Consider the following 144179-nt stretch of genomic DNA (forward strand, 5'->3'; position numbering starts at 1 on the left):
GCCTGCAATGTTTTACATATATTTTGATAAGATGTATTTCATTTTAGACATATTTTAATTGTTGTAATTTATTTAAATGTTTAATGTGATTTGTTAAATTTTATCATCCATTTATAGTGTCTGAATCACACAACTGATACAAGCATGCAGCTAATCTTGTCAGACTTCCGCCAGAGCATCTGATCTGCATGCTTGTTCAGGGTCTGTGGCTAAAACTAATGGTGAAAATAAAATAATGAAATTAACTATAGTCCTACTCCTGAGCAGGACTTACCTAGAATCCAACAGTTTTATTTTGTGTTTAAAAGCTAAAAAAGTAAGTTTAATGTTTTATTGCTGAATGATACACACCTTAACTTACGGAGTTGTCAATGAGAACCAAATAATCACAAGTTGATATGAATTTTTTGGGTAATTTTTTGAGAAAATATTTGTATCTTGAAAATAGCGCCACATTTAATCAGTAGCATACATTTGCATAAAAGAAAACATAAAACACTGATATTGTGGCGAAACCCCTCCCACAGTGTGATGTCAGGACCTAGGTCCTGACAGTTTCCTGTCTGTGAGCCTTGTGGCATTGTGGGAAATATCAGCTGTTTCTAACTGCCTAGCAACCAGTATTTCTCCCTGTGCATACAGTATGTATATCTATTAAAAAACAACCTTTTAGCCTATTGCATTGTTAGGGGGTGTGGTTATAGATACTGGCAGTTGGATCTGTCTGTTTTTTTCCGTGTCTGCCAGTAGTAAAGATGATGACGTGCAGGCTGAATGTGGATCAAACAACATGAACGATTTACATGGCGAATATCAATCCTTTCTTGATCTCTCTCCTAATTTTTTACTTCTCATTTTGCAATGTATTGATTTATTTTTTCACTTTTTCGCTAACGTTCCTCTTTAATTTCTGCACACAAAACAACAACACTGCACAAAGTTTTGTTTCTTTTCACGAACTGCAGACTATTCTGCACAGCTGTTTCACAGCTTCATTGGAATCGGGTAAATGTGTTGATAAATACACTTACCCTTTAAGCACATTATTGTCTTTCCAATCACAATGGCCCAAAGAACTAGGAAGTAAGAAAGCAAATGAGAACACCAATTGGCCGGTACTTCAGAAGAATTCCCAGTCGCTGCAGTTTTGCGTCCAACCTTCATATTCCATGTGTGTTGGAAATGTAGACAGCCGTCTGTGTCCTGCGGCTTCCCCTGTCCTGGAAGAGGAGGACATCCATGGTGTATCTCAGGCTGATGGGAAGTGAAGGCTTGTGGGCGTTTGCTGTGTCAGGGAGCGGGAAGACTGCTCCCAGTATTGCAGGATGATTGCTGGGTACGGCTCTGTCTATCGTGTCAGCACATCGAGCACCGCAACGCTTGCCATACACATTACGCTGGGCTTGGATGGCTGCACAGAATCCCACCTGCTACATAACTTTATTTTTCCCTTTTCTTATTAGATAAATGCTCATATCCTGTAATGGTCCACATTTTAGATGGTAAGCGTACCCCAGGGGGTACTTATGTTGGGTTCAGAGGAGGTTTGGCTTTTTTTTTTACTTTTTAAAGAGGAACTCCAATGAAAATAATGTAATTAAAAGTGCTTCATTTTCACAATAGTTGTGTATAATTATTTAGTCAGTGTTTGCTCATTGTAAAATCTTTCCACTCCCTGATTTACATTCTGACATTTATAACATGGTGACATTTTTACTGCTGGCAGGTGATGTCAGAGGTAGGAGATGCTGCTTACCTTTTTGGCAGTTGGAACCAGCTGTAAACAACTATTTCTCACAATGCAATGAGGTTCACAGACAGGAAACTGTCAGGACCATGGTCCTGACATCACACTGTGGGAGGGGTTTTTCCACAATATCAGCCATACAGAGCCCCCTGATGATCCGTTTGAGAAAAAGTAAAGCTTTCTCATGGGAAAGGGGGTATCAGCTACTGACTGGGATGAAGTTCAATTCTTGGTTATGGTTTCTGTTAAAGTTTATCTATGTGCAAGCTATACATTACCCAGGGGCGTAACTAAAAATCACTGGGCTCCCTGCGAAAGTTTGGACGGTGCCCCCTCCACCTTGCTTTCTGCACAGGTAAACTGGGAGCCACTGTTAATCAAGTGGCTAGTGCACACTTGTATGTGTTTTCCCCATGCAGATAAAAACAGCAGTGAAGCACTGCACACATTTTTCTCTATCAATTACATTAACTTCTGTGATAAAACATGCATGTTTTCATACATACAGACACACATGGTGTGCAGAAAACGCACACAGAAAATTTACAGATGATTGTGCTCCCAGCCTCAGCTTATTACACTCACTCTGTCCATCTCTGATGGAGCAGAACTGGCTCTGCAGACTTCTCCAGCATCACTACAGTACACAGCAATTGGGGAGGGGTAGAGAGATTGGGGGCAGAGCACTGTACACAAGACCCTGATGAACACTGAATAGGAACTGTCTACAAATCTTTATCTGCAAAACTTTGTATGATTCCTTATCAGTGGCTGAGCAGATGCAGTCATTAGAACAATTGTGCAGAGAGCAGAAAGTTTTTTTCTCTCTGTGCCCTTATTTGTCAGTCTCTCAGGACAGGGAAAATAAACTTCTCCCCCCATGGATCCCTCTGTGGCTTCTGGGGCCCCCTGCAGCTGCATGCCTTGCAGGGTCTATTGTTACACCCCTGACATTACCTGTCCGCAGCGATGGACATTTGGGCCATAGGTTGTAATGGTGCTCAGATGGTAATTTGGGTGCTGGCAAAAGACAGAGCCTAAATGACAAGAAAAACAGTGCAATTCAGCTACCCAAAATAGCTGGCAGCCGAATTGCATCTTTTCTCTGAGTCCATGGCGGCATGGAGGGGTGATATTATTTAACACCGCCAAGATTTTGCAGGAGCTGGATGAGCTGTTTTTCGGCTTTCCCGGAGCCATTTCCATGTCTCTGGAAATGCCACATAGGCCCGGGCCATGGGTGGCTCCTGTCCAAGATAAGGGGGCGGGGATATATGGCCTATGTTTGCTAAAACACAGAGTACAGATTCCAGACCAGAAAAGTAATGCTAACTTGTCAAAGTGGCAGTTTTGGAAATGTATAGCCAGGACCAGGAGCAAATTAAAGATAAAAGGTAATTTTTAACGACATTAAGTTACAAAAACATTTGTGTAGCCTTGATACATGTTTACAGCAATAATAAGAGTTGAATTCCACGCTAATGAAACCTGGAAGGTTGTTTTTCAAAACTCTTTCTATAACTGCAAAAATGTCTCACAAAACCATATTTGGCACTTTTTGACCATCTCTGGTAGACAAAGCGGGCCAAGTATTGAAGAAGGAGAATGGTGTTGACATTATTCAACAACAGACATGAGCATCGCGAGGCAAAACTGCACACAACTGCCGTCCAAATATATTAGTATACGGACTTGCTGGAAACAAGAAAATGTATTGTTCAATAAGAACGTTTACCTCATTCTGACACATGGAGGAGAAAAGAAGTTGACCAAAATTATTCCTGTATGGTTTTCATCCATCAGTGAGAAGGCGTAAGTGGTAACTCTTCAGACGGCTTAGCTGAACATAGTGGTAAAACCAAAACATGTGTTGGAGTTGGCAGTGGTACATCTCGGGGGGTTTAAGGTTAAAACTATATAGTTTTTTTTTTTTTACTTTTTCAAGTTGTTTCATTCACTTTAAAGAGTAGCTTTAGTCAGTCTATTACAAAAGACCCAAGAATTCTACCTCTGAGCAGTACGACCGATAATTTCACATTTGAGGACCATGTACTCGCACACCTCATCACCGTCATCATCACCGTCATCACCGTCATCATCACTGTCATCACCGTCATCATTGTCATCACCATCGTGGCTGGATAGTGTAATGGTTAAAGGACATCCAAAGTGAAAATAAACTGATAAGATAAACAATAGTATCCATCCTCCTTCTCCTAAAAATAACTTTTTTAGATATCCCACCGTTTCATTTTACATTTAAATTTAGGTCTTAGGTTTTTATTGTTTCATTGTCTCTGCTCAATGATACCTTCATTTAACCCATTCGCGTTCTGTCGTTTTCACGTGAGAAATGTTCACCTCCCATTCATTAGCCTATAACTTTATCACTACTTATCACAATGAACTGATCTATATCTTGTTTTTTCCGCCACCAATTACGCTTTCTTTGGGGGGTACATTTTGCTAAGAGCCACCTTACTGTAAATGCATTTTAACAGGAAGAATAATAAAAAAATGGAAAAATTCATTTATTTCTCAGTTTTCAGCCACTATAGTTTTAAAATAATACATGCCTCCATAATTAAAACTCACGTATTGTATTTGCCCATATGTCCCGGTTATTACACCGTTAAAATTATGTCCCTATCACAATGTATGGTGACAATATTTTATTTGGAAATAAAGGTGCATTTTTTCCATTTTGCATCTATCACTATTTACAAGTTTAAAATAAAAAAATATAGAAATATTTCATCTTTACATTGATATTTAAAAAGTGTAGACCCTTAGGTAAATATTTACATTTTTTTTTTTTATTGTAATGGTTTTTTTTTATAGTAAACATTTTATTTGGGTAGTTTTGGGAGGGTGGGAGGTAAACAATAGATTTATAATGTAAATGTGTGTTAAATTTTTTTTTTTTTTACTTTCAGTTGTAGTATTACTTTTTGGCCACAAGATGGCGGCCATGAGTTTGTTTACATGACATCACTCTAAGCGTAACACACGCTTAGAGTGACGTATCGGGGAGGGAACAGCCAGAAAAAGCGCACCTTCCGAGAGAAGCTGTCGCTTTTTCAGCGGGGGAGAGCAATCAGTGATCGGGCACCATAGCCCGATTCACTGATTGCCTGGCTAACGAACCGCGGCTAACGGCCGGGAGCGTGCGGTGGCGCGCATGGTTCCTGGACGTAGTTTCTACCAGGGATGCTCAAATTCGGCTTCGGGAGATATCCGGATTTTTGCTATCCGGATATCTCCCAGTAATGCTGTGCGGGCTGGGCGGGGGGGTCAAGCTTACCTCTCTGACGTCTTCTTCGGTCGTCCCTCAGCGCCTCCCACGATGCGCTCCAAGCGGCGGTCACCTGATTACAAACACTTCCTCCTTCCGTGTTGAAGGAGGAAGTGTTTGTAATCACGTGACGCGCATGGAGCGCATCGTGGGAGGCGCTGAGGGACGACCGAAGAAGACGTCAGAGAGGTAAGCTTGACCCCGCCGCCCAGCCCGCACAGCATTACTGGGAGATATCCGGATAGCAAAAATCCGGATATCTCCCGAAGCCGAATTTGAGCATCCCTGGTTTCTACGTCCAGGAACCAAAATATGTTAAGTATGCCAGAGCTCAAATCAATGAATTATTGACCCTTTTTATCTTTTTCCTGCTCACAGAAGCCATTTACTGACAGGAAAGTGTTTAATGGCTGTAATTACTTATCAGTGAGGGTTGCGCTATAGTCCGACCCGGTCCCAAACCGGACAGAAACTGTTACTTTGATACCTGAATTTTAACTTTTTCAGGCAGAGAAAGAAAAAAAGTAACACAGCCTAGTTATTTGTGTGCTAGGCACTGTACATACCTATGTCTATCTCATCATGTCACATGTCAACTCAGTTGTCCTTTAACTACTTGACAAATGCTCCATGCCAATTGGCGTGAGCAGTGCGGCAGCCCCAGGACCGCTCCACGCCGATTGGCGTGAACGGCCGTCTATGGGGCTAGCAGGAGATCGCGCGCACGCTGCGCGTGCATCTCCTGCTCAGGGGGGCGAAGCTCTGCCCCGCCTTCAGTCTCCGAGCAGTGAACGCCGCTCGGGAGACTTAGACGGTGAAACCGCTGTCAAATAGGGTAGTACTGCGCTGCGATCAGCAGCAGCGCTGTACTGGGGACGGCCGTGTGATACGTAGTGTTGGGCGAACAGTGTTCGCCACTGTTCGGGTTCTGCAGAACATCACCCTGTTCGGGTGATGTTCGAGTTCGGCCGAACACCTGACGGTGCTCGGCCAAACCGTTCGGCCATATGGCCGAACTAAGAGCGCATGGCCGAACGTTCCCCGAACGTTCGGCTAGCGCTGTGATTGGCCGAACGGGTCACGTGGTTCGGACCCGAACGCGCTCTGATTGGCCGAACGGTCACGTGGTTCGGGTAAATAAATACCCGAACCACGTCATATCTCCGCCATTTGTCTGTGGGTTTAGCTTTGGGTAGGCAGGCAGGGTAGTTCGCGCTCCAGCCACGCTAGCCAGGGTCCCCCCTGTCATTGTGTCACTGCTGGGAACAGTAGTACACCGCTTGCTCAGCCACACTATATAGCATTCTGTTTACTGCCACTCTGTGTACCTCGCTCAGCCACACTATATAGCATTCTGTTTACTGCCACTCTGTGTCTGCTGGGAATAGTAGTACACCGCTTGCTCAGCCACACTATATAGCATTCTGTTTACTGCCACTCTGTGTACCTCGCTCAGCCACACTATATAGCATTCTGTTTACTGCCACTCTGTGTCTGCTGGGAATAGTGGTACACCGCTCGCTCAGCCACACTATATAGCATTCTGTTCACTGTTCTGTGTCTGCTTGGAATAGTGGTACACCGCTCGCTCAGCCACACTATATAGCATTCTGTTTACTGTTCTGTGTCTGCTGGGAATAGTGGTACACCGCTCGCTCAGCCACACTATATAGCATTCTGTTTACTGTTCTGTGTCTGCTGGGAATAGTGGTACACCGCTCGCTCAGCCACACTATATAGCATTCTGTGCACTGTTCTGTGTCTGCTGGGAATAGTGGTACACCGCTCGCTCAGCCACACTATATAGCATTCTGTTCACTGTTCTGTGTCTGCTGGGAATAGTGGTACACCGCTCGCTCAGCCACACTATATAGCATTCTGTTTACTGTTCTGTGTCTGCTGGGAATAGTGGTACACCGCTCGCTCATCCACACTATATAGCATTCTGTTCACTGTTCTGTGTCTGCTGGGAATAGTGGTACACCGCCCGCTCAGCCACACTATATAGCATTCTGTTCACTGTTCTGTGTCTGCTGGGAATAGTGGTACACCGCTCGCTCAGCCACACTATATAGCATTCTGTTCACTGTTCTGTGTCTGCTGGGAACAGTAGTACACCGCTCGCTCAGCCAGAGTATATAGCATTGTGTTTACTGCCACTCTGTGTACACCGCTCAGCCAGACTATATACCATTGTTTACTGACACTCTGTGTACACCGCTCAGCCAGACTATATACCATTGTTTACTGACACTCTGTGTACACCGCTCAGCCAGACTATATACCATTGTTTACTGCCACTCTGATTCTGCTGGGAACAGTAGTACACCGCTCGCTCAGCCAGACTATATAGCATTGTGTTTACTGCCACTCTGTGTACACCGCTCAGCCAGACTATATACCATTGTTTACTGACACTCTGTGTACACCGCTCAGCCAGACTATATACCATTGTTTACTGACACTCTGTGTACACCGCTCAGCCAGACTATATACCATTGTTTACTGCCACTCTGATTCTGCTGGGAACAGTAGTACACCGCTCGCTCAGCCAGACTATATAGCATTGTGTTTACTGCCACTCTGTGTACACCGCTCAGCCAGACTATATACCATTGTTTACTGACACTCTGTGTACACCGCTCAGCCAGACTATATACCATTGTTTACTGCCACTCTGATTCTGCTGGGAACAGTAGTACACCGCTCGCTCAGCCAGACTATATACCATTGTTTACTGACACTATATAGCAGACTATATAGCATTGTGTGTACACCGCTCAGCCAGACTATATACCATTGTTTACTGACACTCTGTGTACACCGCTCAGCCAGACTATATACCATTGTTTACTGCCACTCTGATTCTGCTGGGAACAGTAGTACACCGCTCGCTCAGCCAGACTATATACCATTGTTTACTGACACTCTGTGTACACCGCTCAGCCAGACTATATACCATTGTTTACTGCCACTCTGATTCTGCTGGGAACAGTAGTACACCGCTCGCTCAGCCAGACTATATAGCATTGTGTTTACTGCCACTCTGTGTACACCGCTCAGCCACACTATATAGCATTGCGTACTCTGCCAGTCAGTGTGTATATTGCTGGGATCAGTAATACTCCACTCACCGTCAACCACTATATGAGCTCAACATGAGTTCCCCAGAGACCTCCGCTGTGAGCAGCACTCCCAACAACAGCAACAGCCAACGCCCCACGCAAGCTATAACATCCACCCCAGCAGCCAGTGGTCAGCAGCAGCCCTCCCCGGAGGAGAACGTTGTGTCCATCAGTCCGTCGCCAGAGCGATTAATGAGGGCTGCCATTGAGGAGATGATGGGGCCTGATGTGGAGGAGGAGGTCTGGCTCAGGCCAGCATCCCAAGTTAATGTTGAGGACGATGAGGGGTCTGTGTCTGGGGATGTTGGGGTGGCAGAGGTGGTGGGTGGGTCAGACTCAGGAGAAGAGTTGTATGATGAGGATGATGATCGGGACCATCTGTATGTGCCTCAGAGTCCGACCCCGGAAAACATGTTGTATCGTGTGTTTAGGTACTAAAATCTGCGTTCCCTCCCAGTAGTGTTGGGCGAACAGTGTTTGCCACTGTTCGGGTTCTGCAGAACATCACCCTGTTCGGGGTGACTATATAGCAGACTATATAGCATTGTGTTTAATGCCACTCTGTGTACACGGCTCAGCCACACTATATAGCACTGTGTTTACTTCCACTCTGTGTCTGCTGGGAACAGTAGTACACCGCTCACCCGCCACTGTATAGCATTGTGCTCTGTGTCACTGCTGACAATAGTGGTACACCGCTCACCCACCACTGTATAGCATTTCTGTACTGCCACTGTACTGCTGCCAGTCAGCGTGTACTTTAAGGATAAGTGAAATGAGGAAGAAATCCGGTGAAAGAGGGAGGGGCAAGGGAAGAGGTGTTTCCCCTGACGGTTCACGTACAGGCCACAGGGGAGCACCCAAGAAAACCCACTCAATACTGCCCATGTTGTCCAGGACAACAACCCTCACAGATCCAAAAGAACAGGACCAGATAATTACTTGGATGACCTCTCAAGCGTCCAGCAGTGGGTTAAGCAGCACCAGCACATCACGCACGAGGTCCGAGTCCTCAGCCAGTTAAAGTCTGGGCTTTCTTTGAAGACTGCACTGAGGATGTTACCATGGCGATTTGCAAGGTGTGCAAGACCCGCCTGAGCAGGGGGAAAAGTATTAACAACCTCTCCACCACCAGCATGAGCCGCCACATTCTATCCAAACATCCCACTCTGTGGGCAAACGCGGCAGGACAGGGTACCACCAGCAACACTGCCTCCCTTGGGTTCACCAGACTCACCACCAGACCCGCCTCAGCAGCAGCAGTAGCCCAGCCATTGCGTGGTTCACAACATTCACAAACATCAGACGATGCTGACACTGTCACTTTCCGGACTAGTGCTCTTGAGGTCTCCCAGTGTTCATCAAACACAACAACCAACAGCCCTTCGGTGTGCAGCGCTACGGTTGAGTTGTCTGTCTCTGAGATGTTTGAGCACAAGAGGAAATTGCCAGCAAATGACCCCCGGGCCGTGGCAGTAACAGCCAGCCAGCATAGCCAAGCTTCTGGCCTGCGAAATGCTGCCATATCGAGTGGTGGAGACAAACAGCTTCAAGGGCATGATGTCAGTGGCCATCCCACGTTACGTTGTTCCCAGCCGCTACCACTTTGCGCGCTCTGCAGTGCCTGAGTTGCATGAGCACGTGGTCAGCTAAATAACCCGAAGCTTGAAGAATGCCGTTGCCTGCAAGGTTCACCTCACCACTGACACCTGGACGAGTGCGTTCGGCCAGGGTCGATACATCTCCCTTACCGCGCACTGGGTGAACCTTGTGGAGCCTGGCAGCGATTCCTCACCTGCTACGGCGCGGGTGTTGCCCACGCCGCAAACAGCTGGATAACAACAGCAGCACCTACCTCTCTGACTCCTTCTCCTCCAACGCATCTCAAAGCTGTACCTCATCCGGAAATGCTAACCCAGCACCAGCAGCAGTAGGATCGTGGAAGCAGTGCAGCACAGCTGTTGGCATGCGTCAGCAAGCGTTGCTGAAGCTGATCTGCCTTGGGGATAAGCAGCACACAGGGGAGGAAATTTGGAGGGGAATAAAGGAACAGACGGATTTGTGGCTGGCACCGCTGGACCTGAAACCGGGCATGAAGCTAGACACCTGGCACGAACTGGCAATGTACGCAATAGAGGTGCTGGCTTGCCCGGCAGCCAGCGTTATGTCGGAACGCTGTTTCAGTGCTGCCGGAGGCATCATCACAGATCGGCGTATCCGCCTCTCCACAGAAAATGCAGACCGTCTGACTCAAATTAAAATGAATCAATCCTGGATTGGAAACGACTACGCAACACTCCTGGACCCCAACCAAGTAACATGACCGATGAACATCTGGGATGGTTTAGCGTTTCCGGTCCCTGTTTATTGAACCTCTCATCTGTATTACATTTATGACTGCATGGCGGCAAAAAGCATTGCTGCTATATCCGCACGCTTTTTGTCCTCATGCAAGGCCTGGGTTGTTGTGTCTCACAAAGCGTGGCCTTCTCCTCCTGCGCCTCCTCCTGTTCCATCACGTGTGCTGCTGCTGCTGCTGCTGCTGCTGCTGCTGGGTTACCGTTGCCGGTCCCTGTTTATGGAACCTCTTATCTTTATTACATTTATGACTACATGGCGGTACAAAGCATGCTATCCGCACGCTTTTTGTCCTCATGCAAGGCCTGGGTTGTTGTGTCTCACAAAGCGTGGCCTTCTCCTCCTGCGCCTCCTCCTGTTCCATCACGTGTGCTGCTGCTGCTGCTGCTGCTGCTGGGTTACCGTTGCCGGTCCCTGTTTATGGAACCTCTTATCTTTATTACATTTATGACTACATGGCGGTACAAAGCATGCTATCCGCACGCTTTTTGTCCTCATGCAAGGCCTGGGTTGTTGTGTCTCACAAAGCGTGGCCTTCTCCTCCTGCGCCTCCTCCTGTTCCATCACGTGTGCTGCTGCTGCTGCTGCTGCTGGGTTAGCGTTGCCGCGTGGTCCCTGTTTATTGAACCTCTTATCTTTATTACATTTATGACTACATGGCGGTACAAAGCATGCTATCCGCACGCTTTTTGTCCTCATGCAAGGCCTGGGTTGTTGTGTCTCACAAAGCGTGGCCTTCTCCTCCTGCGCCTCCTCCTGTTCCATCACGTGTGCTGCTGCTGGGTTAGCGTTGCCGCGTGGTCCCTGTTTATTGAACCACTTATCTTTATTACATTTATGACTGCATGGTGGTACAAAGCATGCTATCCGCACGCTTCTTGTCCTCATGCAAGGCCTGGGTTGTTGTGTCTCAAAGCGTGGCCTTCTCCTCCTGCGCCACCCTCCTCCTGTTCCATCACGTGTGCTGCTGCTGGGTTAGCATTACCGGTCCCTTTTCCTGGAACCTCTTATATGTATTACATTTATGACTGCATGCCGACAAAAAGCATGTTACCTGTGCAAAGAAAACAGACATTTCCCGCATTTAAAAGACAGTTTTCCCTTTGAAACTTTAAAATCGATTTTCTCAAAAACTATAAGCTCTTTTTGCTAAAAAATTTTTTCCTCTTGTACCCACTCCCAAGGTGCACATACCCTGTAAATTTGGGGTATGTAGCATGTAAGGAGGCTTTACAAACCACAAAAGTTCGGGTCCCCATTGACTTCCATTATGTTCGGAGTTCGGGTCGAACACCCGAACATCGCGGCCATGTTCGGCCTGTTCGGCCCGAACCCGAACATCTAGATGTTCGCCCAACACTAGTGATACGGCTGTCCCCCTGGGACATTAGAGTTCGATCGACTCTCATAGGCAGAAGCCTATGACAGCCGATCGCCATGATTGGCCGGCTACGGGGAGAGAGGGAGGGAGGGGAGATAGTAAAAAAACTATATTTATTATAAAAAAATAAAGCAATAAATATTTATTTTAAAAAAAACAAACATCTGGGGGGGCGATCAGACCCCACCAACAGAGAGCTCTGTTGGTGGGGAGAAAAGGGGAGGGGGGATCACTTGTGTGCTGTGTTGTACGGCCCTGCAGCTTTGCCTTAAAGCTGCAGTGGCCTATTTTACTAAAACTGGCCTGGTCACTGGGGGGCTGGTGTCTAGTGGCCCTCCTCCCGCATCTATACAGTTCCCTGTGGTTTATTGGTTCTCCATCTCTCCCCTATATAATTCCCTGATGTTTAATGGTCCTCCCTCCCTCCCTATACTGTCCCCTGGCGTCTAGTGCCCTCCTCCCCTGTACAGATCCCTGGTGTCCATTGGACCCCTCCCTTATACAATTCCCTGGTATCTAGTGCTTTCCCCCTCCCCATATGGCTTCCCTTGTGATCTAGGGCTTACCTTCCAATATAGCTTCTCTGTTGGTCCTAAGTAGGCCAAACATAATGCAAAGTGGGGAGACCACCTGAGGGCCAAATCTGATGTTTCCGGGGGCCAAATTTGGCGCACGGGCTGGAGTTTGACATGTATGCTCTAGTGGCTGCAGTTCAAGCACTTTGAGTTTGCCAGGAGATCAGTGCAATATAAATGTTATTTAATGATAAAATAATAACCCTGGTAGCCCAGATAGGTGTTGCATCAAAACAGAAAAGCACAATGTTATAAATACAAAGCAAAAAGTCAGCACGGAATGTACAAACAACAAGTGCGTTAGATGCATAACTTTAAAGCGGCAGGCCCAGGCTGTAACAGCATACGTAATGGGAAATGTGGGCGCCGGAGGCCCATTTATGTGGGGGCACCCAATAAAATAGCGGGCACTGGGGCTGCCAGCTATACAAACTGCACTTATTACTGTCACGGATCAGCCATGAAAAAACGCAATCGCAATCGGTTTTCTGCACCAATTGTGGTTAACGATACGATCCAAAGTGTATGTGTAGGTCCCAGCAAAGGCCTGGAGTCCGGTGGAATCTGACCATCTCAGCTGCAAGCAGAGATTCTTTTCATGGGATTAATTTATCCCCCAGGGAAGCCAATGTTTGTTTAACCTCTTGAGGACCATGGTGTTAAACCCGTAGTGACCAGAACATTTTTTGACAAATTGGCCACTGCAGCTTTAAGGCCAAGCTGCAGGGCCACACAACACAGCACACTAGTGATGCCCCCCCCCTCTTTTCTCCCCACCAACAGAGCTCTCTGCTGGTGGGGTTTGATCACCCCCCAGATGTTTGTTTATTTGTTTATGTTTGTTTATTTGTCATTTTTATTAATAAAAAATGTGTTTTTTTAAACTTTCATATACTCCCCCCTCCCTCCCCCCGCCAGCCAATCCACGTGATCAGCTGTCATAGGCTTCAGCCTATGACAGCCGATCACCCCTGTGCCTAAGGAGGGGACAGCCATGTCACACGGCAGTCCCCAGTACAGCGCTGCTGCAGATCGCAGCGCTGTACCAGGAATTAGACAGCGGTTTCGCCGTCTAACAGTCTCCCGAGCGGCAATAGCCGCTCGGAGGCTGGAGGCGGAGCTCCGCTCCGCCCACCAAGTAGGAGATGCGCACGCAGCCTGCGCGCAATCTCCTGCAAACCAGAGCCCCAGGACTTTGCGCCGATCGGCGTTAGGCGGCCCTGGGGCTGCCGCCGCGGCCACGCCCATCGCCGTGACGCTTTCGGGTACTGGTTATTAACTGGTTCAAAAGAAGTCCTTCAGGGACCAATGACACCAAGATGCATCTACACGATACGATTCTTTATACAAATCTTTTACGATTCTATTTACGATACGATTAAATCCGACATGTCCGATCGGGATTCAATTCGATTCAATTTGATTTACCATTGCAAAACAATGGAAAATCTAATTGAATCGAATCGAATCCCGATTGGACATGCAGGATTTAATCGGTTCGTAAGCAGAATCGTAATCGAATCGTATAAAGAATCGTATCGTGTAGATGGGGCTTGAAATCTTTGCCACCAGCAACCCCAAATGGCAAAGCTGTTGCTGGCTTCCTTTATGGAAGGGCTAAACACAGCAGGGGGCCTATTCAGGATCTGATATCTCACAGACATGCCGGAGTCCTTCAACCAGCATTGGGAATACATGGAGTATATGATTTTTGCTTGTTTAAGGAATACTGTACATATGATAGGTATGGAAATGATATCATTCTGCCGGTCCGGATCCGCTGAACATTTTAATATTAAAGTTATGCCGCTGACATACCCAGCCACCGAGGTATTCAGCTGCTTCGTGCCAAAACATGTGACACTAACCAAGTTTGATATCATAAGAATTGTCGTGAAACATAATTAAATGAATTCTTAATAAATGATGTTGCGTGATATCGCAAAAAAAAAAAAAACATTTGTCGGGAAAAATTGTTCCGAAAAATCATGGCATGGGTATGGGCCTCATTGCTTCAGCTATATTTCAGCTATATTTCTGTCTGTGTCCCTGATGGAAAGATTCCCACCACTTCCTGCGAAAGTTACCAGTAAGGGGAATTGTGGGAGTCTCTCTCAGACCATTCACAAAAAGCAATACGTTACTTTCTTAAATTTGACCTGAGCTCTTACACAGGACAACAGGAAAACATAGAGAAATCCCCCCTGTATTTAGAGAGTTTAGCCTAATTTCCCCTCATCTTTGACTAATCACAACTGTAACTTGATCTCTTAGCTGTGTCAGCTGGCTGCCTCAGCAGAGCAGCTAATCTGTAAACACAGGTTGTTAACCATACATACCTCCCAACATTGTTAAATTAGAAATCAGGACACTTAGACCACACCCCTAACCACACCCTCAACACACCCCCTAGTCACGCCTACCATAAAGATTTTTTAAAATTAATATCCCATGTTTTTTTTAATTAATATTCTCTCATACACCCTATTCCCTATATACCCTAAGAAATTCCAACTATAAAACACTTTTTTAGCAGAATATGGCTTCTGAGAACAGGACAGAGATAAAAAGGGGAATTTCTTATCAGTGAGGGTCACACTGTAGTCACTTCCTGTCTTAGTCAGGTCTGAGTCAGCCACTTACATACCTGATATTTAACCCTTTCAGACAGAGAAAGAAAAAAAGGAACACAGCATAGTTATGTGTGTGCTAAGCACTGTACATACACATGTCTATCTCATCATGTCACATGTCAGTTCGGGTATCCTTTGAAGAGACTCTGTCACAAAATTTTCAGCCTTATTTCTTCTATCCTATAAGTTCCTATGCCTGTTCTAATGTGGTCTGGATTACTGCAACCTTTCCTAGTTGCACAGTGGCTGTATTATCTCTGTTATCTAATCTAATCTTCTTTCCTTTGTCATCTTTGTCAGCTCAGGCAGGAATGTGCTTCTCTGCTGTGATAGGATAGAAGCTATACACACCCTCTCCGCGCCCCCTCCAGGCTCTGTGTGAGTCACAGACTGAGCTCCTCTCAGCCTATCACATGCTATGTCTTGTTTGTAAACATTGCCTAAAACTGGCAATTACGAGCCAGGATTGCAGCAGGGTGTGGCAGAAACAGCACAGAGGGGCCCAGGAGAACATAATGAATAGAATGGTATGCTTTTTATTGTAAGAATTTTAGAGTACCGATTCTCTTTAAATTACTTAAACTATGATTTTCAATAAACCCTTGATTCATTAAGCTGATGCGACTGCAATACTTCACTAGCAGTCGCAACTACAGTATGTAAATTAACGTATAGTAACTTAATTGTTAATTGTCATAGTAGCGGCTGCTAGTGAAGTATGGCGGTAGGAAATTTTTTTGTATTATTTTTTTCATGCAAATCCATCATTCATCTTCACGTTGTGCGTCTCGTGTCTATTTTTCTAAGTGGTGCGTTTTATTGCTTTTAGCTATGTACACCCAGCAGATAACATTCACCACGTCCCTGCCTATCGCATTGTTGCAAATGCTACATTTCCCCTAAACACCTGCTAGAGCCATCAGAGCGGCGTGCGCGCCGTTAGCGAAATGTTTTATTGTGCAGGTATTTCCTCCCGCGGTTGTAATCTTAATCCATTCAGTCGTCACCGCCGCGGCATCTGTTGTTTTACAGGTTTTTGGAGTTTGCTGAAGTGGGACTGCTGTGTTTTCAGACTCAAACATCACCAGAGCGCGCTAACCACGGTTTATGCATCATGGAAAGGTTTCATCACCGGCCTCACAGACGTCTGGTAGGCCAGGCTCCATGGTGCTATGCCGAATGGCTTAACCCTTCTGTACACACCAGAACAGAGAGCCGAGTACAGGCCAGGAAATCATAACAGGGATAGGAAGACCTGGTCCTGCTCACTGAGATGATCTATCGGTCCCTGGAGAACTGGCTTGTATTGGAATAAGAGGTGATACAGTTTAAATTACAATGGCATGGCAGTAACATTTCAAAGTAACAGTGGATTATGGGAAAGACAGAGGGATAGTCAGAAAACGCCCTTTTATGTTTCCGTGGAAATTTCAATTTCCACCAATGCCAATTTCTGTTTTTCGATTTTCCAGATTTTTAAAGTCCAATTTCCCATATTCTGTTTTTTTCCGATTTTTGAGGAGTATTTTATAAGTCATTAGGGGCAGCATGGTACAGCAGTGGTTAGCGTTCTCACCTTGCAGCGCTGGTATCCTGGTTCTAATACCAGCCAGGGCACTATCCTCACAGTTTGCACATTCTCCCCGTGTCTATGTGGGTTTCCCCTGGGTGCTCCAGTTTCCTCCCACATCCCTGAAACATACAGATAAGTTAATTGGCTTCCTCCTAAATTGGCCCCAGACTACAATACATTCACTACATAATACATACATAGACATAGGACTATGGTAGGGATTAGATTGTGAGGGACGGTACTGACAAGACAATATACTGTGTACAGCGATGCGGAAGATGTCGGCGCTATATAAATACTAAATAATAATAGCCATTTTTTACATCAAAGAACGCATTAAAATAAAAAAAAAAAGCAGAAAAATGAGAATCGGAAAAATGGAAAATGTGTCTTGTGATTAGTCTAAAATTAACGCGGTGATCTGATTTTTGCTGAAAAATTTTGCATTCTCTGATTGGTCCGATGCTTTCAAGTTCTGTGATGGGGCTAAAATTACAGAATAGCGATAAATCGGATTTCCTCGGAATTCCAATTTCCGATTTATGAATTCCGATCGGAAATGCCGATGTCCCATCGGAAATGCAGAAATCTCAATTCCGCGGAATACGAATAAACATCCGTAGGAAAGACTACCAGGTGCCCAGTTCTATAACAACTAAGAAAACTTGTTGGAGGTGCCCAGAATATAATTGTCTTAAAGGGGCACTATGGCGAATAATTGTCAAATTTAAAATTTGTGCAAACATAGACAAACAAGAAGTAAGTTTTTTCCAGAGTAAAATGAGCCATAAATTACTTTTCTTCTATGTTGCTGTCACTTACAGTAGGTAGTAGAAATCTGACAGAAGCAGCAGGTACTCCATCTCTTCATAGAGGATTCCCAGCAAGGCTTTTATTCTTTATAAAGATATTCCCTAAAAAGGATTTAAACAATGATGCTGGCCAGCTTCCCTGCTTCCTACACCGTTTCTTGGCAGTTGGACGGAGCAACTGCCATTCACTAAGCGCTTTTGAAAATAAATAAATCTCTGAGAATCCCCCCATGAGACAGACTAGTCCAAAACCTGTCGCTTCTGTCAGATTTCTACTACCTCCTGTAAGTGACAGCAACATAGGAGAAAAGTAATTTATGGCTCATTTTACTCTGGAAAAAACATACTTCTTATTTGTTTATGTTTGCACGTTTTAAATGTTAAAATTTTCCTCCACAGTGCCCCTTTAAATCATAAAGTATAGGAATAATTCTGTCTTACCTCTGGAAACGGACAAACCATATAAGTAAAAGTTTTTAATGATGCACAAAAAAGACAACGCGTTTCACGGGTTCTGGCCCGCTTCCTCGGGTCAATAACAAAGTGCCTAGTCTGTAGCAGTCACAGCTGTGGGCTCCTCTTTTGTTAAGCAACTGTGAAGTGACATAGAGGGAAAGGAAACCAGCTGATTCATGGGCTTATCTGCATGATCCATGTGCTGAAACTCACTTAGCATGCATTACTATGTGCTGCACTGCGTTTTAATCACTTGAAACGAGTTGAACTCCACTGTTCTGCTATGTGCTGCTGTACGGTAAATGCAAAAATGAAAATCTATGGACTTTCATGTTACCATGTCACACACTATGTGACATGCAACGCACATAGGCCCATATGCAATTAACTTTTTCCCCTGAGTTTTCTCTTAGGTGATATTTTGTACACTGGTCAATAAAATGCTATTTATACCACCAACAAGCAAGAAAATACTGAAAATCATTTTGACAGCACCTTTTCACCTTCTTTTTGTAATTTTTCATTTGCAAAATGCTTGAAATGTATTTTAACCACTTAAAGAGACACTGAAGCGAAAAAAAAAATATATGATATAATGAATTGGTTGTGTACTATGAATAATTACTAGAAGATTAGCAGCAAAGAAAATATTCTCATATTTTTATTTTCAGGTATATAGTATTTTTTCTAACATTGCATCATTCTATAATATGTGCAGATTACACAACACTCAGCATTCAAAATGAGTCTTTCAGAGCAGTCTGTGAACTAATGACCTCTCCTCTGGCAGAGAAAAAGTAAAAAATTAACGAACAGTTGAGATAATAAAAGTCAGAAAACAGCCCTCTCCACGACTTTAAAAGTCGTAGAGCTTAATGGCTTTTTTGTATAGAGATCACAACTGGAGTTTCTTAAATCTTCCTGTACTGGAAACAATTAGACTGATGTATCTGATCTTAATGTTTTATTTCTTAGCTGTACTACACATACAAATCATAATATCATTTTTTTTTTTTCGCTTCAGTGTCTCTTTAAGCCCTCAGTCGTTTTCACTTTATGCATCTGAGCAATGTTCACCTCCCATTCATTCGCCTATAACTTTATCACTACTTATCACAATGAATTGATCTATATCTTGTTTTTTCCGCCACCAATTAGGCTTTCTTTGGGGGGTACATTTTGCTAAGAGCCACTTTACTGTAAATGCATTTTGACAGTAAGAATAAGAAAAAAACGGAAACAATTCATTATTTCTCAGTTCTCGGCCATTATAGTTGTAAAATAATACATGCCTCCATAATTAAAACCCACGTATTGTAATTGCCCATTTGTCATGGTTATTTCACCGTTTAAATTATGTCCCTATCACAATGTATGGCGACAATATTTTATTTGGAAATAAAAGAGCATTTTTCCCGTTTTGCATCCATCACTATTTACAAGCTTATAAAAAAAATAGAGAAATATTTCATCTTTACATAGATATTTACGGTAAATAGTTTAGCCCCTCAGGTAAATATTTATGTGTGTGGTTTTTTTTAAATTGTAATGTTTTTTTTTTTTTTTTTATTAAACATTTTATGTGGGTTTTTTTGGGAGGGGGAGAAGTAAATAGTGTTTTATTTAGGGAAAGATTTGTGTAGTGTAATTTTTTTTTTAACTTTTAGTTGTAGTTTTACTCTTTTGTTTGTTTACATGACGTCACTCTAAGCGTACAATGTACGCTTAGAGGGACATAGTCTCAGAAAAAGCGTAGCTTCCAAGAGAAGCTGTCGCCTTTTCAGCGGGGGAGAGGAATCAGTGATCGGGCACCATAACCCGATACATTGATTCCTGGGATACCGCGGGAGCATGCGGGAGCGCGCCTGTTCTCCTTGAGGTTTTTATACGTCAAGGAGGACAAAGTGGTTAAACGGAAGATGAAAATTTTTCTCCGAGGAGAAAAGGTGAATTGCATATGGGCCATAGTGTGAATAAGCCCTAATAGGCTGCCACTGAGCAGAGACAATAAAACATTAAATCTACTTTGTAAATGCTTAAATATAAAATAAACCATGGCGTATCTAAAAAAAAGGCATTTTTAGGCATAGGAGGATAAACACCATTGTTTATCTCAGCAGTTTATTTTTTACCTGGGGCTCACTTTAAAATGCATTATATTGATAAGGTGTGAAAATATAATCTAGGAGAAAATGTAAGAGAATAAGTGAATTGCTTATACCTGTAGCTCCAATCTTCATCCAATAGGTGTTTTTGATAGTTTGCACTATTGGCTCCTGGGCCCATATGCAATTCACTTTTTCACCTGAGTTTTCTCCCAGGTGATATTTTCACAACTTGTAAATAAAATGCTTTTTACACAACCAGCAAGAAAACACATACTCCAAATCATTTGGATACTACTTTTTCACCTACTCTGTGGTACTTATTTCCAGGGATGCTCGGGTAGTACTTTTTACTACCCGCCCGAATCCGGATCCGGGTACCCAGTTATCCGGATCCAATTTGGATATCCGAATTTGACATTTTTTCTACCAGAACAGAATTCGGATACCCGACGCTATTATCTGTAGTATCCGGCCGGATTCGGATACCCGAACTGAAAATCATAAACAATCGTTTTAAAGGCGATAGAGAGAGAGAGAGATTTTTTTTAAATCTGTGATTCAGGTAGTCTGGGTAAGTCGGATATCTGCGGGTATCCGGATCGGTGGTGAAACTATCTGCAGATAGCTATCCGGATATCTGCAGAACTATCTGGAATCCGGATCCGACCCGGATAATAGAAAAAGGTCGGATACCCGGGTTAATTCGGGTACCCGAGATCCGAATGAGTATCCCTGCTTATTTCCATTGCAAAGTGCTAAAAAGTTAATTTAAATTGAAGATGAAAAATTATGTCCTAGGAGAAAACTCAGGAGAAAAAGTGAATTGCATATGGCCCATGAGCCCATATGTAATTCACTTTTTCTCCTGAGTTTTCTCCTAGGACAGCGATGGCACACCTATGGCACGCGTAGCCTCATCTGCAGGCACGCCATCGCTGCTGCGCTATGTCCCGGATTTAACTGCCCGCGGCGTCTAATAGACGGCGCTCCAGTTCATAGCCCGCAGCCCCGCTCCAGCCTGCAGGGCTACGGGAAGATGGCGTCCAAAGCCCTGTACTGGAGACTATTTGTGGCTCCAGTACAGGGCTTCGGACGACATCTTCCCTTAGCCCTGCACTCTGCCTGACAGCGCAGGATATTGCAGGAGGATCGTCCGGGGAGCTGCACACCAGAGGCCGCCGGGAGAGGAGACTTCTGTCAGGTGAGTAAATTGTTTATTTATTTATTTTTTTGCAGGTGAAATGCTGCCATCATTGCGTTTATTTTCTGGTGAAAAGCTGCGCTCACTGTGTTTATTTTCTGGTGAAAAGCTGCCCTCATTGCGTTTATTTTCGGATGAAATGCTGCACTCATTGCGTTTATTTTCTGATGAAATTATGCACTCATTGCGTTTATTTTCTGGTGAAAAGCTGCACTCATTGCGTTTATTTTCTGGTGAAAAACTGCACTCATTGCGTTTATTTTCTGGTGAAAAGCTGCACTCATTGCGTTTATTTTCTGGTGAAAAGCTGCACTCATTGGGTTTTTTTTTCTGGTGAAAAGCTGCACTCATTGCGTTTATTTTCTGGTGAAAAGCTGCACTCATTGCGTTTATTTTCTGGTGAAAAGCTGCACTCATTGCGTTTATTTTCTGGTGAAATGTTGCCCACTGCATTAATTTTCTGCTGAAATGTGGCCCACTGCGTTTATTTTCTGCTGAAATGTGGCCCACTGCGTTTATTTTCTGCTAAAATGTTGCCCACATTGCGTGATTTTCTGCTGAAATGTTACCAACATTGCGTTATTTTCTGCTGAAATGTTGCCCACATTGCGTTTATTTTCTGGTGTCTGGGGTAACTGTTGCTGCATTTATTATTTAATGGTCATAGTTGGCTATATTTGCTAATTTGGGGTTACGGCGGGTACACTAATAAATAGCATCACACAGTTTCTGCACAACCATGATGCGAATCCTCGTTTCCCCACATCATGGCGGATACATTGCTTTCTTATGCCTCGCTGTTACATCATTACGTTAGCTCCGCCCATACAATGTCATGGCCATGCCCATTTTTTGGCACCCCCCCCCCCCCCCGCATTGGCACCCAGTGATAAATAAGTCGATGTTGGGTCGAAATTTGGGCACTCGGCCTCTGAAAGGTTCGCCATCACTGTCCTAAAAGATAGTTTTTCATCTTTCATTTAAAATAACTTTTTAGCACTTTGCAGTCAAAAGAGTACCAAAAAGTAGGTGAAAAAATACTGTCAAAATTATTTTGAGTATTTGCTTTGTAGCTGGTGGTTTAACCTCCCTGGCGGTACGCAATTTCAGAGGCTGCGTCCGCGGGAGGATTTTTTTAATAAAATGTTTTTATTTATGCTTTAGCTAGCACTTTGCTAGCTAACTATGTCCCCCAAGCCCCGCCGCACCTAACTAAAGCCCGCCATTCGTTACCATTCTGTGTGTTTACCTTGACAAAGGCAACCCCTCGGGGCCCCGAAACGAATCGTTGGTTATGGAATGGAATTGTGTCACGTTTTTTGAATAAAACAGCAGACTTGGTCTGCATATGAGTGTGCGGACCTTCTGGATTTATCATTGACTGTTACTCAGGTCCAGCACCTCCACAGTGGTGTGCGTTTCCTCCTCGGATTCCTGGTGGTGGTAGGGTCTCCATTACTTTACTAGGTACTCTAAACTGCTACTTACACAAACCTTATCCCACGCATATACAGTATAGTCATTTGTAGTGCTTTTGATAGAGGGTTTTAAGGCTGCTAGTAGCTCATTACATACAATCTTGGTAGACGTACATCTCCATGAATTAACTGGGTTCTTTGTATAAACATGTGTAGTGGAACCCAAAGAAACTGGAAGTTTAAAACAAGCTTTGTTTCCTATCACAAATCCACAAAGTAAATTGAATTATTGTTTTTTGTTTCTTTGGTTGATCTAAGACTGAGATGCAGACAGGTAAAAAAAATGTTGGCTCGTAAGAGGTTACTCCAATTTTTGAGCACTCCTTTCACAACCCTTGTATCTATTCCAAGATATTATTTCCATTTATTGGTTCTTTAAAGGCAACATCCAGCTCTCAGGAAATTGAAGAGTTGTGCATGTAGCCAAGAAGATTCTGGAAGGAGAAGCAATGGTCGTATAAGGTGAGACTCAAAATACATCACGTTGGCCATTAATATATAAGCTAATAGTAAGTGTTATCAAACGGTAATGGCGTTTTTATGTCTTTGGAACCACGGCCGATCCTCGGGTTTCACGTTGGAGCAGAGAAATCTCAGGATAGTGGGAAGGCCATAGTTTGATATATTGCACACGGCATCAGAATGCGCTATGGATAATGCAGTCTACTCCTTGTTTATTATGGGAACCTATCTGATAGCGGCTGGTGGGGTCCTTGGAGAGGAGAACAAATATGTCAACACCTCTGTAATTCCAGAAAACCTGTATGGTGGAGATAAGGGCGCTTAGACCACAGTCTATTACATACGCTGCTCAAGACGGGAAACTCTTTGACTTCTTAAGTGTTAGAATGTTGAACGTAACTATGGATCTGTAAACAAAATAGCTGAAGTCTCCCGAGTGGTGTTTCAGAGACTGTTTTTATATCAGAAGTGACAACTATATCTTTTTAATAATGTGTCTTATATCCAGCATCGTAACCTGTACAATGTATTCTTGTATTTGCCGAATAAAACAGGCCAAGAAAAATATCACATTAATGGTAAAGCTGAGTGAAGCGGTTCACATGCTGGTTAAACCGATCAGATTGTTCAGTACGTTTCAAAGTCTACTGTTGTAAAATGTTAGGAGACTTTTTTTTCACTTTTTGTTTTTTTCCTAGAAGATGGCAGTAGACTTTGGAAGAGACCCCTCGTTTTATGCTCAATTATAACAAATATCAAAACAAATGGAAATGTTTTACATCCTGAAGGACATGATACTTTTCACGGGTCAAAAGGGTTTTATAAGTAGCACTTGAACAAAGTATTTGGTAGGAGAACCAGCTACCTCAGATCCAACCCACAGTCGTTGTTTCATAAACAGATTTGGGAGGCTCTCCCCCACACGTCCCTGTGCAACGGTGATCTCCCTACTGCACATTAGACAGAAACATAGCACTAAAAGGACAATCAGCCAATACTACGGGTCTTCTCTAATGATGTTCAATCTTTTTTTATTGATAAGTCTTGAAGTAACATTAGAAAACACAGCATCCACACTCGGCAACAGAGCGTTATTTTGGACAATGCAGGTCCCTTTATCTCAGATCATGAATGTGAGTAGGGATGGTTGGTCGGAAATGATGATTTCCGATTCTGCGGAAATTCCCATTTCTGCCAGTGTTGATTACTGATTCTGCAGATTTTGGATTTCCATTTTCGGATTGCGGATTCAGATTTCTGATGAGTCTTTTTTGGGTCATTTTTTGCATTCTCTGATTGGCCAAATACTTCCAAGATGACTCTGTATTCTCTGATTGGTCCAATGCTTCCAAGCTCTGTGATTGGGCTAAAATTACCAATTAGAGGTAATGCAGTATTTCTGCAGAAATCCGATTTCCGAAGAGTCTTTTTTGGTAATTTTTTTCACTCTCTTGTTGGCCAAATACTTCTGAGTTGACTCTGCATTCTCTGATTGGCCAAATACTTCTGAGTTGACTCTGCATTCTCTGATTGGCTAAATACTTCTGAGTTGACTCTGCATTCTCTGATTGTTGGCCAAATACTTCTGAGTTGACTCTGCATTCTCTGATTGGCCAAATACTTCTGAGTTGACTCTGCATTCTCTGATTGGCCAAATACTTCTGAGTTGACTCTGCATTCTCTGATTGGCCAAATACTTCTGAGTTGACTCTGCATTCTCTGATTTGTCAAATGCTTACAAGTTCTGTGACCGGGCTAAAATTACAGAGTTACAGCAATGTGGTATTTCCCCAGAAATATGGTTTCCTTTTTCTGAGTTCTGATCGGGAATGCCGATTTCTGTTTGGAAATGCCTGGAATCCAAATCAGCATCCCTAACGTTGAATACTATCAAGGGGTCAAAAGTCTTGAAGCAACATCAAGAAACACGGCATCCAAACTAAGTGATGTTTTGGTCAATACACGACCCTTTATCCCAGATCATGTATGGGAATACAATCAAGTGGTCAAACAGAACTTTATTAAAGCCACTTGAACAACACATTTGGAAGAAGAATTGCCTTCCTCAGATCTAACTCACTACCATGTTACAATCCTTCACAACCTCGACTGAAGAATACAGTCAGGTACCCTGATCTTTTTGGAGATCGAGCGACCACCAAAATATGCTTAAAGACTTTCACAGGGGATGGTCCTGTCATTACCAAACTTCAAAAAGAGGCAGCACACCACTGGCTGCAAAGATGCTTGTATTTCAGAACAGAGGCACTACACGTTGCAGACATGCAGGTCCTTCATCAAGTGTATGCACCTGCTTTTATGGAAATCTGCATGTGGATGGTCCTGTCATTCCCTCAAGCGTATACAGTGATTGCCTATATTCTGATAACCTTCAATATATGTGTTTCTTAAATCCCAGACACTAGTAATTTTGCATTGTAATTTGCAATTACTTTGCGAAATCATAATAAAAAATCTCGAGATTTTTTTTTTTTCGTTTGTAAATGTAAACAGAATTATCACAAATACTTTCTATTTTAAGAAAGCAAACTTTTGTTTTCCATAGCATTTTAGTAAGGGGGCTTTTTGAACCATTGTAGCCCCTTACACACTCCAATGAGTTCTGGGTCACCATAAGCTTGCTGGTTAGTCTGTACCTCTGGGTGTTTCAAGCCCTACTGCATAGAGCCAAATTAATCCATGCCATGCATTGATGAGGATCAACCAATCCAAAACAGTCTGTATGCATGTTGGATTATTATGGCTCTGTACAAATTACAGCCTGACACATCATTGCATTCCAGCGGATCTGGAGGTGTGTTTAGCTTACAAGGACAACAATGGTTGATTTGCATATTTCAGCAGTGATGCATTGTGGGAAACATCAACCTGAATTATTGCAAATACTTTCTGTTTTAAGAAAACAAAAACAATGCTGCGCCACCAAGTAGATAAATTATAGTCTATAAAAATAGTGCGCTGTGTCCAATCCTCTTGAAATATTCTGTATTAAATGCAATCAACTGCGCGCTTCCAGCCTGCAAAAATTGCCTCTAATAGTGTAATACTGTTTCACAGATATACATCTAGATATCACACATCAGCCGTGCTTGTGCAAAAAAGAGTGTCCACTTGTGATCCCACCACCTCTAGTATCAGAGCGGCTCATCAAATTGAAGCCACCTATGCACAGGTGGGAGCCTCGCTTAATATGTGGTACCCTGGGGACATCAGTAATCCACATCCATATATCATATAAAAAGGCCTCTTTTTATTCTTCAATAAAACAGATAAAAAAGAAATTTCATTGCGCAACATCCACGTTCCAGTTAAAACAATCTTGCGCTTCTCGCGCCCACCACACACTTACAAGCTCCAAGAAGTAAAATTCAGCATGTCACAGCGGCAAGGCTTAGGAATCTGTGCGCTTCCTTCGACCGGACCGTTCGCGGCGTCCCGCTAGATCCTCTATCCGCACTCCTCCAGTACTTCCGTGTTGTGCGTCATGCGTACTGGCTCCGCCCAGGCTGGAAGCGCGCAGTGGACTACTTTCTGTTTTAAGAAATCAAACTTTTGTTTTAGATGTAATCAGGAACTGTAATTTCACAATTTTGCATAATTTTTGCGTAATTTCATGCCGACTAGCGGTTAATAGCTCCCACTGTTCTCCTTAAAGAGAATCTGTATTGTTAAAATCGCACAAAAGTAAACATACCAGTGTGTTAGGGGACATCTCCTATTCCCCTCTGTCACAATTTCGCCACTCCCCGCCGCATTAAAAGTAGTCAAAAACAGTTTTAAAAAGTTTGTTTATAAACAAAAAAAATGGCCACCAAAACAGGAAGTAGGTTGATGTACAGTATGTCCACACATAGAAAATACATCCATACACAAGCAGGCTGTATACAGCCTTACTTCTGAATCTCAAGAGATCACTTGTGTGTGTTTACCTTCTGTCCCCCTGCCGCTCTCATCCACTGAATAGTGACAGGCTTCCTGCAGACAGCTCTGCCTGTGCCTGTGTCTGTAATTCCTCAGTATGTGTCAGCCAGCTCCTTTCACAGCCTAACAGAGGAGGATTTTTATCCAGCTCTCTTCTCTCACTGATAAGAGAGCAGAGATGCTGCTGGCTTATGTAAATAACACACACACTGGAGTGTGCATAGAGGGGCCTGGAGAGGGTTGTGCATAACAGATCAGCACGGAAGAGTTGGCAGCCTTCCAGACACAGGGCGACAAGTCCGACAGGGGAAAGATACATTGATGTATTACAGAGACGGTGATAGTAGAAAGTGCTGCAGTAAGCCAGAGCACATTATAATAGGTTTAGGAACTTGTAGGATGGTAGAAAACAGGATGAAATTTTTGTTACAGAGTCTCTTTAACATACCTAGCAAATATGTTGAGGATAGCATGTAAGCAGGCTTTGCTATTCACTGCTAAATTCAGCATGAAATTATGTAAAACTTACACAAAATTACGAATGGATTACACAAAATCCATCAAATGTCCAAATCGTAATTCTGCATTGCGATAATTATTAAACTTTGCGTAATAGTAATTAGCAAATGACGATCATCACACACCCAACAATTGATATACAACTTCCATTGTTCCTTTTCTTACATAGTTTCAGTTAGTTTGGTTTACAAAATACATTTGTCCATCAAGTCCAACCAGAAAAAACAAAACAAAAAAAACCCAAATATGTAAACATTAGGTGGTACCTTTCTCTCCTGCACCCCCATATATTGCAGTTAGGGGGTGTTTAGGACAAAAAAACTCTCACAAGGGTTTTTAAGGGGAAAAATTCCTTCCCAAATCCCAACTTCAGGTTGCAATCACTTAAAGTCCCTGGATCAGCGTTGCTGGGAATTAACCAGCAATTATTGCCTTGGATGCCCTTCAATGCATGGAATGCATCCAAACCTCTTTTAAATGCAGATATACAATTTGTCATAACTACTTCCTGCGGTAAAAATTCCCAATTTTGACAACTTTTACCTTAAAGAACCTGTTCCTGAATAGATGGCAAAAACTTGTTTCCTCCGTACGCAGATCACATCATGTCCCCTTGTCCGTTGTACAAGCCTAGGGACAAAAACTGATCTGCCAAGCTTTTGCATCACCCTCTGATGTAATTATATGTACTTATACATGTTAAAAACGTCACCACTTAGCTGTCTTTTTTCCAAGCCAAATAAACCCAGTTAGTCCAACCTTTCTTGGTGAGACCTTCCATTCCTCTGATGAATTTAGTTGCATGTCTTTGTACCTGTTCTAATATGTTAATGTCCTTCTTTTTCTATAGGGTCTGTTCAGATCCACACATGGTTATCGTTGGTCAATTCAAGAATTACATACACCTTTTTGCCAGCACTTTCTACATAATTTTTTTATCAACTCTTATTTAATCAAGCCTTATTTAATCTTTTTTGCAAACAATGATGCAAATTATAGCCCATCGAAGGAGAGAATCGATGAAGATCTAATCATAGTTGGGCCTCATGTTGATGCATGTCGAGTTTTTAGGAAAAAATAAAATAAAATGGAAGGGGCTTTAAAACTGTCCCTGGGGGGGCAAGACCAGCTGATGATGACTGATAAATGATGACTGATAGCTGGCTGGCTGATAACTGGCTGCACCAGGTGTCCTGACCCCTGGGGGATTTTGGATTGAATGGAATGATGGCCACCGATTTGTCAGCCAGGCCCTGTTCCTGTCCCCTATAAGCACTGACTTCATTACCTTCTCTGGGCTTGCAGGATCCTATAAGGTCTATAAGCACCATGAGCAATCGTTCTCTCACCACGCATGTCAAACTCTGTTATGTATGTTGCTGTACGCTGACAGGGGTAAGTTTTCGTTTTCTCACATTGAAGGGGGGAGAAAAAGAAAGAAATAAAAAATTGTCCCAGACTGTTGACTTAGAAAGGCATCTCTGTGAGAACGCGGGCGTCAGAACCTCTTTGCACATCTATCGCTCAACCCATCTCGGAGAAAGATAAATAAATACGCTATTATTCTTACACAATCAAGATGGAGAGCCGCATGCTTCTGTGGTGACTTCTCCGAGAGAGCCAGATAAGCTCGGTCACTTCATTTTTTACGAGAGTTTACCGCAATGAAGAGTAATAGCAACCAAATGTGGGCAATTTGTTATAACTTCATGCTGGTTGCTGGTTCTGTCCTCGGGGTCAGCAAACTCCTTCTATCAAGAAAGATAAAATTTGACAAAAGGCAAAGCAGACGTCATCCCTGAAAGCTTTGCTTTAATCCGGGAGATGATTCAGGGAGAGGTCGCCGAGAAGACAAATATGGGCCAACTGTGTGCAGTTATCAGGATCACTATTACTCAATATCAGACCCCGGGGAAGGGGGAAGGATAAAGAGGAGCTCCGAGTTCCCACAGTACCCACCGTACACATTTCTCTATTCTAAATTAAAATCACTTGAAGGGTCATATTTATTATTCATTATCTACAGAGTCCCCAATATCCTGAATCGGCGGGGATCACCTGATGCTGGATACATGTGCTTGCCGGTTGCTTGAGCAACCGGCCTAAAAAGCACAGCCCCCCCCCCCCCAAAAAAAATACTCACGAGCCTCCAGCAACATGTTTCACCCTTCCTCTTGCTCCTTGCGGCTTTCTGCCTTCTCTGTCTATGGAAGCTGGCGTGTCACCTGACCTGCATCGGGTCACGTGACATGCCGACTTGCATGCAGGGATGCCGGAAACCGCTAGGAGCAAGAGGCAGGCTGAAACATGTCGCTGGAGGCTCGGTAAGTATTTTACAGGCTGCAAACACCAAAACCCCGCCCCAAAAAGACAGTCCCTCAGGCATGCCAGTTAGTTGAGACTTCCAGTTGCATGAGTTCCGGATTTTTGGTTTTGAGATCGGTGTCTGCAGATTTTCTAAAAAAAACAAAAAAACAAAACAGATCAGGTTGGCTGGATAAATAATGTTCTCCAGTATCCCCCTAACTCAGTAAATCAACCTCATACTGCCAAAGTAGCATCGTTGGCTTCTACAATGTTTCTAATAGCTAAAACGTGGAACGTTCACTTTAAAGGCAGTTTTTCAAGTTTTTTTGCTGTGATGTTTTTTCTTAATTGAGTGAGTTTCAGTTTCAGTAAAGTGCTTTTATTTGACTCGGCATTCAGAAAAAGCAGTGCATAAATATGTAATAGCACAGCTAGGAAAAAAACAAAACAAAAAAAAAACACGGCTGTTCTATCAGAATTTGGCGGCCATCGGCGCAGATCCCAGAATTCCGCGTGAAGTCAGGGGGGACCGCAGAAGAATTTAAAGGCTACAAGTGGAATTGTGAAAGACAGGATGACCCTCTGGAGATAATCAGGTTTCGCCAGCCCTCTGGCTATGATGTTAATATACAAAAAAAAATGAAATTCAATGAATAAAAAAGGAACAATAACCAATATGTGAAGCTGTTTTATGACTGACAAGTGAATATCTATAAAACATGTATGAAATTCATTTTTCGTACAGCGTTTTATCCCCCCTCCGTTACGTCCCCATCTGTTGATTTTTTTTTTTTAGTTTGTTTTTGTGATGTGTATTTTAGGAGGGGCGCTCTGAAAGCCACGCACGCCTTCTGTTTCCGACCCTTGCGAGAAAAGTGAGATCATCGTGAACCGGCGCAGCCCCCTCGATAGGGGCTCAAGCGATTATGGTAATGAAAATTTAGTCATTCAATCTGTTAACTTACAAGATATTAATCTCCTAAGTATTTGCCGTGTTTCAGATCAGCGCTTGACCTCGCCATGTAAGGCAAGGCTTCTGGATGCAAAGTCGTATATTTTTCTTTAATGGCTGCAAGGAATTTTCTTCTAGGAAGCTCATGCAAATAAAAGAAAAAAATGCATAGTTAAATTGTCAAAGTGGAAAAAAAGCCTTCCAACGCAAATCAGAGCCTAGCTGTAATTTTACCAGCATACAATTTTGATTTATAGAGTGCACTGTGTGCTGTGCAAAACTGTTATAGATTCAGGCCTCTTGCACACTACATGCAATTCCGATTTTTTTATTCAATCCAATTTTTGATTACGATTAAAAAATGTAGCAGCATGCAGTACTTTTTTAATCGGAATCCAAAAATTGGATCGGAATCGTATGTAGTGTGCAAGAGGCCTTACATAGGTTAGAACTGCGTGTGCTTTGTTACAAGTTACTGCAAGGTACCTGTAGTTCTCCAGATAGTTTGCTAGCTGTACACTGCACATAGTACTGTTAGAACTGTCAGGTGTCGCATTCCTTGAGTGCTGCTGCAAATGATTGACCTTCCGATCAATTCGATTGGATAGTGTTTTGGTTTGCCTTGTGGATAATCTGGCTCATTGGACCATGCCTTGTAAGGTTTTTCGCCTTCCTCTGGATCAACTAAGATATGTGAAAGTGCAGGCTGGTGTTGTACTTTATTTTCTGGTTGAACTTGATGGACATATGTCTTTTTTTTCAACCCAAATAGCTTTGTAACTATGTAAAAATGCTTCTGTCTTACAATGAAATTCAGTTCTGGGCACCACATTACAGGAAAGATATTGCAGTTTTAGAGCAGGTGCAGAGACGAGCAACAAAATTGATACGTGGGCTGGAAGGTCTCACTTACCAAGAAAGGTTAGATAAACTGGGTTTATTTAGTTTAGAGAAAAGACGCCTTAGAGGGGATCTAATTAACATGTATAAATACATCAAAGGGCAATATAATAGCTTGGCGGATGAGCTTTTTGTCCTTAGGCCTTCTCTAAGGACTAGAGGACATGATCTGCGCATGGAGGAAAAACGTTTTAGCCATTTATTTAGGAAAAGGTTCTTTACAGTAAGAGTGATTAAGATGTGTAATGCATTGCCACAGGAAGTAGTTATGGCAAACTCTATACCTGCATTTAAGGGAGGCTTAGATGCTTTCCTTGCGTTGAAAGACATCCATGGCTACAATTACTAGGTAATGCCTAATGAGGTTGATCCAGGGATTTTATCTGATTGCCATCTGGAGTCGGGAAGGAATTTTTTTCCCTTTTGGGGCTAATTGGACCATGCCTTGTAAGGGTTTTTTGCCTTCCTCTGGATCAACAGGGATATTTCAGGGAGCAGGCTGGAGTTGTACTTTGTTCTCTGGTTGAACTCGATGGACATATGTCTTTTTTCAACCAAAATAACTATGTAACTATGTAATGCTCATGTGATGTTGTTCCTGGAATTTGTGGCTCTAACCAGCAAGGGTGATAGTGGATAGCTGGATCGTGTACTGGTTAGTACAAGTACAGCCTGATCGCTCCCTTGCCACCTTCTTCCGCCTTCTGGATCCTCTGAGGGGCTAAAGTAAGTTTGGACAGTCTGGACCAGTCAGCACATGCACAGTTCGGCTGCGTGCGCTCCCGTTTCACGCTCCCATTGCTGGGAGCATTCTGCACAGGCGTGGCCTGTGGCGCATGCAAAGTAAGCCCCAACTGGCCGAACTTACGGAAGTCCTTACAGAGGATCCAGAAGGTGGAAGAAGGCAGCAAGGGAGGAATCAGGCTTAAGGGGGCTGGAGGAAGCCCCATGTATGTATACATTTTTTCCATGGTGCCATCTCAGGGTACCTTTAAGGGCTCTGACATGGGAGACCTGGGTTAGAATCTTGGCTCTTCCTGTTTGGTTAGCAGCACCTTTTTCAGTAAGGAGTCCTTGGGCAAGACTCCCTATCATGGCTACTGCCTATAGTGGGAATCTTAGTGGCTGCAGCTCTGTCGCTTTGAGTCCGCTAGGAGAAAAGCGCAATATAAGTGCTCTGTGTCTTGTCTTGATATTATTTAGCTGCATATTGTGCACTGTTTGTTAATTCTCCACTCCACCTTGCTCTGGCCTCCACGAAAGGCAGATTTCCCCAGGAATAGCGATGTCTGTATACGTTATCCAGTAACTGCGATGTGTAAAACGCCGCTCCGCTGGAACAAGCCTTTATCTCACTTCCTAGACTGACAAGGGAACATCTTTAAAGAATTATGTTTTTCCGTTTCATACTCTGCTTCATGTTTATCGTTAATCTGGGATTTTCCTATAGGAGACCACATCAAAGGCTGCCAGGCCTCTATGTCAGATGCCTACAGGGGTCTCGCCAGCCCCCGGAGAAGGGACCTTGGAACGCAAAACAAGGCTGCTATGAAGGGGGAACTTATTTTTTAACTTAAAGACTACCTCCAGCCAAAAAAGGTCTGAATGGCAATACATATATGTAGTGTAGGCACTGTGTACAGTTAGATGAACCTATAAAATTTACATTTGGTGCATCATATTGGATAAAACAGACTCACATTTATATCTGTATGTAGCACTTCCTTATTCCTCCTGAAGCTGAAAGCACTGTGCCCTCCTCTTCTGCCTGGTAAACTTCCCTGCTCCTCCCTCTCCTGCTCTCTGCCCCTCTCTCCCCTGCTCTCTGCCTCTCCCTTCCCTGCTCTCTGCCCCTCCCTCCCCTGCTCTCTGCCCCTCCCTTCCCTGCTCTCTGCCCCTCCCTCCCCTCTCTCTGCACCTCCCTCCCCTGCTGTCTGCCTGCCTGGATCAAATTACTTCTTTTTTCACAAACTGTAGCACAGTGAAAAGACAGGGAAACTGCAGCAGCCTATCTTATCACGTCTGTTTGCTATCAGGGGCGTAACTAGATCCCACCGGGCCCCCCTGCAAAAATTCTGAGCGGTCAATGGGGCAATGTTTATACAGGAAGTCGCGTCAGAGACTAGAGAGGAGCGTCCACACCGGAAGGCACGGAAGGTATGTATCTGCCGCCGCTGCCCGCCCCTCCCCGCCGAACTGCAGCATAGCTTTCCCCTCGTGCTGCGACCCCTCCAGCCCCCAAAACAGCCCCGAGCGGGCCGGGGGGGGGGGGGTCCGGCCCCCCGTTGCGGGGTCAGGGGCTGCAGGGCCTATTGTTACGCCAGTGTTTGTTATAATTCTTATTTCAGATGTCTGTCTGTCTGCCTAGAGTAGGTCACATGGACATGAGGGGTGGAGTTATGACATCAATCCACTGCCGCCGCCCCCCCTGCATACATTACCTAAACCGACCGGCGCGAGTCCCCCGGTCTCCACTGTCTTATTCTCCGCACTTCACTTCCTGTCCGGGGGAGTTTAAACAGTAGAGGGCGCTCTACTGTTTAAACTTCCTGTCGGGACAGGAAGAAGTGAAGCATGCCGGAACCCAGCGGAGAAGGAGCAGCGGTGACAGCGAGGACACGCGCCGGCGGAGCAGGTAATGTATTGCCGCTAGCGTTGGTCGTCGGACATTCGAATGCCGCTATCGACGCACTCCCAACCCGCCGGCGATCGAGCGAAATCTTCCGCATGGACGGATTGACGGGAATGATCGTTTTCGGATGGAAATCGATCGTTCGGTCAGCGTTTGCGCAACGATTTCACAGCAGATTCGATCACAGTGATCGAATCTGCTGTATATCAGCGGAAAAATCGTTAGGTGTATGGGCCCCTTTACAATGCACAAGTGACAGGTTGAGCAATGTTCCCCTGATTGTGTAATATGTAAATCACAAGGTTCACAACAATTTGTCTTGTTGATGCAGATCTTTTAGGTATTTCAAACACAATCAGTTTTGGAGAAGAAAGTGCCCATCTGCTCTTCCTTCACATCTGTGAAAATAAACCATAGCTGAGTAACATTCTCCAGCCATCTTTATAAATACAAGAGAAGATTGGCGTGATTGCAGCAAGAGGCACAGCTCCAAAATGTCGCTCTCTTGGACCACCAGACTCTATTTTAGGTACCCATTTTGCAATCAAATCAGCCCGTCCTTCTTTCCTCCTCCATTGTCCATCTGTTACGTCGGATCTTCACAAATAAATCTATCTACCAAAACAGTGCCCATGTTCCTTTTGGCTTTATGTCACCGCTGATCTGAGGTCTCAGTGCTACATGCCGTGCGGTGCATGCAGTGAGGGCAACCCAGGGGACAATGTGGTGGAGGAGGGTGGCCACCGACTTGATCAAGGAAATGAGCGACGACTGGTGAAGGTGGAGGGCATGTTTGGCCACCTATAGTAGCCACCTATGCCTGGCTACCTATACTGGGGGAAACTATGCCTGGCCACCTTTACTGGAAGCACCTATCATTGCCATAACTAAGGAGCTCTGGGCCCCAGTGTGACTTTTACATTGGGCCCTCCAAGCACTCTATACGTAACAATTGATACGGCGCACCAAAACCTGCCAAGGAGAACCATAGTGTCAGAGATGCAAGAAGGGGATGGGGAACAGTTTGTTAATGATTACTACTATTCAAAGCATCTATAGAAGTGATTATTACCAGCAAGGGATTAATAAACAGCTAATACTGTCATTGAGGGTGGGCCCCTCGGGGCTCCTCTGGACCAAGAGCCCCGGTGCCACTCCCGCAGTCCCGCGGTCTGCCATTCAGCTGCGATCAGCTCTGGTAACAGGCTCAGTTGGGTCCTGTCTAGGTCTTTTGCGCATGCACGGACCTCCCACGCATGCGTAGTAGATATGGACTGTTGCGACTGTGACAGTTACCAGGGCTGACTGTGGCTGAGCGGCAGACTGCGGGAGGATGGCGAGGGGCTCACTCGTACTTATGGGGATGGAGAAAGCCCTGGGTAAGTATCGATTCTTCTTATTTCTTCAGCTCTGGTTTACTTTTTTTTTGTAACACTGTTTTTTATTGCTTCATTCAACAAAAGAGTTACATGGCAATATAAACATATAAAAGTGAACAAGGAAACAGGTACTAATATATGCATATCAAATTTGTTTTTGATTTTCCTTTCCCTTAGGAATCGTCAGAAATGAACTTTTATAAGTTTATCTTCTGGCCGACGTGGGTCACCCCCCAAATTGGTAAAAGTATCTTGGGGAAAGTGTAGTCAGCGTCCCCAAGCTGTAGGGATAAGATTCGTGGTCAGGGTGAGACCTTCATAGGGAGAAGGAGTTGAAGTTCCAATCATAGGGCGTGGCCACATATATCGGATGATTATTTCAGTGAGTAAAAAACATACAGAATAGAAAGCATATATTCATAATAAGGGGGGGTTGGTGGTGAGTCACGATGTTCAGGTAGTTTGTTTATACTTATTTCAGTTAAGGTGTAGTGGAAGTAAGAGGGTCTCATACCATCTTATATCCTACTTATTGGGGTCATCAGGCCGTTGAAGCCATTGTGCCTCCTTACAAATATAGGTTGGTTCAGTTCCTCCGGGTACACTCCATTATTAAGTAGTTTTTGCAAGTCAGGGGGGCAAGTTGTCTGGGGAAGAGTGTTCCCAAGGGTCCCATATTCTGTGGAAGTTAATTTCTGTGTTCCTTAGGGAGGCAGTTAGCTGCTCCATGGATTTAGTCCAATTTATTTTTAGTTTAATATCTGGGATGGTGGGTGGAGCTATTTTTTTCCAAGCAGATGTAATTGAGAGCCTAGTAGCGGTTAGAATGTGAGTGATTAAACGCATAGTGGATTTGGGAGTATTTGGTATAGTTTTTCCCAGAAGCATATGGAGTGGATCCAAAGGAACCGAGACCCCTGTAACCTGTGATATCAAGTTCTGTACCCCTATCCACAGGGATGTAATCGAGGGGCAGGACCAAAGGATGTGTTCCAAAGAACCTTTATAACCACACCCCCTCCAACAGCAATCTGGAGTGTTGGGGTATATTCGAGATAAAACCTCTGGGGTTAGATACCAGTGGAATAAGATCTTATAAATATTTTCTTTTATTTGGGTACACATGGAGGTGTGCCGGGCATTTTCCCATATATCAGTCCAGTCTTCAGTATCTATATTCCCAGAGAGAGCTGTCTCCCATTTTTCCATGTATAAGTGAGATGGAGAGAGTGTTCCTGATTTGGTCTGGAGGAGGTTATATATTTGTGAGATGAGGCCTCTCTGGTATCCTATGTGAAGGCAGATACGTTCAAATGGGGTGGAGGAGGAAAGTGAAGGGGCTCTTTTAGTGTACTGTTGTAGGAAATGAGCTATTTGATTATAATCCATAATAGTCTGAGGGGTGAGGGGTTTTTTTTCTTCTATTTTGGACCTAGAGATCAATTTCCCGCTCACATAATCAGTCCAATTGTTCAGGTTGAAGTATCCGTAGTTAAACCATCTGGCCATAAAGGGTTTTGAGAGTCCCGGGGGGAAGGAAGGGTTGCCTAATATAGGGAACAGTGGGGATGGCGAGGATCTCAGGTTGGCTAGAGACATGACCGATTTCCATAATCGGATGGTGAATGATATAGTTGGCAGAAGATTGGCCTGGGGAACTTTCGGGGGGGGGTATCTGACCATATGAAGGAGGCTAGGGATAGTGGTAGAACACTAGTAGCTTCTATAAGGCCCCATTTAGAAAATACCCTAAAAGAGGACCACTCTGTCAACTGTCTGAGGTGAGAAGCCTGATAGTATGCTTTTAAATTTGGGAGACCTAGGCCTCCTTGTTCTCTCAGAGAGATGAGGACAGTTTTAGAGACTCTGGGCTTTTTGTGATTCCATACAAATTTTGAAAATTCAGACTGTAGCCTAGATAATTGAGATGAGGGAACCTGAACTGGGAGGGTCTCGAAAAGGTACAGCAAGCGGGGTAGTACATTCATTTTTAATGCGTATATCCTTCCAATCCAAGATATCTTATATGCGGTCCATTTGTGAAGATCTTGAAGGATTTTTTGAATGAGTGATGGGAAATTATGTTTGTAAATTGTGGAGTAGGATGGGGTAAGGTTGATTCCTAAGTATTTTAGAGTATGGGTCTTCCATTTGTAGGGAAAGGCTGATTTTAAGGATTCAAGGAGGTGGAGCGGGAAATTAATTGGGAGTGCTTCTGTTTTGTCTTTGTTAAGTTTAAAACTGGAGAGAAGTTCATATTCGTTTAATGTGTCATGGAGAGCAGGGAGTGAGAGAAGAGGATTCGTAATGGAGAGCAATATGTCATCTGCAAAGAGTGATATTTTGTATTCAGACTTACCTAGGGATATTCCTTTGATGTCTGCATTACATCTTATAGCTGATGCTAGGGGTTCTATGCTAATGGCAAACAAGAGGGGAGATAAGGGGCACCCTTGCCTGGTACCATTTTGTATCTTGAATGGTTGAGGAGAGTTTGAGGGGAGTTTTACCGTCGATGAAGGGGAGGAGTATAAAAATTGGAGCATTGTGATGAATGGGCCTTCAAAGCCTTGGTGTTTGAGGATCTGAAATAAGAATGGCCAGGATAATCTATCAAAGGCCTTCTCTGCATCCAAACTAAGGAGCAGAGAAGGCCTCTGGTTTTTGTTCATAATGGAGATGAGATCTATTGCTCTCCTAGTATTATCACCAGCTTGTCTTCCTAATATGAACCCTACTTGATCGTTATTGATCAATTGTGGTAAGATGGGATTTAGGCGGTTGGAGAGGGTTTTCGTGATAATTTTAAGGTCTGAGTTTAGGAGGGAGATAGGTCTGTAACTCTGGGGGAGTTGGGGGTCTTTGCCCTCCTTAGGGATTACTGTGAGGAGGGAGTTTAGCATAGAGGTGGGAGGAGTCTCTCCTTCCATGATTTTATTAGCTAAGGTACATAGATGGGGTAGTAGGATATTTTTAAATGTTTTGTAGTACGAGTATGGGAGCCCATCTGGTCCAGGAGATTTAGAGGATGGTAGATTTTTAAGAACTTCTGCAAGTTCTGCTATGGTGATAGGGGAATTAAGTAATGTACGATGAGCTTCTGTGAGTTTTGGTAGATTTAGGGGTGATAGGAAGGCTTCTACTTTATCCGAGTATGCAGGATTGTTAGATTGGTCAGGGAGATTGTATAATTCTTCATAAAAAGTGGTAAAGATTTTGGATATTTTTTGTGGGTCATAGTGCGTGGTGCCGTCCCTATCTTTCATCGAGTAAATTATTCGTTGGGAGCTTTTAGGGTTAAGTTTCCGGGCTAAGATGGTGTGGGGTTTGTTGCCCCTTTCAAAAAAGAGCTGCCTAGTCCATCTGAGACTTTTTTCAAGGTGGATAGTCTGAAGAGAGCGTATGTCTTGCTTAAGTTGTTGCATATTATGGTAGTGTTCTTGTGAGGGGTTACTTTTATATTTTGCTTGAGCTTGAGATAAGGCTGCTTGAAGGGATAGCAATTTCTGGGATGAGGACTTTTTACGCCTAGAGCCTTCAGCTATGAACTGTCCCCTGATGAAAGCTTTATGAGCTTCCCATAGGATACCATATGATGAGACCGAACCTTGATTTTGCTGAAAAAATGATCGCAACTCCTCAGTAATCCCAGGTAGTAGATTTTTGTCTCTTAGTAGTGTTTCGTTTAGTCTCCAGTTCATGGGTTTATGTGGTGTGTGCAACCAGTTTAGATTTAGAGTGACGTTCTGATGGTCAGACCAAGCTGTTGGTGTAATCTCTGAATTCAGAAGAGAGGGGAGTAAATTAGAGTTAGAGAAAAAATAGTCTAGACGGGAATGTGAGGCGTGTGGTGGAGAAAAAAACGTGTATTCTTTCTGTGTGGGGTTACAGACCCTCCAGAGATCTATTAACCTGTATTTTCTCATCAGTGCCCTGAAGTTACGGGAGTTGCGGTCATGAGTGGAATTTATAGTAGCGTTTTTGGAGACACTCCTATCCATAGTGGAGGAGAAAGCTAAGTTAAAGTCTCCTCCAATAAGGAGGGTACCTATTAATGCTTTGTGCAGTTTGGTAAAAAAGGAGGACAAAAAGGTTATTTGTTGCGTATTGGGTACATATACATTTGCCAAAGTGATGGGTTTTCCCGCTAAAGTTCCTATTAGTATAATATAATGACCTTTAGGATCATAGATTGTTTTTTGTACCTGGAAGGGGAGATTGCTTTTGCACAGGATAGCCACTCCCGCTCGTTTGGTAGTACTTGAGGCTAGGTAAACTTCCGAGTAAAGCTTATCTCCTAATCGGATTGTATCAGACGAGCGGAAATGAGTCTCCTGCAGCATGGCAATGTCTATATCCAGCCTTTTAAGGTCCTTCAGCAGGGAAAACCTTTTCTGGGGAGAGTTGAGACCCTTTGTATTTAAAGTAATGAGTTTAACCATAATCCAGCATGTAGAGACTTGTGAGGAATAAGACTAACTCTGAACACCGTGACTTAAGTAGGGGAAAACCATTAAACCTAAACAAAAGAAAGTTAGTTAACAGAAACATAAACATTACCATCCATAACCTTAAATAGCCACTGCAGATCATGTGGCCGCAAGTAGGGACAACCCAAAATGGTTGTCTGGGTGAGGGTACCCCGGAAATACCTGGGACCTCAGGGGACCCGGTAGGTCCGGGAGTGAGCCTCCGAGGGCGGATGCTGGAGCACCGAGACCGTTGTCTCGAGTCCCATAGCCCATGTTAAGCATATCAGTCTAGTACCGGTGATAGCGAGAGTATTTCCAGATTAGTGGTAAGCAAGAAGCACCTCAATAGGTGTTCCCCATAGGTGAGCTGAAAGTTAAGTGAGTGTTCCTTTTTTTTTTTTTTTTTTTCTTTTCCGCTTAAGGTTTTGTGTTATAAAGCATAATTTTTGCGAACAGTTTATGTCCCAGGTTATGCCAAAGACATCAGGGAGTTAGCTAGGGTGTGCTTCCATAGAATCCGAGTCCTGCGTGTAGGTGAGGCTGCGGATCGGGGCCTTGGTCCATTCTGATATATGGCGGACCTTCCTAGGGGGAGAGAGCGCCAAAGGAGAGCGGAGACGTTGGGAGGGATCCGGTAGTGGTGGTCTTAGGCCCATCTGCTTGAGGAAGAGAGGGGCGTCATCTGGGTCCGTGAGCGAGAAAGTCATACCATTTCTGATAACAATAAGACGGAAGGGAAAACCCCATTTGTAGGGGATGTTAGACTCCCTCAGAAGTTGTGTGATGGGTTTAAGAGCCCTGCGTTTAGCTAGCGTTATAAGTGAGAGATCATTGAAAACTTGTATGTCATCTCCTTTGAAAGAAGTTGAGGGTGATTTGCGTAATGCCCCCAAGATGATCTCTTTAGCCTCATAGTAATGCAGTCTTATGATAATGTCCTTTGGCCCCCTTGAAGTAGCTTGTTTATCACTTAGGGATCTATGAGCCCTATCCATTCGCCAAAGTTCATCTGGTATGTCTGGAGCTAATGTTTTGAAGAGATCAGTGAGATGAGCTTTAATTTGGTCTGGGGTTACAGATTTAGAAATCCCTTTTATTCTGAGGTTTTGTCTCCTCTCTCTATTTTCCAGATCCTCATGAGCAGTACGCAGGGATTTGCAGTCAGATTGGGAGAGCTGTTGCTCTTCTTCTAAGTCTGCTTGTTTCTGTGCTAAAGCATCATATTTGTCTTCCAGAGTGTTTACTCTATTTCCCAGGCCTAAAATGTCCGCTTTGAGCTCTTTTACTGCTGAGAGCATGAGCTGTTGGAAGGATTCCTGCAGGGAATGATAGTGTCTGTCCAGCGCAGCTTCTAAGGCTGCGTTTGTGACTGGAGCTGTGTCAGGATTTGTGTGGGCCTGTATGCCTGGCGGATCAATGTGCTCTGCGTGGTCGGCGCCATCTTGATTACCTGGGGGGCGGACAAACCGATCCATCGTGCCCTTCTGTGTTGCCGTTTTGGGTGGCGGTTTTGAGGGCATCTGCCGCAGGAGAGTCTCCGCTATCGATCCCGGTAAGAGCCGCGCTCAGGAAGCTTTGTGTGGCTGTGTGCGGCTAAGCGGACAGTGGTACGGGCTGGAGCTCCGAGATCAAGCGGCCATTCCGGAAGCGCCGCGCATGCGCCCTAGCTCTGGTTTACTTTAAGCAGTACACTATCCAGCCACTAATATCAGGTATCTGCCACTGGTAAACTTGACTGCAGGTAAGGTAAGTAGTGTAATCCAGAGAGGTAACATATTCATGTAGGGGCACGGGGGATACATTTAAACTAGGGGAGGACAGCTGCTGGAGGTAGCGAGGCAATGAGGCAACGTCACGAGGCCTATTGCCAAAAGATTTCATGCTGAAATTGGTCAGAAATCGGCATGCAGTTTATGGCAGCCAACAGATGTCTATTGCTTGATCGTCCACCATAATTGCTAGATTTATGGCCACCTTTAATTTCCCAAGATAGTACTTGCAATTTACTCTATTCAGAAAGATTGCTTTCTGAATTTGCTTGGTTGAGTTTTGGGCTTAGTTGCGTCACTTTGGTGTATAGGAGGCTGATGCAGCACTGCCATCCTGGTATCTCTCTAGCAGAACACGGACCCTAGAGGTTAGCTGGAGGTCACTGGCCGGGCAGGGAGTGGGAGGCTGTAGAGCAGTACATTGGTAAGCGCTGCAGTATATTGGAGAGGGGACTTCTGTTTGCTCTGCTGACAGCCTTTTAAAGGATATCCCTCACCATGACATATATTCTGCTAAAAAGCCCCGTTCTCCCCACTTGGGTTGCTAAGAAAACATTTTTCTTACACCACCAGCTAAACTTTATCTTTATCAAGCCCATCTCTCTAGCTGGCTGTCAGGGTCCACAGGCCGCCCCAGAGTCACGTGACATCATCTATAGATCAGCACCTGAGTCCGGCAAACATGTGCTTCAACTCAAGTCCACGGGAAGCGTGAAATCCCCAGCACTTTCACTAACCGTAGCTTGTAAAATAAAAGTGTGCTAAACATCTGCATGCCAGCATGTTACTCGCCACAAATCTCCGGCGAGCTCTGATTCGAGGAACTCAAAGCTGAAATAATTTCAACAAAATTCTAATATACAGTAAAAGCTTATTTTTTAAGCCTTTCTTTACTTCTACAAAAGCTAGAGTCATTTTTTCTCTGTAAAGAGCAAACTGGTTGTCTTAAAGTAAAAAAGAAAAGAAAATGTAAATCATATTGCACAGTACAATTACCTTGCATGTGTGGACCAATCATCTAATTCCTTATCGAAACCATAGGAGGAAATCTGATTGGTAGTTTGTGGCTCTGCCCACATTTTTGACTCCCCTAAATTTGACCAAATTATTCAGGTTAAAAAATATGTGCCCCATGGTGAGTTAAAAGGACACTTAAGTCAAACAAAAAAAATGAGTTTTACTCACCTAGGGCTTCCAATAGCCCCCTGCAGCTGTCCGGTGCTCTCACCGTCTCCCTCCGATCCTCCTGGCCCCGCCGGCAGCCACTTCCTGTTTCGGTGACAGGAGCTGACAGGCTGGGGACGCGAGTGATTCTTCGCGTTCCCAGACACATTAGCACCCTCTATGCTGCTATATGGTATATGATATGTGCTATAGCAGCATAGATGGCGCTATTGTGGCCAGGAACGCGAAGAATCACTCACGTCTCCAGCCTGTCAGCTCCTGTCACCGAAACAGGAAGTGGCTGCCGGCGGGGCCAGGAGGATCGGAGGGAGACGGCGAGGGCACCGGACAGCTGCAGGGGACTATTGGAAGCCCCAGGTGAGTAAAACTCATTTTTTTTGTTTGACTTAAGTGTCCCTTTAAGCTTTAGAGCTGTACGAGTGACGGCAGTCTAAAATCTCCTCCCCCCCCCCCCCAAAAAAGTGAGGTCTTTGGTGAGCTGACTCAGGGGCATGTAGAGGGTGGGATCACTTAAAAAAGTGCAAGCAACCCACGCGGCTGTGGCCCAAAGAGGTGGGCGAAGTTTCATAACTGTACTGCTAAAACTGTAAGATGAAAAATGTATAGTAAATGCCTACATTTTAATTGGCTGTTTTTAGCTCCACCCACTTTGGGGTGGTTCCAAGAATATCAGGTCCAAGTTTGGTGACTGTAGCTAGTGACGAGCACGGATTTTTTATAATTGTAACTTCACATCATAATCCACAATTATGATGTGACATTGTAATACGAAATTTTGGGAAAAATCCTAATTGATGTCGTATGTAAACATAATAAGGAATTTTGCGTAATTTTGGCATTATTTTGCACTGACTTGAGACTTAATAGCAAAGCCCCCATACAGCCTATCGTCACCAAAATTTCTATATATGTTAAAGAGGGACTTCAGCCTAAACAAACATACTGTCATTAAGTTACATTAGTTATGTTAATTAAAATAGATAGGTAATATAATCTCTTACCCACCCTGTTTTAAAAGAACAGGCAAATGTTTGATTTCATGGGGGCAGCCATCTGTTTGGTTGAAAGGAGGTGACAGGGAGTATGAGACACAGTTCCAACTGTCCTGTGTGCTGATCACCCCTCCCAGTTGCTAGGCAATGTGAATAACAACATAGGAAAGCCCATCATGCTTTGCACAGCATCAGGGGAAAAAAGCCCGGGCAGTTTTCTATGATGGGTGGAGCTTAGCTAAAAATGCAGCTAAAAATGATGCTTTGGTAAGAAAAACAAAGTTCTGATGCTGTGAAACTGTTAAAGAAACACCAAGCCTTTTCAGTTCTGCTGAGTAGATTTTTAGTCCGGAGGTTCACTTTAAGGGTCATAGTGAGAACAAGCCAAAAATGAATTTTCAGAAATACCTTGTAGTTTTTGAAATAACTGATTTTGAAGATGCAAAGAATAAAATGTTTTTTTAAACTTGGAAAAAAGACAGTTTAAAAAAAGACATTTTCCTTTGCATTTTTAAAATCAATTTTCACAAAAACTACAAGGTTTTTTTGAAAAATTATTATTTTGATTTGTTCTCACTACTTCCTTACCAATTTTGGTTCAGATAGCATGTATATGGGCTTTGAAATGAACTGCACAAAATGAAGCAAAATTTCACGTAATTATGCAAAATGACGAATGGATTACACAAAATCGATGGAATGTCCAAATCGTAATTACGTATGGCCATAATTGTGAAAAATGACCAGTACACTAAATTTTGGGTAATCGTAATTAGCAGATTACGGTCAGCACAAATGCTTGCATCTGTCTGCAAGTGTGCAGCAGATACACAGAAGAAGCTGACAGTTGGTGGCCAGGTTGCTGCTCTATACTTTTTCTGCCTCTAGGCCGACTTTACTCTTGCTGCCCTTCCATGAGCAGCAGCCTTCTTCTCATTCCATGAGCAGCCTCCTTTTCTATGTGTGACTTCCATGTACAGCTCCCTTGGGGAGTATCTCCGCTCTTCCATGTGTAGCTCTCTATTTGCACTCTCACAGTTCCATTTGCATCCTCCTTTTCCACATGCATCAATCCCTTTTTCATGTCTGGCCACACCCTTAAGCAGAAGCCGCACAAGGCCTGTGCCTTTGTGAGCTTTCTAGAACTCTGTCACCTGCTCATGCGAAGCTAGCCTTAGCCATGTAAGTTAGGCAGGGCCTGAATTTACCATAAGGCACTATATGCACATGCCTACAGGTTCCCGATGACAGAAAGGAGGCTTACTCCCCTCCACGAACACCTCCCTCTCTTCTTCCCTGTGCAGAGTCCTGAGCAGAGCGTACAGGATCTTCTCAAAAAATTAGCATATTGTGATAAAGTTCATTATTTTCTGTAATGTACTTATAAACATTAGACTTTCATATAATTTAGATTCAAATACACACAACTGAAGAAGTTCAAGCCTTTTATTGTTTTAATATTGATGATTTGGGCATACAGCTCATAAAAAACCCAAATTTCCTATCTCAAGAAATTAGTATATTTCATCCGACCAATAAAAGAAAAGTGTTTTTAAAACAAAAAAAAGTCAACCGTCAAATAGTTATGTTCAGTTATGCACTCAATACTTGGTTGGGAATCCTTTTGCAGAAATGACTGCTTCAATGCGGCGTGGCATGGAGGCAATCAGCCTGTGGCACTGCTCAGGTGTTATGGAGGCCCAGGATGCTTCCATAGCGGCCTTAAGCTCATCCAGAGTGTTGGGTCTTGCGTCTCTCAACTTTCTCTTCACAATATCCCACAGATTCTCTATGGGGTTCAGGTCAGGAGAGCTGGCAGGCCAATTGAGCACAGTAATACCATGGTCAGTAAGCCATTTACCAGTGGTTTTGGCACTGTGAGCAGGTGCCAGGTCATGCTGAAAAATGAAATCTTCATCTCCATGTGATGATTTGCTCAGCTGCCTGTGCAGGCAGCCAGCCCTTTGACCATTGTGTAGGTTTGCATGCTGCAGGACTCTGGAAAGAAGAGCTTCTGTCAGTTTTGCAGCTTGTGCTTGCAGAGGAATTTGCATACGTTGTCATGCAAATTGCCTGGTCACATTCATTGGAGGCGTGTACTATAAGTACTATGTCTTTCCCACAATGCTTCGCTGTTCATAAGGATTTAGTCCTGTGTAACACTCCTGCCGGGAGTGTCAGCCATGCTCTTTGTTTGAAGTTCAGCTTAGAGTAATTCCTGAATCTGCGCTAGGCAGGTTTTCCCTAGTGCAGTTAGGATTGTATTATCTGTTTGTATGTTCTGTTGCCATTGTCCTGTCCCAACGGTGGTCGAGAGGAAATGGTTCTGATCTCTGTTCTTGGAGTATGCAGCGGTTGCTACCAGCTATCTCTTCTGTTCTGTCTCCTGGGATCGCGCTAGCTACTTTTTGCTAGTGCTGGGGATCCTTCTGTTCTGCAACTCTGTCTCCTGGGATCGCGCTAGCCACTTTTCGCTAGCGCTGGGGATCCTTCTGTTCTGTCTCCTGGGATCGCGCTAGCCACTTTTCGCTAGCGCTGGGGATCCTTCTGTTCTGTCTCCTGGGATCGCGCTAGCCACTTTTCACTAGCGCTGGGGATCCTTCTGTTCTGTCTCCTGGGATCGCACTAGCTACTTTTCGCTAGCGCTGGGGATCCTTCTGTTCTGTCTCCTGGGATTGCGCTAGCTACTTTTCGCTAGCGCTGGGGATCCTTCTGTTCTGTCTCCTGGGATCGCACTAGCTACTTTTCGCTAGCGCTGGGGATCCTTCTGTTCTGTCTTCTGGGATCGCGCTAGCCACTTTTCGCTAGCGCTGGGGATCCTTCTGTTCTGCTACTCTGTACTTGGATCGCGCTAGCCACTTTTCGCTAGTGCTGTGGATCCTATCTCTCGCTTGTCCCTGTTTTCGTGTGTCTGTCTGCTACGCTTGCTGGAGGCTCGGTGAGGTAACCGTTAAGCAAGCGCTCGCGTCCTCTGTTTCATGTTTGTCTGTTAATGGTTAGTTAGGCGTGCTTGTCTCTATTGTGCTTATCACGTGGAGACCGCGCATAACCGCGTGCACTGTTGCGAATGAGTGCGGTGTTCGCGGTTAGCTAGCGTTTGTTATTTTCCGTATCTCCTCATTGTATTATTTGCTGTGCCTTTGCTAACCTCGTATTCTGTCCTGATCTGCCTTGTGTCTCGTCTGGCGATCGCACCTCTCGCGATCGTGTTCCTATTTCATATCTGCTGTTGTGTGTGTGCGGTCGCGGGGTGGCGACTGGATTGGCGCACACACATACAACCTGTCCCTTTGCTCATTCTTATTCGCAATCGCCTCTCTTGCGATTGCGTTCTGCGTTTCGTACAATTCCTGTCTGGCATTTGTGGAGGTACAGAGGATTGGTTCCTCTGCACTCCCCAGCGCCATCTGCCGACAGGAATTTTCCCTCTACGGGTGCGTAGCACCTTTTGCTGGATTCCTGCAAATTATACGCTTGTGGAGGATTTCCGCCGTGTCAGCGCATGCGTTGTGCGCTGATCACGGGGAAAGTTCCGCAATCGTTACAGTATGAACAGCCCAACCCAAAACCCCAGTGTAGACGGAATTTCTGATTTGTACGATTTTGTCGAGTTTGGGTCCTGTGTCTTTAAGAGCTTTAAAAGGCTAAATTCAGAGACCAAGGCGGAATTTCTTTCTGAATGTGTGAGGTTTTGTCTGAATCCCACCTTTCAGATTTCTGATCCGTCCACGTCGGCTCTTCTATTTGCCTATGTGCTCTTAAAAGACGGTTTGTTCACCTGGGTGTATAATCTGTTAAAAATCAATTCTTGGAATGGTAATCTGTATCAGTTGCTTGCAGTGATATTCTCTCACTGGTTTAAACTGCCTGGCTTACCACCTGCTCTGATTGAGTGTGTAGCTGCTGATAAGTCAGCTGATCTTTCCCTTCCATGCAAAACTTTTCAGTATGACAATCAGTTCAATGTGTCTGTTGCCACTTCAGGTTTTAAACAGCAGACATGCAAAGTGGCGAAAAAGAGAAAAACTAAAAAACGCAAGCATCGGAATAAAACACTCCCTATTGATGTTTGTAATGATGTTGTTCCGTCTCTGGCTTTTTTGCCCCAATCCAAAGCTTATGTGGATCCTGCTATAGGTAGGATCGCACACTACATTAAAGCAGTTAAAAAATCTGTTCTTGTTCCTGAACTCCACCCCTATGGAGATTATTTGGATACTGGCCTGTTTGAACCCCCATTTGCTTCCTGGGATATTGGGGCCTTGCTGGAAGAATTCGATTTTGATTGGAAAGCCTTTTGCGATTTTTACATCGCAAAAAGCGAAGATGTCTTGAATGCTTGTCTCGATTCTATGTACCTTCTGATTGATTCCGATGAATGTGACAAGGATGATGTGGATCTGGTGATCTATGTGTGGCAAACGATTTTGGATGAGTTGCACACACACCAACCAATTGATTCCAATAAAGAGACATCGTTGTCGGATGATTGTTCCTGCCTTTCTGGGGTAAAGCATGAGAGTCTTGACTTTGTGCAATCTGAAATGAATGAGTATGCCGCTGTGGTTGGTTCCTGTGCGAATCCTGAAGGATTCTCTCCTGACAGTGTGCAGTTTGAATCTGTGCGATCTGATGCCTGTTTCTCGGATGTTCCTGCAGATTGTGATCGGCATGAGTCTGCTGGTTTCCTCAAGGATGTGTGGGATCCTTTGTCAGTTAGAAACAGATCTTTGAGATCTTCCGTCTGTGACCCTGCTATGGGGAAAATTTCTCGACTATGCAGCGTCAAAAGTAAAATTTTTATGCCTAATAAAGTTTATCCTGTTGATGTCGCCATTTCTCCTGCAAATAAGTCTCTGTCTCACCCTGTTCACACCTGTAAGGGCCCGTTGCCTGGGGACAGTTGCTCCAGCGTTTCGGTCCTAGATGCCTTGCAGGCTGCTCCGCAGATCGCGGAGGTTTGCGCTATAGAAGCGTCAGTTTCACAACCTAAAGTGAATTTTGATTCGCAGGTTTTGCGTTCTGATTCCTCGGATTCGACATTGTTAGCCGAATCTAAGAGTGAGACAGCGCTTCGGTTTTGCGAATCTGATGCTGAACCCTCTTTGCCTTATTCAGAGACGCTTTCTCTGAACCTGCCCTGTACCATGAATAAAAACATGTTTTCCTTTCACACTGACGTTTGTGAGCCCCTTTCTTGCTCTGAGGGAAGTTCTGACTCTCCACCCTGTACTCTGGATGAGTCAATATTGCCTTGTACAATATCTCCTGCCCTGCCCCTAGAGGCTCGTCTAGGTATTGCTGCTATTTTTACCTGTTTTTCTGCAGTTTTGGAGTTACAAGCTAGTTTGACTGCCACACAGAATTCTGGGTACAGTGAGAATGAAGTTAGGGAGTCAGTGTGTGTTCCAGTAAATATACCTGTACATTCCCCTCATGATGATGAGATCCAGTCTCAGGTTATGGTGGAACCATTCCTGGGACATCTGCCCTGTCCACAAAATAAAGTTCCAGTTTTGCCCTGTAACATGGATAGTTCAGAATCCTTCCTAGAAAACTTGAAAAATGATGTTCCTGAGGTCTTGTTTGATGTTCTGGAGGTCCCCGAATTCCTCCCAAAGGGTGCAGAACTTGTAGGAGATGTCTCCTGTCCCCCAAGTCCTTCTGAGGTGTTGCCCTCTTCCGTAGGCATTGCTGCCTTGCTGGCTACCTTTTCAGCTCTGGTGGAGCTTCAGTCATGTGTAGTCAATGATGATATTGCAGTCACAGAAATTTCCGAATTTGAATCCGAGTCTTCTTTTGAAAGTCCAGTGCTTGAGACCAATGCTCGTGATGATTCTCTGCCCGGTCCTGGTTTTGGTTTCCTCGTGCTGGACTCTGAGGTTGGCAGTTCCCCGACATGTCCTGAGGTTTCTCCTGTGCTGGTGTACCCCAGTGTGCTCTGTGACCCAGAAAGCCCAAGTGTGCCTCGGTTACCAGCATACTCAGATGCTTCCTCGGTGGAGACATGTTCTGATTTAGCCTGCCTGCTTGCATGCCCAGAAGTGGTCCCTGAAAGTCTTGATCTTGATGGGTGTCCTCGTAATTCTGAATCCGGAATTGTCATTGGTTCCATGGGGGTTCTTGGTAATTCTCCATGTGAGCCTGGTGATTGTTCTGCCCTCTTGGGATCTCTGTGGAGCTTCAAAAGGTTCTGGGAGATTTCGGGAGAAATTTTGCTTGGTCCCCTGGATAAGATCAACGGTGGCTTTTGTGTTGTAAGGGACACTTCGAACAGGTATTGTGGCAGGTTTGGTATTTTCGGACGCTCCTTGGAAGGTGGTGGGTATTGTCTGGAGGGTGTCGATGGCTTCTTCTCTGGCGTTCACAGTCCTGATGGGTGTTATACTGAGACTGGTAGTTCTGATGGGCATGTTTCGGTGGCTTCTGTTTCCGATGAGGTCGGTTTCGGGTGGACTGACTCTGGAATTGGACCTTGTCGGGCTGCCCCGACCTTCATGAGTCTTCAGTTTGAGTCTGTTGCTAATAGCAGTTTTGAGGGTCGTCTGGAATTCGACCCTGGAGGGGGGGGGGGGGGGGTACTGTGATGATTTGCTCAGCTGCCTGTGCAGGCAGCCAGCCTTTTGACCATTGTGTAGGTTTGCATGCTGCAGGACTCTGGAAAGAAGAGCTTCTGTCAGTTTTGCAGCTTGTGCTTGCAGAGGAATTTGCATACGTTGTCATGCAAATTGCCTGGCTACATTCATTGGAGGCGTGTACTATAAGTACTATGTCTTTCCCACAATGCTTCGCTGTTCATAAGGATTTAGTCCTGTGTAACACTCCTGCCGGGAGTGTCAGCCATGCTCTTTGTTTGAAGTTCAGCTTAGAGTAATTCCTGAATCTGCGCTAGGCAGGTTTTCCCTAGTGCAGTTAGGATTGTATTATCTGTTTGTATGTTCTGTTGCCATTGTCCTGTCCCAACGGTGGTCGAGAGGAAATGGTTCTGATCTCTGTTCTTGGAGTATAGCTGGTGCAGCGGTTGCTACCAGCTATCTCTTCTGTTCTGTATCCTGGGATCGCGCTAGCTACTTTTTGCTAGCGCTGGGGATCCTTCTGTTCTGCAACTCTGTCTCCTGGGATCGCGCTAGCCACTTTTCGCTAGCGCTGGGGATCCTTCTGTTCTGTCTCCTGGGATCGCGTTAGCCACTTTTCGCTAGCGCTGGGGATCCTTCTGTTCTGTCTCCTGGGATCGCGCTAGCCACTTTTCGCTAGCGCTGGGGATCCTTCTGTTCTGTCTCCTGGGATCGCACTAGCTACTTTTCGCTAGCGCTGGGGATCCTTCTGTTCTGTCTCCTGGGATCGCACTAGCTACTTTTCGCTAGCGCTGGGGATCCTTCTGTTCTGTCTTCTGGGATCGCGCTAGCCACTTTTCGCTAGCGCTGGGGATCCTTCTGTTCTGCTACTCTGTACTTGGATCGCGCTAGCCACTTTTCGCTAGTGCTGTGGATCCTATCTCTCGCTTGTCCCTGTTTTCGTGTGTCTGTCTGCTACGCTTGCTGGAGGCTCGGTGAGGTAACCGTTAAGCAAGCGCTCGCGTCCTCTGTTTCATGTTTGTCTGTTAATGGTTAGTTAGGCGTGCTTGTCTCTATTGTGCTTATCACGTGGAGACCGCGCATAACCGCGTGCACTGTTGCGAATGAGTGCGGTGTTCGCGGTTAGCTAGCGTTTGTTATTTTCCGTATCTCCTCATTGTATTATTTGCTGTGCCTTTGCTAACCTCGTATTCTGTCCTGATCTGCCTTGTGTCTCGTCTGGCGATCGCACCTCTCGTGATCGCGTTCCTATTTCATATCTGCTGTTGTGTGTGTGCGGTCGCGGGGTGGCGACTGGATTGGCGCACACACATACAACCTGTCCCTTTGCTCATTCTTATTCGCAATCGCCTCTCTTGCGATTGCGTTCTGCGTTTCGTACAATTCCTGTCTGGCATTTGTGGAGGTACAGAGGATTGGTTCCTCTGCACTCCCCAGCGCCATCTGCCGACAGGAATTTTCCCTCTACGGGTGCGTAGCACCTTTTGCTGGGTTCCTGCAAATTATACGCTTGTGGAGGATTTCCGCCGTGTCAGCGCACGCGTTGTGCGCTGATCACGGGGAAAGTTCCGCAATCGTTACACTCCATAAAGCTTTTCAGCAGATGGAAGCATGAACCCACTTTTGAACCAGAAACAGCGGCAGAAGCGCCTGACCTGGGCTACAGAGAAGCAGCACTGGACTGTTGCTCAGTGGTCCAAAGTACTTTTTTCGGATGAAAGCAACTTTTACATGTCATTCGGAAATCAAGGTGACAGAGTCTGGAGGAAGACTGGGGAGAGGGAAATGCCAGAATGCGTGAAGTCCAGTGTCAAGTAGAGTTGGGCCGAACCTCCGATTTTCGGTTCGCGAACCGGGTTCGCGAACTTTCGCGAAAGGTTCGGTTCGCGTTAAAGTTCGCGAACCGCAATAGACTTCAATGGGGATGCGAACTTTGAAAAAAAAAATTAATTATGCTGGCCACAAAAGTGATGGAAAAGATGTTTCAAGGGGTCTAACACCTGGAGGGGGGGATGGCGGAGTGGGATACATGCCAAAAGTCCCCGGGAAAAATCTGGATTTGACGCAAAGCAGCGTTTTAAGGGCAGAAATCACATTGAATGTTAAATGACAGGCCTAAAGTGCTTTCAAACATCTTGCATGTGTATACATCAATCAGGTAGTGTAATTAAGGTACTGCTTCACACTGACGCACCAAACTCATCGTGTAACTCACCGCAAACAGCTGTTTGTGTAGTGACGGCCGTGCTGGACTGGTGCGCACCATGGCGAGAGTGCAGGTTTTGGTGGCTTTACAGCCCATATGGTCAGTCACCTGGCTGATGTAGCTGAATGACAGAACAGTGACTGTCCAGCTGATCAAATTTGGTCTGACCACAATGAGGCAACGACCTTATTATCGTGGGTGTGCCCCCCGAGACACTCATCTAGGCGCCGGTCATTGCTCCATTGTGATACGCAAGCCCCTTCACCACGGCAAGGTAATGATCACGAAGGGGAATGGGCGCATGTTCATGCCTTTTCTTTTGTTGTTGCAGCTGCCCGCAGTGCAGCCAGAAAAATTAGGCAGTCATGTACACGCACCCGAAAAATTATTACAGCGGCCGCTGCTAGCAGCGGCCTAAAAAATTCAGCAATCCGCCTGGAGTCCCGGACCCTGTTGGTGGTGGCGGAGAAGGTAGTGAAGCGGCCTGCAGGCAGACATGCTGTGTGGAGGGACTGGGAGCGACTTAGTCTTCTTGGGGCAGGCCAGGCAGCCAGTCACACGGCGTGCAGGCAGAGATGCTGTATGTGCGGGGACTGACTTAGTCTTGGGGCGGGCAGCAGCCCTCCGGGATCCATGCCTCATTCATTTTTATAAAGGTGAGGTACTTAACACTTTTGTGACTTAGGCGACTTCTCTTCTCTGTGACAATGCCTCCAGCTGCGCTGAAGGTCCTTTCTGAGAGGACGCTTGCGGCAGGGCAGGAGAGAAGTTGGATGGCAAATTGGGACAGCTCTGGCCACAGGTCAAGCCTGCGCACCCAGTAGTTCAAGGGTTCCTCATCGCTGTTCACAGCAGTGTCTACATCCACACTTAAGGCCAGGTAGTCGGCTACCTGCCGTTCCAGGCGTTGGTGGAGGGTGGATCCGGAAGGGCTACGGCGAGGCGTTGGACTAAAGAACGTCCGCATGTCCGACATCACCATGAGATCGCTGGAGCGTCCTGTCTTTGACTGCGTGGACACGGGAGGAGGATTAGTGGCAGTGGTACCTTGCTGGCGTTGTGCCGTCACATCACCCTTAAAGGCATTGTAAAGCATAGTTGACAGCTGGTTCTGCATGTGCTGCATCCTTTCCACCTTCCGGTGAGTTGGTAACAGGTCCGCCACTTTGTGCCTGTACCGAGGGTCTAGTAGTGTGGCCACCCAGTACAGCTCATTCCCCTTGAGGTTTTTTATACGGGGGTCCCTCAACAGGCAGGACAGCATAAAAGACGACATCTGCACAAAGTCGGATCCAGTACCCTCCATCTCCTCTTGCTCTTCCTCAGTGACGTCAGGTAAGTCAACCTCCTCCCCCCAGCCGCGAACAATACCACGGGAAGGTTGCGCAGCACAAGCCCCCTGCGACGCCTGCTGCGGTTGTTCTCCTGCCGCTGTCCCCTCCTCCTCCTCCTCCTCCCCCAAAGAAACACCTTGCTCATCATCCTCTGAGTCTGACTCATCTTCTGCACATGACCTCTCTTCTTCCTCCTCCTCCCCCCTCTGTGCTGCCGCAGGTGTTGAGGAAACAGCTGGGTCTGATGAAAATTGGTCCCATGCCTGTTCCTGCCGTAACGGTTCCTGGTCACGCTCATTCGCAGCTTCATCCGCCACTCTACGCACAGCACGCTCCAAGAAGTACGCGTAGGGAATTAAGTCGCTGATGGTGCCCTCACTGCGGCTCACCAGGTTGGTCACCTCCTCAAACGGCCGCATGAGCCTGCATGCATTTTTCATCATTGTCCAGTTGTCGGGCCAGAACATCCCCATCTTCCCAGACTGTTTCGTTCTACTCCAGTTGTAGAGGTACTGGGTGACGGCTTTCTTCTGTTCTAGCAGGCGGGAGAACATGAGGAGGGTCGAGTTCCAGCGAGTGGGGCTATCGCAAATGAGGCGTCTCACCGGCATGTTGTTTTTACGCTGAATTTCTGCAAATCGTGCCATGGCTGTGTAAGAGCGCCTCAAATGCCCACAGAACTTCCTGGCCTGCTTCAGGACATCCGCTAAGCCAGGGTACTTTGCCACAAATCTTTGAACCACCAGATTCATGACATGTGCCATGCAGGGTATGTGTGTCAGCTTCCCCATATGCAAAGCGGCAAGCAGATTGCTGCCGTTGTCGCACACCACGTTGCCTATCTCCAGGTGGTGCGGGGTCAGCCACTCATCCACCTGTTTCTTAAGAGCAGCCAGGAGAGCTGCTCCAGTGTGACTCTCCGCTTTGAGACAAGCCATGTCTAAGATGGCGTGACACCGTCGTACCTGGCATGCAGCATAGGCCCTGCGGAGCTGGGGCTGTGTAGCTGGAGAGGAGAACTGCCACTCAGCCAAGGAGGAGGAGGAGGACAGCGAAGAGCATGTAGCAGGAGGAGAGGAGGTGGCAGGAGGCCTGCCTGCAAGCCGTGGAGGTGTCACAATTTGGTCCGCCGCTTTCTGCTTGCCATCATTCACCACCAGGTTCACCCAATGGGCTGTGTAGGTAATGTAGCGGCCCTGCCCGTGCTTGGCAGACCAGGCATCCGTGGTCAGGTGTACCCTTGACCCAACGCTCTTCGCAAGAGATGACACCACTTGCCTTTCTGGAAAAATAAGTGCGGCCTGGCATCTTCCACTGCGGTGTTCCGATGGCCACAAATTTACGGAAGGCCTCAGAGTCCACCAGCCGGTATGGTAACAGCTGGCGAGCTAACAGTTCCGCCACGCCAGCTGTCAGACGCCGGGCAAGGGGGTGACTGGCCAAAAGTGGCTTCTTCCGCTCAAACATTTCCTTCACGGACACCTGACTGCTGCTGTGGGCAGAGGAGCAGGAACCGCTCAAGGGCAGAGGCGGAGTGGAGGAGGGTGCCTGTGAAGGTGCAAGGGAGAGAGCGGCATAAGCAGATGATGCACCTGAAGGAGGAAGAGGAGAAGGAGGGTGACTTTGCTTTTGTGTGCTGCTGCTGCTTTTGCTCAGGTGGCCATCCCATTGCTGTTTGTGCCTTTTCTGCAGGTGCCTTCGTAAGGCACTTGTCCCTACGTGAGTGTTGGCCTTTCCACGGCTCAATTTTTGTTGGCAGAGCGAACAGATGGCTTTGGTCCGATCTGAGGCACACACATTAAAAAATTTCCACACCGCTGAGCCACCCTGGGATGTGGGCACCTCAGCAGCTGATGCTGAAGGGCAAGTTGGCTGGCTGTACATAGGTGGCGAATCTGGCGATACATGGTGCCGGACTCTGCCACCAGCTGTTTCTGACGAAGAGCTGCCCCAGCTTCTTTCAGCAACTTCTATCCTCCTACTACTCTCTGACTCCCCCTCTGAACTGTCCCCCTCTTCATCTCCTCTATTGGGAACATACAGAGGATCCCTATCATCGTCATCATCGTAATCATCCTGCCCAGCTTCGCTTGCCTCAGAAAAATCCAAATGTGTAGGTCCTTCATCCTCCTTACACGTTACATCCATAGTGTTGTCGCGTAACGCAGACATATGAGCTGGTGAAAATTCATCTGGCTGTAACAATGGCTGTGCATCAGTGATTTCACCACCACTAAATAATTCTTGCGAAGTGTCAAATGCAGCGGAAGTGGTGCTAGTAGTAGCGCTGGTTAGTGTTGGGCGAACATCTAGATGTTCGGGTTCGGGCCGAACAGGCCGAACATGTCCGCGATGTTCGGGTGTTCGACCCGAACTCCGAACATAATGGAAGTCAATGGGGACCTGAACTTTTGTGCTTTGTAAAGCCTCCTTACATGCTACATACCCCAAATTTACAGGGTATGTGCACCTTGGGAGTGGGTACAAGAGGAAAAAAAAATTTAGCAAAAAGAGCTTATAGTTTTTGAGAAAATCGATTTTAAAGTTTCAAAGGGAAAACTGTCTTTTAAATGCGGGAAATGTCTGTTTTCTTTGCACAGGTAACATGCTTTTTGTCGGCATGCAGTCATAAATGTAATACATATAAGAGGTTCCAGGAAAAGGGACCGGTAATGCTAACCCAGCAGCAGCACACGTGATGGAACAGGAGGAGGGTGGCGCAGGAGGAGAAGGCCACGCTTTGAGACACAACAACCCAGGCCTTGCATGAGGACAAGAAGCGTGCGGATAGCATGCTTTGTACCACCATGCAGTCATAAATGTAATAAAGATAAGTGGTTCAATAAACAGGGACCACGCGGCAACGCTAACCCAGCAGCAGCACACGTGATGGAACAGGAGGAGGCGCAGGAGGAGAAGGCCACGCTTTGTGAGACACAACAACCCAGGCCTTGCATGAGGACAAAAAGCGTGCGGAGAGCATGCTTTGTACCGCCATGTAGTCATAAATGTAATAAAGATAAGAGGTTCAATAAACAGGGACCACGCGGCAACGCTAACCCAGCAGCAGCAGCAGCAGCAGCACACGTGATGGAACAGGAGGAGGCGCAGGAGGAGAAGGCCACGCTTTGTGAGACACAACAACCCAGGCCTTGCATGAGGACAAAAAGCGTGCGGATAGCATGCTTTGTACCGCCATGTAGTCATAAATGTAATAAAGATAAGAGGTTCCATAAACAGGGACCGGCAACGGTAACCCAGCAGCAGCAGCAGCAGCAGCAGCACACGTGATGGAACAGGAGGAGGCGCAGGAGGAGAAGGCCACGCTTTGTGAGACACAACAACCCAGGCCTTGCATGAGGACAAAAAGCGTGCGGATAGCATGCTTTGTACCGCCATGTAGTCATAAATGTAATAAAGATAAGAGGTTCAATAAACAGGGACCACGCGGCAACGCTAACCCAGCAGCAGCAGCAGCAGCAGCACACGTGATGGAACAGGAGGAGGCGCAGGAGGAGAAGGCCACGCTTTGTGAGACACAACAACCCAGGCCTTGCATGAGGACAAAAAGCGTGTGGATAGCATGCTTTGTACCGCCATGTAGTCATAAATGTAATAAAGATAAGAGGTTCCATAAACAGGGACCGGCAACGGTAACCCAGCAGCAGCAGCAGCAGCAGCAGCACACGTGATGGAACAGGAGGAGGCGCAGGAGGAGAAGGCCACGCTTTGTGAGACACAACAACCCAGGCCTTGCATGAGGACAAAAAGCGTGCGGATATAGCAGCAATGCTTTTTGCCGCCATGCAGTCATAAATGTAATACAGATGAGAGGTTCAATAAACAGGGACCGGAAACGCTAAACCATCCCAGATGTTCATCGGTCATGTTACTTGGTTGGGGTCCAGGAGTGTTGCGTAGTCGTTTCCAATCCAGGATTGATTCATTTTAATTTGAGTCAGACGGTCTGCATTTTCTGTGGAGAGGCGGATACGCCGATCTGTGATGATGCCTCCGGCAGCACTGAAACAGCGTTCCGACATAACGCTGGCTGCCGGGCAAGCCAGCACCTCTATTGCGTACATTGCCAGTTCGTGCCAGGTGTCTAGCTTCATGCCCGGTTTCAGGTCCAGCGGTGCCAGCCACAAATCCGTCTGTTCCTTTATTCCCCTCCAAATTTCCTCCCCTGTGTGCTGCTTATCCCCAAGGCAGATCAGCTTCAGCAACGCTTGCTGACGCATGCCAACAGCTGTGCTGCACTGCTTCCACGATCCTACTGCTGCTGGTGCTGGGTTAGCGTTTCCGGATGAGGTACAGCTTTGAGATGCGTTGGAGGAGAAGGAGTCAGAGAGGTAGGTGCTGCTGTTGTTATCCAGTGGGAGGGACGGCGGTGCAGCTGTTTGCGGCGTGGGCAACACCCGCGCCGTAGCAGGTGAGGAATCACTGCCAGGCTCCACAAGGTTCACCCAGTGCGCGGTAAGGGAGATGTATCGACCCTGGCCGAACGCACTTGTCCAGGTGTCAGTGGTGAGGTGAACCTTGCAGGCAACGGCATTCTTCAAGCTTCGGGTTATTTAGCTGACCACGTGCTCATGCAACTCAGGCACTGCAGAGCGCGCAAAGTGGTAGCGGCTGGGAACCACGTAACGTAGGATGGCCACTGACATCATGCCCTTGAAGCTGTTTGTCTCCACCACTCGATATGGCAGCATTTCGCAGGCCAGAAGCTTGGCTATGCTGGCTGGCTGTTACTGCCACGGCCCGCGGGTCATTTGCTGGCAATTTCCTCTTGTGCTCAAACATCTCAGAGACAGACAACTCAACCGTAGCACTGCACACCGAAGGGCTGTTGGTTGTTGTGTTTGATGAACACTGGGAGACCTCAAGAGCACTAGTCCGGAAAGTGACAGTGTCAGCATCGTCTGATGTTTGTGAATGTTGTGAACCACGCAATGGCTGGGCTACTGCTGCTGCTGAGGCGGGTCTGGTGGTGAGTCTGGTGAACCCAAGGGAGGCAGTGTTGCTGGTGGTACGGTGGTACCCTGTCCTGCCGCGTTTGCCCACAGAGTGGGATGTTTGGATAGAATGTGGCGGCTCATGCTGGTGGTGGAGAGGTTGTTAATACTTTTCCCCCTGCTCAGGCGGGTCTTGCACACCTTGCAAATCGCCATGGTAACATCCTCAGTGCAGTCTTCAAAGAAAGCCCAGACTTTAACTGGCTGAGGACTCGGACCTCGTGCGTGATGTGCTGGTGCTGCTTAACCCACTGCTGGACGCTTGAGAGGTCATCCAAGTAATTATCTGGTCCTGTTCTTTTGGATCTGTGAGGGTTGTTGTCCTGGACAACATGGGCAGTATTGAGTGGGTTTTCTTGGGTGCTCCCCTGTGGCCTGTACGTGAACCGTCAGGGGAAACACCTCTTCCCTTGCCCCTCCCTCTTTCACCGGATTTCTTCCTCATTTCACTTAAAGTACACGCTGACTGGCAGCAGTACAGTGGCAGTACAGAAATGCTATACAGTGGTGGGTGAGCGGTGTACCACTATTGTCAGCAGTGACACAGAGCACAATGCTATACAGTGGCGGGTGAGCGGTGTACTACTGTTCCCAGCAGAATCAGAGTGGCAGTAAACAATGGTATATAGTCTGGCTGAGCGGTGTACACAGAGTGTCAGTAAACAATGGTATATAGTCTGGCTGAGCGGTGTACACACAATGCTATATAGTCTGCTATATAGTGTCAGTATACAATGGTATATAGTCTGGCTGAGCGAGCGGTGTACTACTGTTCCCAGCAGAATCAGAGTGGCAGTAAACAATGGTATATAGTCTGGCTGAGCGGTGTACACAGAGTGTCAGTAAACAATGGTATATAGTCTGGCTGAGCGGTGTACACACAATGCTATATAGTCTGCTATATAGTGTCAGTAAACAATGGTATATAGTCTGGCTGAGCGAGCGGTGTACTACTGTTCCCAGCAGAATCAGAGTGGCAGTAAACAATGGTATATAGTCTGGCTGAGCGGTGTACACAGAGTGTCAGTAAACAATGGTATATAGTCTGGCTGAGCGGTGTACACACAATGCTATATAGTCTGCTATATAGTGTCAGTAAACAATGGTATATAGTCTGGCTGAACGAGCGGTGTACTACTGTTCCCAGCAGACACAGAACAGTACACAGAATGCTATATAGTGTGGCTGAACGAGCGGTGTACCACTGTTCCCAGCAGACACAGAACAGTACACAGAATGCTATATAGTGTGGCTGAACGAGCGGTGTACCACTGTTCCCAGCAGACACAGAACAGTACACAGAATGCTATATAGTGTGGCTGAACGAGCGGTGTACTACTGTTCCCAGCAGACACAGAACAGTACACAGAATGCTATATAGTGTGGCTGAACGAGCGGTGTACTACTGTTCCCAGCAGACACAGAACAGTACACAGAATGCTATATAGTGTGGCTGAACGAGCGGTGTACTACTGTTCCCAGCAGCGACACACAATGACTGGGGGGGACCCTGGCTAGCGTGGCTGGAGCGCGAACTACCCTGCCTGCCTACCCAAAGCTAAACCCACAGACAAATGGCGGAGATATGACGTGGTTCGGGTATTTATTTACCCGAACCACGTGACAGTTCGGCCAATCAGAGCGCGTTCGGGTCCGAACCACGTGACCCGTTCGGCCAATCACAGCGCTAGCCGAACGTTCGGGGAACGTTCGGCCATGCGCTCTTAGTTCGGCCATATGGCCGAACGGTTTGGCCGAGCACCGTCAGGTGTTCGGCCGAACTCGAACATCACCCGAACAGGGTGATGTTCTGCAGAACCCGAACAGTGGCGAACACTGTTCGCCCAACACTAGCGCTGGTGGCTGAGCAAGATGAGGTGTTCTGTGTCGCTAAATACTCAACCACGTCCTGACAATCTTGGGAGGTGATGGGACGTGCCTTCTTCCGAGCACTGTACTGTGGGCCAGGTCCACACGAAATTACATTTACACGACCTCGCGCAGACCTGCCGGGTGGCCTTCCTCTGCCTCTGCCACTACCTCTTCCTCTTCCTCTACCTGTTTTGTCCATATCGGGTATGCACGGAGTGGTATATCACACTGCGTGCACTCACGTAGGTAGGTGGGTTCACTTAACTGCACAGGTATGCGCACTGATGCGGTGGGTTCACTGAACAGTACAGGTATACAGTGGCGGGTTCACTGAACACAACAGGTATGCAGTGGCGTGTTCACTAAACAGGTATACAGTGGCAGGTCCACTGAACAGAACAGGTATACAGTGGCAGGTCCACTGAACAGAACAGGTATACAGTGGCGGGTCCACTGAACAGAACAGGTATACAGTGGCGGGTTCACAGAACAGGTATGCAGTGGCAGGTTCACTGAACACAACAGGTATGCAGTGGCGTGTTCACTAAACAGGTATACAGTGGCAGGTCCACTGAACAGAACAGGTATACAGTGGCGGGTTCACAGAACAGGTATACAGTGGCGGGTCCACTGAACAGAACAGGTATACAGTGGCGGGTTCACAGAACAGGTATGCAGTGGCAGGTTCACTGAACACAACAGGTATGCAGTGGCGTGTTCACTAAACAGGTATACAGTGGCAGGTCCACTGAACAGAACAGGTATACAGTGGCGGGTTCACAGAACAGGTATACAGTGGCGGGTCCACTGAACAGAACAGGTATACAGTGGCGGGTTCACAGAACAGGTATACAGTGGCGGGTCCACTGAACAGAACAGGTATACAGTGGCGGGTTCACAGAACAGGTATACAGTGGCGGGTCCACTGAACAGAACAGGTATACAGTGGCGGGTTCACAGAACAGGTATACAGTGGCAGGATCACTGAACAGGTATGCAGTGGCAGGATCACAGTACAGGTATGCAGTGGGCTGAGGGCTCACTGAACAGAACAGGTATGCTGTGGCAGGATCACTGAACAGCTATGCAGTGGCAGGATCACAGTACAGGTATGCAGTGGGCTGAGGGCTCACTGAACAGAACAGGTATGCTGTGGCAGGATCACTGAACAGGTATGCAGTGGCAGGATCACAGTACAGGTATGCAGTGGGCTGGGGGCTCACTGAACAGAACAGGTATGCTGTGGCAGGATCACTGAACAGGTATGCAGTGGCAGGATCACAGTACAGGTATGCAGTGGGCTGAGGGCTCACTGAACAGAACAGGTATGCTGTGGCAGGATCACTGAACAGGTATGCAGTGGCAGTATCACAGTACAGGTATGCAGTGGGCTGAGGGCTCACTGAACAGAACAGGTATGCTGTGGCAGGATCACTGAACAGGTATGCAGTGGCAGGATCACAGTACAGGTATGCAGTGGGCTGAGGGCTCACTGAACAGAACAGGTATGCTGTGGCAGGATCACTGAACAGCTATGCAGTGGCAGGATCACAGTACAGGTATGCAGTGGGCTGAGGGCTCACTGAACAGAACAGGTATGCTGTGGCAGGATCACTGAACAGGTATGCAGTGGCAGGATCACAGTACAGGTATGCAGTGGGCTGAGGGCTCACTGAACAGAACAGGTATGCTGTGGCAGGATCACTGAACAGGTATGCAGTGGCAGGATCACAGTACAGGTATGCAGTGGGCTGAGGGCTCACTGAACAGAACAGGTATGCTGTGGCAGGATCACTGAACAGCTATGCAGTGGCAGGATCACAGTACAGGTATGCAGTGGGCTGAGGGCTCACTGAACAGAACAGGTATGCTGTGGCAGGATCACTGAACAGGTATGCAGTGGCAGGATCACAGTACAGGTATGCAGTGGGCTGAGGGCTCACTGAACAGAACAGGTATGCTGTGGCAGGATCACTGAACAGGTATGCAGTGGCAGGATCACAGTACAGGTATGCAGTGGGCTGAGGGCTCACTGAACAGAACAGGTATGCTGTGGCAGGATCACTGAACAGCTATGCAGTGGCAGGATCACAGTACAGGTATGCAGTGGGCTGAGGGCTCACTGAACAGAACAGGTATGCTGTGGCAGGATCACTGAACAGGTATGCAGTGGCAGGATCACAGTACAGGTATGCAGTGGGCTGAGGGCTCACTGAACAGAACAGGTATGCTGTGGCAGGATCACTGAACAGCTATGCAGTGGCAGGATCACAGTACAGGTATGCAGTGGGCTGAGGGCTCACTGAACAGAACAGGTATGCTGTGGCAGGATCACTGAACAGCTATGCAGTGGCAGGATCACAGTACAGGTATGCAGTGGGCTGAGGGCTCACTGAACAGAACAGGTATGCTGTGGCAGGATCACTGAACAGGTATGCAGTGGCAGGATCACAGTACAGGTATGCAGTGGGCTGAGGGCTCACTGAACAGAACAGGTATGCTGTGGCAGGATCACTGAACAGCTATGCAGTGGCAGGATCACAGTACAGGTATGCAGTGGGCTGAGGGCTCACTGAACAGAACAGGTATGCTGTGGCAGGATCACTGAACAGCTATGCAGTGGCAGGATCACAGTACAGGTATGCAGTGGGCTGAGGGCTCACTGAACAGAACAGGTATGCAGCCAGGAAGAAGTTAAGCCTAACTAATCTTTCCCTGAGAGACAGTCTGCAGCAGCTCGCCCTACTCTGACTAATGCAGGCACACGAGTGGCCGTAATGGCCGCCGCTGCCTGCCTTATATAAGGGGGGGTGGGGCTCCAGGGGCTAGTGTAGCCTAATTGGCTACACTGGGCCTGCTGACTGTGATGTAGAGGGTCAAAGTTGACCCTCAGGTGCATTATGGGGCGAACCGAACTTCTTCCGCAAAAGGTTCGCGTGCGGTACCCGCACGCGAACCACCTAAGTTCGCGCGAACCCCGTTCGCCGGCGAACCGTTCGGCCCAACTCTAGTGTCAAGTACCCACAGTCAGTGATGGTCTGGGGTGCCATGTCAGCTGCTGGTGTTGGTCCACTGTGTTTTATCAAGGGCAGGGTCAATGCAGCTAGCTATCAGGAGATTTTGGAGCACTTCATGCTTCCATCTGCTGAATAGCTTTATGGAGATGAAGATTTCATTTTTCAGCACGACCTGGCACCTGCTCACAGTGCCAAAACCACTGGTAAATGGTTTACTGACCATGGTATTCCTGTGCTCAATTGGCCTGCCAACTCTCCTGACCTGAACCCCATAGAGAATCTGTGGGATATTGTGAAGAGAAAGTTGAGAGACGCACGACCCAACACTCTGGATGAGCTTAAGGCCGCTATCGAAGCATCCTGGGCCTCCATAACACCTGAGCAGTGCCACAGGCTGATTGCCTCCATGCCACGCCGCATTGAAGCAGTCATTTCTGCAAAACGATTCCCGACCAAGTATTGAGTGCATAACTGAACATAATTATTTGATTTTGAAGGTTGACTTTTTCTGTTTTAAAAACACTTTTCTTTTATTGGTCGGATGAAATATGCTAATTTTTTTAGATAGAAAATGTGGGTTTTCATGAGCTGTATTCCAAAATCATCAATATTAAAACAATAAAAGGCTTGAACTACTTCAGTTGTGTGTAATGAATCTAAAATATATGAAAGTCTAATGTTTATCAGTACATTACAGAAAATAATGAACTTTATCACAATATGCTAATTTTTTAGAAGATCCTGTAAATGAGAGGTTACTCACTCGGGTTTCGGCATTCCATTGACGAGATCTCCCTTCAGCTGGGGCACCTCCAGCTACTTAATTCTGAGGGTACCTCTGGCTACCTAATACCTGTACCTATGATGGGCAAGGGAATTAAGGGAGAAATGACAGCTGGGACAGCCAGCACGCTTGTGGTGCAGTTTGGTGGGGGGTTTGTAGGTTCATGGAGGGTAAAGTCTAAGATGCCAGGACATCTGTGCCTATAGGCTTCTGTGATGTAAATCCGTCCTGAAGTTAGGTAAGCAGTTAGATATATCTTTATGCAGTGAAATATGTAAAACTGATTTGCTGCTGCAAGAAAATAAAATAAAAAACTGGGAAAAAATAAAGATATCATGCTGTCTGTCCTAATATTTGGGAACCTTTGATATAAGTGTATACAGAACAAAACAGAGCTGAGATTTTGGAAGACTCAGGATGAAAATTATGACCTAGACATTTGACATAGACCATTAGCGCTGGCCCGAAAGCCGCAATGAATCCCCCCCCCCCCGTCCGCTACGCCAAACGTCTGCTGGAAGTGCGGAAGAGTTATGAACCTTCCGTGCCAAAAAGCATCTCATCCACCGCTTATATAACGTGATTATTACACTCATTTAAATAAATAACCAGCTCTCCTGCATTCTCCCTGCGCATCTTGCTATTGTCACGTCGGTGGAAGAAATATAATCGCCGTCTGTAAGGAGACTTCCAAAGCTTTCAACATTCTTTCCTGGCTGATAACTTGCTTGGAGTTCTGACACCTGCAGACTGGTTTAGATTGTCTATAATTTAGTTGCTGTATTTAATAACACTATGAGAGTACATCATAAAACTTTATCACCGAAAATGCACTTGTTACAGAAACAAAAAAAGACAACAGAAACTTTATTGCACGCTGAGAACTACTCAGGAAAACAGACAGTCTCCTACTTACAAATGACTCAAGTTACTATGTTTCAGAGGTACAAACAAAGTTTTCTTCATTTACAAAATATACACTGTTTTTTATTACGCATTTTGTTGTTAAATGTTACAGTATTGCAGTATAAAGTGTTATTAATAGGTTAAAAACTTTAAAAACACATAACCCCCCCCCCCCCCCCCCGCCCCCCAAAAAATAAAAAAAAACATATCGTAGGGGGAAAAAAAAGTTTATTTTTCCTGTCCTTAGAGACTGAAAACTAAGGGAGAGGAGAGAAAAAGTTATATTGAAAGCATCTGCTGCTCAGCCCCTCATAAGGAATCTACAAAACTTTTGTCTACAACACTTTGTATGACGATACAAGGGAAAAAAGGTTTCAGCTGGCACTCGATGTCGGCTAAACTCCAGAAATCTGCCCCCTGGAAATGTAGTGTGCACCAGCCAAACAACTTGCAATCAGGAGATAGTAGAACAAACAGCGCTGGGCACCAGCTACATCTGCTTCCAGTGAAATTTATTGACAGATATACATGCAGAAGTCAAGCCAAGGGGGTAATAGGTCTGATAGACGTTTCACGGTAAAACCCGTTCCTCAGAGACCAAAGGAGACCACTTTGTATGACATTCCCTAATTAGTGTTATCTCGGGGTGTAGAGTGTGTCTGTACACTCCTCTCTTGCCCCTCCTTATGACTGTGAAAAAAAAACACATTAGAAGAGGAGGATGGTGTCTTTCTGTGGAAGCTGGTAAGCTTTGTTTGCTCTCTTACCATTGTAAAGACTGCATGTGGACAGGATAGCTAGATAATGTATTACACAGGTTGAAAAGTTTTTGACCGTCCCTAGACTCCAGGAGGGCTGCTGCAGCCTTGTGTGAGAGATTGGCAGGGACAGGAGTCACATTACAGGCAAGTTGCCTCTGTGTGATGTAGCTGCAATACAGATAAGTCACAGGTTTCCTCGCCTGGATTGACAAAATGGCCAGAGGCGCCCCTGACTGTTTCCATGCTACAGCAACGTACAGTGAACAGGATAGGGTCTGTAAAAAACTCTCCATCTATGTAGAATTGTAGGCATTAAAGAGACACTGAAGCGAAAAAATATATATGATATAATGAATTGGTTGTGTACTATGAATAATTACTAGAAGATTAGCAGCAAAGAAAATATTCTCATATTTTTATTTTCAGGTATATAGTGTTTTTCTAACATTGCATCATTCTATAATATGTGCAGATTACACAACACTCAGCATTCAAAATGATTCTTTCAGAGCAGTCTGTGAAGTAATGAACTCTCCTCTAGCAGAGGAAAAGTAAACAGTCCAATTACAGTTGAGATAATAAAAGTCAGATAACAGCCCTGTCCATGACTAAAGGGGCCCATACACTCAGCCGATTTTCTGGCCGACCGATCGATCCCGATCGATCGATCGATTGATCGTTTGCAAATCGGTTGGCCAATCGACCGATCGATGGCTTTCCATCGACCAGGCAGGATGGAAAATTTAGGTCGATCTGATGAGATTGCTTATCAGTTTGCATTGGCCTTAATGGAAATCTGATGACAAAAAAATGCCATCAGATCGAATTTAAATGGAATTCTTTCCTGGTAAAAAATGTTCTAAAAACGCATCAGATAGATCATCAGATGCATTTCTTATCTATCTGCTGCCAATCTGACGAGTGTATGGGCACCTTAAGTTAGTCGGAGAGCTTAAAGCGGAATATAACCCTGCATTACAACTTTGCTCTAAAACATTATTTACAGTATATTATATGCAACCAGCATTTTTTTTTTTACTAGACCAGCATTGGAAGGGTTACACAGGGCTTTAAAGTCCCTAGAGATTTCTGCAGACGAATCCGAACTTGAGTTAGATACTTTTTGTTTACAAATATGTGTTTATTGTGACTCATCTCTCTCACTGAGAAGGAGCTTGGAGGACAGCCAAAGAGATGTATCTATTGATAAACAGTTACACACTAAATAAATAGAATGTAACTATCTGAATGTCTGCACGGAACTTAAAACCTCTGTGTTTAACCCTTCCAATGCTGGTCTAGTAAAAAAAAAATGCTTTTTGCATATAATATGCTGTAAATAATGTTTTAGAGCAAAGTTGAAATGCAGGGTTATATTCCGCTTTAATAGCTTTTTTGCATAGAGATAACAACTGGAGTTTCTAAACTCTTCCTGTACTGGAAACAATTAGACTGATGTATCTGATCTTAATGTTTTTTTTCTTAGCTGTACTACACATACAAATCATAATATCATCATTTTTTTTTCGCTTCAGTGTCTCTTTAAGTAAACCAAGGGTCTTATCTATTTGCCATAAATACCTCACAATGCTTGTAAAATCCCTTGTAATTAATGTATCTGGATGACATTTATATTTGCAAAAAATATCTCTCTACCTCCTTCTGATTGATAATATTAATATAGTAAAATACAAGCTTAAAGGGGCCCAAACACTGGTCGAATTCAACCATCGATCGATTGATTCTATAGATTTGATCAGAAAAAGATTCTTTCAAGTCAGCAAATTGATCGATTTGCAATTGATTTCGATCAATTTCGATCGATTTGATCTAACTGACAGGATGGAGAATCTAGGTCGATACGCTGCTGGCAGCAGATCGATGGCCCATACAGTTGCAGTAGATTTAATGGTGCAATAATGCATTTAGGGCCCTTTTCCACTGGTTGCGATGCAATTTAATAAGCGCATCGCAGGCGTTTTTCTAATCGCTAGAGCACCGCGATGACATGTAAATCGTGGTGCTCTTTTTCCACTATGACGCTTCGATCGCGATTCGTTTTTTGCCAAAACGCGATCACCGTCCTGCGCGATTCTCGTCGCAATCGCGTTACATTCCCGCCGGTGGTAGAGCAGAACGCCGACAGTAGAAAAAGGAGCCTGCGTGATCGCAAGCGCAGGTGATTTGCGCTTGCAATTGCGCTTGCTGCTAGTGGAAAAGGGCCCTTAGATTGATTTTCAATAGATTTCCAATAGATTTCTTCCTGAAATCTATTGGAAATCTGTTCCTAGTGTGTGTGGCACACATCAGAAAGATTCCTGTCAGATTCCACTTAACTGACATCTGACAGGAATCTATCTGATGGTTGAATCTGCTGCAAATCTATAAGTGTATGGCCAGGAACTCCAGTGAAAATAATGTAATAAAAAAAGTGCTTCATTTTTACAATAATTATGTGTAAATGATTTAGTCAGTGTTTGCCCATTGTAAAATATTTTAAATCCCTGATTTACATTCTGACATTTATCACATGGTGACATTTTTACTGCTGGCAAGTGATTTAGCTGCTGCTTGCTGTTTTGGTAGTTGGAAACAGCTGTAAACAGCTATTTCCCACAATGCAACAGGGTTCACAGACAGGAAACTGCCAGGAGTACCACAGTCCTCAGAGTTTCTTGTGGGAGGGGTTTCACCACAATATCAGCCATACAGCGCCCCCTGATGGTCTGTTTGTGAAAAGGAATAGATTTCTCATGTAAAAGGGGGTATCAGCTACTGATTGGAATAAAGTTCAATTCTTGGTCGGAGTTTCTATTTAAAGCAGACCAGCAAACTGGCCAAGTACATCTGTAGGTAACTTTTCTTCAATAACAGCACATAGACGATATTCTCTGCTCTAAAATCTCTTTTGTGATGTTTACATTTGGTTCCTCTCATTGCTGAACTAGTTAGCCTTAATTTTATCACCTGAATTAGGAAAAAAAATATTTAAAGCTCGCCATACACACAGTGATTTTGATCACCCAAATGGGCCCCACCAGCCAGCCATCGTACCTCCTTTGTGCCCCTCCCCCCCAAAAAACAAAAAAACAAAACTGGAGCCACCTCTGCACATGGCGCACATGGAGGAGTCGGCTTTCCGGGCTCTCTTCACCTGTGCGTTCCTTGTCCCTGCTTCCTCCTGGATGAGCGGCTGGTCACTAGTAAGTAGGCAGATCTACTTTTGACCTGTGGCTGTGTGACTGTCCCTAAGGAGTAAAGGTTCACGAATCCACGGGGGTGGGGTGAACGGGGTGCAATTTTTTCACCCTCGCCCTGGGTACAGTTTAGCCTAGAAACTGCCCTGCTCTATGGCAGTGCCAGCACTGGGTCTGGACTGAACTCCTTTTCTTGCACGAGCACGGTTGTGCTGCCCCTGCGTGAGCACGGCTACGCTCGGGCAGTAGTACGGAGTCTGAAGAGGAGCAGGGTGGTCCAGAGGATGGTGTGGGAAGCCTCTGCAGGATCCTTCTTCTTCTTAGGTAAGCAGGTTAGCAGGACGATGCTTTAGCTGGGCCTAGGCTCAGCATTCTTCTGCTTTCCTGGACTGATCAGTTGGATTACTTTATCATCACCTAATTGAATTCTTTGGACTTTGCTGCGTCTGCTGTTTCTGCAGGTAGGAAAATATTTCTGGAGCTTGTTTTAGCCAAATAGTTTGTTAGTTTCCTCCATGACGACAATAGCAGAGCAGCACATGAGGATGTATTGTGTGCCGGCATTTCAGGGCGTCGCACAGACAGACCCCACAGAGCAGGTTTTTGTTCACGTTTTCCATGTGTGATTTTTAGCCTTTTCCGTGCCATATTTAAACAGCATAAAAATATACATAAGATAGAAGAATAGAAGCAGAAAGTTGTCTGATTTTGGAACCACTCAACACTTCAGGAAAAGGCCTCTAATATGTTTAGATACAGGAGTGTCAAATTCAAATACAAAATGAGCTGAAATTGCACACTGGGACCAAGTCACGGCCCACCTCAATTTCCAATGGTCCTCCTCCCTCCTTAGTAAAGGTTATCTGGTGTGTAATGCCCTCCTTCCTCCCCTATACAGTTCCCTGGTGTCTAGTGGTCCTCCCTCACTCCCTCCCCTATACAGTTCCCTGGTGTCTAGTGGTCCTCCCTCACTTCCTCCCCTATACAGTTCCCTGGTGTCTAGTGGTCCTCCCTCCCCTTAACAGTTCCCTGGTGTATAGTGGTCCCCCCTCACACCCCTAAACAGTTCTCAGTTGTTTAGTTTGTTCCCCCTCCCTCCCCCATATGCCGACACCTTTTATCTAGGGCTTCACCCCCAATAGAGCGTAGTTGCGGGCCAAATTTAATGGCTCTGCCTGACAGATTTTGACATGTATGGTTTAGAAGATGTGTAAAAACCTGATGTTTAGCTTTGATCCAGAAGACTTTCCTCCTCCAACGTCTGAAAGCGGCGCTGTAACCACAAATCAATGGTGTTTTATACCATGTGGCTTACGGACGCGGGCGTGGCCTCAACTGTCACTCACTCTCCCATTCAGCAGAACCCGAAAAAGGCAGGCTTGTTCCTAGCTTGTTTTCTGAGACGCAGTAGCATGGAAGGGGGTGTGACCTCAACTACAAGAACAACAACAACAACAACAACAAATAACATTTGTAAAGCGCTTTTCTCCCGTGGGACTCAAAGTGCATAAGCATGGCTCCGACCATCGTGGTACAGAGGAAGAATTTTATAAATCTGGAAATGCCAGGCTAAACAGGTGGCTTTTCAGTCTGGATTTGAATAGCTCCAGGGATGGTGCTGTCTTTACTGGGTGTGGTAGGGAGTTCCAAAGAGTAGGGGCAGCATGACAGAAGGCTCTGTCTCCAGATTTTTTGAGGTGCACTCTGGGAGTGATCAGGTTTATAGAACTTGCTGATCTGAGGTTGTGAGAGGTGTGGTGCAGCTTCAGCAAGTCCTTCATGTATCCAGGGCCCAGATTGTGCAGGGATTTGAATGTCAGCAGTCCAATCTTGAAGAGTATTCTCCATTCTACTGGTAGCCAGTGCAGTGAGCGAAGGGTCGGTGTAATGTGACAGTGGCGAGGCTGGTTTGTTAGCAATCTGGCAGCAGCATTCTGCACTAATTGCAGGCGACGCAGGTCCTTTTTGGGGAGGCCAACATAAAGGGCATTGCAGTAGTCCAGTCATGATGTGATGAAGGCGTGGACTAGGGTTGGAAGATCCTCTGGGGGAATCAGATGTTTAATCTTTGCAATCAACTGACATGCACCCTCCTGTTCAGCAGAACCCGAAAGAGGGAGGCTTGTTTTCTGAGATGCAGTAGCACAGAAGGGGGTGTGGCCTCAGCTGACACTCACCCTCCCATTCAGCAGAACTTGAAAGAGAGAGGTTTGTTCCTGGCTTGTTTTCTGAGACGCAGTAGCACAAAAGGTGGTGTGGCCTCAACTGACACTCACCCTCCCATTCAGCAGAACTTGAAAGAGAGAGGCTGGTTCCTGGGTTGTTTTCTGAGACGCAGTAGCAAAGAAGGGGGTGTGGCCTCAACTGACATGCACCCTCCCGTTCAGCAGAACCTGAAACAGGGAGGCTTGTTTCTGGCTTGTTTTACAAGTAACAGTGGCAGCTCAACTGAGATTAATAGGAAAAAAAATAAAGAAGTAGTATGGCTGACTGTCAAACGTAGACAGCAAAGCAAACAACAGTAACAGCAGTATGTTGATCTCTATGATTAATAACTGTTATTTCTGAGTAGATGGACTTGTCCTCATACACGTTTGGCAGGACTGTGGCAAGAAGAGGTCCAGAGATCAGGATACTCCCGCGAGTCATTCCTAAATCACGCCGTGCATCAGGGTAATAATTATACCAGCATTTGTTTCTTAATAACTCTATCTGGGATGCAGAGTATTGGAAGGGGCTGAAATGGGATAGCTGCTACTAGTTGTCATGTTCCCAGCCAGAATATTATCTGAATGAGATGCTATCTGGCCTCTTTTGGCAGGTTGCGCCTTCTTATCTGCTATAAATCTTGTTCCGCCTCGAGCAAATCACGCAAAACAATGCAGCAAACACTTATCAAGCGTATCTACAGCACAGCGCTAAATGTGGCCAGGCTGAAATACAATATAGTCTGACTATAATTATAAGAATACATTTCCATTAAATCCAGTGATTGTAGCAGGAAAACCTCTGTATCTACATTGGGTCAGGAATAGTATTTAGGGGAGCAAATTGGGCAGTTACCTAGGGCACCCCCCCCCCCCTTTCCCCTCCCCACCATGCATTATCAGCCTGCACTACACAGCAGTGCTATAACTGATTGCTGCAATAATGATTATTTAGTATTCAAATAGCGCTGACATCTTCTGCAGTGCTGTACAGAGTATATATTGTCTCTTGTCACTAACTGTCCCTCAGAGGGGCTCCCAATAAAATCCCTACCAAAGTCATATGTATATGTATCTTGCAAAGGAAACACAAAGAAAGGACACAGAGAGCCCAATGGGGTGTAGTCAGAGCTGGGACGAGGTCCTCCAGCACCCAAGGCTGAGACACCAAAGTGCTCCATCCCTCCCACTCCAGCCGTCACACACTGATTGCTACTAGACTAAGAGGTGCCCCAGGGCCGCCAACACCTTAATCTCCAGTTATCTGGCTTGCAGTCACTGCCGTGTATCCCATTTTCCTATTACTCTCTGCTTCAAACACAATAGGGGAATGATAGCTGAGTGAGTTGTGCGCCCCCTCCAACACTGCGCCCTGAGGCTGGAGCCTCTCTCGCCTCTACCTCGGCCCGGCCCTGGGTGTAGTATGTACTGGCAACATGATGATCATAATAAAGCAAGTATAAATATACTCACAAACCAGGGTTACCATCCTGGCAACCACTGTAAAAGCAGGTGGGGAGATTAAACCTGACCCCACTCAGAATTAAGAAGTCGCTCTCTGTAGATCGGAAGAAAAGGGGGTAACACCCCTCCACCAAGGATGGACTCAGACGATGTACAAGTAGACAGAGGCGCCAGAAGGATAAAAATAGCAAAAATGTTAAAAATAGAGGAGGCAGTGTTGGACTTACCTCCTCCAAATAAACACAAGATTCTGCTGATAATATTCAACAAAAACTTTATTTACATACTCCAAAGTGCAGTGCAACACGTTTTACAGGTTTGTTCCTGCTTAACCAGGCAATAGACGGAGACGCTTGGCTTTGTTCTAGACCTGCATTTGTTGTATGACAGAGGCGCTTGGCTTTGTTCTAGACCTGCATTTGTTGTATGACAGAGGCGCTTGGCTTTGTTCTAGACCTGCATTTGTTGTATGACAGAGGCGCTTGGCTTTGTTCTAGATCTGCATTTGTTGTATGACAGAGGCGTTTGGCTTTGTTCTAGACCTGCATTTGTTGTATGACAGAGGCGCTTGGCTTTGTTCTAGACCTGCATTTGTTGTATGACAGAGGCGCTTGGCTTTGTTCTAGACCTGCATTTGTTGTATGACAGAGGCGCTTGGCTTTGTTCTAGACCTGCATTTGTTGTATGACAGAGGCGCTTGGCTTTCTCCTAGAACTGCATTTGTTGTATGACAGAGGCACTTGGCTTTGCTCTAGACCTGCATTTGTTGTATGACAGAGGCGTTTGGCTTTGTTCTAGACCTGCATTTGTTGTATGACAGAGGCGTTTGGCTTTGTTCTAGACCTGCATTTGTTGTATGACAGAGGCGTTTGGCTTTGTTCTAGACCTGCATTTGTTGTATGACAGAGGCGTTTGGCTTTGTTCTAGACCTGCATTTGTTGTACGACAGAGGCATTTGGCTTTGTTCTAGACCTGCATTTGTTGTATGAAAGAGGCATTTGGCTTTGTTCTAGACCTGCATTTGTTGTATGACAGAGGCATTTGGCTTTGTTCTAGACCTGCATTTGTTGTATGACAGAGGCGTTTGGCTTTGTTCTAGACCTGCATTTGTTGTATGACAGAGGCACTTGGCTTTGTTCTAGACCTGCATTTGGTGTATGACAGAGGTGTTTGGCTTTGTTCTAGACCTGCATTTGTTGTATGACAGAGGCATTTGGCTTTGTTCTAGACCTGCATTTGTTGTATGACAGAGGCATTTGGCTTTGTTCTAGACCTGCATTTGTTGTATGACAGAGGCGTTTGGCTTTGTTCTAGACCTGCATTTGTTGTATGACAGAGGCGTTTGGCTTTGTTCTAGACCTGCATTTGTTGTATGACAGAGGCATTTGGCTTTGTTCTAGACCTGCATTTGTTGTATGACAGAGGCGTTTGGCTTTGTTCTAGGCCTGCATTTGTTGTATGACAGAGGCATTTGGCTTTGTTCTAGACCTGCATTTGTTGTATGACAGAGGCATTTGGCTTTGTTCTAGACCTGCATTTGTTGCATGACAGAGGCGTTTGGCTTTGTTCTAGACCTGCATTTGTTGCATGACAGAGGCATTTGGCTTTGTTCTAGACCTGCATTTGTTGTATGCTCCGTCTATTGCCTGATCAAGAGGGAGGTCGGTTGAATGTGATGCACCAATGTAAATGCGCCCACCATGGAATCATTGCAGCACACTGCTGTGTGATTTTAACTGGTGTTATAATGCACCACAAGACACACAAGCCCATATGAAATTAACTTTTTCTCCTGAGTTTTCTCCTAGGTGATATTTTTAAACTTGTCAATAGAATGCCTTTTAACCACTTGCCGACCGCACGCTTATACCGTGCGTCGGCAAAGTGGCAGCTGCAGGACCAGCGACGCAGTACTGCGTCGCCAGCTGCAGGCTGATTAATCAGGAAGCAGCCGCAATATAATAGCTTGGTGGATGAGCTTTTTGTCCCTAGGCCTTCTCAAAGGACTAGAGGATATGATCTGCGCATGGAGGAAAAACGCTTTAGCCATTTATTTAGGAAAGAGTTCTTTACAGTAAGAGTGATTAAGATGTGGAATGCATTGCCACAGGAAGTAGTTATGCCAACTCTATACCTGCATTTAAAGGGGGCTTAGATGCTTTCCTTGCGTTGAAAGACATCCATGGCTACAATTACTAGGTAATGCCTAATGATGTTTATCCAGGGATTTTATCTGATTGCCATCTGGAGTCGGGAAGGATTTTTTTCCCTTTTGGGGCTAATTGGACCATGTCTTGTGGGGGTTTTTCGCCTTCCTCTGGATCAGCAGGGATATGTGAGGGAGTAGGCTGGTGCTGTACTTTGTACTGGTTGAACTCGATGGACGTATGACTTTTTTCAACCAAAATAACTATGTAACTATGTAACATTAGTAGCAAAGAAAAGTGTCTCATATTTTTATTTTCAGTTATATAGCTTTATTTATAACATTGCATCATACTGTCACAGTTGCAGTTTTAAAACCACACTCAGTCTTTTAAGTTATAAAACAATGCAGAAATAATGACCCTTTGAACTTTCCTGCAATAAAACCTAATCTCGAGCTGTCTCTCACTGTTTCTTGGCTATTTAAGTGCTTCAGAAAACAGGACTGCATTCAACCCAGTGGGAAGTGGGAAGAACTGAGAGAAGCTCTTTTGCATAGAAAATAACTGAAGTATTTTAACTCTCTCTTTACTGGAAAACAATATGAGACTCTTTTCAATTACAGTTCATTATTTCATAAGTTTATTTTCGCTTCAGGTTTGCTTTAGGGCTTGTTCACATCTAGAGCGTTTTGCGGGTTTTTTGAGCACCGGCGATTTTTAAAAACGCCCTGAAATCGCTAGTGCAATGAATCTGAAGGGGATAGTTCATATCTGCGCATTTTGTCTGCTTTCTGCTCAGAAAAACGCTGCATGTACTATTTTCAGGTTGATTTTGATACAATGGAAGGTATAGGAAAACGCAAAATGCTCACAAATCGCTTTTTCTGGCGATTATCCGGTGATTGCTTTCACGCTTTTATGAATAAATACACTGTATATATTAATTTCCTGGGAAAGAGTTCTTTGACTATTTCACTGACGTCAGGAAGTTAAAAAACGGAATCACTATGCAAAAGCGCTTACAAAGCGCTTTGTACAAAATTGTAGCGTGCAGTGGAGCGCCGGGAGGGGGGAAAAAAGCTCCAAAAATTAAAAATCGCTGCCGTCAGCAATTTCGATTTTAGATGTGAACAAAGCCTTAAAGTGAATGTTTACTGTTTTTTATATTGTTTTTATTAATCAGAATCAGAATCAGAATCAGAATCAGAATTTATTATCGCCAAGTACAACGGTGGATTGTACCCGGAATTGGTTTTGGCGCATACAGGGTCGTCGATGAAAAAGAAAAACAGGATAGCATACGGTTAAGCATACATAGACATGGGACAAGCATACATAGGACAACATTACAGCTTGTGCGTACAATTAAGCAGAGTGCAGCATCGCATACAGTTAAACATGGTACATACATATAAACAATAAAAAAGCAACAGTAAAAAGCAAAACAGAGCATTACAGCATACACGTACAGTTAACGAAATACAAAACATAGCAAGAACATACACTGTTTGCAGGAACAGAAAAAGAGTGGGACTGGAGGAGCATCCTGAGAGCTGATATGAGCGCTGCCATTTTCGGCACTGGACGCTACACAGCGACACGCTCCCAACAAGACAGGTGCTACTGATTGTCCACGAAAGTAGAGAGAAGGCTGTGAAAGCTGAGGGTCCTCTATTATTAATAGAGGACCAGTTACCTTATTGCCCTCTATAGTTAGGTCCCTATTTCATCATCTTCGCTGCAGGCTTACACCTACAATCAGCGTTTGTAATCTTTGACCACTTTGGTCGAATACTGAGGCAAGGAAGAGGAGGCAGAGCTTCTTTGCCCTGCTCTGTCACTCCTCCATCTTCTCCGCCCCTTTGCTCCTCCCTGTAAGTCGCGCTCCCGCAGATGCTCGGCTCCCCTGCCCATTACAAGAGCGTGCAGCGCTGGGTGAAGGAGTTTGTGCGTGGCTGTCAGCGTACGCACAGCGTGAGGCAGAGAGGAAGCGCTGCGGCGATAAGACCGTAGACTGTGCGGTGAAGTACTGCACGCGCGCGCTTGACGATAGACGTGAGCGCGCGTGCACTGTCCCTGGAACGCGCACCCCAAGTCTCCAATGTCTCACGCTATTTTATCAGTGCTGGAGACTTGGAGATATTAGGAAGTAAGAGGCTGCCGACCCGGAAGATGAAGCAAAGGTCGGCAGCCATCTTGGATCGAAACCGAGCTGATTTCTGGCTATATTGCACGAACGTGGGGTGGTGGTGCGGCGAAAACAGGCACAGGTACATGTATCTACATTTTCATACATGTATATGTAATTTAAAAAAAAAAATTCAACCTGATACCCAATGGCTTTAAAGTGGATCCGAGATAAACTTTTACTCAATGCATAATTGTGTTCGTTTCCTATTGTTTATAGGGCATTCCTCAAGCCAAATACGTTTTTGTTTTGTTTTAATACCCTAATTTCCTATAAACTAAACAAGCCACACCCACAGCTTCTCCAGAGTGCCTTGGCGCTTGCAAGGGATTGTGGGATTTCAGTCTGGGCAGGTGAAAAAGGTGTTACTAGTAGAGTTGGGCCGAACGGTTCGCCGGCGAACGTGGTTCGCGCGAACTTAGGTGGTTCGCGTGCGGGTGTCGCACGCGAACGTTTTGCGGCAAAAGTTCGCAAAAAATCGGTTCGCCCCATAATGCACCTGAGGGTCAACTTTGACCCTCTACATCACAGTCATCAGGCCCAGTGTAGCCAATTAGGCTACACTAGCCCCTGGAGCCCCACCCCCCCCTTATATAAGGCAGGCAGCGGCGGCCGTTATGGCCACTCGTGTGCCTGCATTAGTGAGAGTAGGGCGAGCTGCTGCAGTCTCTCATAGGGAAAGATTAGTTAGGCTTAACTTCTTCCTGGCTGCATACCTGTTCTGTTCAGTGAGCCCTCAGCCCACTGCATACCTGTACTGTGATCCTGCCACTGCATACCTGTTCAGTGATCCTGCCAGTGCATATCTGTTCATTGATCCTGCCACTGCATACCTGTTCAGTGATCCTGCCACTGCATACCTGTTCATTGATCCTGCCACTGCATACCTGTTCAGTGATCCTGCCAGTGCATACCTGTTCATTGATCCTGCCACTGCATACCTGTTCATTGATCCTGCCACTGCATACCTGTTCAGTGATCCTGCCAGTGCATACCTGTTCATTGATCCTGCCACTGCATACCTGTTCATTGATCATGCCACTGCATACCTGTTCATTGATCCTGCCAGTGCATACCTGTTCATTGATCCTGCCACTGCATACCTGTTCAGTGATCCTGCCACTGCGTACCTGTTCAGTGATCCTGCCACTGCATACCTGTTCATTGATCCTGCCACTGCATACCTGTTCAGTGAACCCGCCACTGCATACCTGTTCTGTTCAGTGAACAGTTTGGTGTGTCAGTGTGAAGCAGTACCTTAATTACACTACCTGATTGATGTATACACATGCAAGATGTTTTAAAGCACTTTAGGCCTGTCATTTAGCATTCAATGTGATTTCTGCCCTTAAAACGCTGCTTTGCGTCAAATCCAGATTTTTCCCGGGGACTTTTGGCATCTATCCCACTCCGCCATGCCCCCCTCCAGGTGTTAGACCCCTTGAAACATCTTTTCCATCACTTTTGTGGCCAGCATAATTTTTTTATTTTTTCAAAGTTCGCATCCCCATTGAAGTCTATTGCGGTTCGCGAACTTTAACGCGAACCGAACCTTCCGCGAAAGTTCGCGAACCCGGTTCGCGAACCTAAAATCGGAGGTTCGGCCCAACTCTAGTTACTAGCTATAGATTTCAGAGGCAGAGTTTTCACAATCTGAGAGCTGCAGTGCAGATACAGATCAGTTGCCTGTGTAATGGAGGAGATAAGAGTGGAGTTTTCACAGAATATGCAGATTAGCATGCCTAGATACAGATAAGCTTGCCTGTGTGTGTAATTGTGTAATGCTGGATACACACGTTGCGTTTCCGCGTTCGATGCGGCCGTCGATACGCGTCGATTCGATTATTTCCGACATGTCCGATTGAAGGTTCGATGGATCGTTAGGTCGATTTGCCATACTTTACATGGCATTCGACCTAAAAATCATCGAAATTCGTTCGGAAATGTTCGGAAATAATCGAATCGACGCGTATCGACGGCCGCATCGAACGCGGAAACGCAACGTGTGTATCCAGCATAATGCTGGATACACACGTTGCGTTTCCGCGTTCGATGCGGCCGTCGATACGCGTCGATTCGATTATTTCCGACATGTCCGATTGAAGGTTCGATGGATCGTTAGGTCGATTTGCCATACTTTACATGGCATTCGACCTAAAAATCATCGAAATTCGTTCGGAAATGTTCGGAAATAATCGAATCGACGCGTATCGACGGCCGCATCGAACGCGGAAACGCAACGTGTGTATCCAGCATAATAGTGACAAGCAGAAAACATGTCTGCTCCCATTGTATCACAGGAAAAAATATTAATATACTGTTGAAGCTGTTTGCAGCTAGATTTGCTGTGTAAGTTATCTAAACTTTAGATAAGATATATAGACAAGTCACTTGTTATATTTAGTTTTTCATCTCGGATCCGCTTTAAGGCACCAGAAAGCAAAAAAATACTGAAAATAATTTTCATAGCACTTTTTCACCAACTTTTCAATATTTTTTCACTTGAAAAGTGCTGTAAAGTTATTTTAAATAGTAGATGAAAAATGATCGTCTAGGAGAAAACTCTGGAGAAGAGGTGAATTGCACATGGGAAACAGTGTGAACGCACTCTATTGGTAAATCCCCCTTCCTGTGTTTTCAGTATCAGGAATGCAGCTCTCAGCAATCTTTCAGAAGAGATTATAAACAAAAGATCGCAGCTTTCAAAGATGAATTGCAAGAACTGACATATATATAATATTTTTATTTAGTACATTCTGGAAGTTCTTCTGTTTTTCTTGGATAACTGTAATGTAATAAAAGGATTATTTTTCATTTTAATGACCCTTTGAAGATCTTTTTTCCTCCTGGTATGACTGCTCTCCAAACTCATCTAACTTCAGCTGTTTCTCAAAAACAACCCTAATTTTTTTTTGTTCAAACTGATATCATAAATGTTACATTAGCAGCTGGAACCATAGCAAACACTTTTATCTGGGATTATATACTGGATGGCTTAAAGTGCACCAGAGATGGCACACTACAAAGATTTTTTACTTACCTGGGGCTTCCTCCAGCCCCATAAGCACGTCTGAGTCCCTCGCCGTCCTCCCGCGGTCAGCCGCTCAGCCGCAATCAGCCCCGGTAACTGTCTCAGTTGCGTCAGTCGGGGTCTGTAAAAAATCTTTGTAGTGTGCTGTCTCTGGTACACTTTAAAGAGAAACCGTAACCAAGAATTGAACTTCATCCCAATCACTTGCTGATACCCCCTTTCCCACGAGAAATCTATCCTTTTCTCAAACAGATCACCAGGGGGCGCTGTATGGCTGATATTGTGGTGAAACCCCTCCCACAGTGTGATGTCAGGACCATGGTGCTGACATCACACTGTAGGAGTCTTGTTGCATTGTGGAAAATGATAGCTGTTTCGAATTGCCAAAAACATATTTAATATTACACCCCACCTCCCCTCCCCCATGTGCTCCTATCCCCCACCCCTTAGATTGTAAGCCTATTTGGCAGTCTCCTCCTCCCCATGTGCTCTTCTCCCCCACCATATGGACTCAGTGAATCACTCTTTTTATCCCTACATTGCAATCAGTGCACCATTGTTTATTGGTGCAATTTTGTTCACCATAGTTTAACACTGTAAAGCCCCTGTGGAACACTGTTTAAAGTAATAATGTCTCCCCTATTTATTGTAAATTGCTGTATAAAATGTTAGCACTTTAAAAACAAAGTTTTTAAGTAATAATAAACATGAAACAAGGACCAAAGGCATTTATGTTTCAATAATTTTTATTGAACAGTTTTTGAATTTTACAACAGCAGACTTATAACAGTAAGTCCGGTAACTTTGAAAGAAAATGATATAATTACATACTTTCGGTACATACAGGATACAAACAGTATTTCTTGTCTACAAAATAACAAAATCTATATACATACATATGTCTGTGTTGGTTTATAATCCTATAACCATATCTGTATGCAGTCCAGAGCACCAAGATGCTAGATATGTACATATACAGTAATGGGTTCAGCTCGACCTGGGAAATGGGGGAATAAAACCACCCTACAGAGATCCCAGGGAACCGAAACCATTTTCTTATCAAGTTATTGTCCTAATATGGTATAAGTCAGTGGCGGACACAGGCAGCAGTGGGCCCCTGTGCAAAATATCAATTGTGGGCCCCCAAAATATCAAAAATGGGCGTGGCTATAACCTACGACGCGCGAAGCACGCCGCAGCAAAAAATGGGTGTGGATAGAACCTGCGGCGCGCAGCGCCGCGGCAAAAAATGGGCGTGGCAATGACCGGATAAGGGCGGAGCTAACTGTAATTTAAAGTGATCCCGGGGTGAGAGTGATATGGAGGCTGCCATATTTATTTCCTTTTAAACAATACTAGTTGCCTGGCGGCCCTGCTGATCTATTTGGCTGCAGTAATAAACTGAATTACACCAGCAACAAGCATGCAGCTTAATCTTCTCAGTTCTGACAATATTGTCAGAAACCCCTGACCTGCTGCATGCTTGTTCAGGGTCTATGGTTGAAAGAATAAGAGGCAGAGGACCAGAACGGCAACCAGGCAACTGGTATTGCTTAAAGGGAGATAAATATGGCAGCCTCAATATTATTCTCACCTCAGGTTCCCTTGAAAAGTGCAACGCAAAGACAGTGGGCCCAGGTTTTGGTGACCCTTTCCCCAGAAAATTCACATAATTGTGCAGGTTTTCTCATGAAAATACACATAATGTGAGCAGATATGCCCAGAAAATACGTGCAATCATGTCGGCAGATATGCCCAGAAAATACGCGCAATCATGTCGGCAGATATGCCCAGAAAATACGCGCAATCATGTCGGCAGATATGCCCAGAAAATACGCGCAATCATGTCGGCAGATATGCCCAGAAAATACGCGCAATCATGTCAGCAGATATGCCCAGAAAATACGCGCAATCATGTCGGCAGATATGCCCAGAAAATACGCGCAATCATGTCGGCAGATATGCCCAGAAAATACGCGCAATCATGTCGGCAGATATGCCCAGAAAATACGCGCAATCATGTCGGCAGATATGCCCAGAAAATACACGCAATCATGTCGGCAGATATGCCCAGAAAATACGCGCAATCATGTCGGCAGATATGCCCAGAAAATACGCGCAATCATGTCGGCAGATATGCCCAGAAAATACGCGCAATCATGTCGGCAGATATGCCCAGAGAATACGTGCAATCATGTCGGCAGATTTGCCCAGAAAACACATGCAATCATGTAGCAAATTTGCCCAGAACATACATGCAATCATGTGGCAGACCTGCCCAGAACATACACGCAATCATGTGGCAGACCTGCCCAGAACATACACCTGCTAAAATAAATAATAAAAAAAACCATTTACTCACCTGCAGCAGCAGACTTCCTGTCCCAGCCTCCATCCAGCGCGCAGCTCCCATGGGTGGTTGGGTGGATAGGTAGCCTGGTGGGTAGGTAGGTAGGCAGCCCTTAGCCGGGTGGGTAAGTAGCCTGGTGGGTGGCTGGGTAGCCGGGTGGGTGGGTAGCCTGGTGGGTAGGTAGCCTGGTGGGTGGGTAGGTGGGTGGTTAGGTAGCTGGGTGGGTGGGTAGGTAGCCTGGTGGGTCTTTAGGTAGGTAGCCTGGTGGGTTGGTAGGTAGCCGGGTGGGTAGGTAGGTAGGTAGCCTGGTGGGTGGGTAGGTAGCCGGGTGGGTGTGTAGGTAGCCGGGTGGGTGGTTAGGTAGCCGGGTAGGTAGCCGGGTGGGTGGTTAGGTAGCCGGGTGAGTGGTTGGGTAGCCGGGTGGGTGGGTAGCCGGGTGGGTAGGTAGCCGGGTGGGTAGGTAGCCGGGTGGGTAGGTAGGTAGCCGGGTGGGTAGGTAGCCGGCAGGGTGGTTAGGTAGCTGGGTGGGTAGGTAGACGGGTGGGTGGTTAGGTAGCCGGGTGGGTAGGTAGCCGGGTGGGTGGTTAGGTAGCCGGGTGGGTGGGTAGATGTGTGGGTGGTTAGGTAGCCGGGTGGGTGGTTAGGTAGCCGGGTAGGTAGCTGGGTGGGTAGGTAGTCGGGTGGGTGGGTAGGTATCCGGGTGGGTGGGTAGGTAGCCGGCAGGGTGGTTAGGTAGCTGGGTGGGTAGGTAGCCGGGTGGGTAGACGGGTGGGTGGTTAGGTAGCCGGGTGGGTAGGTAGCCGGGTGAGTGCGTAGATGTGTGGGTGGTTAGGTAGCCGGGTGGGTGGGTAGCCGGGTGGGTAGGTAGTCGGGTGGGTGGTTAGGTAGCCGGGTAGGTAGCCGGGTGGGTAGGTAGCCGGGTGGGTGGTTAGGTAGCCGGGTGGGTAGGTAGCCGGGTGGGTGGGTAGGTAGCCGGCAGGGTGGTTAGGTAGCCGGGTAGGTAGCCGGGTGGGTGGCCCTTTAGGTAGCCGGCAGGGTGGTTAGGTAGCCGGGTGGGTGGTTAGGTAGCCGGGTAGGTAGCCGGGTGGGTGTGTGGGTATTCGGGTGGGTAGGTAGCCGGGTGGGTAGGTAGCCGGCAGGGTGGTTAGGTAGCCGGGTAGGTAGCTGGGTGGGTGGTTAGGTAGCCGGGTGGGTGTGTGGGTATCCGGGTGGGTAGGTAGCCGGGTGGGTAGGTAGCCGGGTGAGTGCGTAGATGTGTGGGTGGTTAGGTAGCCGGGTGGGTGGGTAGCCGGGTGGGTAGGTAGTCGGGTGGGTGGTTAGGTAGCCGGGTAGGTAGCCGGGTGGGTAGGTAGCCGGGTGGGTGGTTAGGTAGCCGGGTGGGTAGGTAGCCGGGTGGGTGGGTAGGTAGCCGGCAGGGTGGTTAGGTAGCCGGGTAGGTAGCCGGGTGGGTGGGTGGGTAGGTAGCCGGCAGGGTGGTTAGGTAGCCGGGTGGGTGGTTAGGTAGCCGGGTAGGTAGCCGGGTGGGTGTGTGGGTATCCGGGTGGGTAGGTAGCCGGGTGGGTAGGTAGCCGGCAGGGTGGTTAGGTAGCCGGGTAGGTAGCTGGGTGGGTGGTTAGGTAGCCGGGTGGGTGTGTGGGTATCCGGGTGGGTAGGTAGCCGGGTGGGTAGGTAGCCGGGTGAGTGCGTAGATGTGTGGGTGGTTAGGTAGCCGGGTGGGTGGGTAGCCGGGTGGGTAGGTAGTCGGGTGGGTGGTTAGGTAGCCGGGTAGGTAGCCGGGTGGGTAGGTAGCCGGGTGGGTGGTTAGGTAGCCGGGTGGGTAGGTAGCCGGGTGGGTGGGTAGGTAGCCGGCAGGGTGGTTAGGTAGCCGGGTAGGTAGCCGGGTGGGTGGGTGGGTAGGTAGCCGGCAGGGTGGTTAGGTAGCCGGGTGGGTGGTTAGGTAGCCGGGTAGGTAGCCGGGTGGGTGTGTGGGTATCCGGGTGGGTAGGTAGCCGGGTGGGTAGGTAGCCGGCAGGGTGGTTAGGTAGCCGGGTAGGTAGCTGGGTGGGTGGTTAGGTAGCCGGGTGGGTAGGTAGCCGGGTGAGTGTGTGGGTATCCGGGTGGGTAGTTAGCCGGGTGGGTAAGGTGGATGGGTGTGTAGCTATCTGGGTGGGGGGCCCGACTCCTATCCTCCCTCACTCACCTCGGGGCCCCCCTCCCGGTATGCGCGGCGGCGGCGGCGGCGGGCGGGAGAGCAGAAAATACAGGAAGTCTCCGCCGGGGCTGCAGCAGACACTAGAGGCTGCTGCCGCTTGGTCTCCCGTGTCTCCAACTTTGTACACTGCTCGCTACTAAACCAGGAAGTAGCGAGCAGTGTACAAAGTTGGAGACACGGGAGACCAAGCGGCAGCAGCCTCTAGTGTCTGCTGCAGCCCCGGCGGAGACTTCCTGTATTTTCTGCTCTCCCGCCGCATCGCATGAGGGGGAGGGGGGGGGGGCGATGTGAGGGGGGAGGACAGGAGTCGGGGCCCCCCAGGTTAAAATAAAAGGTAAAATTAAAAAAAAACCCTGCAATACTTAATGGGCCCCTGAAGCAGCGGAACTTCAGGGGCCCTCGTGCGGCGGCACGGCCTGCACGGCCGTATGTCCGCCACTGGTATAAGTTGTCCCTACTAGGCAGCCGACCAGCGATCACCCAGATAGGACTTCAGTTTAAATTTTTTCTGTGTAGGAAGGACAGGTGAACTAGACTACATATATTCTATATCTGTATAGAAATCTAGTCTGTGCTAGTTGGTTAGCCAGATACATAAGGTATTCTTATACTTTTATCTTATCTATGTTCTATATATGTTTAAGTAAAACACTAAATCTAATAGCTTCTATTGCATTTGTATAGAAACCAGAGCTAAAGAGAACCTGATTATTATCTCTTATAAAGTATGAGAGGATGAATAGAAGAGGAAAGGAAAGGTGAAAAGGAGAAAGAGGAGAGAGAGGCAAAGTTACATATTCAAGTAGAAATCTTATCAACGTACATATATACAATATAATATTGTTCAGAAATCAAAGATCAAAAATCAAAGATCAAAAATCAAAAATTTCAGTCTCTGGGTAGAGTACAGGCCAGGTTTGTATTTTATTTGTAAAGGTTTCTAGAGTCCCTGTGTTCATAGCCCATTTCTTTTCTGCAGATAAATTGAAGTTACCCTTTTTTTGATCTCTTCAATAGTAGGTACATATTTGGTTTTCCAATTCTCTGCTAACAACGCTCTAGTGGTCACAAAAATATGGTCGTATAATATGCGCTCTCTTGGTGGAAGGTCAGCAATATTTAAATGTAGTAAAGCCATTTTTGATGGGATGTGGGATAGGTTCACAGGTAATTTTTTCAATAATCTATCTATATCTTCCCACATTCCTTGTAGTTTTGGACATTCCCAGAAAATGTGGACCAAAGGCATTTAAGAGAGAGTCTGAAGCGATTTATAATCCCTGTTTTTATTCAGCAGGCAGCTTCAGCATTATAATCCAAACTGATTTGCCACATTCCCGCGGCAGAACCAGGTCTTAATCCCCCCCCCCTTCCCCCTGCAATCCCCAGGCAAAATTCTGATTCTACTTCCTGGTAGAGGCAGAGCTCTCCCTCTGCTTCAGTCAATCTCTGCCGATCTCTGCCTCGCCGCACCCCTCCCAGTCTTCTTTCACTGAGAGTGGCACTGGCAGGGAGAGGCGGAGATTGACTGGACTGGAGGCAGAGCTACAGTGCAAAGCTCTGCCTTCCCCAGTCAGCAAAATCTGTGACTTGGAGAGTCGTAGAATTTTGTCCTCGGATTTCATGGGGATAAAGACTAGAGATGGCCCGAACGGTTCGCCGGCAAACTTTGGGTGGTTCGCGATCGCATGCGAGCGCGAACTTTCCCAGAAGTTCGGTTCGCCCCCATAATGCACCATTAGGGTCAACTTTGACCCTGTACATCACAGTCAACAGGCCCATTGTAGCCAATCAGGCTACACTATCTCCTGGAGCCACCCCACCCCTTATATAAGGCAGGCAGTGCCGGCCATTACACTCACCCGTGTGCCTGCATTAATTACTGAAGGGAAAGCTGCTGGCAGACTCTCATAGGGAAAGATTAGTTAGGCTCTTGTAAGCTTGTTAGCTTGCTCCTGGCTGATTCTTATTCCTAAAACAGCACCCCACAACAGCTCTTTTGATAGCTAATCTTGTTCTTGTGCTTTTTTTTTCACTTCCTCCTCCTCCTCTCTTGTCTTCCAGGGATTTGTAGGATGTCAAAAGCCAGCTCACATACATTGGCCAGGAATCGAACCCTGGTCAGCTGCTTGGAAGGCAGCTATGCTCACCACTATACCACCAACACTACATGCTGAAATTTTTTGGAGCAGACTTACTTCCTCCCTCCAAAAGACACACATACATCCCCATAAAATAATTCAACAGCAGCTGCATGCACAGTCTCTGTAGCACAATTGGCTAGCGCATTCAGCTTTTAACCGAAAGGTTGATGGTTCAAGCCCACCCAGGGACAGCCTTGCCTTTTGCATTCAACAGTTGTCCAAAGAGAACCCCAGAAAGCCATGTAGAATCATCTCTTTCTCCCTCTGGGCTTGAACCACCAACCTTGCGGTTAACAGCTGAACACGCTAACTGATTGCACCACAGAGACTGTACACACAGTTGTTGCTAAACGATTTTATGTGGATGCATGTATGTCTTGTGGAGGGAGGAAAAAAGTCTGCTCCAAGAAGTTTAACGCCACTTTAAACAAAACCTGTATATATAAAATTTCTACATATATTTCTATGATCCTTTCATGATGACAAAGGCCAGAAAGAAGTAGGCAAAGGAGTGCCTATTTTTCTGTACGGCTAAGTGGTCTCACTCACTTTTTCCTACAACGAAGCATCTGCTATACAGCAGCAGAGTGGCGCAGCGGAAGCGTGTTGAGCCCATAACCCTGAGGTCAATGGATCTAAACCATCCTCTGCTAGGTGTACTTTGGTTTTTACACCTTGCTTTACCACATGGGCCGATCAGTGGCCATAGCCCCGTAAGAGAAAGTGTCATTAGGGCCGTGCTGTAACATACATAGTAGTGTAACTATTTCAACTAATGTACCCTTCTTAAACTTGAAGTTTAGAAACAAATGTAAGCAGAGTGGTGCAGCTGAAGCGTGCTGGGCCCATAACCCAGAGGTTCATGGATCGAAACCATCCTCTGCTAGGTATGATTCCATTTTTGCACCTCGCTTTATCACATGGGCAAAACGCGTACGTTAAAAAGGGGCGCTGGGAAAAAAGGGCGCCGGGTTTTTAACGATAAGCATGGATAACGTTTAAAATTGTATTGTACTGTATTTCGTTTAAAATTAATGTTTTTTAAAGTTAAAAATCATTAAATAATGTGCATTAAATCGGCAATTGTAAAAACGTTAATCTTTCGTTTAAATAGTGAAACGTATAATAACGTTTAAAAAAAAAATTACTAAGTAACCCTCCCTGTACCTACCCCTAACCCCTAGACCCCCCTGTTAGTGCCTAAACCTAAGACCCCCCTGTTGGTGCCTAAACCTAAGACCCCCCTGTTGGTGCCTAAACCTAAGACCCCCCTGTTGGTGCCTAAACCTAAGACCCCCCTGTTGGTGCCTAAACCTAAGACCCCCCTGTTAGTTTTTTGGCTTAAAAATAATGTAAAAAAAAAAAAAAAAAAAAAAAAAAAAGTACTGTTTTTCGTTTAAAAATAATGTTTGGAAAAAATATTGTACTGTTTTTCGTTTAAAAATAATATTTAAAAATGTATAAATCATTAAATAATGTGTAATCATGAGAAACAGTAATAAAACATTAAGTCTCCGGGCGCCGCTTTTAAAACGTTAGTTTTCTCCGGCGCCCTTTTTTCCTATCGGGCGCCCATTAAACAATATTTATTATAGGAGTGAATGGCGGCGCCCGATTTGTCCACTAGCCTCAGGCGCCCGAATTTACTGTTACCGGTTTCCATAGCCCTGTAAGAGAAAGTGTAATAAGGGCCCTGCTGTAACATAGATATTACGGTAGCTAAGACTACTCCTGGGCCTTTCTTGTAGTTGAAGAGAAGAGTGAACTGTGACACCACACTTAAAAAAGAAAAAAAAAACCGCAAACAGAGAAGCTTCCCCATATTGGAGCATTGGATTTGGTAAAGTCTTAAGCCAATGTGTTGTAAGACACAAGTAAGCTTTAGGTTAGCAGGAATGGTTGCATGGCCACCTAGCTTTTCATCCTTCCCACCCTTGCCCTGGAATCTTCCAGACTTCAAATTGCTGTCCTTTGCTGTGTGTGTTACACCAGCATCATTTAGGGGGGCACATGATCTTTCTGAAGTCTTGAATTGAAGCCTGTAATCAGTATCACCATGTGTCCCACTGCTTTCATCTAGCAAATTAGGCAAATAAGCAAGCTAATTTTTCTCTTGGGTATATCACAATGGTACATGCTAGGCTGGCTTCAGCATGTATTGTTGGTGGTACAGTGGTGAGCATAGCTGCCCTCCAAGCAGTTGACCTGGGTTCGATTCATGGCCAATGTATGTGAGCTTGCTTTTGACATTCTACAAATCTCTAAACAAGCTCATTTTTCTTTGGTGCTTATCACAATGGTACATGCTAGGCTGGCTTCAGCATGTATTGTTGGTGATATAGTGGTGAGCATAGCTGCCTTCCAAGCAGCTGACCTGGGTTCGATTCTAGGCCAATGTATGTGAGGTTGCTCTTGTATCCTACAAATCCCTAAGCAAGCTCGTTTTTCTCTTAAGTATATCACAATGGTACATGCTAGGCATGGTGCCCAGTTCACAGACCTCTGCCCTAACTTCTCCTTCCCCAGTGAAGAGATTTTACAACTCCGCCCCCCCCCCCCCCCCCCCAGTGCGTACACTCAGAGACATAAATATATATTTTGGTCAGAGATTAACTTTAACCACTTCCGGATACCGGGTGGTTTTGCTGATCGGTGCTGCGTGGGCTCTCCAGCCCGCAGCACCGATCAGCTAGCAGCCAGGCCGATCAGACTTCCCCCCTTTTTTCCCCACTAGGGGGATGTCCTGCTGGGGGGGTCTGATCGCCGCCGGCTGCTTGCGCTTGCGGGGGGGGCTCTCTTCAAAGCCCCCCTCCGCAGCGCTTCCTGGCCGCCTTCCCCTTCCCTCCCTCTACCTCCCCCTGTGAGCGGCGCAAGACGGAATTCCGTCCTGCGCCGGATAGGATAGGCTTCAGCCTATCAGGTGCCGGCAGTCCCCGGCCAATCAGAGGCCGGGGATCGCCAATCTCCGCCACGGCGCTGCTGCGCAGCAGCACCGTATACATGTAAACACCGGGGAAGATCTTCCCCGTGTGTTTACATTTACCCTGCGAGCCACGATCGGAGGCTCGCAGGGTGTTCACGGAGACACCCTCCGTGAACTGACATGGAACGGCCGCTCATACGAGCGGCCGTTTCCATGCAATCCACTTCAGGATTCAGGGGCGTAGTTAAGCGTACGCCGAATCCTGAAGTGGTTAAACCATCATGGAGTCCTTCCACAACAAACACTTAGGCACTTAACTACTGTTTTTCTACCAAGCAGATGTTTTAATGCAGCGTTCTGATAGCAGTTGTGTCCCAAAGCGGAATTCAGTTTCTTGCGGCTAATGGAACGCTGGCTCTATAACCGTTATGAAACCCACTGATAGTTTAAGTGCCAATTGGCACTCTCCAATAGAGATGTCGCGAACATAGAATTTTCTATTCGCGAACGCGAACTTCCACGGTCTAACACCGCGTACGTTAAAAAAGGGCGCCGGGAAAAAAGGGCGCAGGGTTTTAAACGATAATCATGAATAAAGTTTCAAAAAATTTGTGCTATATTTCGTTTAAAAATAATGTTTTATAAAGTTATAAATCATTAAATAATGTGTATGAAATCGGCAATTTTAAAAACGTTAATCTTCCCTGTTTAAAAAGTGAAATTTATAATAACGTTTTATAAAACATTAATAAGAATTTTACTAAAGCTATACCTAACCCTACTCTCACAAGAACCCTCCCTGTACCTATCCCTAACCCCTAGACCCCCCTGTTGGTGCCTAAACCTAAGACCCCCCTGTTGGTGCCTAAACCTAAGACCTCCCTGTTGGTGCCTAAACTTAAGACCCCCTGGTGGTGCCTAAACCTAAGACCCCCCTGTTGGTGCCTAAACCTAAGACTCCCCTGTTGGTGCCTAAACCTAAGACCCCCCTGTTGGTGCCTAAACCTAAGACCTCCCTGTTGGTGCCTAAACTTAAGACCCCCCTGGTGGTGCCTAAACCTAAGACCCCCCTGTTGGTGCCTAAACCTAAGACTCCCCTGTTGGTGCCTAAACCTAAGACCCCCCTGTTGGTGCCTAAACCTAAGACCCCCCTGGTGGTGCCTAAACCTAAGACCCCCCTGGTGGTGCCTAAACCTAAGACCCTCCTTGTGATGGCTAAACCTAAGACCCCCCTGTGATAAGCATTAATAACGTTTTAAAAAAAATATGGTGCGGTTTTTCGTTTAAAAATGTTTTAAAAAAAAAAATTGTACCGTTTTTCGTTTAAAAATAATGTTTAAAAAATTATAAATCATTAAATAATGGGTAATCATGAGAAGCAGTTATAAAACATTAAAAGTCTCCGGGCGCCGCTTTTAAAACGTTATTTTTCTCCGGCGCCCTTTTTTCCTGTTGGGCGCCGATTAAACGATATTTATTATGGGAGTGAATGGCGGCGCCCTTTTTGTCCACCTGCCTCATGCGCCCAAATTTCCTGCTTCCCTAACACCTGGGTAGGGGATGTCGGAGGGGGATCCATGCCAACAGTCTCACCCAAAATTACAGAGTTGATGCAAAGTCGGGTTTTAAACCCTAAAGGGCAGAAATCACATTATGCACAGCTCTGGGTGTCAGGGGGCTATGGAGTGTCTCACACACAGACATGCAATAGTACTATCACAATACAGTGAAATAATAATGCATTGGAGTGGTTCTGTACATGCAGCTTAATGAAGCATCAGCAGTAATGTGCACACAGCTCTGGGTGTCAGTGGGCTGTGGAGTGTCACACACAAAAAAAAGCACAGGAGACCGATGTGCTAGCCCTTAATAGGCCTGTTTGGGGTTCTTTCACAGCAAGTGGGGAACAAGAACACAGGCCTAGCTAATGCTTTCCCTACCTATCTGCAGCAAGTCTCTGCTCTTACTAACAGTCAGCCCCCAGCAGATCTATGTTTTTTTAACTCTTCCTGTACTGGAAACGGTATGAGATTCATATCTGTGCCACTGATGTGCTAATTCTTAGCTGCACTACACATACAAATCATTATATCATACGTTTATTTTCACTTTAGGTTCCCTTTAAAGGGAACCAGAGACGAAGCACCCTTAAGTATTTTACCATATATATCAGTAAGAACATTAGAGAAAACACCTACCCTGCTCTCTGTTTCATCCTCACTGCTAAAAGTGTCTGTTATCAGCTGTGATAAGAATCCCAGACTGAGCACTCAGTCTGGCTTCGCAGGGAATAATTATAGCTGAGTCATTATAGCAGAGCCACAAGGGGGCAGGCTTGGGCTTGAAAAGACACCAGATAAGACAGACTCAGCTATAATCTTTCCGTAGCAAAGCCAGACTGAATGCTCAGTGGGGGATTCTTATCAGAGGTGATAACAGTCAGATTAAACAGAGAACAAGGAAACAAAGAGCAGATTAGGTGTTTACTGTCATGTTCCCACTGATTTATAAGGTAACATACAAGAGGGTGCTTCATCTCTGGTTCTCTTTAATACAAAGCCTGCGTGCAGTGAGTTAGAATAAGTGATCAGTTACCATGAACAGGCCCATAGCATAGTATGGGCAGTGAGTGGACATGCAGAAGTATTCTGTAATGCAACTGAGCATTGTGAACAGGGCCTAATAATACTAAAAACAAAAAAAATTGTAATAATAGCGGTGCTGGATAATATGTTGGTGCTTTATAAATAAAAGATGATGATGATAATAATAATAATATAAACAACAACATATACTAAACCATCATTTAAAATAGTTAAAAACAAAACAAAACCATAATTAACATGTTACTATTCTTCATGAATTTTTATGTCTAATGAATAGGTCTAAATATTTAGCATCAAGAAAAAACCTCCCCACGGTCCTTAAAGAGGAACTTTAACTAAGGACCAAGGATTGAACTTCATCCCAATCAGTAGCTGATACCCCCTTTCCCATGAGAAATCTTTTCCTTTTCTCAAATAGAGCATCAGGGAGGTCTGTATGGCTGATATTGTGGTAAAACCCCTCCCACAGTGTGATGTCAGGACCATGGTGCTGACAGTTTCCTGTCTGTGAAACTTGTTACATTGTGAGAAAAACAGCTGTTCCCATCTGCCAAGCAACCAGTATCTCCCTCTACATAGAACTCTCATTACACGAACATTCCACAGAGATCACCTGGCGCCTGTGATAAATGTCAGAATGTAAATTGGGGTAAGGAAAGAGTTTACAACGGGCAAACACAGAGTAAATAATTTATAGGTAAATATTGTAAAAAAAAAAGAAAAAGAAAAAACTAAGCAATGTTATTCATTATGTTATTTTCACTACAGTTCCTATTTACATAGTGACAAAAGTTTTCTACTTGGAGATAATTTTCATCTTCTGTTTAAAATAACTTTTCAGCACTCTGCAATTGTAAAAGTACCACAAAGTACTCTCTTCATTATTCTGACTCTTTTCTTGCTTGACAATGGCTTAACAGGTACTTGATTTCTAAAATGTGAAATTTTACCTAAGAGAAAACTTAGGAGAAAAATGTAATTGGATCAGGCCCTATCAGCATCAGGTACAGCATCAGTGGCTGGATGGTGTAATGGTTAAAGCGGTATCGTCACCATAAAAATCAAATTTCAACAGCAACTGGTCTGAGTGTATTAAGTGAAAAAAGATGCTAATCCTGCATTCAAAACTTTTTCTGCTGTTATGGTTTGGAGTTATTACATACTTTAGAAGCACTGGCCCTAGTGCCAAACAGTGCCAAAAAGTTGAATGCTGGGAGTTCTTTTGAATGCTGGGAGTTCTTTTTATCTATAATATATTCCTCCTCTTCCATTTATTTCCCTGCCTAGCTGATCACTTGTGTTTACAAGCAAGGCTGAGGTGACTCAGGGATTGGATGTGTAAATAAAAAAAAAGACTCTGGGAGGAGGGCAGCTAATGAATACACAATGAGCAAGAGAAGGGAGGGGGGAAACAAGAGTCAGGGAGGATATGATGTCAGCATTAGCTTGGCAAGATGGCCACTGCCTAGAAAAGGATTTTCTGCTTTTCCTTTGTAAAATTCACAGGAATCATTATGTGGATAGCACAATACATCTGTTATGTAAGTAGAGGTAGTATTTATCTACTTATATATGTGGTTTTATTTCTAGGTTAGCATGGGTGTCGCTTGTTCTTTAAGGGCTCTGCCTCTGACACAGGAGACCTGGGTTTGAATCTACGCTCTGCTTGTTCAGTACGCCAGCACCTATTCAGTAGAAGACCTTAGGCAAGTCTCTCTAACACTGCTACTGCCTATAGAGCGCGTCCTAGTGGCTGCAGCTCTGGCGCTTTGAGTCCGACAGGAGAAAACTGCCATATAAATGTTATTTGTCTTGTCTTTGTCTACAATACAGAGGAGTTGTGGTCACAGAAGGCATCATACCACTAGAACAAAACAAAAAAAAGGTCAGCAAAGTGAAATGTTTGTACATTTTGGCAATCAATTGGTTAAAGAGGAAAAATGTAAATAAAAACTTTTCACAAACTGTAGATCCCTTTGAAACAATAGTTAAACCTTTCTGCTGTTCTTAAATGGGCGGTGAGGTTTATTCATTTTATCAGCGTGCCAAAACTGTAAACATGTTCCAACAATATCGGCATGCAGACGTTAACGTCGTTCATCTCTCTTCAAGCCCACCAAGCCTTCATGTACCAGAGGTGTTTGGGTGGTTCCTGACATAGCTAATCTAACTTTGGGCTCTGCACTTTTTCTTTGTCTAAGAGACCAAACTATCTGCTAAGAAATAACCAACCCCTCCTGAACACGCATCTCCATCATTCAGTGGAGGTATGGTTGAAGGTAAGGTCAGCCAAACATCATTTCCAAAAACATTTAGGCCAAATCAACAGACCAGGTTGTTGCCAGAACCAAACAAGGCAGGGCTTTCTAGAGATTTTTAAGCTATCTCTTGGAATATCTCAAATAAGTATGAAAAAGGTTAGAGAGAAAGTATCGGTTTCCGTTGAGCTTACGTTATTGGCACTAAGCGCGTATGAGGGAATTCCTCCACATCCTAAATGTCTTTGCTTTTGTGATCCTTGATCTTCACATTAATAATTCACTTATACATTTACTGAATAAATACGGGATTTCTGGTAGACAAGCCTTTGAAAAAAATGAGGAAAAAATCACTTGTATCCTGAGCAGCCTCCAAGACATTTTCTTTGCAGAAGTGGAGCTGTTTTTGGAGGCCTTCCAGCCCCTTCATAATATCTCTGATATAGGCAGCACATATATTTTTTTTTATTGTTCCGCTACAAGATATATGTTGCCTAGGCTTGGTGATTTATGACTGTTCCTTATGAATTTTTATGTTGATTAGCTGATGTAACATTTTATTAGGTCTCGTTCTTCCATTCAGCCTCAAGCTGAATGACTTAATATCATGTCTACAAATGCCTCAATTAACCATGATGTGTATTGTCTATATTTTTTGAATACTGTTAACTGTTTTCTTCATAATCTTTTTTCACCATAGAAATAACATTTTCAGAAGTGGATGTGCAATGAAGAGGACCTGTAACCCAGGACTGAACTTCATCCCAGTCAGTAGCCGATACACCCTTTCCCATGAGAAATATTTACACTTTCTAGAATAGATCCTCAGAGGGGTCTGTATGGCTGATATTGTAGTGAAACCCCTCCCACAGTGTGATGTCATGACCATGATCCTAACAGTTTCCTGTCTGTGGACCTCATTGCATTGTGGGAAATTACGGCTGTTTCCAATTGCCAAGCAACCAGTATTTCCTTCTGTGCATAGGTATATCTATAAGAAACAACCTTTCAGCCTATCACATTTTTAGGATCTGTGGTTATAGGTAATGGCAGTTGGTGCTGTGTGGTTTTTTTCATGTCTGCCTGCAGTAAAAATGATGACCTGCAGGCTGATTGTGGATCAAACAACATGAACAAATTAAGTGATGAATATTAATCATTTCTTGATCTCTTTTCAATTTTTTAACTTCTCACTTTGCAATGTATTCATTTATTCCCCCCCCCCCCCCCCTTTTCACTACAGTTCCTCTGTAAGATCTTCGGGGCACTCATGGCAGCGGAAAGCCGAGACCCACTCTGAGGTCGCCGCTGACGTCACTGGAGCGCACGGCGTTCAGCTCCCATTGGATAGGCGGCGGATGCTCTCTCAGTACGTGCTCCGCCACTGTAAACAATAGCCACGTGTGGGTATGGCGTGTCAGCTGACCTGCTGACACACCGCAATGTCATTGGTTACTTTGGATGCTTTTGCTTTCTGATTGGTTAGTCCTTGTATTTAACTCAGGTATGCGCCCCCAGTTATCACCCATGATAGCATTTAGCTTTGGCTTGTTGCTGGGTATGCGCTCACAAAAATTTGATTACTGTTGCCGACTCTGCTTTGTATCTTTGACCACGTTTAACTCTAGCTTGATTCCCTGCTGTCGACCCTGCTTTGTATCCTGACCATGCTTATTGGATTCCCTGTTGCCGACTCTGCCTTGTTTCCTGACCACGCTTATTGGATTACCCGTTGTTGACTCTGCTGTGTACCTGGACCTTGCCTGTCTGCTGCCTGGATCGACTTCTGCTTGGATAAGGACTTGTTTGAACGCCGCCCGGACCGACACTGGTTACACTGACCACGTTACCTCTTAGTGCCTGAACTGAATCCCATTCTACCTCCTAACAACCACTTGACTCTTATCTGGATTGCTTTATCTTCCAGGCCTCAGGTGACTATAATACCTGTGTATACTGTGCCTTGCTTATTTCCTTAGGTTCTGTGTGGTGAATACTATCTGTCAGTCTGTATTCTACATCTACCAGCAGGGTATTGTAGTTCTGTGTTAGGTAGAAGTTTTGTGCAGGTGTTATGAGCTGGGCTATAGGTCAGTCATATGGGCATACAGCACAAGACAGCAACAGAGCCAAATGATATTCATATATGCCATGGATAAGTGATATCAGACAAAACTCAAAAGGAAAGCATCCATATAGCAAAGAATAATATAATAAATCCATACAAATAGCACCATAAAGTACAAGAAATTTATTAGGGACTTGTCCCTTTAAAACACAAGTAAAACATATAGCGGGGGATACAGGTTGGATGTCATGGTAAGATGACTCATAAAATAATGATCAACATCCCAATATAATACAAAATGGTGTAATGATAACTGAGTAAACTGAAACACTGGGCAAGCAAAGTATAACCACACCAATCCTTCATCAAAATGCCTATGAGTGCAGCGTCCTATGTATATCCACTGCTGTACAAATTGTGCATGAAAGGATAGAAGAAAGAAAGGAGGAATGCTTACCACCAGATCAGTACAGACACCCTTCCTGTGCCCCCGCTAGACCTCACATGTATCGCAGACCCCTCTGCTTCGTCGGAGATTAAGGAGTTAGTGTGTAGTAGGCCCCTTTTATATTATCCTGGAACAGCGTGCAATATCGCTGTCCGCGCTCTGCCATTTCCGGGTGGGCGTGGCCACGCCTCTTGATGACGCAGCGCTGTGCGTTTCACCTCACGCACCGGCGCTACGTCATACTACGTGTAGAGCCGCCGATGCGCTCCAGCGGCCGCATCGGCGCTCTGACACATAATGCAGAGCGACATAGAAATAAATTACCCATACTACAGGCTAAGAAATTACGAGAATAGGAAATTTAAAATATAAAGTTAATATCAATAAAGTAATGAATCTGGGGGGATACAGTGAATGACATTTGAGAGCAGTTTAGGCAGTACTCATCCATACTAATATAAATACAACAAAATAGATACCACACATGTATCAAAAGTGTTTGTACTACCCCCTGGTGACCAAAATTTATACAACGTTAAAAACAAAATACAAAGATACCATATTATAAACATGTGAAAAAACAATATAATAAAGTGCATAAAATTATAAAAGTGCTTCGTGCAAACAATCGCAGTTCTTCGGATGTATATCATCTTGTAATAAAGTGTCCAAGTGCAGTTTTAGTAACCTATAGATGTAATAAATACACATAGTTAGTGATGTTTAGTAATCCAATCGTATATCAGTACCCATACTTAATATGTATAATTGGTAATATAAACCAATAGTGTATCAGTGCATGTTCCCCACCTTTTCAAAGTGATTGTGTGTATTGCATGAAGTTGCTACTTACTTGCAACTCCTGCAAACAAATTAAATATGTGGTGGTGGTGACTCTCTATTAGGTTGCCACTTGACTGTTACTCACTTCCAGTCAGGGCAACCTGTGAACAAACAACATGAAATAAAACAAAAGAGACTTATATACCATAAGTACAAAGATACAGATCTATAGTGCTCAAGTGACCTGTGCCGACCACAAATGTGCAAACTGCAAAAATGAATCATACACTCCATAAAAAACCGCAAACAAGTAAGAGTGAACAGTGTAAAAACAGGGATAATACTCACCATAAGGTGACAGAATTCTACATATGTAATATCTAGAATATACAAAGGATTAAAATTCAAATCATGGGACAAACCATACTGGCCTTAGGTCATCAAGACATAGTGGAATGAAAGTCACAGAGTACACAAAGAAATCTATTGAGGTAAGTAACAAGCAAAACTGAACTCCTCGTTCAGTCCTGCAGGGCTACGGGTTTGGCTACGGTATTAAAACCAACATTAGGGGAGGAGATGTTGTCAACAAGCTCCTTCGAGCTGAATTAAGATGGATCTATAGGTTACAAACACATCATATGTCTCTAGATCATATTGAATTTTTGGACCTGGTGATCAGGAAGGGCCCCACCGGCACCGTCTCCACTAATATATATAGGAAACCAACAGCGGTGAACAGTCTTTTGCAATTTGGCTCACATCATACCATCAAATTAAAAAAGAACATACCTGTGGGTCAATTTATTAGAGTTAAACTTAATTGCTCAGGAACAGCGGAGTTTGAGCAAGAGGCTGAAGCCTTAAGGGGACGGTTCCAAGCAAGGGGTTACCCGAGGAGATGCCTTGAGACAGCATTAAGGAGAGCAAGAACAATACCCAGGTCGGAGTTATTACAACAGAGACAAGTAACTACTAGGAACAGAAACCAAAATGGGAAAGTACGAATTACAACTCCATTCAACTGTCAGTGGAATGAGCTCTATAGAGTTGTTTCCAAACACTGGGATATTCTAGTCAATGATAAAGATTTAAAACCCTTCCTTACCACACATCCCAGCGTCACTGCCAAAAGAGCTCCCACCTTGAGAAATTTACTGTGCAGAAGCCACTTTCAGAGGCCCTGTCGAAGTGGAGTGACAAAGGGAAGCTTTGCATGTGGGAACTGTACAATCTGTCCCAACATGAGAGCTACAAAATGTATAATCAGTAAAACTAATGGCAAGAAATTTTTCATCAATGAATTCATTAATTGCAAGTCAGTCGCTGTGATATATCTGCTACAATGCCCCTGTGGCTGGCAATATGTAGGTCAGACAAAGAATGCACTAAAATTGAGGCTACAGAAACACGTCTCGGTAGCAAAATTAGCAGGACGTGATAAGTTAAATGGAAAAACCCTGACTATGTTAGCTACACATGCATTAAATAGCCATGGGGGTTCTTTAAGAGACTGGTTATTTGTTGGTCTACAACAAATTAAAACCAACATTAGGGGAGGAGATGTTGTCAACAAGCTCCTTCGAGCTGAATTAAGATGGATCTATAGGTTACCAACCCGTAGCCCTGCAGGACTGAACGAGGAGTTCAGTTTTGCTTGTTACTTACCTCAATAGATTTCTTTGTGTACTCTGTGACTTTCATTCCACTATGTCTTGATGACCTAAGGCCAGTATGGTTTGTCCCATGATTTGAATTTTAATCCTTTGTATATTCTAGATATTACATATGTAGAATTCTGTCACCTTATGGTGAGTATTATCCCTGTTTTTACACGGTTCACTCTTACTTGTTTGCGGTTTTTTATGGAGTGTATGATTCATTTTTGCAGTTTGCACATTTGTGGTCGGCACAGGTCACTTGAGCACTATAGATCTGTATCTTTGTACTTATGGTATATAAGTCTCTTTTGTTTTATTCCATGTTGTTTGTTCACAGGTTGCCCTGACTGGAAGTGAGTAACAGTCAAGTGGCAACCTAATAGAGAGTCACCACCACCACATATTTAATTTGTTTGCAGGAGTTGCAAGTAAGTAGCAACTTCATGCAATACACACAATCACTTTGAAAAGGTGGGGAACATGCACTGATACACTATTGGTTTATATTACCAATTATACATATTAAGTATGGGTACTGATATACGATTGGATTACTAAACATCACTAACTATGTGTATTTATTACATCTATAGGTTACTAAAACTGCACTTGGACACTTTATTACAAGATGATATACATCCGAAGAACTGCGATTGTTTGCACGAAGCACTTTTATAATTTTATGCACTTTATTATATTGTTTTTTCACATGTTTATAATATGGTATCTTTGTATTTTGTTTTTAACGTTGTATAAATTTTGGTCACCAGGGGGTAGTACAAACACTTTTGATACATGTGTGGTATCTATTTTGTTGTATTTATATTAGTATGGATGAGTACTGCCTAAACTGCTCTCAAATGTCATTCACTGTATCCCCCCAGATTCATTACTTTATTGATATTAACTTTATATTTTAAATTTCCTATTCTCGTAATTTCTTAGCCTGTAGTATGGGTAATTTATTCCTATGTCGCTCTGCATTATGTGTCAGAGCGCCGATGCGGCCGCTGGAGCGCATCGGCGGCTCTACACGTAGTATGACGTAGCGCCGGTGCGTGAGGTGAAACGCACAGCGCTGCGTCATCAAGAGGCGTGGCCACGCCCACCCGGAAATGGCAGAGCGCGGACAGCGATATTGCACGCTGTTCCAGGATAATATAAAAGGGGACTACTACACACTAACTCCTTAATCTCCGACGAAGCAGAGGGGTCTGCGATACATGTGAGGTCTAGCGGGGGCACAGGAAGGGTGTCTGTACTGATCTGGTGGTAAGCATTCCTCCTTTCTTTCTTCTATCCTTTCATGCACAATTTGTACAGCAGTGGATATACATAGGACGCTGCACTCATAGGCATTTTGATGAAGGATTGGTGTGGTTATACTTTGCTTGCCCAGTGTTTCAGTTTACTCAGTTATCATTACACCATTTTGTATTATATTGGGATGTTGATCATTATTTTATGAGTCATCTTACCATGACATCCAACCTGTATCCCCCGCTATATGTTTTACTTGTGTTTTAAAGGGACAAGTCCCTAATAAATTTCTTGTACTTTATGGTGCTATTTGTATGGATTTATTATATTATTCTTTGCTATATGGATGCTTTCCTTTTGAGTTTTATATGGGCATACAGCCTGAACTATAGTTATTTACCACACAAGCCTGACATCCTCTTTAAAGGGAACCTGAGGTGAGAGGGATATGGATGCTGCATATTTAATCCTTGTAAACAATGCCAGTTTACCTGGATGCCCTGTTGATCTTCTGACATAAGTAGTGTCTGAGTCAAAACCCTAGAACAAGCATGTCCAGTAAAACCTGAGTCAGTTGACTCAGGGTCCCTGATCTGCTGCATGCTTGTTCAGGGTCTATGGCTAAAAGTATTAGAGACACATGATCAGGAGGAATGCCAGGCAACTGGTATTGTTTAAAAGTAAATAAGTATGGCAGCTTCCATATACCTCTCACTTCGGGTGTCCTTTAAGGAACCCAAATATGCACTAATAACATTTTGGTTAGTAAATTATTAATGAGAGTTACAGCCAAGAGAGATGATGCTGAAAAAGTATCTCATGCTGGGAATACACCATACGATTTTTTTCGGCAGATAGATCGTTCGATAGATAATTTCCGACATGTCCGTTCTTATTTTCGATCTTTTTTCTGTTCGATTGCTCATAGAAGTGAATGGAAATAGATAAGAAAAGATAAAAGAATCAAGCGGGAAATCGAGCGGAAAAACAAATCTAAAGTCAATCGGACAGAAAATTGAATGAAAAAACGCATTGTGGGTACCCAGCATAAGGCCCACTAGACAGATTATACTCATATAGACAGAGTGGGGACATTCTACCAGAGGAAGCTTCATGACTCAGGACAGAAGTTCCCAGAATTTACTCATGAAATGCTATCAAACATGAAAAATTTGAATATCGTGCAAAAGTCCCTTTATTTCAGTAATTCAACCTAAAAGGTGAAATGTATGTAGGGCACACTTGGCTACTCTTTATTTGCTAATTTATTTGATCTTGATGCACCAGTGGCTACTGTATTATACAGTGGCTAATATATTTTATCTGGAAATGTGTGACTTCCTAATATTTTTATTAGGCGGCATGTGACTACTTGATTCTTTTATCTGGACGCTTTGAAGTATTCGATTCTTTTATCTGGAAGCATGTGACTATGTATTTCTTTAATATTGAGGGACATGGCTTTAAAGGGAACCAGAGACAAAGCACCCTCATGTATTTTACCATATATATCAGTGGGAACATTAGAGAAAACACCTACCCTGCTCTCTGTTTCATCCTTCACTGCTCAGCCTGCTTCTAATTAGCCCTGATAAGAATCCCGGACTGAGCATTCAGTCTGGCTTTGCTCAGGAATAATCATAGCTGAGTCATTAAAGCAGACCCAGAAGGGGGCAGGCTTGGGCTTGAAAAGACATCAGAGAAGACAGACTCAACTATAATGATTCCTGAGCAAAGCCAGACTAAATGCTCAGTCGGGGATTTTATCAGGGCTGATAACAAGCAGGCTGAGCAGTGAAGAATGAAACAGAGAGTAGGGTAGGTGTTTTCTCTAATGTTCTCACTGATGCAGTATATATGGTAAAATACATGAGGGTGCTTTGTCTCTGGTTCACTTTAAGTGTAACATAGAGAGGTATTTCGGAAAAAGGAACTGGCAATATCGAGCGACAAAAAAACAAAAAACAAAGACGAAAACAAAAAAGGGTTCTGTTTTTGCAGGGGAAGGGTGCTCTGACTGGGGGGAAAGGGGGCTTAAACCCAGTGTTTGCCATAGGCGAATCAGTGTTGTGATGTCATTACATGAGCTACATAATACAGGCACTCATGTTGATTCCGAACACTGGAGGTGACCAGGATTCATGCTGCAGCAGAGGGTAAGTCTTTAACACTGAGCACGAGCAGCGGAGGAGGCACACATAGACTTCAGGGGGAGGGCGGCTTGGCAAGTGGTGGCGCAAGGATGACTTCCAACTGATTTCATGCTGAAATCTATAGGAAATTGTTGTGCTGTGTATGAGCAGCAGGGCCGGCACTGTCATAGAGGCAAAGGGGGCAATTGCCCCAGGGCCACCGACCTCTGCAGGGGCCCCGCTACGCCGACCCTGCTCCTCTCGATGGCGCTGCTCCCCAGAGCTCTTGCGAGTGAAGAAACAGCAACTGTAATTACCTGTCCCGGCAGGCGTCAGCTGCACCATCCGGGCTCTCTATCCACGCTGTCCCTCCTTCTTCTCTATGACCTGTCGCGTGTTTACACATAACACGCGCCAGGTCATAGAGAAGAAGGAAGACAGCGTGGATAGAGAGCCCGGACAGTGCATCTGCCGCCTGCTGGGACAGATAATGACAGCTGCAGCTTCTTCACTCGCAAGGCTCCGGTGAGCGGGAGCATTCATTTAAAGTGCTGATGCCTGCGGGAGGGGGGCATTTGGGGTTTGTTTGAGGAGGGGGGGGTTATTTGGGGTGAGGGACCCCGCTTCAGTTTGCCCCAGGGCCCCAGAGCACTTTAAACCGGCCCATTGAGCAGGCAATAGATTGCTCTCTGATTAGATTAGATCTTATGTTCCATCTGACCATACATCGAGTGATGTGTGGCCTCCTTAAGAACTTTGATTGTGCAGGTATTAGTAGCCAGTGCAGGAAGCTCTACGGCATTCCGATGTTTTATTTAATAAATATACAACCTGTACAGTTAGACTCAGCCACTGTGTCTATGGATATTTTTTTTTTTCACTGTGGAACTTTTACTGTAGAGCTATTTCTGGACATGAGTTTTCTACAGCACCGTTGGAAGCCACGGGACATTAAAACCACATTTTTCATCTACAGCCCCATACTGGTTTCAATTAGAGGAGGCACTGGCTGGGCTTGCTTGCTGGAACAGATGGTCTCTGCCAGGTGGAGGTCTTCCAGGGCAATTTTCTGGAGAGCCACCAGCAGGATTAGGTGATGGCTCATAATTTGGTCTTAGTTTTAATAACTTAAGATGGGAGCAGCTACGTTGAGCACATTTCCTAAATTTCGTCAATACCTTAATTAGGCATTTTATATTCACTGCAAACCATTCGGAGATTTACATTTGGCAGGGGGGGTTGACATCTATGCCCAAAAAAGCTAAATAAAATAGCAGATTCAGGTTTTTTTATCCATTATTAGCATCCATCATTTTTATTTGGCCCTTGTTGACAGTGCCAAATCCACGTTGAGCATAAATCGCCTTCCTGCTCTTATTATTTCCCTAAATATTGCAATGCCTCGAGGAATAGACGGAGTCATTGATGCTCCACGCTGACTTTTGTTGGTCCAAGGTTATAAATGGAAGAAAACTGTTGGTGGACAATTATTGTGAGGGTATTTTTCGATTCCTGTGACTGCTAAGAGCCTGGGGAGGTTTGCTCATTGGGATGTCATGGAATTGAAGTTTCCGCATTCTGTAAATGGGCTTACCACCACAGCGGTAATTGGAAATCGATCTCAGAGATCGGATTACTGTGGAAATGCTGCATTACCACAACTCGGTAATTTTAGCCCGATCACAGAACTCGGAAGCATTGGACCAGAGAAGGCAGAATTTTTTGTGAAAAAAGGTTTACCTTGGTAATTTAAGACCAATGACAATACGCAGTACTAGTAGCCGATTGGCTACTAAGGAAGGATCAATTAGAGAAGCCAATAGTCTACTTTGCAGACCACAGGTGTCAAACAAATGTTGCCCTCTTTGCCATTTTATTTGGGCCTGGAGAGCTTCAAATGGGCATCATTGTAAGTAGTAATAGGATGACGGCCTTAGGGTCCTTTTCCACTAGCAATCACAATTGCTAAACGCTATAGATTGCGCCTTGTCCCTAATTTTTACACGCAATCACTATCGCGATTTTGCATACACAATGTGCTTGCATTGCAAAATCACGGTAAAAATCGCTCCCGATCACGCTTTTGTAAAAATGTAATCGCTGTAGTGGAAAATACCTACTACAATTCCTATGTTAAAGTGGCAACCCTAGCGATTCAAAAATCGCTAGCGTTTTGCGATTCTGCCAGTCAGCATCGCAATTGCTGCTAGTGGCCCTTACCATCCAGAGGAACACAACAATGACCGCATTTCTGATTTAACCATTTGGGGACCGGCCGCCTAACCCCAGGCGTTTTTGTCAGGCAGTCCGATCTCCAGTTCTGTGTGCTGGGCTGTGTGTCCCCATGGGCTGTGTGTCTCCAGGCAACAGTGATGAACTGCAGTGGCATCTCTCGGGTACGCACGATCGCGTCGAGGAGCAGTAACAATGGGCGGCATAGATCCTATGCCGCATCAGGCTAGATCAGCCACAAGTTCAGCGTAGGATCTCATATAGGCAGTCCAGAAAAGGTTAAACATCGTCAGTTTAAGCCAGGGGAAGCAACAACCGACAAGGCCCTCCCAGCGGAACTAGCATGGGCTTCTGAAATCAACCTACCACCCCTTTTACCCTGACAACACCATTTACCTGCATAGCAGAGCAGCCCAGTGTAGCAGTATAAAACGTACCTGCTCCAGTGATGCATTGCGTCTCTTCTGTTCTTTCCATCAGCTGCACACTCTTTGCTTCTATACTCCTATCTTCTGATCACGTGACATTCCTCAGGAGCCTGAAAAAAGAAAAATCATAGGAGACTTGAAGTAGTACTGGAGCATGTAAATATTAAACTGCTCCATTGCAGTACTCTGCAGAAGGGGGAGGAGTCGCTATCGTTACACCACTTGGTTTTGAGACTAATCTTAACCACTTGAGGACCGCAGTGTTAAACCCCCTAAAAGACCAGGCCAATTTTCAACAAATAGGCAACTGCAGCTTTAAGGCCTCGCTGCAGGGCCGCCCAACTCAGCACACCAGTGATCCCCCCCCCTTTTCTCTCCACCAACAGAGCTTTCTGTTGGTGGGGTCTGATCACTCCCCCAATGTTCATATATTTTTTTACAAATATTTTTCTTATTTATTTTTAAATAAATTCAGACTTTTTTTTATTTTTATTCCCCTCCCTCGGTCCCCCTTCAGCCTATAAGCGCGATCGGCTGTGCTGTGATAGGCTTCAGCCTATCACAGCGGATCGCTTTTGTGCCTCTGGAGGGGACAGCCGAGTGACACGGCTGCCCCTGTACAGCGCTGCCTTAGATCGCAACTCTGCACCAAGTAAATAAACGACGGTTTCACCGTCTAACAGTCTCCTAGCGGCAATCGCCGTTGGCAGACTGAAGGTGGAGTGGAGCTCCGCCATCAGAGCGGGGATGCGCGCGCATCGACGGCGCGGTCCCCTGCAAACTCCGCCCCAAGGACCTTATGGCGATCAGCGATAGGCGGTCCTGGGGCTGCTGCCACGTGCATGCCAATTGGCGTGCAGCGGTCGTTAAGTGGTTAATAAACAATTTGGCCTGTGACTTAAACTATGTTTTTGATTTTGGTCCCTTGGGTGATTGAGTTTGACACCCCTGTGGTGGACAATTGTCTATAAATAGAGGTGGTTTGGGCACTGGAGGTTAGTATTAGACGGGGGGGGGGGGGGGGAGTATTGGGCATTACGTTTTGAGGGGTGTTAGTGTTAGGCACTGGGAAGGGAGGGTTAGTGTGAGACTTGCTGCCGGGTAAGTGTAAAGTAAGATATCGGTAATCTAGATCACTGATATGTTTAATAGCAGCACCACCCACCACCTTTATCTTTCTGGTCTCCAAAGGCATAACTGCGGGGAGCAGCTGCTGCAACTGCAGTGGAGCCCAGGGCCACAGGGGGACCCAAATGAATACTTCCCTTCGATACTGAGCTAACCCCTCTAGAGTGGGCGCAAGGGGTTTTAACTACAGGGGAGTAGTCACTGCAACTGGAGGGGTGGCCAGAGCTGTAAGGAGGCCCCACCTACTACATCACTCCCTCTGATAAAGGGGTCCATCCTTCAGATCCGGTTTATGTTTATGTGGCGACACTTGTTATGGGTGTGACGATTATGATGGCCACATTTTTTTAATGACCTCTGTGAGATGGGCCCCCAGGCTGCGAGGGTCACCAGAAATAGGCAAAGGAAGGGTGTAAACATTGTGGGGTCCATCAAAGTCTTGCTGTGTGTGTGTGTGTGGGGGGGGGGGGGGGGGGGCATGATTCGTAGTTAGGCTTCTGACAGGTGCTGTTATTGCCCAATTTTGTATGGATGAGGGTAGTTATGGGGGATCAGGGTGGCCACACTTGTTCTATGAACGCTGACAAATGGCCCCCCATATTATGGGGTCACCTTGGGCTGTGAATGTAGGGGGGGGGGGGCATGAGTTGTATTACCAATAGTCCATAGCTCACAACTGTCCCTCTTTTGGAGGGACAGTCCCTCTTTGAGAGCCCTGTCTCTCTTTCCTCCGCATTTGTCTCTCTTTCACAACTCATGTACAGATTTATGTAAATATATGTATTTTTATACTGATAAATAAGTTTAATTGACTCTAAACTTTATTCTCATCCTTTAAATTGATATATTTTTATTTCCAAATGTTAATATGAAGGGAAATGAATCAGGATAGAAAGGACCAGTGTGGTTTGAATCATAAAACATAATTTTCTTTATAGTATGCATAACTAGGGGTGTGTCAGGGGCGTGGTTAGAGGTGTGGCATGCACGTAGCTTAAAGGAGTAATCAGGGCACAGAGAGTAAAATGAATGTTACTTATCGGGGGCTTCCTCCAGCCCCAAGCTCCCAGGACCTCCCTCGCCGCAGCTCTGCTCGCAGCCGTTCGCCGGAGCTCCGACCTGGTCCCCGGTGATGACATCAGAGCGACCTGGAGGTTGCTCTGTACTGCGCCTGCGCAGTCCGCTCCGGCCCACGTGGCGGTGATTGACAGCGCCGATCGCACAGGCGCAGTACAGAGTGACCTCCAGGTTGCTCTGATGTCATCGCCGGGGACCGAGTCGGAGCTCCGGCGAACGGCTGCGAGCCCCCGGTAAGTACCACTCATTTTACTCTCTGTGCCCTGATGACTCCTTTAAGTGTCCCTCTTTCTAATCTCAAAATGTTGGGCGTTATGCAATACTGTTGGTCTTCCTGTTGCTGCTCTTCAGTGCTCTTGACTAAGACTAGCTGGCTACCTGTCAAGTGTATTGTAAATGTCTACCCAGTAAGGGATGGTTCCACATTTGGCATCTTGGACGTCTGATGGAGCAGACTTGCTGAACTGTACGCATAACTAGAAACTTGGTCAAGAACTTGGTTATGTGTGTAGTTTGGCACATAGCTCACATAACTTAATGCCCATGACAGAACAGTAAAGTATCTTGATTCGGGGAGTTTATTTTGTACATGCCGTGAAAAATTGCTGCCAAACCATCATCACAGCAAAAAATAAACACTAAAATACAAATTAAACCGGTGTCCAAAATGACGTTCCCGTCCCAACTATAAGGGGAGCTTTGCTTGTGACGGGGAGGTTGGAGTATCTGAAATGTAGAAGCTCTTGCACTTAAAATTACTCCGTGGTTTCTCAGAAGGCCAGCATGATTTTCTGGACCAGAAAAAAAAACCCTGAAAAGTTGACATGAAAATTATATTTTCTTCGGCTTCAAAATCTTTTCCCATTTGTAAGTCTTCGGGAAGTTTATGTTATGAGAAAACGATATGGATAGTGTAACACTTTGGCATTCGGCAGAACGAGCACAATGCCTTTTTGTATACATGTCTCTGTCATTTTACCAGGCCAACTCCCAATTTGCTCTTTAAGCAAGTCATAAAATCACAATACAAAAGGCATATAAAAAAAAAGAAGAGGAAAATATTCTTAAGCTGTAAAGTAAAATTGGATTTGGCCTGGAGATCTGTGGAATTTCTTCTCGAGATTCAGAGCGAAAAAAAATTTAAGAGGTTTGGAACTGGTTATGATTGAGGAGTAACATAAGAAAGCCATTGATCACATTTTTAAGAGTATTTAATAAGATTTGTGAAAAATGGTCTAAAAAGGTTTTCTGGCTGGAATTGGCTATGTGTTTCTGCGGTGTAAGACGTTAGATAGATCTAAACCTCAGAAATCTAATTTTTTGGTCTCCATGAAGACGGAAACGTCTATGGTAGATTAAGTTTAATACTACCTGATGCTGACTAGAGGCCCTCAAATCCAGCTCTGGACTTCCTATTGAGCTCAAGTGGGCAATATGCCTGGGGCTCATGACGGCGGAAAACTAAAGAGACAAACAAAACAGTAGCCCGTACACATGTATGTGCAAGAGCACTGTGAGTGCATTTCCATAGTGGCGTAGTGGGTTAGCACTCTTACCTTTCAGCGCTGGGTTGTTGGTTCAAGCTAGTGCACTATCTGCACAGAGTTTGTATGTTCTCCCCGTGTCTGCGTTCTCCCCCAAGTACAGTAAATCGCCTAGAAGAGAACCACAAGCAAAAAAAAGTGTGGTTTGAATGAGAAAATAAAATCAACCACAGTATACATAGTGAGCGTTTATAAAACATGAATATAAAATCCTGGGATGCAGAGTAAAATCTGAACAGATCAGAGTTTGATTGACAGACATAGCAGCCAGATGCATGGTTCGCGGTTCAAAGGCCAGCTTCCTCAGAGGTACTGTTCATGCAACAATTGCTACAGCTTGCTCTGATCAACTAAAACATAGATCATCCCCAATAGATAATATATATCTGATTTAGTACAACACGTTAATTATCGCTGACCCATATAAAATTAAATAGGAGTACACATTTATATACTTAGCTTGCCATCAAACATAGGTCTTGGGCCATTGTCTAAGGAAACACAGCCAGAAGTCCGTCAATATTTACACCGTTGTTTACTTTATCCTCTTTCTAATACACCCCCCCCCCCCCCAAAAAAAAAACAAAAAACAATTAAAGTGATCCATATTTTGTGTTATTTTTGTCTCATTTTTCATTCGAGCCTAGCGGAGTTCTAGTCGGAAAAAAACGCAGCTGTTAGGAATTTACCGTTCCTGACTTGAAGAAGCAGGACAGCAACCGTGAAACGCATTGTCCTTGTGTTTTTGTGCAAATAAAATGGAAATTTCCTACCGTATATGCCTGGTGTGTATCTTCAGGGTGAGGTAAGCCAACATTGAGTTGGACAAACCGCAGCTGTAAGGACTTTACCATTCCTGACCTGAAGAAGCAGGACAGCCCCGTGAAACGCATTGTCCTTCCTACCGTATATGCCTGGTGTGTACCTTCAGGGTGAGGTAAGCCAACATTACCTCTCCTTTTAAACAGTTTTTATCCTTTTATATATTTTGGGTGCCTCCACCTAGTAGATCATCTTTTATACGCCTCTGTTAGGAGGTTATTATTTTATAGTTTTAAGCGGTATCGGGAGAGTGACCATTAAAGTCCCTGTAACCCAGGGACCCCAACCAGAGCAGAGCCTGGTTATACTCCATCCCCATTAATGTATGGAGAATGTATTCTTTTTACTTAAAGGGGTTCTTTTTACTTTTTACTTAAAGGGGTTCTCTGGTATGTTTAAAAAAGCTAAAACTGACACTTTCCTGGGGTTTCTATTGCCCCCCTGCAGCTGTAATGTCCCACGCCGTCCTCCTACGATGCTCCGCTCCCTGCTATTTATTTGTCTAACTAGATGAATAGAACTGCGACTGCACGGCCATGGTCGCACGTGTGCTCGCTCCCGCACGAGGCCATGGACGGACGCACAGTCGCAGTTCTATTCGTCTAGTTAGATGAATAATCAGCAGGTTACCGGTGGCGGGGAATGGAGCATCGGAGGAGGACGGCGCGGGACATTACAGCTGCAGGGGGCCGATAGAAGCCCCAGGTATTAGGTAAGTGTCAGTTTTAGCTTTTTTTTAAACATACCAGAGAACCCCTTTCAAAGAACTTGTTTGGTGTACCACATTATTGGCCCCTGGTCTCTATCTTTGTTTCGTTTAGTTTTTTCTGTTCTAAGAGTTCTGTGAAGATCATCTGGTTCCCATCTCTCAAATGAAGGTCTCTGGTTTGACTGTCACAATCACAACAACTTAAAATAAATAAATATGTAAAAACACAGTCAATGAAATCTTGGTGGGCCACCTCATCAGATTCAGTGCTTAAAGGGAAGGTCCAAGCAAAATAAAAAAAATGAGTTTCACTTACCCGGGGTTTCTACCAGCCCCATGCAGCCATCCTGTGCCCTCGTAGTCACTCACTGCTGCTCCAGTCCCCCACTGGCAGCTTGCCGACCTTGGAGGTTGGTTGGCCAAATTGCGTACATTTTTACGCATTCCCGCTAGTGCAGGAACATTAACACATACATTTTTACGCGTTACCGGTTCAATGCGTAAAAATGTACGCATTGAACCAGTAACGCGTAAAAATGTTTGTGTTAACGTTCCTGCACTACCGGGAATCCGTTAAAATGTACGCAATGCGGCCCGCCGACCTCCGAGGTCGGCAAGCTGCCAGCGGGGGACTGGAGCAGCAGTGAGTGACTACGAGGGCACAGGATGGCTGCATGGGGCTGGTAGAAGCCCCAGGTAAGTGAAACTAATTTTTTTATTTTGCTTAGACCTCCCCTTTAAGAACATCTTGCCTTTTTTCAGGTAGACAAAGTTTGTTTTTTTATTTTAACAATCATGGAATATTTATTGAAGAGAACATTTTAAACTAAAATAATTTTTGTAGATTGAGCATTTTTAATCTGCTTTGATTTAGAGGAACAACTGTGAGGTCACTGGGGATTTACCGGATGCCTTTTCTGTCCCACCTGACCACCTCTCCTCGGAATCACATGATAAACCTAATCCAGACAAATTGTTCCATGTCTCAGTTTATGAAGGCAGATGACACCGTAGGGCCATAACGTCTTAATCTTGGCCTTCACGAGGTCAAGTGAATAAAGATGTCCCATCACAGAAGCAATTTTTTAAGAGTCAAAGTTACATTTCTTAAAGAAATATATGAGACAATGAATCCCAAAATGCTTTGTCTTTCTTTTTTCCGGCCTATCCTGGCTTCCAGCCTTGTCTACAGTGAGCCCTCAGTTCCTTCAGCTTCCTGGCCAGCCCATGATGCCAAGACATGCTTTTAATTAAGTTGCATGAGACATGGTTATCTGCTTTGATATTGTGCCTGGGATGGTACATCCCTAAACTATTTACTTGCAGTTAAATGGAACTCGGAGAAAAGTTTTGAACTTCATCCAGGCCCATCATGGTTCAATAAAATGCATAAAGAAAACACAAAGGCATTGCTGTTTAGAAAGGTTTCTCATTTGGGCTTAGCGAATGCCGCTCATTTTCCTATGCCGCAGCCCGCAGCTTGTTAAGGTTTATGGTATGCATTACCAGCTTCTCCGGTCTAAACTAGCTCTTCTAAGGACCCTATAGTGTTCTCCTTTTTACGGATATACGTATATATTTTTTACTTAGTTCTAAAAATCTGATGGAAAGCAAACGTTAGTTAAAGTGTACCTAAGGTGAACCTCGGGTACAAAAAGAAGTACTTGCCTAAAAAGAGAGAAGCCTCTGGATCTATAGAGGCTTCCCACACCATCCTCATTCCCCAGTTGCAGAGTGTGGACCTCCCCCGAAAATTAACAACACGGACTTGTGAGTAGGAACCTCGGGGGCTGTGCTTTTCTTCAGACATGAGCATGTCCGTACTGTGCCTGCGCGAGTATGGACGTAAATGTGCTGTAAGTCACAAGGCGCAGGTGGGGTCGCGCTCACATAGGTGCAGCACGAACGCACTGGTGCCAGAAGAGGAGTGCAACATTGATGTTAAGGAGGGTCCTGAGCAGTGGCGGGGACAGCAAGGGAAGCCTCTGGAGGATCTCTCTTCTTTGGTAAGTATGTTTGTTCTGACCCCCTTTTCGCCTCGTGTTCTTATTAAACTAAACTGATCCCATAAACACCATATTCTGTTATGCTAGGTACACACCATACAATTTTGTGTTAGATAGATGGTTTGATAGATAATTTCCGACATGTCCGGTCTTATTTTCAATCGTTTTTCTGATCGATTTCTCATAAAAGTGAATGCAAATAGATAAGAAAATAGAATCAAATCGGAAATCGATCAGAAAATAGAATCAGAAATCGATCGGATGGAAAATCGACATCGAAAAAAATGCATCGTGTGTACCCAACATAATGCCTAAAAACATCTGGTTAGTAGCACACCTTGTCACCTCTGGACGTTGATCAGAGTAACAGGACTTTTTGTCTCTGCCTCATGGTGGCTACCATCTTGCCTTTTTGGACATTTTTTTAAATTGTTTTGATTCCATTGACAAAACAATTGACTTTATTAAGGAATAGACTTCAGTAATGGTTGATCGAAAGTCGATCGACTAGTGACCCACACACTACAAACGATATCCTATGCGATTCACCTTCACATTCGATCTGACCGATGTTGTGCTCTCCATGCTCTGAATGCAAAAATCAATTCAGAGTCGATCGAATGACATGCGAAGAGTAGCTGATTCCTGTGCAATCGACCGATATCTTGCATCCTGCTCCATTGACTAAGCTGGTCAATTTAACATGTAATCAGACACTTTTCATCGATTAGGAATTCTGGAACGCACTCGATTCTCTCGCGATTCTATAAAAAAATCAAATTTAATGGTCGATCGTACAGCCAAATTGCTGGATGTATGGCTACCTTTAATCTCTGCCTCTGCTGCTTCTTTGCCAGAGGTTTAGTTTTGCTAGAACGCAATTCTATCTTTCTCACAATAAGCTAATCAATACCTTTATTAACCATTTATGCCGCCTGGATGTGCTTTGCTGTAAGCGCGCCCCCGCGCCGCCCCCTGGTAGCCCAGAGATCAATGAATGAGAACATGGTTCCCATTTATTGATCTAAGTCCCCAGAGTCCGCGGTCTTTCTGAGAAAAAAATCAGTTTCCTGTCCTCTTCTTGCTTCCTGGAAGCGAGAAGGACAAAAAAAATCTCACTGTGGCCATCTTGTGGCCAAATAGTAAAACTACAGCTACATACATTTTTTTAATACAATAAACACACATGATTACATTTAAATTTAACTGTTTATTTCCCACACCAAAATTTACCCAAATAAAATTTGTAATGGAAAAAAAGAAAACATAAATAGTTACCTAAGGGTCTGAACTTTTTAAATATGCATGTGAAGAGGGTATATTACGAACATTTTTAAAATTATAAGCTTGTAAATAGTGATGGACGCAAAACTGAAAAAATGCACCTTTATTTCCAAATAAAATTTTGGCGCCATACATTGTGATAGGGACAAAATTTAAATGGTGTAATAACCAGGACAAATGGGCAAATAAAATACACAGGTTTTAATTATGGTAGCACGTATTATTTTAAAGCTATAATGGCCGAAAACTGTGAAATAATGAATTTTTTCCATTTTTTTTCTTAATATTCCTGTTAAAATGCATTTAGAAAAAAATAATTCTTAGGAAAATGGACCACCCAAAAGAAAGCCTAATTGGTGGCGGAAAAAAACAAGATATAGATCAATTCATTGTGGTTATTAGTGAATGAATGGGAGGTAAAAATTGCTCTGTTGCATAAGGTGAAAAGTCCCTGCGGGCTGAAATGGATAGTATGCTTTCCATATAGTTATTTTTTATACGCAACACAATGTGGATAACTAAAGAAAAGCAACATTTAAAAAATGCTAAAAAAAAAAAAAATTTAAACTTTTAAATATTAAAAAAAATGCAAATAAAAGTAAAAAAACAAAACAAAAGAAAAAAGATTCTTCGCCCTGACAACAAGTGGTGGCTGTCCAAGTCCTACAGTGGAATAGAAAAAGATTGCAATAACCACCCTCACTTTGTCAAGGCGATACGTGAGTTGCATACCTTCCTGGTGACAATCCCCTCTTCCCATCGCGCTTACGGCCCCGACGAGACGTCACATGACCATCATCGCAGAGAAGGCCTTCGAAGGTGGACCAGTACAAAACTTTAATAAATAACAGGCACGCTATCAAGATGGGGGCCCCGGGAGACGCTGCACAGTGAAAAGCTTGGCCTGCGTACAATATCGCAGCCATGCCAGATTCACAATGACACGGGGAAGGTGATTATTTTAATGGGTTGCACTTTGCTGTCTCATAGTGAGAGCCAATAATTCTTCACATATTGAGGGAATAAATCAAGCAGGCCCTTTTTTCATTATGCAGCAATCTATTTCCCCCTCCCCCCGTTTTGCTATCAGACGCCCTGACGCATGACATCACCCTTTAGTATGTTGTTTTGCTCACCAAAAAAGCATTGAGTTCTTCATTAATACCACATGTCTCTGTACTGAGAAGAACAGTTCCCGGTGTTTACCTGCAGGATATGTTACAGGCTGTATTGTGAGCCAAACTCTATTGTTCAATAGAGATAAAATGCTTTAGGAACTGTAACCAAGGATTGAATAGATCCCCAGGGGGGTCTGTATGGCTGATATTGTGGTGACGCCCCTCCCACAGTGTGATCCTGACAATTTCCTGTCTGTGAACCTTGTTGCATTCTGGGAAATAATGGCTGTTTTACAACTGCCAAGCAACCAGTATCTCCCTCTGTGCATATGTATATCTATTAAAAAAAAAAACCTTTTAGCCTATTGCATTCTTAGTGGGTGTTTGTTATGTAATGGCAGATGGTGCTGTCTATTTTTTTTCCTGTTTGCCAGTAGTAAAGATGATGCCCTGCAGGATAATTGTAGATCAAACAATATGAGCACATTACATGGCGAATATCAATCATTTCTTGATCTTTCTTCTATTTTTTAACTTCTCACTTTGCAATGTATCGATTTATTTTTTTTTCTCCTTTTCGCTAAAGTTCCTCTTTAAAGGATGCATCCCAGGAGTCTAAGAATAAAAAAATCCACTTACCTGGGGCTTCCTCCAGCCCCTGGCAGCCGTCCTGTGCCTTCGCCGCAGCTCTGCTACCCGCCGGTGGCCCGGAGTCCAGTCTCCAGTACCAGAGGCCTACTTGTGTTCCAGTGCACGTCTCATGTAGTCGCGCTGAAGTCATGACCTGGTGAGGTGAGGTGCCAGGGGCTGGAGGAAACCCCAGGTAATTGGATTTTTTGTTTTTGTACTCCTCGGACCTTCCCTTTAACCACTTAAGGACCGGGCTTGTTTGCGCTGATCTGTGAAGTGTGGGCTCTCCAGCCCACAGCACAGATCACATTGCAGGCAGGGCGAACAGACTTCCCCCCTTTTTTCCCCACTAGGGGGATGTCCTGCTGGGGGGATCGCCGCCGGCTATCTTCGTTCAGCGGGGGGGGGGGGGGGGAGGTAGCTCCTCAAAGCCACCCCTGGCAGCGATTTTACGCCTCCTTCCCCTTCCCTCCCTTCCTTCCTATGGGCGGCACAGGACGGCGATCCGTCCGGTGCCGTCTCTGATAGGCTTCAGCCTATCAGATGCCGGCGATCCCCATCCAATCAGAGGCCGGGGATCGCCGATCTCCTTTACGGCACTGCTGCGCAGCAGCGCCGTATGATGTAAACAGCGGGGATTTCTTCCCCGTGTGTTTACATTTAGCCTGCGAGCCGCGATCGGAGGTTCGCAGGCTGTTCACGGAGACACCCTCCGTGAACTGACAGGGCCGCTCGAACTACCGGTCGTTTCCATGGAAACACCACTGCGACCTGCGTCCGCCTATTGGCTGACGTTGGTCGTTAAGTGGTTAAGAAAAACCCCAAACATGCTCAGTGCCATAGATGTAGAGCCCTGTACAAATTGTCCCCCTCCACCCCCCCCCCCCCAAATGAATATACAACAATGACATGACACGGACTCCTATGACCTGCTCTCTGAGGACCGCTGCAGTGTTAGAGGGGTTATAAACAGGAGGAGGGGAATGGCTTGTATATAATTACCATTATTCAACGCACATATAGAGGTGATCATGAAAGCACCAAAGCCACATGAATGCAGTGGGTGAAGGTGGACTCTAGGGCGTTCCTAGAGTTACAATCTCTGCAGCGATGGTTGTCCATCCTTAAAGAACTGTCCATCATCACTCTTTCTCCTACCTGATGATTTTTGAAAGACCTGCCCTCTCCCACAATGCACCCGTGTATTGGTACAGGGGAGAAGTACTGGTAAGGCTTGGCCCTAGTAGACAACATGGGCAGGGAAAGCCATACTATCCCAGATAAAAAAATAACACGTGTATAAGTAGATAAATACTTGTTCTACTTACATATGCATTGTACTGTCCACATTTTAATTGCACTGAATTGTGTATATATAGTAGTAAATAAAGATAAATCTTTTCCAGGTATTTTCCATCTTTATTGCCTCTGACTGAAACCAATCCTGATGTCATTTCCTCCCTTACTCTTTTTTTTCTCCTAGAAACTACACTGTCATATCTAGCTTGCTTTGTAAACACATGTGAGCACAGCATATAGTATTTACGGAGCTTCTGCAGAAGGGTGAGGTGTATTTCCCTTCTCAGCCTCATCCTGTCACACAGAACTGCCCTCAGTCAATCAGGGAGGAGCAGGAATGTGGGAGGGGAGATAACAAGCTTCCCTCTCCCCGGCAACGTACCAGAATAGAGCCAGACTGAGTGAGATAACATTTACTACAGCAGAAACATTTATGATTATTTTGGAATGCTTGCAATGCAGGATCAGGATGTAGACTACATATTAAACACAGAGCAGTGAGTAAATGGAATTTTATTTATGGCTGACAATCTCACTTTAAAATCCCATGATGCAACTTCAGTGTGTATTTATTTTATTTTTTTGCCTCTCAGCTGACCCTTGGCTGTATGTTACACGATCAGTTGTTCTCTCTTTTCTTGGATAGCTGGTAATAGTGGTCCTTTAATCAGTTAATCAATTCAGAGGCACTCCCAACGAAACTTTGATGCTCACACCCCTTCCCTTGGTGCCCTTACGGCCTTTGGGCCCATCTCACAAGGGTCATAAAACAAGTGTGGCCATCATGATCTTCCCACCCATAACAAGTGTGGCTACAAACACACCTGATATGGAGGATAGTCCCCTGTATCGCAGGAAAGGAAGGCTGGTAGTTGGGGGCACCCACAGCTCTGGGCCCCCTGCTATCTCAGGGGCTGTTCCCCTATAGTTACACCCCTGCCTTTAAAGAGAATCTGTACTGTCCGATTTGTACAATAAAAAACATACCAATCCAGTTACTGTGATCTCCAGGATCCCTCTTTGCCGTTTCCGCCGCTCCCCGCCCTGATTCTGGCTTTTAATCGCCAGTTTTAGGCAGTGTTTACAAACAAAAAACATGTCCTCTAACCAGGAAGTGATGTATGTGTATCAGTGGTGCTCATCCGGATTCCGGATATCTTTTTTTTTTTCAGCTGTCCGATTCGGATTCTGGATTTCTGTGCAAATCCGGATAGCAATCCGCAGATATTTGGTCGCATACCTGGATATTCGGCGGATATCCGGATCCGAATACTGTAACTAAGGAGATTACATCATTGAGCCAATCAGAGGGCTCCCAGCAGAAGCCCTAGCAACCAATCACAGAAGGGAACCCTGGCCAACCCCACCTGACCTCATTGAGCCAATAAGAGGGCTCTCAGCCTAAGCCCTGGCACCCAATCACAGAAAGGAACCCTGGCCAGCACCCCCTGTATAATAAGGAGGGCTGCCATGATGAGAAATATCGTCCTTGCTTGTGAATGCACACTGAGAGACATGCTCCAGTGCTGCTGGCCTAGCAAGTGCTGTACACAGTGATAAACCTAAAGCTGTTCAGTGATTAACCCCTTCGCTATCACTACACTATTGTTGTATTGTTAATTAGCTTGATTTAAGAGTGTGTGCTGCAGGGCTGCTGCAGCTGCTATGTGTCTGTGTGTGTGCTGTGCACAGACCAGGCCAGCTGTTGCCTGCTGGCCAGCTATTAGCCTTAGCTAGCCACAGCATAGACTAGGTTAGGGAATAGGATTACTGTGTTATTGTGTAGTTAGTACTGTAGTCAGAGCTAGTAGTTGTTAGAGTAGTAGTACTACTGTGTTAGCTTTCTACAGAACTGCTGTGCTGCTGAGCAGTAACAGTGTGAAAGTTGGCACATGGCCCTTGGAACTTGGCACGTGTAACGTGGCACTTTGCACGTGGCACTTTGCACGTGGCACTTGGCATGTGGCGCTTGGCACGTGGCGCTTGGCACGTGGCCCTTTGCACGAGGCAGGTGGCACTTACTTTGCACGTGGCAGGTGGCACGTGCAAAGTGCCACGTGCAAAGTGTGACGAGCAAAGTGCCATGTGCCAAGTGCAAAGTTCCACGTGCCACTGCCACCTGCCACGTCCGGCATGCTCCTGGCAGACGTTACACCTGCTGCTGCTGCATTGCCCTGCTCCTGCTGCCTTTGCTGCTCCCACTGCCAGGGTGCCACAGGCCACTGCTGCTGTGCTGATACCACCTATATTTAACCTAAACGAGAATTGCGTACATTTTTGGAGGTGTCTGGGCTGAAAACTGCCATGTCCCAGTTGTGTGGTTGGACTTTGGACACAATGTGGGCTGCACGGCCACTGCCTGGAACCTAGGCCTGATATTAATTGACAGCCTTTTTTGGGGGGAGGGGGGGATTTGAGGTCCCCACATCATCTTATTCCTGAGTGGGGTCAGGAAAATCTCCCCACCTGCCTTTACAGTGGTTGCCTAATGGTAACCCTGGTTTGTGAGTATTAATATTTACTCTATCTAGTAACCATTTACCAGTACATATTACACTATTGGGGCTCTTGGTGTTTTTTTGTTTTTGTTTTTTGTTTTTGTTTTTACATTTTTGGAGGTGTCTGGGCTGAAAACTGCCATGTCCCAGTTGTGCGGTTGGACTTTGGACACAATGTGGGCTGCACGGCCACTGTCTGGAACCTAGGCCTGATGTTAATTGACAGCCTTTTTTGGGGGAGAGGGGGATTTGAGGTCCCCACATCATCAATTAGTGTTTCTCTTGAAAAAATAATGATGCTACATGCCTCATTTACCCTAAAAATGTTTTTAAAGCAATTTAAAGGCCACTTCCGGTTTTTCTATTTAGATATCCGAATCCGCCCGGATACCCCGGATACTGAGGTCGGATATCCGATTCTATTTGGATACCCAAAAGGTCGGATCCAGATATCCGATCTGGATCTGGATATCTGAGTATCTGGATCCGGATCGATTTTGAAAAGGGGTATCCGAGCATCCCTGATGTGTATATATATCATGTTACAATATACTACAAGTTTTTATTACATAGTGAATTTCTTCGCTCCAGTCAGGGATTCTCACAGTTTCTCAGCATGGACAGCTCCCTCCCCCCTCAGACAAGCTGAAATTGAGAGCAGAGACCTGTCTGTCAGGGATAAACAAAGCACACACATGCAGAGCCTGCAGGGGGTGTGGAGGGGGTGTGCATAACTTCTCCCTATCACAGCAGCGGCAATGCATTCCTCCTTGGGTCGACAAAGCTTGACAAAGAAAAGAAGATTAGATATATTACAGAGACAACTACTACTACTATATTACAAAGTGCAACTAGAAAAGCCTGCAGTAATCCAGACCACATTAGAAAAGGTATAGGAACTTATAGGATAGAAGAAATAAGGCTGAAAATGTTGTTACAGAGTCTCTTTAATAAACCTCTTCCAATATCCAATAATATTGTCACATTAAAAAAAATTGCTACCCACCTATATTTTTTCTTGCTGGAGAAAGAATGACAGGGACACTTTACACAGGCAGCGGTTCACGGAGGTCTCCAGATGTAAATGACATGCTCTATCATTTTGCTGTGATTTGGGGGTCTGGTTATTGCTGAGCGGAGCAGGCTGGATTCAGGTAACGTGGTCCCCCCTTGCTGAGCTCTTGTTTTGTCTCGGTTCCACGTTCTGCATCTGTTTGTCTCATTTGCTGTCTCATTAAACCTGCTATAGAAACCCGGCAGAACGCAGGCCGCATTGTTTAATATTCAGGGGTTCTCTGCTTCTTGTTTTAATAAATCACACAATAATTGGTGGACAGGGGAGCCAGAATAAAGAGCCAGAACACATTATTATCATTATTACATTCTAAGTTCTGGGTTTATGTATGTATAGGTTGGCGAATCTTTGCTTTATTTTACCGTGCAAATGCTGAAGATCTCTTTTACACGTCATTCCTCTTCTATTAAAAAATTCTATAAAAAATGTTTTAACGCTAGAGAAGCACCATATTTTTCAGCATATAAGACGCACTTTTTCTCCCCCCAAAGTGGGGAGAAAAGTCCATGCGTTGGATACAGGGAGTCCTCGACTTGCGAACGGCCGCCGATATGAACCACCGACCCGCTGAGATGTCGAGGACTCCCCTTTTGTCCTCCTCTGCCCCATGTATACTGTAACCAGGGCCGGATTTACCATAAGGCACTGTAGGCATGTGCCTACTGGCGCCTGATGATGGAAAGGCGGCTCACTCCCCTCCCCGAGAGTCTCCCTCCCTCCTTCCCTATGCAGAGTCCTGATGAGAGTGTAAATAAGAGGTTACTCACCCTGCTCTCTGCATTCCACTGACGAGATCTCCATTCAGTCAGGGGTACCGCTTGCTACTTGCACTTCCTCTAGCTACCTAATACTTGGGGGCACCTCTAGCTACTTATTATTAAGGGTACTTCTGGCTACCTAATACTAAGGGGCACTTGTAGCCAGGGCCGCCATCAGAAATTTTGGGGCCCCTCACAAATCAACAGTCCGGGCCCCCCCCCCCCCCCCACACACAAACTGAGAAATGTGCGTAGCCATTACATGTTGGCAGAGCTAGTTGGAGGCTTGCTGTCCACAAATTAATCACGAATAACCACGGTGGATACTCGTGATTCAAGTTAGCTCTAATTGCCACAGCTGAGTGGCTAGATGCGGCGGGGTTAATTACCCAGAACGCCGTTCTCCACCCAGCGTTTCAACGAGGTGCAAGTGTCCGAATGGACGCGTTGCAAGCCTCGATATCGAGCACTTCCTCCTTCAAGCCGGAAGGAGGAAGTGCTCCATCATTTTTTTAGAACCTCCCAGTTTTATTTTCTGTTTAAAAAAGCTAAAAAAGTAGGTTTAATGCTATTGTCTCATATGGTAATGATTCAGCTTTTCCCATAGTCTCGCAGTTAGCAATCATGAGGCCCCCAACAAACCATGAGGCCCCCAACAAGACAAATTCAGCAATCATGAAGCCCCCAACAAGACAAATTCAGCAATCATGAAGCCCCCAACAAGACAAATTCAGCAATCATGAGGCCCCCAACAAGACAAATTCAGCAATCGTGAGACCCCCAACAAATCATGAGGCCCCCAACAAGACAAATTCAGCAATCTTGAGGCTCCCAACAAATCATGAGGCCCCCAACAAGTAAAAATTCAATCATTAGGCCCCCAACAAGACAAATTCAGCAGTCATGAGGCACATAAATAGACAGCATTTCACATAAATAGGCAGAATGCCCCCTTATTATGGTAGACACCTCTCACCTGGATTCTGACAGGGACCCCCAGGTTAGGTAGTGAGTGACATGGAGCCCTTTAGGCAGTGAGTGACATGGAGCCCTTTAGGCAGTGAGTGACAGGGAGCCCTTTTAGGTAGTGAGTGAGTGACAGGGAGCCCCTTTAGGTAGTGAGTGAGTGACAGGGAGCCCCTTTAGGTAGTGAGTGAGTGACAGGGAGCCCCTTTAGCAAGTGAGTGAGTGACAGGGAGCCCCTTTAGCTAGTGAGTAAGTGACAGGGAGGCCCTTTAGCTAATGAGTGAGTGACAGGGAGGCCCTTTAGCTAGTGAGTGAGTGACAGGGAGGCCCTTTAGCTAGTGAGTGAGTGACAGGGAGGCCCTTTAGGTAGTGAGTGAGTGACCGGGAGGCCCTTTAGGTAGTGAGTGAGTGACAGGGAGGCCCTTTAAGTAGTGAGTGAGTGACAGGGAGGCCCTTTAGCTAGTGAGTGAGTGACAGGGAGGCCCTTTAGGGAGTGAGTGACAGGGAGTCCCTTTAAGTAGTGAGTGAGTGACAGGGAGGCCCTTTAAGTAGTGAGTGAGTGACAGGGAGGCCCTTTAAGTAGTGAGTGAGTGACAGGGAGGCCCTTTAGCTAGTGAGTGAGTGACAGGGAGGCCCTTTAGGGAGTGAGTGACAGGGAGGCCCTTTTAATAGTGAGTGAGTGACAGGGAGGCCCTTTAGGTAGTGAGTGAGTGACAGGGAGGCCCTTTAGGGAGTGAGTGACAGGGAGGCCCTTTAGGGAGTGAGTGAGTGACAGGGAGGCCCTTTAAGTAGTGAGTGAGTGACAGGGAGGCCCTTTAAGTAGTGAGTGAGTGACAGGGAGGCCCTTTAAGTAGTGAGTGAGTGACAGGGAGGCCCTTTAGCTAGTGAGTGAGTGACAGGGAGGCCCTTTAAGTAGGGAGTGAGTGACAGGGAGGCCCTTTAAGTAGTGAGTGAGTGACAGGGAGGCCCTTTAGGTAGTGAGTGAGTGACAGGGAGGCCCTTTAGGTAGTGAGTGAGTGACAGGGAGGCCCTTTAAGTAGTGAGTGAGTGACAGGGAGGCCCTTTAGCTAGTGAGTGAGTGACAGGGAGGCCCTTTAGGGAATGAGTGACAGTGAGGCCCTTTTAATAGTGAGTGAATGACAGGGAGGCCCTTTAGGTAGTGAGCGAGTGACAGGGAGCCGCCCCCCCCAGCCGCTGCCGCCGTCGTCGTCGCCGCCTCCGCTGCCTCCCCTACCTTGCCAGTGAGTGCTGCCCAGCGTCAGACCTCAAGATCAGCGGCGACCCGACCAGAGCGGGCGCTGGACGCACCCGCTCTATATGCGGAAGTGACGTCACTTCCGCATATCAGTGCGGGCGCTGGGTCCTAGCGCCCGCACTATTGTCGCCGTCTGATCGGGGTCTGACTAGGTGGAGGCGGCGGCGGCGGTTAGAGGGATGGAGGGAGGGAGGGAGCAGCGGTCATGGGGGGTTGAGCGGCGGCCGGGCGGCACCCGCCAGGGCCGCGGCGGGGATGGGGCCCCCCTGCAGGGCCGGGCCCGTGACGGGAGTCACGGATGTCCCCCCCTGATGGCGGGCCTGCTTGTAGCTACCTATGACAGGCAAGGGAAGTAACAGAGAAGTGACAGTTGGGACAGACAGCACACTTGTGGTGCATTTTGGTGGGGGCTTGGAAGGTAAAGTTTAAGGCGCCAGGACATCTGTGCCTTTAGGCTCCTGTGAGGTAAATCCGGACGGACTGTAACTATCAGAAGTGGCAGTACAGCTAACCTAATCCATGGTTCCAACAGCAATCAAAGACCTCTCCTCACCCACGCTGCTCCCCTAGTGCCATCTTCTGCTGATGACGCAATCAGCAGAAGCCAGCACTAGGGGAGTCGTGAAGGAGAGGAGAGGTCTGTGATCGCCGCTGGAGCCACGGATTAGGTGACCCGCTTCTGATAGTTATACACAGGGGCAAGTGAGGACACACCAGTGGGGGTGGGGGTTAGGAGCAGAGGACAAACGGAAGGCAGAGGAGGACTCACATGGGGGGGAGTGAAGAATAAACGGAGGGCAGAGAAAGACAGACGGGTGCAGAGGAGGGCATACGGGGGACAGAAGGGCACACAGCATGACACATGGGGACACAATAATTCGGGAGAACATCTACAAGAGGCTCCTGGACCATGGAAGCACCAAGTTTGGTATATATTTTTTCCTTGTTTTTTTTCTAAGCCTCGGTGCGTCTTATAGTCCAGAGCAGGGGTCGGGAACCTATGGCTCGCGAGCCATATATGGCTCTTTTCATGCCTGCGTATGGCTCTCTGGCTCGCTAAAAGACGGGTGACAGAGCGGCCAGAGAGCCTGTGTTTAGTAATCTGCCCCGCTGTAATCTGCGCCGCCGCCCCGCCCCCCTCCTCCATGCCGGTAATCTGCGCCGCCGCCCCGCCCCCCTCCTCCATGCCGGGTGTTTGTAATTGCGCTGATGCTGGCGCTGCCTGTGTGATGTCACACGTTACGTGTGACACATCGGCGCAGCCGGCGGGAACTGAGGCAGCTTGGCGGGGGGAGGAGCCGACCCCACGACGTGCGACCCGGAGGCAGCCGCACCCATAGGTACTGCTCCGGAGCGCACAAGCCAGCAGCAGCCGTCGCCGCCGCCGCAGGAGCCGCCGCAGTCACTCCAGGACAGGTCCAGGAGGTCACTCCAGTCTGGTAAATTCATTTGTGGGGAAATCGTCTGCCAATGAGATTGCATTTGTGGGGAAATCGTCTGCCAATGAGATTGCATCTGCCAATGAAATTGCATTTGTGGGGAAATAGTTTGCCAATGAGATTGCATTTGTGGGGAAATTGTCTGTCAATGAGATTGCACTTGTGGGGAAATGATCTGCCAATGAGATTGCACTTGTGGGGAAATTGTCTGCCAATGAGATTGCATTTGTGGGGAAATCGTCTGCCAATGAGATTGCACTTGTGGGGAAATCGTCTGCCAATGAGATTGCACTTGTGGGGAAAACGTCTGCCAATGAGATTGCACTTGTGGGGAAATAGTCTGCCAATGAGATTGCACTTGTGGGGAAATTGTCTGCCAATGAGATTGCATTTGTGGGGAAATTGTCTGCCAATGAGATTGCATTTGTGGGGAAATTGTCTGCCAATGAGATTGCACTTGTGGGGAAAACGTCTGCCAATGAGATTGCACTTGTGGGGAAAACGTCTGCCAATGAGATTGCACTTGTGGGGAAATAGTCTGCCAATGAGATTGCACTTGTGGGGAAATTGTCTGCCAATGAGATTGCATTTGTGGGGAAATTGTCTGCCAATGAGATTGCATTTGTGGGGAAATTGTCTGCCAATGAGATTGCATTTGTGGGGAAATCGTCTGCCAATGAGATTGCATTTTGTGGCCAGCCGGCCCTCCACCATGTGGACTATTGTGCACCTCATCTGTCCACCCACCAAGCAATATCACCTGCCCACCCAGCACCTTGACCTACCTCTCCGCACCCTGACCTGCCGCTCCCATTATTTACTGGTGAATGCTGGCCAGTGTACGATTATTTTATGGTGAAATGCTCCCCACTTTACGATTAATTTCTGGTGAAACATTGCTGCATTAGAATTACTTTATGGCGAACCGCTGCCCCATTATGATTATTTGGCACCTATGGGGGAGCCCCATCCACATTTTCGCAGGGGGGGCCCAGTGATTTCTAGTTTCGCCCCTGTCCCCTGACCGGCCTTCCCAACCCACCACCCCTAGCCATCTCCCCCTGCCCAGGAGTTCACAACCTAATCCTAACCATTAGCAACTGCATAACAACGTTATTAAAGAATGCAGACACTTATTGTACTTTAAAAAGTGTTTGTTTTGCATAAAATGTACACATTACCTTGTATTTAGTTTTAAACATATTGTATGGCTCTCACAGAATTTCATTTTAAAATATGTCGTGTTTATGGCTCTCTCGGCCAAAAAGGTTCCCTACCCCTGGTCCAGAGCATCTTATATATGGAAAAATACGGTAACGTTGTAATTGTATGGCATAAAAAAAATCAAATTTTGTACATTTTCAGGAAAATAACTTATTTGCATTCACAGCAAAAAAATACAGTTTGAGGAACATACTACCCACAGATTGCCATTAGTTATAGAAGACAGGAACCATTCAAACATTATTGCTCTCTTTTGCACTCACAAAGTATTTAGCTATCAGGGACAACAAAGGGATGATTTGCATATTCAGCAGTGATGCATTGTGGGACACCTCAGATCTCACTCCAACCTGAATAATCCCAAATGCCTTCTGTTTTAAAGGCAACATTCTGCTTTACATTGTACTCATAAAGTGATTGTAGCAGGCTGGCATTTTATATTTCTTTTAAAGCAGCAAGGACAGCCATACTATCCCAGGAAAACAACAACACATATAAAAGTAGATAAATACTTGTTCTACTTACATAACACATGTATTGTACTGTCCAGGTTTTGATCCCAGTAAATTTTATATAGTAAATAAAGAAAAAACTGTCCAAGACATTTTCCATATTTACGACCTTTGACTGAAGCCAATCCTGATGTAATTTCCTCCTTTACTTTTTTTTCCTCCTAGAAACTGCCCCGTCATATCTAGCTTGCTTTGTAAACACATGTGTGCACAGCATAGATCCTATTTCAGCAGCTTCTGCAGAGGGGTGAAGAGTATTTCCCTTTTCAGCCTCATGTCACACTGAACTGCCCTCAGCCAATCAGTGAGGAGCAGGAATGTGGGAGGGGAGATAACAAGTTTCCCTCTCATTGGCAATGTGCCAGAACAGAGCCAGGCTGGCTGAGATAAGATTCATTACAGCAGAAACATTTAGGATTATATTGGAATGCTTGCAATGCAGGGTCAGGATGTAGACTACATAGTAAACACAGAGCAGTGAGTAAATGGAATTTGATTTCGTGGGTGACAATTTGAGTTCCAAAGGATGATTTGCATATGCAGCAGTGATGCATTGTGGGAGACATCATATGCTCATTCCAATCGGAATAATCGCAAATACCTTCTGTTTTAAGAAGGCAAACTTTTGCTTTGCATAGTTTTTTTAAGTAATTAAAAAAAAAAAAAATATGTGCTGAACAGAATAAAAATGCAAAATTATATACATTTAAAGCGGAAATTTAGAGGATTTTAAAACAAACTGTTTCACTTACCTGGGGCTTCTGCAAGCCCCCAGCAGCCGTCCAGTCCTCGGTTCTCCACATTCCTCTGTTCTCCCGCCGCCAGCTACTGTCGGGTTTTGCTGCCGGACCACTGCGCCTGCGCGCCCCACGCCATGCATATCCTTCTTTGCGTTCCAGTCTGCAATAGCGCTATTGCAGACAAGAAATCGTAAAAGGGATACGCATGGCCCCTCGACTTAGTCGAGGAATGAAACGGAGCGGCGGTGGAAAACGGAGGAACGTGGAGGACCGGCACGGGACAGGACGGCTGCTGGGGTCTTGCAGGAGCCACAGGTAAGTGAAACAGTTTGTTTTAAAATCCTCTTCAGTTCCGCTTAAATAAAATGCCTGTCCCCAAGTTTTCTGGCCGCTCCATATGCATTCCTCCCTTCTGCAGTGCAAGCAATGGGAATCCAGAGATACTGGAGCTATGGCAGTATGATTGCTCTACTAGGTAACACTTAATTGTCCATATCTGCTTTCAGGAATGTTTAAGACATGGAAGCTAACGAGCTAACATTCTGGGATTCTCACCAACATTATCCGCCGTGTACCTCCAGGCACATAATACATCATCCAAATAACATGACCAGGGGGCTTCAAGACAAAGTCAATTCATTTCATTTTTCTAGCTAAGTCAATTAGTATTATTTTTCTAGCAATAACCGAAACACGAAGCAAAGAAATGAAAGCAAGCATGTATGCTGTCGCGATATCCGCAGAATTTACAAGTTCGTAGGACTTAAAGGACAGCTTAACCAGTTAATGGCAATCTGACTCATTAAAACGTCCTGTTTGAGACTGTTAACAGCAACAGGACGTTTAAATAAATCGCTCGCTCCCACCGCCGTTGTGCATGTGTGTGCGCCCCCCGCCGCCATTACCTGTCGGGACTCCGTGTTCCGTGATTGGGGAAGAGGACCGAGCGGTCCTCTACCCAATTGCAATGCCTGGAATGAATGGACATGACTGCGATCAGCGGCCACGTCCATTCACAAAACAGGAAGCCGTCATAGTAAAATGTAAAAAAAAGTGAACTTCCTATAAAACTGAGTGTTCACTAGCACCATCTAGTGGCCAAAAAGTATTACTTTACTACATAGGGACCTATATTTCATAATAATATATTGTTGCCATATATTGTGATAGGGACATCATTTAAATGAGTTAATAATCGAGAGAAATGGGCAAATAAAACGTGTGGGTTTTATCCACTGGAGAACGTTTTATTTTAAAACTATAATGGCCGAAAACTGAGATATAATGATTTTTTTTCCAATTTTTATTTTCCCGGTTAAAATGCCTTTACAATAGGCGCATGCGCGGCGGTTCTAAGATGGCCGCTTAAGCTCCGAGCTCCTGCCCACATCCCTGCCATATCAGGCCGCACACCGCTCCTCTACCGCTTAAACAGCGCGGCCGCAACGGGTCCACACAGCGGAAACTCCTGGGCACAGATGGCCGCAAAAAGTAACCCCAAGGCAGCCTCACAAACCGGCTCCATGGACCGGTATGTCCGCACCTCCGCGATCCAAGATGGCGCCGACCGCGCTCCGGACACAGAGACGCTCCAACCCACACAACCTCAGCAGCAGCTCACACAGCAGCCTGGCGTGGGTCCCCCGGCCTCAGACCTCACACCGCTCACCGCTGCCATGCTGGACTCAGCCCTAGACAGGCATTACCGAGTCATACATGACTCCCTTCAGCAGATGATCTTCACAGCAGTGAAGGACCTCAGAGGTGACTTTTCCACTCTGGCAGAGCGCACTAACTCCCTGGAAACAAAAATGGAGGCCATGTCCTTTAAACAGCAGGACATTGAGGACGAACAGCGCTTAATCCAAAATGACCTTAAATCAATAAGGGATACCCAGGAGGACTTCGAAAACAGGGAAAGACGCCAAAACATACGCATAAAAGGTATGTCTATGTCTATCACCTCTGATAAACTTCTTCCTCATCTCCTGGAACTTTATAAATCATTAGTGCCCGAGCTACCTGACGAAATGTGGAGAATGGACAGAGCCCATCGCTCCCTGGGTGAGAGACGAACCTCAGCACAGAGACCTAAAGATGTTATAATTAGACTCCACTATTATGAATCAAAAGAGGCCCTTCTGAGAGCGATCCGCAACACCTCTACAGTTTCTTTTAAAGGGGACGAACTCTCTATATACAATGACTTATCCCTTATTACTCTGGCCAAAAGAAGAGCCTTCAGGCCCATCACCCAGCTGTTGAGAGATGCCAAAATTCAGTACCAATGGGGCTTCCCCTTCCGCTTATCTGTAAACAGGAATGGCGCACGCTTTACAGTCTCAGAAATGGACAATGCACCAATGTTTCTTAAACAGTTAGGCCTTCGTCTTCCTCCTACTCTCAGCACTCAGCAGAGCCTACCCTCTTCGCCAAGTTCCCCCCCAAGGAAGATCCGCCACATGGCAGACAGATCCAGAGGCCACCTACGCAGTCTCACCTTTCCAGACCCATCGGAGGATATGGAAGCCTTACCTACCTGATATACCTACACCAATCATGATTCTACGTGGCCATGGCTCCAGACCTGGTCTTCACGCAAATATTTTTTTTTCTATCATATCCTCTCTCTCTCATAATGTGAATTGATATGCTTGTCTTGAAGATAGATGTTATGTTATGTTCATGTTCAGGTTGTGTTCCCAATTTAACTCCGGTCTCAACCACAATGTTGACCCCGATCATTTTTCCTATTTTTTTTGGCAGAGGAGATTTGGGCGGCCCTCTTGGCTCACCCGCATGTACCTCCGGAGGACTGCCGCTTGGCCCCATGGTTTTTCCCGGGGACCAAGTTACCTTTTTAGGCAGTTCTCACTTTTGCAGCTCTTCAGAGTTGCTCCACAATGTTACCACATAAATTGCAGTGGTTACCTTTTTGTTACTGTTCATCAGATGCTGCCTTATACAACTTACCCCTTCTGGTTTCTCGCTATTCTTACACCTATTGTCTTTTTCTCTATCTACTGGCCACTACTGATACTCTCTGTCCTTAAATATGTGCATATCTACAGCATAGACAATGGTTAATCTATACACACTTAACACCAAGGGCCTGAATATCCCACAAAAAAGGTCATCTCTACTGAGAGATATCAGGAAACTCGACTCTGACATGGTCTTCCTTCAAGAGACCCATTTGACCTCTAATGACTCCATAAGACTCACTAACAAATTTTATCCCTCTGCATACCTGGCCTCAGGCCCAAAAAAACGTGCTGGCGTAGCTATCCTGTGCAAAAAAGACTTACCCATACAGATAGATAAAACCATCAGTGACCCTCAAGGTCACTTCCTGATACTGGTGGGAGCTTTGGCAGGAAAACCAATCACAATAGCCAATATATATGCCCCCACATCCCATCAAATTGCTTTCCTAACTACCTTTTTGGCAAAGCTTAATAAGGTAATGAAAGGGACTCTTATCTTAGGAGGTGACTTCAACTTGGCCTTCTCATCTACAAAAGACAGGAGCACCCCATCCTCCTCTTCCTCCCAGGCATCTCATGACAGAAACTCACGTAAATTTAGGGTCCTTCTAAGGAGATATAGGCTCCTAGACCTATGGCGCATAGCCAATCCCACGAGTGTTGAGTACACCTTCTTCTCCCCCCCCCATGCCTCTCATTCCAGAATAGATTACTTCTTCACCAATGCCCCTACTCTACCGATACTTATCTCCTCAAATATTATCCCAACCGCATGGTCAGACCATCAAGCGGTAACAGCAGAACTCGACTGGTTATCCTCCCCTCATAAACCTATGCACTGGAGACTGAATGAGTCACTTTTCAGAGACAAAACTTTAATTTCTAAATGCTGTGAAGAATTAAAATCATTCTTTGATATAAACATAGATTCAGTTCCGTCCCTTGGCTTAGTTTGGGAATCCCATAAAGCTTTTATAAGAGGCTTCTTCATTGCAGAAAGCTCCAAACGTAAACGTTTTTCCTCTGAAAAGCTGACTCATCTCAATGCTTCTCTTGCTAAGGCATACTCCATATACAAATTACAGCCCACACAGGTCCACTTTTCTGACATTCAACGCATAAAATTAGACATTAGGTCCCTTCAATCATCTCAGCTAGAGAAAAGCTTAAAATGGACAAGACAGTTATTTTTTGAAAGGGGCAACAAACCTCATACCATATTGGCCCGAAAGCTAAACCCCAGGGGATCATATCAGGCCGTCCACTCCTTAAAAGACCAACAGGGCACTCTTCATCATGACCCCTCCCGGATAGCTCAAATCTTTACATCTTTCTACGAGCAACTGTACAACTTGCCAGACCCCTCCTCCTCTCTAAATTACGACTCAAGGGTCCTATCCTTCCTCACTCAGCTAAACCTTCCAAAACTCACAGAACAAGAACGCCTATCTCTTAATACCCCCATAACAACTGAAGAGGTCTTAGAAATACTTAAAGCCCTTCCATCGTCCAAGTCACCAGGACCAGACGGCCTTCCCTACTCCTATTACAAAAACTTCAGCTCTATTCTTACCCCTCACCTGGTAAATTTAGCAAATAAGATTATGGAAGGGGAAACCCCCCCTCCTTCCTTATTAGCATCCCTGCTTACTGTCCTCCCAAAGGATGGTAAAGACCCCCATTTACCCCAAAGCTATCGCCCTATCTCCCTTCTCAACTCAGACCTGAAGATCATCACTAAAACCTTAGCCAACCGCCTCAATCCTATCCTTATCAGACTTATTGATAACGATCAAGTGGGCTTCATTATGGGTAGACAAGCAGGGGACAATACCCGCCGAGCTATTAATCTTATATCCATAATGAATAGATCCAACAACCCTTCTCTGCTTCTTAGTTTAGATGCAGAGAAGGCTTTTGACCGTCTCAATTGGCCTTTCCTCTTCCATGTTCTAAACCACCAAGGCTTTTCAGGTCCATTTCTCTCCATGATAAAATTTCTATATTCATCCCCTTCAGCTTCGATTAAATTACCCTTTGCTCCCCTATCCCCTTTCCCGATCCATAATGGCACTAGACAGGGCTGCCCTCTCTCCCCCTTACTATTTGCTCTGAGCATCGAGCCCCTGGCTTCAGCTATAAGACAAAATACAGATATTACAGGAATCTTATTTGGCAAACGAGAATATAAAATATCCCTCTTTGCAGACGACATACTCCTTACCCTCACTAATCCCCTCACTACACTCCCAATCCTACATGATACCCTGAGAATGTTTGAATCCCTGTCTGGATTCAAACTTAACCAGGACAAAACGGAGGCCCTGCCTATTAAAATTCCCTCTCAGTTACTTACAATAATACAGTCATCTTTCCCCTATAGATGGCAAACCCACTCACTAAAATATCTAGGTATCCATTTAACTCCTACATATAGTACACTTTACAAACGCAACTTCCCTTCTCTTATACAAAAAATATTACAAGACCTCCACAAATGGACGGCCTATAAGATCTCCTGGTTAGGTCGCATCTACGCCCTCAAAATGAATATACTCCCACGTCTCCTATATCTGTTTGAGACCCTCCCAGTCCAGGTCCCTGCCCACCAGTTATCATCCCTGCAGTCAGCCTTCTTCTCATTTATTTGGAATCATAAACGATCTCGAATTTCAAGATCAGTTCTCCTCTCTCCTAGGGATCAAGGGGGCCTAGGGGTACCTCATCTTAGGTATTATTATCAAGCCGCACATCTGCGCCAACTCCCTGAATGGACAAGCCTGAAGGTCTTCACCAAATGGGGTCTTATCGAGGCCTCTAGCATTCTCCCCATATCCCTCGCATCTCTCCTATGGTCTCACCCTCAACCTAGGACCAATGAACAACAATTGCTTCCTACCATTAAATTTACGCTCAATATTTGGAAAAATACCAGCCACTCCGCCAAGTTGAAGTCATCTCCTTCACCTATGCCCAATTTTGGGCAATCCCCATTTCCCCCCAGGGCTATCAAACTCCTTTATGAATAGTTGGTTTAACCTGGGCTACTTTAACCTCAACGATTGGCTCAATCCACTAACGGGCAAAGCATATGGCAAACCCCACCTAGAGGAAAAAATTACTTTCACATCCCAACTTCTATTGCAGTATAACCAGATCTCCCATTTTCTGCAAACTCTCCTGAAAAAATCACCTCCTACTCTATCTCCCTTTGAACGAATTTGTAAACAGCCTGGCCACCAAAAGGGCCTGATATCTCAGATCTACGCTCTACTACATACAAAATCTGGAACATGGTCACCTGATCACATCTATATGCATAAATGGGCCAGTTCCCTCTCAACCCCCATTCCCCTAGAAGATTGGTCTGAGATATGGACCAATGCTAGACATTCATCTCAATGTATTCAGATTCGAGAAAATATCTATAAGATCCTCTTCCACTGGTATCTAACACCAGCCAAATTAGCAAAGATCTACCCAGGCTCATCGGATCTTTGCTGGAGAGGGTGCAATAATAAAGGAACCACAGAACATATTTTCTGGTTCTGCCCCCTGATCTCCAATCTATGGTCCTCAGTTCGGGATCTAATCAAAACATCAATGGACATTACAGTTCCCCTAGATCCTGTGCATATGATCCTGGGCAAACCTTTGAAAAAAGTTCCCAAACACTCCAACCGTCTAATTACCCACATACTAACTGCTACTAGACTAACTATTGCGTCCAATTGGAAAAAATTAGCACCCCCTGATATATCAGAAGTCATTCATAAAATTAACTGGACAAAAAATATGGAACAACTCACAGCATCACTGAGAGATACGGAATTAAATTTCCACAAAATTTGGGATTCATGGCCCTATTCCTCCCCTATTTACCATCCACCTTAGACGATACACAGCCCAGGCCCTTGGTAACACCCATACAACTCCTCTATGAAGCATAGGTCAGAGTAGTATCAGAGTGGCCCCACTTTTCTATATACTTCTATGTAGATACAATTGTCTTTTCTTCTTTTCTCCTCTTTCCTTTTTCGAGCTTTGACGCTTATACAATTAAATCTGCATCCAACCCCTTGTGTTGGCAATGTGCTACCTTCTATTCTCCACAGCGAAGACTTAAACTACAATCAACATCACATCTGAAAACGCTCTCATATGAGCTAAGACTTTTGCCTCCTTAGGACTTATCTGGTTTATTCATGTTTTCACTTAAATAAGATTCTTACTAAGACTCTTCCACGTTCGCAGTTTACCTCTGTTGCACTATTTTCTACTGGTTGGATATTTGTAACATTGTCAAAATGTGGACAAATTGTAATACAGTGAAATCAGTATTTTTGAAAATAAAACAAGTATAACAAAAAAAAATGCCTTTACAATAAAAAAATACTTAGCAAAATGTACTACCTACAGAAAGCATAATTGGTGGCGAAAAAAACAAGGTATAGATCATTTTGTTGTAATAAGTAGTAATAAAGTTCTTAGCGAATAAAAGGAATGAGCACTGACAGGGGAACATTGCTCTGGTCCGTTAGGGTAAAAACCCCTTGGGGGTAAACTGGTTAAAGTGGACCTGAACTCTTGCACAGGACAGGAATAAAACAGAGAGAACTGCACCTTGTATGTATTTAGAGAGTTAAGCCTGTCTAATACCCCCACATTTGTGACTAATCACAAATTGTAATCTGATCCCTCAGTTGTGTCAGCTGACTGCCACGGCAGAAAGGCTAACATTTCTGAAAAATTAGCAATGTTGGTGAAGATAGAATTATGGGGGCTTTGCTGTTAACTACTAAAATCAGGACAAAATTATGCAAAAACTATCCGAATGGTTTACATGAAATAAATTGAACTTCCAAATCGTAAAATGTATCCGCATTTTCCCGTAAATCGTAATTAGGAAATCATGATCATCCCTAAGTGGGCACTAGAACAGAGATTAGATATACCGTAAGTTTGGGGTTTAGCTATGTAAGGGGTCCAATGTAATTGTCTTGTCTGCTTTTGCTGGCATTCGCGTTTCTCAGAATTCAGCTGAGAGTCGTAAAAACAAAGCATTGAGATACAAGACACACAACACTTATATCGTGCTTTTCTCCTGGTGGACTCAAAGCACCAGAGCTGCAGTAGGTCGTTCTCTATAGGCAGTAGCAGTGTTAAGCCTGGGACCCACTAGAGCACTTTTTTGAGCATGTAGTGAGTGCTTTAACCTTCTGGGCGATACAATTATATTGCCCAGGAGGTGGCGCAGCACTATTTTTTTTAATTTTTAATTTTAATTTTTTATTTTTTAAATCATGTAGCGAGCCCAGGGCTCGCTACATGATAGCCACAGCGCAGCGGCATCCCCCCACCCACTCCGATCGCCTTCGGCGATTAGAGTAAGCAGGAAATCCCGTTCAGAACGGGATTTCCTGCTGGGCTTCCCCGGTCGCCATGGCGACGGGGCGGGATGACGTCACCGACGTCATGGACGTCGTGACGTCAGAGGGAGTTCCCATCCACCCCTCAGCGCTGCCTGGCACTGATTGGCCAGGATGTGCAAGGGGTCGGGGAGGGGGGGGGGGCTGCGCTGCACGGCGGGTAGTGGCGGATCGGCGGCGAGCGGCGGCGATTGGAAGTTACACGCAGCTAGCAAAGTGCTAGCTGCATGTAACAAAAAAAAATTATGCAAATCGGCCCACCAGGGCCTGAGAAATCCTCCTGCGCGATATACCCCGAGCTCAGCTCGGTATTATTGCTCAGGAGGTTAAATCACTAGCGATTTCCCTAAACGCTCTGGCAATGTAAATAAATGTAACAAATTCCACAGGAGCGATTGCGATTAGCAAAATCACAATCGCAGGACATGCAGCATGAGTAATTTCGCCCATCTCCCTCATATGGCTTTCCTAGTATTCTAGGGCTTCACCTCCAATATAGCTCCCCTGGTGGTCTAGAGTGGGCCAAACATAATGCAAAGTGGGGAAACCACCTGAGGGCCAAATTTGAGAGCTCCAAAGGCCAGATTTGTCTCGCGGGCCAGAGTTTGACATGTATGCACAAGAGGGATGTGATTGCATATGTGATGTGAAGCATTGCATTAGCAAGAGCTTTTAGTGGGTTTCAGCCCTCAATGTAAAGTATATAAGCGCTGGCAAATCGGTCATGAATCGCTACACATAGCGATTTGTGTGAGATTTTAAAATACTGCAAACTGTAAAATAAATTATTATAAATTGAAAGAACCAATCAAAATTAAAATCTCTAATAGCAAATTGCTGGCAAAAAGCTTACACTTTTTAAAATCGCTACCAAAATTGCTGGAAAACACTCATGAAATTGTTTACTAAATGCTAATTAAAAACACTAGCGATTGTGCTAGTGATTTGCGATTTGTAGTGGGTTCCAGGCCTAAGGGAGTCTTGCCCAAGGTCTCCTCACTGAATAGCTGCTGGCCAAGATTGTAATCCTGGTCTCCTGTGTCAGAGGCGGAGCCCTTAACCAGTATACTATTCAGCCATCTAAGTCACTTGTGTAGTTCTTCAACTGTATAACTATGGATAGTTGACAAGAGTCCATCTTTAATATTACCGTAAGTATACATACGGGGTCTTGGGTTGCCATTGCAGGGCAGCAGGCAAGGATCTGACTGTGTCTTGCCAAGAGATCTTGAACAAAGTTGGGCGCACATGGGGGAATTTGTTGCAGCGTTCTCACACATGTTCTCCAGTTGGCCAAGGCTGATCGCTCACACTGGTGTTTTCACAGTTCTGAGCGTGAGGGAGGAATGCACTGCATCATTCCAGTCAATAAAGAACAGCGGGAGGCAGAGCTGGACTGTCTCCAGCACAGGAGCCGTCGCTCCAAAATCTCCAACCTTTCCAAACATACTTTATACGCTGTACATCGGAAATCTACACAACCGAGCCACCTACTGCTGTGCGAGAGGGAGGGGGCTCACAGGAAGTGGGGGGCAGAATCCTACAGGGAAATGGTCCAAGTCAATATAACCTTTATAGTCTCGGAATGCCACGCCAGCATCAGATAGATGCAATGCTGATGCTGAATGCCCGTACCCACCATGCATTATTTCCGACAACAGGCGATTGTTTAAGTGACGAGCGATTGTTTCCGCAATCTCGCAACTTAAGTACAGGCGCACGATTACACGAACGATGCTTAGCGATGAGTGATGATAATGACCGCCACGGCAGATCAGATCTGTGAGATCTCTGACAAATCGTTTGCAAAGTGCCACAATCGCTTGAACTCTTTTTCGCCTCCGTCATTTGCCGTCGCATGACATTACATATACCAGGGAGATGGTTCGGGGAGCCCTCGTCACCGTGGGACAACGCTGGGTCTCAAGGTGAGTATTCAGCGTTAGACTCTCTGGACTGGAGAGATCAGCAGGCGATGTAAGTGTTCTTGCAGACTTGGAAATACTCATTCTTGGCTCCCAGTGATTTGAGTTCAGGATTTGTGGGATTCGTTATGGGGACCAGTGGACCAGTGGCTGGATAGTGTGCTGGTTAAAGGAACACTATCAATTAACATGTTTTTTTCAATTGAGATAGGACATGTTTGGGAAGTGCTGCTAAGTACTGGTGTATACATTTCACTGCTTCTCTTTTTGTTTACTGTTATCTCATTCCTTTCACATTTTCTTGACCACAGTTCTGACAGCAGATTCAGCCATGAGGGGAGGGGGGAATTCCCTCACAGTGTATCTGTTAACCCCGGGTGTGCAGAGAGCTCAGTCAGAGACAGGCAGAGCTTTCTCTCACAGAGAGCAGAGGAAATGTATCTTATGCGCAACATAAACATTTGTACTTGTGTGTGTGAAACCTGATACCTGTTTTCATATAATCTGCTTCAATATTACACTGTTCTTAGCATGTCAGATGGCAGAGATTCATACAGATGCATAGCTCAGCAAATGAGACTTCACAAAATCTACACACAAGGAATTACAGCTTTTGCCTCTAATATTTAACATAAATAGTAGGAAAATGTTTACTACTTAGACATTATTTGTACATTGACATTTTAGAACACTTGGTTATTGATAGTATTCCTTTAAGGTTCTGCCTCTGACACAGGAGACCAGGGTTCAAATTTTGTCTATGACAGTTCAGTAAGCCAGCATACATTTAAAATTCATAATATATAAGATGTATTTGTCCCAGGATAAAATGTACTATAAATTATTTTTCCGTATATCACTGTCACTAGCTAGCAGAGATGAGCAGATAGTTAGTGCAGATAATCAGGGCACCTGATGGGGCGGGTGAGCGGGGGTTAACTTACCAAGGCTGCAGTCTTCTTTAATCCGTCCAACGTCGCGACTCACGCTGCGTTCCAAGTCGCGTCAGGTGCCTACCACGCTTCCTCCTTCAACCCGGAAGGAGGAAGCGCGTTAGTCACGTGAACAGGAATTGGAACACAGCGTGAGACGCGACATGGGACACATTAAAGAAGACGGCCGCCTGGATAAGATTAACGTCCACTCACCCGCCCTATCAGGTGCCCTACTTATCTGTATGAAACCCATTCGAAGTTCACTGAGTTCCTCAGCATCAAAAATGCTTACTTTATGTATATATTGCTGTATATTGGTACATAGCCCTGCCCTCATAGTGCTGTTTATCCCTTTATTTACTTATACAGCCTTCTGCCCCACAGAACTCTGGGAGAACAAGTATTGCTTCTGCTCACTTGAGAACACACAAGAACAAACATTTTGCAGTGGAGCACCTGCCAGCACAGGGGCGTAGCAATAGGGGGTGCAGAGGTTGTGACCACATCAGGGCCCTTGGGCCAGAGAGGCCCTCCCTCAACTGCAGTGTTAGCACTCTATTGGTCCTGTGCTCATAATAATCACTTCTATAGATACTTTGAATACTTTGAACAGTGGTAATCATTAACAAGCTATTTCCCATCCCTATCTTGCACCTCTGACACTGTAGTTGCCATTGGCAGGTTTTGGTGCTCCATATCAATTGTTATGTATAGAGTGCTTAGGGGGCCCAGTGTAAAACTTGCATCGGGGCCCACAGCTCCTTAGCTACACCACTGTGCCAGCAGTAAAGATGTGTTCACCTGTGATAAATTTAAGTAAGTAAATGCGGGTGAGGAAAGATTTTTCAATGGGCAAACACTGACCAATCCATTTACGAATTAATATTGTAAAATATAAGCAATTTAAATCTTTAAAGAGAACCAGAGATGAAGCACCCTCTTGTATTTTACCTTATAAATCAGTGGGAACATGACAGTAAACACCTAATCTGCTCTTTGTTTCATTGTTCTCTGTTTAATCTGACTGTTATCACCTCTGATAAGAATCCCCCACTGAGCACTCAGTCTAGCTTTGCTACAGAATGATTATAGCAGAGTCTGTCTTCTCTGGTGTCTTTTCAAGCCCAAGCCTGCCCCCTTGTGGCTCTGCTATAATGACTCAGCTATAATTATTCCCTGCAAAGCCACACTGAATGATCAGTCTGGGATTCTTATCACAGCTGATAACAGACACTTTTAGCAGTGAGGATGAAACAGAGAGCAAGGTAAGTGTTTTCTCTAATGTTCTTACTGATATATATGGTAAAATACACAAGGGTGCTTCGTGTCTGGTCCCCTTTAACCTGCTGGGCGGTCTGGACGAGCTCAGCTCGTCCAGTACCGCCGGAGCCTGCCGCTCAGGCCCTGCTGGGCCGATTTGGCTCAAATAAAAAGCAGCACACGCAGCCGGCACTTTGCCAGCCGCGTGTGCTGCCTGATCGCTGCCGCTCTGCGGCGATCCGCCGCGAGCAGCGGCGAAAGAGGGTCCCCCCCAGCCACCTGAGCCCAGCGTAGCCGGAACAAAAAGTTCCGGCCAGCGCTAAGGGCTGGATCGGAGGCGGCTGACGTCAGGACGTCGGCTGACGTCGATGACGTCACTCCGCTCGTCGCTATGGCGACGATGTAAGCAAAACAAGGAAGGCCGCTCATTGCGGCCTTCCTTGTTTATTCTGGGCACCGGAGGCGATCGGAAGAACGCCTCCGGAGCGCCCTCTAGTGGGCTTTCATGCAGCCAACTTTCAGTTGGCTGCATGAAATAGTTTTTTTTTTATTAAAAAAAAACCCTCCCGCAGCCTGCCTGGCGATCTTAATAGAACGCCAGGCAGGTTAAGTAACATTCTGATAAGTTCTTCTGTAACCTCCCTAGCGTTAAGGACAAGCCTCATCCTAAAAAAAATCTCCAATTGATAAGGACGAGTCAGCCTCATCCAGTAATTGCTATTACTCATCTGCAGTGTCGCTGGCATGCGGGATACCTTGCCGACACCTCGCGGCTTCCCTGTGTGTGGATACCTTGAATTCTTCTCTGCGATCCCCAACAACGATCTCCTCTTCTTCTTCCTTCCTTGCTTCCTGTCCCTCGGCGATCACATCTCCCGGCGAGTCCCACTGGTGGCATTGCATGCACCCCGCCCTTGGTGTTGGGCGCACACAGCGTCATCACATCAGGCGACAAATTCAAATTTTTTGTATTGGATTCAATAAAAACATCTGTATAGGATCCAATATAAATATGTCTAAGTGTAATTAAAAAAAAAACTATGGACAGCAAATAATAAAGTAAGAAAATACATATTTTAATAAAAATAAATAAAATAAAAAAGTGCTATTTTTTTATTGTATGTATGCTTGTGGACAGCCTGCAAGACCGCAACTTGCAAGCAGTGCGCAAAAATGCTTACAATATTAAAGAAACACTTTAAAAAATTGTACCGCTTTTTGGTTTGGAAAATAAAACCCATTGGGGTAACAAACCTAAATAGCTAAGAGGTTTAGGAATAGAATAATCTATACATTCCCTTTTCTCAAAAATATCTGCTTTTAAAGGTTTGCAGCTAGTTATTGTTCTATGCGCTGCACAGACCACTTTTGTCCAGTATTTAGGAAGAATGTACCCAGCAAGTTGTAGAGGGGGGAAAAAGCTGATAGCTGCCCTTACAGATGTCCTTGTTATCTTCTGGCCTGCTGAAGTTCTATCTCGAAAAAGACAAAACGGCCCCGGTACATAAATATTCACAGAACCCTATTAACATTACTGACGAGTTTAAGAAAACTCCAGAAGATGCATCATCCTTTCAGCCCTACAGAAGAGGTCCTCTTTGATGTACAGAGTTCATCCCAGCGCAGGATCCGTCTCACGGAACGACGCCATCGATGTAAATACGAGACGAAAACTCAGAGGGAGAAAAAGAGTCTGAAAAATGGATGTTGAGAGAGGCACGTTGGAAATGTTTGAACAAGCTTGCATTTATCAAATTAATTGTCTGCTCTGGTATCTATCAGGGGGGTGGAGGACAAGGTGGAGGAGTCTGGAGGAAACATGAGACAAGTTATTTATAAAACCAAAAGAAAACTGCTAACGAGGCCACTTTAGGCTTCTTCAGGTCCAAGTGGTGGAAACACAAACCTGTCTCAGTTCAGTTGGGGCTAAAGGATCCACTTACGTAAAGCTTACTTAGATGGTGGAGGGGAATCGTACCAAGGAACAGTATAAGAAAATAGATAAAAGTAGGGATGGTTGGAAATCCTCATTTCTGCCAATGCCAATTAACAAAATTTCAGCTTTCTGATTTCTGTTTTCAGATGAGTCTTTTTCTGGTCATTTTTTGCATCCCCGGATTGACCAAATACTTCAGAGATGACTCTGCATTCTCTGATTGGTCCAATTCTTCCAAGTTCTATGAAAGGGAAGGCTCTTGATCCCATAGAGCCTTCCCGATCTTCACTCCATCCCGTCATTCCAGCGCCAAACCCCGGTGAAGTTCTTTGACCAGCTTGGTCGCATGAATCTTCAGCCCACCTCGTGCAGTCTTCAAAAGTACTTGTGCCCAAAAGTAATTCCAAAGATGAGCGGATCTGTACTGTACAAGCAAGTCCGGGCTGGCACAACCACGGTACAGATGCACCCGTCTTTGGAAGTACTCGGGATGCAAGTACGTCTAAAGACTGCCAAGGAGTTTCAAAGGTGCAGAACTTAACCGGGAACAGCACAGAAACTAGGGCATAGAGCGAGGACCAGGAAATCTCCATGAGATCCAGAGCCTTCCTTCTACATAGGTATCTCACTAATTTTTTTGCTTCAGATTTTGCTTGAAGCCTTAAAGAGACACTGAAGCCTCAAAAAAAACTCTGTTTTTACTGCAGAATATTGTTTAGCATGAATGCCCTACCTGAAACGCAGCATCCCTGCGGCTGAAATCGCAATTAAAACCCCTGAAATCCCCGGGTGAAGATTTGGGGAGCGCTTCCTTGTAGAGGCAGAGCTTTGGGCAGTAGATCTGCCTCTACTCTCGTCAATCTACGCGGATCTCCACCTCCTCCCGCCCCTCCCAGCCTTCTTTCACTGAGAGGGGCGGGGAGAGGCGGCGATCAGCACAAATTGACGTGCATGGAGGCAGAGCTACAGCGCTAAGCTCTGCCTCCCCCATGCAGCAAAATCCACGACTTTGAAAGTTGTGGATTTCTGCCTCGGGATTTCAGGCATTTTAATTGCGAGTTCAGCCGCGGGGATTCAGCGTTTTAGGAAGAGCATTCATGCTAAACAATATTCTGCAGTGAAAACTGAGTTTTATGGAGGCTTCAGTGTCTGTTTAAGTTCTAAGTATATCTATTTTTATTT

The 144179-nt window shown here is 45.4% G+C and overlaps 1 long non-coding RNA gene and 1 other non-coding gene across 4 annotated transcripts; one reads left to right on the plus strand and one right to left on the minus strand.

The window, feature by feature from the left end:
- Positions 1-16726: 16726 nt before the first annotated feature.
- LOC137543533 (uncharacterized) lies at positions 16727-116364 on the minus strand. 3 transcript variants are annotated; one of them, XR_011025544.1, is made up of 5 exons: positions 116148-116364; positions 110203-110301; positions 106451-106551; positions 26575-26756; positions 16727-16806 (listed from the first exon to the last, which is right to left on the minus strand). It is a non-coding gene; the product is annotated as an uncharacterized lncRNA (long non-coding RNA). The 3 variants fall into 3 exon arrangements; XR_011025545.1 differs by lacking the exon at positions 16727-16806 and having other exon boundaries at positions 26456-26756; positions 116218-116364; XR_011025543.1 differs by lacking the exon at positions 16727-16806 and having other exon boundaries at positions 26456-26756.
- TRNAK-UUU (transfer RNA lysine (anticodon UUU)) lies at positions 87760-87833 on the plus strand. The gene has a single exon. It is a non-coding gene; the product is annotated as a tRNA-Lys (tRNA).
- Positions 116365-144179: the final 27815 nt, after the last annotated feature.

The sequence above is a fragment of the Hyperolius riggenbachi genome, chromosome 2 (assembly GCF_040937935.1).
Source record: "Hyperolius riggenbachi isolate aHypRig1 chromosome 2, aHypRig1.pri, whole genome shotgun sequence".
Taxonomy (NCBI): Eukaryota; Metazoa; Chordata; class Amphibia; order Anura; family Hyperoliidae; genus Hyperolius; species Hyperolius riggenbachi.